The sequence below is a fragment of the Taudactylus pleione genome, unplaced genomic scaffold, assembly GCF_031769625.1.
Source record: "Taudactylus pleione unplaced genomic scaffold, aTauple2 ptg000685l, whole genome shotgun sequence".
Classification (NCBI taxonomy): domain Eukaryota; kingdom Metazoa; phylum Chordata; class Amphibia; order Anura; family Myobatrachidae; genus Taudactylus; species Taudactylus pleione.
In genome coordinates, this window is record NW_028285087.1 from 2138578 (window position 1) to 2247911 (window position 109334).

Consider the following 109334-nt stretch of genomic DNA (forward strand, 5'->3'; position numbering starts at 1 on the left):
AGGAACATCCTCCCTTATACGGCACCTGCAGCGCGTTCATAAAAAGTTACTGTCAAGTTCAGAAACTTTGGCTAAGACCGTAAGCAGTCCAGGGACACCTAAATCCCGTTGTCCTGTTGTATCCAAGCGCCTGCAAACCACACCGTCAACTCCCTCCTCGTCAATTTCCTCCTTAGTCAGGATCGGAAGTAGTCCTGCAGGCCATGTCACTGGCATGACTGACTCTCCTATCCGGGATTCCTCTGGAGGATCCTGCATTGCTACGCCTACTGCTGCCGCTGCTGCTGTTGCTGCTGCTGGGAGTCGTTCATCATCCCAGAGAGGAAGTAGGAACACCACTACTTTTACTAAACAATTGACCCTCCAACAGTCCTTAGCGAGGAGGATGAAGTACGACAGCAGTCATCCTGAAGCAAAACGTATAACTGAGGCCTTGACTGCTATGTTGGTGTTAGACGTGCGTCCGGTATCCGCCATTAGTGCAGTGGGATTTAGACAATTGATGGAGGTAGTGTGTCCCCGGTTCCAAATCCCGTCTAGATTCCACTTCACTAGGCAGGCGATACCGAGACTGTACAGAAACGTCAGAAAAAGTGTCCTCAGTGTCCTGAAAAATGCCGTTGTACACAATGTCCACTTAACCATGGACATGTGGACAAGTGGAACAGGGCAGACTAAGGACTATATGACTGTGACAGCCCACTGGGTAGATGTATCACCTTACGCAGCAACAGCAGCAGCGTCACCAGTAGCAGCATCTCAGAAACGCCAGCTTGTTACAAGGCAGGCTACACTGTGTATCACCGGTTTCAGTAAGAGGCACACCGCCGACAACCTCTTAGAGAAACTGAGGGAAATCATCGCCCAGTGGCTTACCCCACTTAGACTCTCCTGGGGATTTGTGATATCTGACAACGCCACCAATATTGTGCGGGCATTACATCTGGGCAAATTCCAGCACGTCCCATGTTTTGCTCACACAATAAACTTGGTGGTGCAGAATTTTCTGAAAAGCGACAGGGGCGTGCAGGAGACATTTGGGTGGCCCGAAAAATTTCTGGACACTTTCGCCATTCAGCGACTGCGTGCCGAAGACTGGAGCGCCAGCAAACACTCTTGAACCTGCCCCGCCATCACCTGAAGCAAGAGGTTGTGACGCGGTGGAACTCAACCCTCTATATGCTTCAGAGGATGGAGGAGCAGCAAAAGGCCATACAAGCCTATACATCCACCTATGACATAGGCAAAGGAGGGGGTATGCACCTGACTCAAGCGCAGTCGAGAATGATTTCCGTGTTGTGCAAGGTTCTCCAGCCCTTCGAACTTGCCACACGTGAAGTCAGTTCAGACACAGCCAGCTTGAGTCAGGTCATTCCCCTCATCAGGCTTTTGCAGAAGCAGCTGGAGAAAGTGAAGGAGGAGCTAAGACGGAGCGATTCTGCTCGGCATGTGGGACTTGTGGATGAAGCCCTTCATTCGCTTTGCCAGGATTCCAGGGTGGTCAATCTGTTGAAATCAGACCACTACATTTTGGCCACCGTGCTTGATCCTAGGTTTAAAGCCTATGTGGTGTCTCTCATTCCGGCCGACACAAGCCTGCAGAGGTGCAAAGACCTGCTGGTGAACACACTGTCAGCTGAAGCGGAACGTGACACGTCAACGGCTCCTTCTTCATTTTCTCCCGCAACTGGGGCTGCCAGGAAAAAACTTAGGTATCCTAAGCAACCCGCTGGCGGTGATGCAGGGCAGGCAGGACCAAGTTTGGACATCTGGTCCGGACTGAAGGACCTGGCAACAATTTCTGACATGTCTACTGTCACTGCATATGATACTGTCACCATTGACAGAATGGTGGAGGATTACATCGGTGACAGCATCCAAGTAGGCATCTCAGACAGTCCATACCTGTACTGGCAGGAAAAAGAGGCAATTTGAAGGCCCCTGTACAAGCTGGCTCTATTTTACCTGAGTTGCCCCCCCTCCAGTGTGTACTCCGAAAGAGTGTTTAGTGCAGCCGGGAACCTTGTCAGCGAAAGGCGTAGGAGGTTGCTTCCACAGAATGTGGAGAAGATGATGTTCATCAAAATGAATTATCAGCTCTTCCAGGGAGACCAGCCTCCAGAAGGTACAGAGGGACCTGTGGTGGTGGATTCAAGTGGGGACGAGTCAATACTTTGTGAGGATGAGGATGTACACACTGAAGAGGGTGAGGAATCGGTGGATGAGGAGGATGAGGATGACATCTTGCCTCCGTAGAGCCAGTTTGTGCAGGGACACATTAATTGCCAGCTTGTTTTGTGGGGGCCCAAACGAACCAATCATTTCAGCCACAGTTGTGTGGCAGACCCTGGCGCTGAAATGATTGATTTGTTAAAGTGTGCATGTCCTGTTTATACAACATAATGGTGGGTGGGAGGGCCCAAGGACAATTCCATCTTGCACTTCTTTTTTTTCTTTGCATTATGTACAGTTTGGGGCCTAGTTTTTCTAACTGCCATCCTGTCTGCCACTGCAGTGCCACTCCTAGATGGGTCACGTGTTTGTGCCGCCCACTCGTGTCGCTTAGCATAGTCATCCAGCTACCTCGGTGCAACCTTTTGGACATAAAAACACTATTGTGAGGTGTGAGGTGTTCAGAATAGACTGGAAATGAGTGGAAATTAAGGTTATTGAGGTTAATAATAGCATAGGAGCAGAGAAACCAACAAATTCTGTGATTTTAGCTGTTTTTATGCTTTTTTAAAAAAAAATACATATCCAAAACACAAAACCCAGAACCCAAAACACGGAAGGGTGGTTTTGGCAAAACCAATCCAGATCCAAAACACGAAGAAAGATCCAGATCCAAAACCAAAACGCAAAACACGAAAAGTGGCCGGTGCACACCCCTAATATATATATATATATATCACACTGTGGCAGCATCACCAGAGATGGCACTGGTGAGCAGCAGATTCTAGGCCTCATTCAGAGGCGGTCGGAGGATGCAAGCGGTCGCTCAGAAACTGGGCGGCCGCTTGCATCCTGACCGCCCGCCTCTGTTTCGGTCGTTAGGCTGTGGGTTTACACCCACAGCTCTAACGACCGCTAGGGTGATGGTTGCGATGGTCAGAGGGTAGGGTCTCACTTGTCGTAAGCCCTGGAGAGCTTCTGGCTCTGTCAGAGCCAGAAGCTCTCCACTGATATCACTAGTGATGTCAGTGGGGCCTCCCCCAAATGGTAGGCGTTCCCATGGGAACGCCTCCGTTTGGGCTGCCACCCCCCCGGCCCGCCTTCCAAACGGGCGAGCTGTCAATCAACATCGACAGCTCGCCCCCTTTGGAAAGAGACCCGCTACGACCGGCGCTGTCGGTCGTAGCGGGTCTCACGCATGCGCACGAAGGAGCCGGCTCCCTCGTGCGCATGCGCACTTGACAAACATCGAGGTGGCCGTGCGGTCGTAGACCGTACAGCCTCCTCTGAATGAAGGCCTCCGTGTGGGGCAGGAGAGATCTGCCCACACAGAGAAGAAAAGGATTCTGGGAAGAGGTGTAAGGGCTGCCGAGTGAACTCACTCCAGGGAGGACTGAGGCAGACCAGTCAAAAAGAGCTCACTGTGCTAGCAAGCCAGTGAGGGCCAGTAGGCCTGAGCCTGGACCTGTGATATACAGGTAAGGCTATCCAACTCTTGGACTGAGCTATGGTACCAGCAAGGAAGCAGGCCAGCAGCCAGCCAACAAGCTAAGGAAGCTATACCAGGCCAGGAGGCCAGTGTCCAGGACCACCAATCTCAGAGACTGTGAGAGACTTTCATGCAGAGTAGCTGCTTCTGTTGAGAGGGTTCAAAAAGTGAGCTAGTGCCCTAAGAAAGGGCTAGGCATTTATTATTTTCTGTTTGTTCCTGATTATGCTGGAAGCAAAGCACCACATTCATTTGTTTTACTGGAATGCCATGTGTGGAGTCTGATTCTGCACCCGTCACTGCACCACTTACACTAGTCTACCAAGCTAATTACCCCAAGTATCACACACATATATAATACATATTTATATATATATATATATATAATATATGTATATATATATATATATATTACACAAGGATGGATGCATTTATCATACCCATAAATTAAAAATATACAAACTGCAGCACCGTCTCACTCACAGTCCCTCAGTCACACACAGAGCCCAGGATCACCCAGCCCAGCCTTCCATTCTGTGCTGTCTCTCCCAGTCCCCGCCCGCCTCCTGGACCCTGGTGAAGAGTGAGAGTCTCATGAGATGATGACGTCATCCATACACGCAATTCACCCACTTCACGATAGGCCGGTGGGATGCGGGGGATTTGCCTACTTTACCAGGTGCCCAAATTCAGGAGTTACCTACAAGTTCCAGTAGTGTGGGCTAGTATCATGCTCTGCGCACATCTCTACCTTATAATCAGGGCCTTATATAGGTGAAGCAGCTCCTGATTCCTTATACTCCCACTTGTTCACATCTCCTGCGTCATCGTAGCCAACCCCCCGCTATACAATGCCAGGATTACCAGTATTGTGGAACAGGGGGCAGAAGCACGATTATGCGATTCAAGGCGAATTGTTTCATTGGGCGGCCCAACCCCTGGGAGACTTGTCCACCTTTCTGGGCTTTCGGGAGCCTCCTGGACATCCTGGGAGAGTAGACAAGTATTTTTTATTCTGCGAATGTGCTATATAAATAAAAGTATTATTATTTACAAAATTCTACACAGCTTGCTCATTCTCAGGCTTTCAACAATATGGTTATTCTTTGTATATGGTTTCAGATGAAAGCGGAGAATTAGTCCTTCCTATTTACTGAGCCCCACGGTGGTGGTCATCACTTGGAATTTCTAAAAGTGGCCATCGAAGGGGTGGTATTATCGCATATTTACCAAAGACAGTGGCGGTACATAAATTCTAAATGAGACTGATTAATACAAAACTAGGCGCTATAAATAAATATGAATACAAGTAAAATTTATACAATACGTTCCTTTTCATAAAGGTATGGGCAATAAATGTTTGTAGTCTTATTCTTGTGCTTCTTTAATTCATTTAGTTGTTGTGTCCACAGAACATGTGGAATAAGAATGAATAGATACAATCTGTGTATCTTGAGTTATTGTGACACAGATGATGGGGACAGAGTACCCAAACTCACAGTTAGACACCTTTAATGTGAAATAAGGTTTCTTTCTTGTTTTTACATCATGTGCAGCCTCCACCCAGAAGAAATATATAAAAGGTCGGCATACCCTGACTCACACATTAACAGGTAGAAACAGGTGTATAAAGGTTTCTTTAGGTGTAGAAAAGGATGCAATGATGGCACACCACACTTATGGTTACAAATGTTTAAAACCTTCTATCTCGGTTTCTTTTAAATCCACTCAGTGTTAAACTATGGGCCTAATTCAGCAGTTCCCACTAGTGCACTGCTGAACGCAGATTCCCGATCTTCGGGAATCTGTGCAGGCGCAAGACAGGATCTTACTCAGGGCTGCGATACGCGAATGATCTGCCACCGATGCCGCGTCTTTGTACGGAGATGCTGTGACATATTACGCAGACGCTGGGATTTGCAAAGCTGCAGGTGGGCGTCTCCGTGCATCTTCCGGCGGCTGCGGCATTTGCATATTTTCTCATCGCAGCTGCGCACACAGGTGCAGCAGTAGCATTAGCGCACAGCTCAGAATCAGGCTCATTGATCAGAAAATTGCACGGATTGAGACAAGTATGGTGGAGTGAATTATACCGGCATCCAATTTGGCAACACACTTTGATAACCAAACTGAACACTTACGTGGCTACCCAGCAAATTCGGCCCAACAACTGGATCGGAGACACGTGCAGTGCAAACAGCCTGATGGGAAGGGGAATGAAGGCTTCATACATAACGAGCCAAAACGAAATAGAGTGCAAATTTGTAAAAAAATGCGAGTTTAGCGCTAAATTCGTATTTTTTACTCACTCACAAATTAAACAGGGCGCGACTTTGGTAAAACTCGCATTTTTCGGGCTTTGCTATAAATCGCAAAAAAGCATCTCGCATCCAGATGTAATCTCATTCTCAAGACAGAATTCTGGCAATGTACAGTAATAGCTTCACTCGCACACATTACTGCCTGAGAACTCGCACACATTACTGCCTGAGAACTCGCACACATTACTGCCTGAGAACTCGCACACATTACTGCCTGAGAACTCGCACACATTACTGCCTGAGAACTCGCACACATTACTGCCTGAGAACTCGCACACATTACTGCCTGAGAACTCGCACACATTACTGCCTGAGAACTCGCAAAAACAACAGACCAGCTTCAGCATAGCGAGATTATCCTGAGCAGGTCAGAGTGACACAGAAACATGCACAGATCCATGAGATACGTGTACGTGCAAGTTTCTGTGTGTACATAAAAAAAAAACATTTTTATAAATTACGTCCACCTCCCTTTCCAGAAACAGAACCATCCCCGGGCTCTGTAAAGCCTGTACAGGGGACAAAGGCACTCATTCAGAGCCGTACGCTCTGAGCAGAGCGCACGCTCTGAATGAGGGCCGGCCTCCATGAAAATGGAGCGTCCTTCTGGACGCTCGTATAGCTGTGGGTCACCACCCACAGGCTATACGAGCGTGCATTTTGATGGCTGCGATAGTCGAGACCATCGCGACCATCGAAATTGCGAGCCGGAGCCTGCGGTTGAGGTTTTCAACCACAAGCTCCGGAGTGATTTTGGCTCTATCAGAGCCAAAATCACTCCCACTGACATCACTAGTGATGTCAGTGGGCCGGCTTCTGACGGGAGGCGTTCCCGTGGGAACGCCCCCGTCAGGGAGGCACGCCCCCGGCACGCCTACCAAAGGGGGCGTGCTGTCAATCAACATTGACAGCACGCCCCCTTTGATCGGACACAACGAGCGAAGGACTTTCCTTCGCTCGTCGCGTCTGGCGCATGCGCACGACGGAGCTCCCTCCACCCACAGCTATTGCGAGCGGCCAGGATGATGGTCGTGATGGTCAATACCATCGTGACCATCGGGCTTGCGACGAGACCCTTGTGGTAGGGTCTCATGGCCGCAAGCCCCAGAGAGCTTCTGGCTCTAATAGAGCCGGAAGCTCTCCCACTGACATCACTGGTGATGTCAGTGGGGCCGCCCACAAACGGCAGGCGTTCGCATGGGAACGCCTCAGTTTGTGAAGCCACCCCCACGCCACGCCTCCAAAACGGTGCGAGCTGTCGATCAAAATCGACAGCCGCCCCCTTTTTTAATGCAAGGCCCGGAGTGATGGAGCGCCCTTCGCTAGCCGGGTCTCGCTCTTGCGCACGTCGGAGTCGGCTCCGGCGTGCGCATGCGCAGTGGCCTAACATCGACCAGGGTGACTATGTATAGTGTAGTGTTAAAATTAGACAAACTAATATTGTCTTTTGCTGGCGAACTACAGGTTCCAGCAAGCCTAGGATTAGGTTTCGGCACCGGGGAGGGAGTGTTATGTTTAGGAACTATGGGGGGAGGGTAGGGTTAGGCACCGGGGAGGGAGGGTTAGGGGTAAGGGTTGGTCTTTTTTTCTTATGGGTGTCGGGATTCTGACTGTCGGGATGCCGCTATCGGTATTCTGACCAGCGGCATCATGACCGCCAGGATCTCATATCCAACCCGTCTTGTTTAGCTTACATACAAGTGACAAAGACTGAGCGGTAATGTGATGGACACATGAACAATGACTAAGTAGCTCACCCTGATGTCACTGCGAGGAGCACTGCTAAACACTTTATTATAGAGATGAGAGTCATAGAATCTGCTCAGTAGAAGATTATGGTTATTTTAAATGTCATTTAGTACATATCAGGCATGAAGCCTCAAGTTACAGAAACACAACTTTTTGAATAGAATTTGGTTTACCCCTGCAGTGTCAGTAAATGTACTGTACAGTATACTATATTCACTGGTTGGCATTCAAGATTAAAAAAGTGTATTTTTATTCTGTTGATTAACCTCTGTACGTAGAAATATGAATGAAGAAACGTCTATGTTTACTTAAGAAAAGACATTTGTTATGAGAATATTGAACATGATTCGCCTTGTTAACACCAGTAACAAGTGGTAACAAACTACCCCAATCAAAGTTTTGTCATCACATTTAAAGCGGCTAAAACACTTCACTTGACATATTTTGGTACTAGCTGGTTTCTGACAGATCCGGTTCATTTAAGACAGTGACACTGACAGGGTGTGAGCCTCAGGCAAAACAGTGTAATGCTGATCAAGACACCATTGAGTTATAGTTTTCGCTGATGTCTCATTGTCATTCCTCACGTTTTAAGTGCAATTTGGGTTGAAGGAAACATGTCAATTTATTTAGCTGTAGTCAGCTAACTTCCCTAACGCTATGCTCTTTTGTTTTTCTCTGAACCCTTTCACCCAGTAAAACACTACAAATGACCGATCACAAGTAAGAATTGTTATTGTATAATATTTATTTACAAAGTTCCCCAAAATATATTGGCATAAGCTATTGTGCTGAAGAGAAGACATAAGGCATTTTATCATGTGTAGGGAAGTGAACTGGATACAAAAATAAATCATTTTGTATATTTCTTTAACAAAATTGCTCTCAAAACCTGTTTCAAGAGGTCACTTACAAAATACAGAGATACGGGACAAAGTGTGCTTCTTACTGCTTTGTCATGTCATGCTGCGCCTACGTGTTAATACATAGATCAGCGCAGCAATATGTAGTCTAACTAGTAGTTTTGACTGGCCCTTGGCTAGGTTGCTAGGTAGTATGACTAGCATTGCAGCAGGCAGGGCCGTAGCTAGGGTAGTGCGGCCGGTGCCAACACACAGGGCACCACAGGTCAGGGCATCTCCTGACCCCTCCTATCTCTTCCCTGGCCCTTCCCCATGAAGCCATGGCCCTTTTTTGGGTGCTTTATGTGACTTTGAAAAATGAGGGGGAGCTCCAATGCTCTTTCTGGCACAGGGCACCAAAAAGTCTAGTTACGGCTCTGGCAGCAGGATCCCCCTTTCATTCCCGCCCACCCCCACCCTCCCTCCCCTCCTTCCTCCCTAGCTAGGTCCTGTCCATCACAGTAGTGGGAACCATTGGGGGGAATTTGTACTAACCCGTGGATAGAGAAAAAGAACCAACCAATCAGCTCCTAACTGTCATTTTTCAAACACAGGCTGTAAAGTGAGTTAGGAGCTGATTGATTGGTACTTTATCTCTCTCCACTTTATCTCTAGCCAGGCTTAGTACATCTCTCCCCTAGTGGTGCACACCGCAGCACATGACGGAAAAGAGACAGACCAGCCACGATTAATATATACATTTTTGGTCCATATGACAGACAGAACTGTCCCTACATAGGCAGTTTGAGAAGTCCAGAGCAGATTGTCAGCAGTTCTACACTTTTCTATACATGAATGCAACCCTGAGATTTAGGGGCCTATTCATCATTGAGGCCCACCCAGGCACAGAAAATGAAGTATCCACCTCGCAGCACCCTAAACCTGACCTCCCTCCCCACACCCTAAACCTAACCCTGCCTCCCCGCACCCTAAACCTCACCTAACCCCGTAGAGCCTAAATCTAATGGGGGGCATCCACTAGACGATTTTATCCCTGTCCAACCTCTTAACGATTTTCCATTGAAGTTTCCCCTGAAATTTGATCTTCCACTCTGAACAATGTGCAAAAGATTTGAAAACGATTTGCAAAAGATCTAACGATAAACTATGGCCCTCATTCAGAGCCGGACGCTCTGAGCAGAGCGCACGCTCTGAATGAGGGCCGTCCTCCATAATTATGGAGCGTCCTCCTGGGCGCTCGTATAGCTGTGGGTCATCACCCACAGCCTATACGAGCGTGCAGGTTGATGGCCGCGATGGTCTTGACCATCGCCACTGCGAGCCGGAGCCTGCGATTCAGTTTCTCAACCGCAAGGCCCGGAGTGATTTTGGCTCTATCAGAGCCAAAATCACTCCAACTGACATCACTAGTGATGTCAGTGGGGCCGGCTTCTGACGGTAGGCGTTCCCTTGGGAACGCCCCCGTCTGGGAGGCACGCCCCCGGCACGTCCACTAAAGGGGGCATGCTGTCAATCAACATCGACAGCACGCCCCCTTTGATCAGACACAACGAGCGAAGGAAAGTCCTTCGCTCGTCGCGTCTGGCGCATGCGCACGACGAAGCTCCCTCCGTCGTGCGCATGCGCAGTGCACACCATTGACCCACTTGCGAGCGGACAGCCGCTTGCGAGTGGGTCTGAATCAGGCCCAATGTTGTTTGAATCTGTGATTGAGAGCTTTCAGCTATAGTGGGCAGATAGTGGTTCATCGTTTGATTGTTCAGCTTGAACGATGTGTAAACGATGTGTAAACGATTTGTAAGCAATCAAGTGAAATTGACCTGCATGTTCAGTCGATGGAGGAGACGATCAAACGACCAGCGGGAGCGCGCATCGTACATCGTTAGAAACAATTACTGCACGATTTGCAAACGATGTTCAAACGATGTTTGAACGATTATCAAACGATTATAAACCGATTTTATCATTATCTTTCAATCGTTCAACTTTATCGTCTAGTGGAAACCCCCCTTAAACCTTCCTGCCTAGTGCCTAGCCCCACTACTTACCATTGGAACTCTGACCCGTGTCGAGATTCCAACGCCGACATCCCACACGTCTGTATATAAATTAGATCCCCTTTACTCATGCAAAGGAGAATGATTTTATTTTCCAGAGTCAGTAATTATCCTCAAAACATGACCTGTTGGGTTGAGGTTGATGACCAGACAGATTCACTGGGAATAATGCTGTCAGAGGCCAATTAACCTACCAGTATGTTTTTTGGAGGGTGGGAGGTAGTCAGATTGCCGGAGGAGACAAACGGAGAGGAATTTCTGCACAAATAGCATAATCCCACAACCGTCCCGATTTCAGCTGGAAAGTCCCGCTCTTTGCCACTGTACCGCCCACCTTAATGAGATACATTTATAAAAAAAAAAATGCTTTCGGTTGAAAAAAACTTAATTTTGCCTCATATTGGTCCAACTTTTTAATTTCTGCAAATCCCTCCCCTGGATGTTTCTGATGTCGCCAATGTTCCAGAACAAAGCTGAGATGCTCCCACCAGAGTCACAGCTCTAGAAGATTAAAAAAGAAAAAACAAAACAGATACCAGTTTGAAAAGTTTATCAGGAGATCGAGTGTCTGAGTGTTTGCCCTAAACCACTGTAAAGGGTTAACAAAGATGGGAAAAGGCTTTTAATTGTGTATTCCTTTCCAGGTGATAATGACTTAGGGGAAGCCCTTTGTTTAGCCCTCACTCACATTGTTAGAGAAACTGTGCTCCCAAGGTAACCAGACCAGCAGGTTTCAGTGTCTTTTTCTTGGCTAATGAAAAAAAAAAGTGTTTGCGAGAAAGCAGGGTCTGAGGAAGAGGACGGAGGGCGAGGAGGAGGAGAAGATTCTTTTTTCTTTCCAAAAAGAGGGGAGCTAGGCCCAAATCTAATGCTGGATATGTTGCAGTAACTTAATCAGATGGCGAGTGATCGCAGGACACAGATAAGGTGTGTGATGTATAACTATGCAGCTATCCATTGCTGTCTTTCTATAATGTATTTTCATGGTAAGCAATGCGTTTTGTTTCAATGTATAGTACAGTATATGTTTGGCTAAATTAAGGTGAGCTGACAGGCTGTGAGGTTCCTGAATTGAATTAATTACAGAAATGGAATCTTGTTAAAAACTAATTGTTCAAGACTAATTGTTTTCCTGAATGTTTTGCACATCTCAAGAGCATATAAGTAATTGCAGTACTCTAATACTATACTATATAGGATGTATACATCCACGCAAGACAGTGATGGCCCTGGGCAGCCCTCTGATCTCTTTACCTGCGGCCCCCAGCTCCTTTCTACCTTGTCAGACTTATACAAGAGTTTGCCTGCTGATACGTTAGTACAGTTGTTCTCAAACTCGGTCCTCAGGACCCCACACAGTTCACGTTTCCAGGTCACCCAGCAGGAGCACAGGTGTATTCATTACTCACTGACACATTTTAAAAGATCCACAGGTGGAGCTAATTATGTCACTTGTGATTCTTTGAGGATTCTTTGGGGTCCTGAGGACCGAGTTTGAGAACCTGTGCGTTAGTACAAGTAGGGGTCTCATTCTTTAAACAAATGTATTGATGTAACTTATTACTGAGATTAAGGGCTTTCCTGAAGATGCCCATGTGGCCCCTGAAGTGCGTCAGTTGCCAACGACTTGGCTGTGTCACCCATGACTTGGAGTAATGGGACTTCATTAGTTCATTTGTTGTATGCAAAGTACATTGAGGTTCTGCAGAGGTGTACAATGAGGGAATTGTGTTACTTGTTCACAGTTGTTCAGTTGCCATAGGAAAAAAAGTATATGTGCGTATAATATCATAATCAGACACCCAACAACACACAATGTATCTCTGTCTACTGTACGCAGGTAGCGAGAGGAGCACAGACCTGTAAATATAATGGAGGAAAGATTGCATTCACTTAGTGCCGGGGTTACCAAACGAGGTCCTCAAGGCTCCCCAACAGTTCAGGTTTTAGAGATGTCCATGGTTGAGCACAGGTGGTTAAATCAAATTGACTGAGGTACTACTTAATATCACTTTTCCACCTAAAGGCCCCCATACATTAGAGATTGATTGCAGCAATCGTGCAATTTGCAATCGATTGTGTATAAAAATCTTTCCCTTTTTCAATCGATTGTGGCAATTTTGCAGTCTGCAATCGATTGAAAAAGGGAAAATTTTTTATACACAATCGATTGCAAATTGCACGATTGCTACAATCAATCTCTGATGTATGGGGGCCTTTAGTCTTTGGTCTGACCCCCAAAACGGGTAAGATCCAGGACAGACCCCTTTTCTACTGCGGTGCCAATCCGGGTTATTCCCGGATGGGCGCCATTCACGCTGCACATGGTTACAGTGGAGCACTTCTCTCTGTGCTTGGAGATGACATAATCTCCAAGTGTCGAGAAACCCAGAAATATCCATGCTGTAAACGGGACCCGGGTCAGACCAGTTTACACTGCAGGGTTGCACGGGTCGTTCCCGGGTTAAACCCTGCCAGTTACCTGGGTTGGATTTCCGGGATCACTTGACCCGGTAATCTAAACCCTTGCCCCTTTTTACACCTAGCAGCGACCCGTGTTAACCCTGCAATAACCCGGGTTTTAGCTGTGGTGCAAAAAGGGTATTAGTCACCTGTGGTCATGCATGGATACACTTAAAACCTGGTCTGTTGGGGTGCCTTGAGGACCGAGATGGGGAACCTCTGTCTTGGTGGTTTATTTTCAATAATTGTCCACGTTTTTGCAGGCAGAATTTAAAACGGCAATACCATTAAGTGTACAACACACCTGGTTGTACACTTGCAGAAATAGTATTGCTGTTTTAAATTCTGCCTGCAAAACGCAGGTAATGGGCAGCTTGGAAAACCCGGCATTCAGTAACTAACCCCCCTGGTGTCATTTTGAAACTTTTTTAAAAAGTACACTCTGTACTTTTTACAAAAAAAAAAAAAGAGGCCCCAAGCACTTCTTGTGACTGACAAAACTGACAACTTAACCCAACAGGTGCCCCTGCCGGATTAACAGGTGATAAAGGAACGGTCTTCAAGCTGATTCATGAAAGCGTTGTGCATTAGTAACCGGAACATCTTGATGCGGTCGTATGATGGGCGAGAATTTCATCTGATCCGTCTTCTGTCACTAAACTGACATATTGTTTAAACTGCGACCTCCTGACGGAGAACGCCGCGGCCTGCGCCCATATGGAATTAACCTGTAGAAAAATCTAAAAGGACCTCACAGCTTGGGAGACAAAAATGATTTTGCGGAGGAGAAACAAGCAGGAGGAGAGTGCCTGCGAAATCAATTTACGGCAGCAGAAAAGGTGGGAACAATATATATGCTATTATGTTTTGTGCAGGCTTCCGTTTGCCATTGAAGGAGCAAGTAAAGCCACTATTTAATAATACTATTTAGCTGTGGTTATGTATTATTTAGCTGAGTAATATACATGTAGTAACTGGAGTGTCTGTTACTCCTCTATAGTGGGTTTTCCTGTCAGGAGGGAGGAGCTTCTAATGGCAAAGCACACAGTCAGAGTATGAGTGACAGCTTTGCTTACTTCTTATGCAGATATGCTCTGTGTTGATTGGTGGATTTAATGCAGAGGGGTGGGGCTAATTGTCACAGAATGAGAATTCTGAACATGTATGAGGTCCCATTAGGACACTGTACCAAAATTATGGTAAACACTTAAGTAGTCTGTAGTGGAGTGGAAACCCAGGGGAACACTGAACACTTAATTTTACCATCATGATTTGTATCTGTAAACTTTGGGTATTAAGAAAAATATTTTTTTTTTGGTGGGGAGAGGGGAGGGGGTGTAATTGCCCTTAATCACCAGGTACACAAGTTTTAGTGCAACATGGTTCAGCCTAGCGGGACTATTCATCATACGGGCCGGATGGCCCCTGGTGATTAAGTATCCAACTCACTGCGAGTTGCAGCAGTGGATACTTAAGTTCAAGGGCAGGTGATCTGAAAAGCAGCGGTCCCTGTGATACCCTTACACTGACACTGAAGTAACAGTGGGCCTGATTCAGAGCTGAACGCTCTGACCAGAGCGCTCGCTCTGAATCAGGGCCCTCCAACCTTTTTTTGGAGCATCCTCATGGACGCTCGCATAGCTGTGGGTTACCACCCACAGCTATAGCGAGCGTCCATGATGATGGTCGCGATGGTCAAGACCATCGCGACCATCGGGCTTGCGACGGAGACCCTGCGGTAGGGTCTCGCTGCCGCAAGCCCTGGAGTGATGTCAGTGATGTCAGTGGGGCCGGCTTGAGACGGCAGGCGTTCCCATGGGAACGCCTCCGTCTGGCAGGCACGCCCCCGGCACGCCCACCAAAGGGTGTGTGCTGTCAATCAACATCAACAGCACGCCCCCTTTGGTGCGAGACCCGGAGCGATGGTGAGCCCGTTGCTCGCCGGGTCTCGCGCATGCACACGACGGAGCTCCCTCAGTCGTGCGCATGCGCAGTGGGGAACATCGACCCGCTTGCGAGCATCCTGCCGCTCGCGAGCGGGTCTGAATGACCCCCAGTGATACTTACCGATGCTGTGCTGCAGGTGCTGAGGTCATGCGTGCGCACAGCTGCAGGGTCACTGTGTGGAGGTGGCAGAGAAATCCTCTTTGCAACCCCTGATATCCTTCCCATAGGAAGGAGCGGGGTTGCAGAAACCAACACCATAAGAAGGTGTCGTTGTTTGCCACAAACAAACTATGAAAACTTTTGGTTATCGGAGATTGCAGAATATAAGGTCCCCTAATAATGAATTCGCCCATTACTTTAAACTGTAATCCGAATGCACCTGAACTTCCGGTATCCGAGCGGCGTTGTACTCTGTTGTATTGGCTGTGCTGTCTCCAGACTCCAGATTCATAACAAGTGGTTGTGCTCTTTATAGTCAGTATATATAGGCAAGCTGTTGTATGCTGCGCTGTACTCTGCTGTATTGGCTGTGCTTTGTCCAGACTCACAAGCTGTGCTCTGTATAGTCAGTGTTTATAAGGGCACGCTGCTGTTGGCTGCGCTGTGCTCTGCGCTGCACTCTGTCCAGACTTACAACAAGTGGCTGTGCTCGGTATAGTCAGTGTGTATAGGGGCAACTGTATGCTGCGCTGTACTCTGCTGTAAATTTACTGTGTTCATCTAAAGTGTTCATCTAAAGCAGCACTACATTGTGTATTGTCACTGTCAGTTGCAAACAATTTAAAAATGTAAAATAAAGTTAAAAAAAATTTTAGTTTGCACAACCAGTGTGAGTTCTACCCCTGTGTGGTATTATTCACGTACATAATAAAATAAAACCACTTTCAATTGCTGCAGTGAGAGTTGAGCTACGAAGTGAAAAATAAAGATATTCTATTGTGTGTACTGTTTGGTGCGATTTACCCTAGTGCGCTTTGTTCATGTGCATATATAAGCCCTGTGTCTCCACACAGTGTGTGCCATGTTTGAAGTTGTACTGCCACATTTTTGTGCCGCCCACTGCTGTTGCTTAGCTTAGTCAGCCTACTAGCTCGGTGCAGCTGGGATGCAGTCACAATACCGGCGGCCGGAATGCCGGCTGTTGGAATCCCGACGTTGGACTAAAGATAAGCGCCGAAATCCCAACAGCTGCCATCCCGAATGAAGGTAAGCAGGTGCTGTTAGGTGTTAGCCATGTGCGGGGTTAGGCTTAGGCTTAGGCACCCTTTCGGGGAGGCATAGGCTACAGCGAGGTTAGGGTTAGGGTGCGGGAAGGGGGAAAGGTAGGGGGGGTTTAGCTCTTTTGTACATTTTTGGAATTAAAATCCAAAACCAAAACCAGTCACGGCAAAACCAAAACCGGCCGACGAATTAAAACCAAAACCAGCAAAAATGGTCCGGCACACATCTCTACTAAACATGTGGAAACTGTTTCACATTCGTACAGGGTCTATTAGTGATCAGGACTGTTGAGTCCGAAATGCATTAGGCTGGTGACGTTTGTTTCACTGGACGACTGCCAAGGAGACGACTGGAAGATATCCGGAAAGGGTGAGACAAGGAGCCGGCACTTGTTTCTAGTCCTAGAGGGATTAGATTAGCCCAGCTGTTATTTCTGAAGCAAGCCCCAAATTTGGGAGGATATATGCCTTTTTTTGTGATTATTTATGTGAGTGCAACTTAATAAAATCTGTTACAATTTTATTTAACAGTATTGCACTATGGGGTAGATGTATTATAGCGGCACTTAACGTGCCGGTATAACGCTTCCCGCTTCGCCTCTTTACCGAGGCGAAGCAGGAAGCACTACCGATGAGATGTATAAACATCTCATCGGCCGGAGAGGGCGAGCGTTAACTCCCCCCTCCGGCGCTACCCGCTAGAGACAGCAGTGCATCAGCCTAGTGCTGATGCGCTGTCTCTCTCTCCCGGCCGGCTCCACTGAGCATGCGCGGGATCTCGCAAGTATCGCGAGATCCCCGCGTGGAGCCCTGGAGCTGGCAGCCGCCGCAGCAGGGACAGCGCTGTCCCTGCTGTGGTGATAGGGCAGCACCAGGTTGTAGCTGTCGATAACGACAGCTACAGCCGGCCGAACGGTCATGCGTTATGACCGTTCATCCATAGCCCTGCCGTCGGCGCTGCTATCTTGTAGACAGCAGCGCCGATAATGACAGGGGCGCCTAGCGCCCCTGTCATTTACCGCCCAGACCCCCGATCATACATCGGGGAGAAGCGGTATCGGCGCACATAACGTGCGCTGATACCGTTTCTGGGCTTTGCACATCTCCCCCTGTGTGTCTTGCGATCTCATGTGCTTATATTTAAGAGCTTCATCAAATAAGTAGAGAATCCTGAGTTGAATCTCCTTTAGAAGCAAGCCCATACCAAGAAAGACCTTCAATGTGGTGGATATATGCCTTCTATTTTTTTTTTATCTTTTGTGAGTGCATTTCTAATAATATTACCAAGATATTTATTAGATAGTATTGCACTATTTTTTTTTGCGGTTCTCTTGTGTTTAATTTTAAGCCAACTTCAAATTGGAAAGAGGAGTTTCAGGAAGAGAGAACTCTGAAGAGTAAGACTCTTTATTATAGAACTAAGAATTGTTAAGGACACACTATAAGCGCCATTGTGAATACATATGAATTGTTGTAGTTATTGGTTAAAGGGCTGTTTAAGGTGAAGGCTCTTAGTTATTCACAGACTGCTGTGGTGATTTTGCGCAACTTACAGTATATAGATCACTTTATTATAATTCTCCATTTACACAGCAAAATCTCATGGGCTGAAGTGCCTCCAACACATTACTGAGTAACTCCTGATGGTTGTCCCTCATTGCAGGCCATTGATTGCCAAGAGAACTCCTCTGTGACCATAAAGATAGATTGCACTTAAACATTGTATATGCTCATGTCTATCACTCTGCAACATGAATATCTATTATTCCGCACAGTGTTGCGTGTAACATGGTGTGTGAGAATAGAGAAATAGAAGCAATCCCAGGGACCCAACACTGCTTCTACTGTTCCGCAAGTTGTACAAGCATTGGGCTGTGGGATGAGAGAGCAGCGCTGCGGTGTGTCTGCAGAAGATAGATAGTGGCAGCTTCTGCGCATGAAGGTAAATACGTGCACTGCTGTTCAGGACATTGCAGTGCCCCCGGAGATCCCCCTCCGAGCCATGAGAAAGGTGATACCTGTGAGATAGAGAATGGTGTATCAATGTTGAAATGAGCTGGAGCCTCAGGACGCCGGCGGGGAGCAGCCGTGCACAGCTGATGCCTCTCTCCTTACTTTTGGATGTGCGTTTCACCTCTACGGCTTTCTCAACATGGGCTCTATTTACTACAATCTGCATATTGAATGCAGATTGTAGTGTGATATTACCGAGTGAATTCGCATTGCGAATTCAGGCAATATCACAGGGATTTACTACAAATCCCTTGCAGGGACAGAGCTTGCGAGAAAGCTCTGTCCCTGCGAATCCCCTTCGGAGCCTTATCACAGTATTTTTGCAAAAAATACAGTGATTAAGTGCCCGCGCATGCGCCGACCGGTCGCCGCTGCTAACCCCCCCTGGCGCTAAGCCCCACCCCCGCGATCACGGACCCCCCGCAACCCCCCCTCCCTTAATTAAACTTACCTGCATGCTCTAGGCCTCTGGTGATGTTCTCCATTCCTCCGGTCAGGTGATCCCCCATACAGCACTGGGGCCCAATCACCTGATGACTGGGCAGTAGTGCACTATGGGAGACCAGCTGACCGGAGGGGAGTCATCACCGGAGGCCCGATCACCGGTCCCTGGATTCAGGTAAGTTAATTTTTTTTTTTAATATTTTTTTTTTTTTCTTTTTTTTTACAGTGATCAGCTTGCGGTCTGTTTAAACCACACAGCTGATTACGGGGACCGACTCCCGGCTCTGCTCTCCCCGTTAGAGTAGGAGGCCGGTAATCGGGGGAGACCCTGGATAACGCCACCTCCAGGTGGCGTTATTATCACAGGGCTTTCCCCAATATTTTTTCACATTTTATTTTTAGTAACTCTGGTCGGATCACATTTCCCATTACAGTTATGGGAAATGCGATCTACTTTACTAAAAATAAGTGATACTTAGAGGCAGAGCCGTAACTAGACATTTTGGTACCCTGTGCCAGAAGAGCATTGGCGCCCCCCTCATTTTTCAAAGGCACATAATGCACCCAAAAAACGGCCATGGCTTCATGGGGAAGGGCCAAGGAAGAGATAGGAGAGGCTAGGAGATGCTGGGGATGAAATAAGAGGAAGCTACAAGCAAGAATGATAATAAACAGAAAATTGACAGGCCCAAACAGCGCTCCCTGACCTGTGGTGCCCTGTGCGATGGCACCGGCCGCACTACCCTAGCTACGGCCCTGCTTAGAGGTTGGAGTAGAATTTTACGAATTCTACTCCAATTGCCCTGTAATAACTATAGGTGATACTAAAATAATGTGAAAAGGGTGTGAAAACACCCTTTTTCACTTTATTTTAGTCAGAATAATGTTAATAAATAGAGCTCCAGGAGAGGTCAGAGAGGGGGAAGGGAGGGATGTGGTAGAGTTGTCACTGTCAAATTTGGGCCCTTCATTTAAACCTGCCCAGATGTTATATCAACAACCTTTTCAGATTTCAGCACTGAGTGGAATCATGGTCTATGAATCTCTGTGAAAGTTTTTATTCCTGGCCTTTTACTACTACCAATAGCAGCACTAGTAAAAAGACGATGTGGCACTTGAGATTGGTCCATACACTTTCTCTTTTCATTTCTTAAGAGCTGAGGCATTTGGGAAAAAACAGACATGACCTAGGACTCAGGGGTGTATCTATAATGGGTGCGGGGAACACGGGCCCCTGGGTCCAGGGGGGCCCCGCACCGCACACCCTGCACCCATTATATTACTTACCTCTCCGGAGTCCCACATCGGCGTGGGGGTCCAGCGCTGTAAAACGACTGAAAAATGGCCACCGCGGCGATTTTCCCGTCGTATGCGCAGTACGGGGAACCCGGTGACGTGTGTGCAGACACTATAGACTCTGGGCTCTAGTGCCCAGAGTCTATAACTGCGGCGCTGGCCGCGCACAGCTCAATGCACTGCCGGCCGCCAGGTGGAGAGGAGGGGGCCCGTGTCGGAGACTGCACACAGGCCCCCTCCTCTCTAGAAATGCCCCTGCTAGGTCTTAAACCAAGTGTTGGAAATGATTTGTGTGCAGGTGTTGATATTGCAGAGTTATGTAGGCACACACCAGTCACCATTGCTGCATGATATAGAGACTGCAGCCTAGAGTTTCAGACTATTTTTCATAGCACCCATAGGACCAAATTTTCTTATTGAAAAATTCAGAGAAATATTAAGCAAACTTTGCTTATGTCATCCGATGACAGAAGCCGGGAGGGAAGGGCCAGAATTTAAGTAGAACAGGGGAGGGGTTGTGAAACTGACCCCTCCTAGAGGCCTCCTCCCCTTCCGGCTGGGCCGTTCAAGGCAACAGGACTGCAGTGCTAAGGCTGGGGGAGGATCTGGCCCATTTACGTCACTCAGGCTCAGCCCCTCCCCAAGCACTTCAGCACAGTTTGGAACTTTGGAGCTGTAAGTCTGTGGCCGGGGGCGGAACTAGGCAATAGCACTATAGATAAGAGGGGAGGAAAGCTGCCCCTTCTCCCCATCCGGCAGGGACCCGAACCTCCAGCCAGTGGCAATGGCATTGGCATTGGCTCTGTACTTAGATACTGTGGGGCCCGTGGGACACTGGCGGCGGGTGCATCGGTGCTGTTGGATGCAGGTGGCTATTGGCTCCCTGAACCACAGCTGGTCCCGGTGCAAAGCACCGGCTGCACAAACGCTAGTTCTGTCACTGCAGCTCACCAGCCGGTAAGTGTATGCTGCTTGCAGGTAGTGGTGCAGGGATGCTGGAACAGCTTTATGTCAGGTGGTAAACCGTGGGGTCTCTCACATGGAGATAAGCAGGAGACATCTGTCTCCCACGCAGGAGCATTTTAAGAAAGGAGAGAGCTTGTCTGCAGACTCCATGCGGGCCCTCTCCTCTCTCAGCAGTGCAGTAGACTCTAGCTTTGTGTCGGTCTACTGTGTATGCACAGGTCTCTGAGAACATGGCAACCACACTATGGGCCTGATTCAGAACCGGACGCTATTGCGCTCGCTTGTTCAGACAAAGGGGCCAGATATTTAAATAGAGCGCTCGCTCTTTGCGGTCTGTTGACGCCTCTATGTCTGAACGAGCGAACGAAACATGCGCTCGCTATTTTTAAAAAAACGCACCCTGGCCGCTCGCATCCTACGTCATCTCCGCTATTTATTAGATTAATCGAGTACATCGAAAGGCGTATGAACTGCTCGCAGTGCTTGTGGTAGCATTTTCCTACCGCAATCATGCGAACAGTTCAGGCTAAAAGACAACCAAGTGACGTGGTCGATGACGCTGTTTTGTTAATTATGCACACCCATAAAACGCCCTTTTTGACCATTTGGCACGCCTGCGTTCGGATCTCCACTCCCCGTTTTCAAGCACCTTCCCCTGTTACCACCCACAAACGCCTCATTCTGTCACTCAAATTAGCAGGCATTCGCTATTTTGCGAGCACACAATTTCCGACCGCAATGACTGGTTCGCGCATGCGTATTATGACCCATACGCATGTGCAGTTGTGCGAACATCGCTCGGAGCGAACGAGCGGCCGCTTACGAGCGGCTCTGAATCAGGCCCTATGTTCCTGGAGACATCTGTAATGCGCATGTGCAAATCCCCATGAAAATGTCTGCAGCATGAATTTCCCAGTGATTTCAGTCTGCAGGACTCCGGAGAGGTAAATATACTAATTTATATGGGTGCAGGGTGTGGGCCCCCCTGGACCCACCTTGCGCATATATATATATATATATATATATATATATATATATATATATATTACACCAGAGCTTCCACCATGTCGTTCTACACTGTACTAAGATGGCTGCAGTTACATGAGCAGAAGCACGTCCGGTTAAAGGACAGACCTCCGTGCAGACTCTGGATCCTAGTGCACAGGATCAAGTATAGTTGACAAAATGTAGTAATCATTTTGCAAGACCTTGCACAGCCTTGAGTCATTGCAAAGGAATCAAAGACATTGATCTACTAGGCATGCTTTGCTGAATCACTTGCTTTCATCATATCCTCCTTTAAACTTCTCCAAAATGCTTTTCAAGTAGTTTAATTAGGGGTATGACCTGAGTCAGGCTGGCAGTGTAAGAACTCACTTAGGGGCTGATTCATCTTCGGTGTTGGGACAGCTGCTCCGAAAATCAGCTCTACCCATGTTCAATACTACAGAGGTAGCAGAGTGTGCATGCATGACCTGATCATGTATGAGCATAGCCGGAAGGGCACGCAGTGCAGTGGCGGCTGAGGGATCTGCTCTGATCTCTTCACAACTCAGACCTCCTTCCCATAGGAAGAAGCAGGACTTCATGAATTAACATCATTCATTTTTAGAGTTTGCTGAATGCTAGGCAGCCCCATTGGGCCCATTATGATGAAATACAGAAAAAAAACATTTGGAAACTACTGTTTCCATATGTGTAATGGGCCCATAATTGATGATGACTTGGCCCCTTAGTTTGTTACACCTTTAAAAAGGTTTTAGTAGCTTGCAGACAACTGAAGGAGTTCTCCAATGTGCTGCAGTTAAGTAACATGTCCCCTTTCTCCCTATATAATGTTTAGATGTGTAGCTTTTGATGGCTCGCTGCTGTTCCTCCAGTGGCTCAAACATATAAAGTGTTGAATTCCACCTAGTTAATACTTTAGGTGATTAATAGGGCAGATAGTTCAATCCTCTAAGCCATTCATGAATGCCGAAAATGCCTCCGGGCCACAGACCTCATTTCCTGCACAGACCTCTCTCTTTTGAGGAAATTCTGAACCACCAAGTTTATTGTATGAGAAAACCACGTAGTGTATTTAAATTTGTCCATTCCAATTGCATGCACACTGTTGGCTCCGTTATCTGATCTGGGAAATCCAGGGGAGAGTTGTAATGGGGTGTGTCATGTCAATATAACATTACAAAGTTTATGCAACAAGTTGACACCGTTATGTCTCTTTGTGATGCCAGCAACACACAAAGCGGCTTTCCTGTGCATAAGCTGGTGTTATGTGCTAGTACTACTCTGCTGACAGGAGGAGGAGGCGGATGATACTACTGGCGCTGCTGCTGAGGGTGATCATACCTACCGGGTTGGGTACGGGATGCAGGCGCTCAGGATGCCAGCAGTCAGAATCCCAACAGGGTTAGATTACCGACACCTGACTAAGTATGCTAACCGTCCCTCCTCGCATCTTTAACATAACATCCCCCATAGTGCCTGACCCTAACCCTCCCTACCCGCAGCCTAACCCTCCCTCTAGTGCCTAACGCTAACTCCAAACCCTCCCCCTCACCCCATTACTTACTGTCGGTATGTCGGCGCTGGCATTGTGAGCACCTGCATCCCGGCTGTCGGGATGTCATCTGCATCCCCACCTACCCACTGGGCTATCGTGGTCATGTAGTCTTTGCTTGACGAGTGCAGCTTGTCCACATAGCCGTAGTTCGGTGAAAAGTGGGTACAATGTTTATTTCAAAGGGAAGTAATGACTTTGGCTGTGACCTTCCCTACATTCAAGCGTTCCCTGAAAACTCACCTCTTCAGACAAGCTTATAAGATTCCAGAACTGCCCACATGACCTTTGTAGCTTCCAAATCTAATTACATCCCTTCTTACAGTCCACACATAACCTCACATATTTTCTCTCTCTTCACTTTCACATCCTCCTAACCCTAGGTCAACATTGCTGTGTGACTGGGTCATACAGCCCAACAAGAGCCTCTGCAATCTGGCTGGACCATTATGTAATTGGTATCACCTATACTTGTGTATCAACAGCTATTTCCATATAGATTGTAAGCTTGCGAGCAGGGCCCTCTTACCCTTATGTCTGTCTGTTACTACCCAGTTTTGTTCTATTAATGTTGTTTCCAGTTGTAAAGCGCAATGGAATATGCTGTGCTATATAAGAAACTGTTAATAAATAATGAATAAAATAAAGCTGTGGGACTGTTGGAGAGGAATGGAATCGAGATGGAATTTGTCAGCTTGGGCACGTGACCTCTACTAATCGGCTGAAACCTGTTGCATTAATTGCAGATAGGCTTAGTCACTTTACGCAGCTAAATCCAGTGCGCTTGGCCGATACAAGCGCGGTAATTAATGGGCGTCCAAAGCAAATGAATTGGTCCAGCTGGCACACATTAATTATCGCTGCCCAAAAAACAAAAAAACAGTTGAATCTGCTCCTCAGAGTGAGAAGGTATTGCTTGGGAAGTTGCTGGAGATGCATGACTGTGTTGGCCACTTTTCACCTGGGATTTCTGGTACCATGTCTAGCAGGACCCCTAATGGCAAAAAGTGACCACGGTCTGATATTATAATTGTAACAAGTAAACCGAAAGTTACACAAAAGAGATGTAGTCAATTTCACCCACGATCGGGATGCCGGCGGTCGAAATCCCCGCACCGGAATCCCGACCCGCGGCCAGAACACCAGCGCCGGAATCTCGACATCAGTTGAGACGCCATCGCCAGAATCCCGACAGCCGGCATCCCGATTTTAAGTTTAATGGACCGGGTTAGCTATTAGCCTCGGGGGGGGGGGGGGGGGTTAGGTTTAGGCACCATGGAGGGTTACGGTTATGCTGCGGACAGGGGGGTTAGGGTTAGGCACTACCGGGGGGGGGGGGGGGGGTTAGGCACTCAAGGAGGGAGGGTTCGGTTTAGGCACTGAGGGGGGTAGATTAGGATACTTACATAGCCCCTGTTGGGATACTGAGCATCGGGATGCCGCTGTCGGTTTTCTGACAGCTGGCATCCCGACTGCCAGTCTCCCATGCCTAAGCCACACAAGAGGAAAAAGAGAGAGGAAAAGGAGGGACTGATACCTGGTAATTTAAAAGAATAACTAAAAAAATTTTTATACAGGTTTGTAAATAACTACATTTCTTTTTTGTTTGTTTGTAGGGGGGTTATTCATATACTGCTTGGTCTAACAACAACAGTAACCTGGTTTTATGCTGCTGCTATAACTTATGTACTACTGGACCTCCACACGTGACAATAGGAATATATCTGGTATAAAAAGAAATGCAATTAAACTATTTTGAGCTGCTAGAAATCCATTTTATTTTTGTGGTGTAAATGAACTGAGAAATCCCAGGGTAGTACCCTGTTTTATGCAGTTTCATACGTAAACTTTGATACTACTAATCCGCACCCAATTTAAGCAAAAATAGTCTCTCTCTTGTGTCTGGTTTGTCTCCATTGTTCCTGTCAATAGCGATGCTTTGCCTACATGCGCAAGCGTCAACAGGCAGATAAGCATCCTCACAGCGCTCTTATATGTGATAAAAAAGGAGCATTGAGAATTATGGGAAATTTACGTGTAACCAGCTTACACTTCGAGACTTGTCCAAAACATGTAAGATCTGAGATTTACGGAAAAATTACATTTTGCTTCGCGACAAGTCCGATTTTGCCGCAACAAAATGTGTCTTGACTCCGTACTACTTGGTACCCCAAAATTCCGTTATGTCCAAACTGCTCACCTCTAATTTATATTTAAATTGTTAAAATAACATATCTGTATTGTAGTGAATTTGTAAGTCCGTGTTATTGGGTAGATTAGAACCACCATTGTTTATCATCTATGAATTCTTAAAACCTTACAAACTTAACCGTTGTTGTTGTTATATGGTGCCATACGGGCAAATAGCAGTAGAACACACAATTATTGAGTCCTTCAGTTCGCCATAAACATTAAGGGGTCTATTTACTAAGCAGTGTTAGGAGACAGAGTGAAAAGTGATAAGGTACCAGCCAATCAGCTCCCAACTGTCCTCTCACAGGCTGTGTTTGAAAAATGACAGTTGGGAGCTGATTGGCTGGCACCTTATCACTTTTCACTCTGTCTCCTAACACTGCTTAGTAAATAGACCCCTAAGACTGCTTCCCAGAGAATTGATTGGCTGCTATTTCAGGAATAATATCTCTGCTCTAAGTTTTAGTTTGTGTAGATGTAGCAAACTATATTTTACTATATGTACAATGCCCTGCTTAGACTGCGAATGTACTATAATAGCTTGGGAAGGTTCTGCGAGAGCGATCTATAAGTGACAGGACATGCTACTTTAATGACATATCACCGAGCATACATGCCTACTCTCCCGGAAGTCGCTGGAGCATCCCGATTTTTCGGGTAACCCCCCGCACTCCAGGAGGAGTAGGCATATATCCCGCATCCTGCCCACTTCCTAGTGAAGTGGGCAGGATGGGAAGATTTTACGGGGAATTTTCGGGTCCGCGAGTAGGGGGCGGGGCTAAAATAATGCAAATTGTGTCATTCAGCCCTGCTCACGGACCCGCAAATCGCCGCCTTTTCCCGGAAGTGGGGCGGAGCCTAATGCCGTATACAGTCTGGCTCCGCCCCCCGAAGTTGTCACTGAATCTCCTCTCTGGGTCTATAAGTATTTCTCTGAGGAATGTATACACAGGACGTGTTACTATAATGGCATATCTCCGAGGAACGTATACATGAATAACAATAGTCTGTCTTCTGCAGAATTCAGGAGCTGCCTCTTCTTTACTGCGCACAAAAGAATCGCACAAGAGCACTAAGGAAACTATTGGCATGTAAGACAACTGACCGGCTGCAAAGAGGTAAGACACTGGAAATGTATTGCTAGGGGTCAGAGGTTACACAAACCAGTAGATACCTCTTCTTAGGGGAGATGTATCAAGCCTTTGAGAGAGGGAAAAAGGGAGAAGTTGACCAACGCAACCAATAAGCTTCTAACTGTCATTTCATAGATTGCCCTAGATAAATGACAGCAGCTGATTGGTTGCTTTGAGAAGCTTCCCCAGCTCATCTCTTTCTAAGGCTTGATACATTCCCCCCCCCCACCTCTTGTGTGAACTACCTACTGTACCTTCCAATATTCCTGAATGGAAAACTTGCCCCAATCCCGTAGTCCAATAAAACGGCTCAGCTTCCTGATGAGTCCACACCCCTTTACCTGTAGGCTCCGGTGTCACATAATATTGGCACAGACCCTCAAAAATTGAGAACATTGATACGAGGTGTGTAGAGGTTTATTAACCACTGAGCTCCAATGATGGATCCACTCCAAGATATTGGGGCTGATTTAGAGCTGGGAGCAGGGTATAAAAGAGGAGCAACTTTGCAAAATGTTGCATATTTAAAATGTGATGGATTTAGAATTGAGAGGGGCGTGTCCAAGTTGACTGTAAGTTGTAGTGTGATAATAAATCTGCCCAGCATTTGTGGACTACATGCAACAGCTGCCAGTATTTACCTTGCATGCAAAAAAAAAAAATCTGTTTGCACCCCTTGTAGTGCTACATGGTTTGTGCAGGGGCAAAATGGCTTCTTTTTTTTCCCTTTGATTTGCTCCCAAATCCAAATCTACATCTGCCCCAATGTGCTTATATGAGGAAATCTAGAAAATGTGCCACACTGAGTCTGAGGCTGGAATTGCAGAAGGCACCAATGAACAAAACATATAAGTAAATCTACCTAACGGATGGTGTGGCTATCTCCTATACTTCAATCCTGTGGTGGTCTATGTCTGTGCTCCCCTAACCTGAAATCGGTTATAGGAGACAAACGGGACCCAGTTCCCGGGAATGCTAAGTCGTTCCCAAGTGTGGTCAGCGCCTCTGCTGGTAACGTGATTGGTGTTTGCAGCTCTAGTTTTTCCTGCATTTTGACCTAATTCTTCTTCCTCCATAGGGGACAAAGGCTCTACGCTGGGTGTAGGTTGGAGTCTGGGCACCACATAGTTAAACTTGTTCACCACAGAGGTTTGTTTGTTGAGCGCTTATTGCCTTTTCTACTGTGCATTGAATGTTTCTGTGTGTATGACTGTTTATCCACTTAACTGATGATTTTTCCAGCAAAACCGGTCAGAAATTGCCAGGTACACAGGAGAGACCGGGGAATCGGAAAGAAATCAGTTCTGCACATGTGTAGAACAAATTTCATCTTCAAAAACACAGTAGGATGGTACGGTCACACCTTGTCAGCTAAAGTACACATGGCTGCTGTCGCATCCCATCTGACCACGTTTAATATACTTTGCATAGTCTCATTCTCTGTATTGCCCCACTTATTTTTCTCTTTTGTTGTGCATTTACATTCATTGCTCTACCCTTTTTGGCATATCATAGTTCCTGACTCTGTGTGGGGACCTCATTGGATTTCGGTACTATGTCTTCCAGGGGTAAAGCTCCCAGAAAGGTGGGTGCTTTTGTGCTGCATGATGGGGCAGACCTCCACTTGGGGGACACCAGCGTGGGAGGCTGGCTTATTTTTTCCAAAACTTGGAAGATGACCACGGAGGGTGCCTGGATAAGAAGGAGTGGTCTCCCAGGGTTATGTGTTGACCTTTCGGGAGCATCCTCCGACCCAGTTTTTTTCCAAAGGTCTACCTTTGGATCATAAGAAAGCAAAAGCTTTGATGTAGTCCATTCGCTCTCTTCTGGCCTCCAGGGTCATTGGTCTGGTTCCCAGCGTCTATGCGAGACACGGGCTCTTACGCCAGTATGTTTCTGGTTTGGAAGCCGAATGGGTCCTTCCGACCGATACTCAACCTGAAGTCTCACAGCAGTTAAATGGACTCGCTTTGCTCCATTATTCTAGCCATGGAGCCAGGGCACTTCATAGACTCCTTAGACATCAAGGATGCCTATTTCCATGATCCTATCTCGGTCACCAGCGATTCCTCAGCTTTGTGGTCCAGGAGGATTATTTCAAATTTCGAGCTTTGCCATTTGGACTTTCCACGGTCCCTTGTGTCTTCACGAAGGTCATGACGGCTCATCTTCGGAGCAGGGGAATCCGAATATTTCCCTCTCTGGACAACCTGCTTCTTCTGGCCCATTCTATGGAGGTTCTCAAGGAGCACGTTTGGGTCATGGTGGATCTTTTCCAGGCTCACGGATCAGTCATCAATTGGAATACATCCTCTCTGAGGCCCTCTCAGTAAATGGTGCATTTGGGGGCCTTGCTGGACTCCAAGGCTCAGCGGGTATTCTTCCCGACAGGTAAATTTCGGGACTTCGTCCAAAATTCATTTATTTCTGTATCATCTCCATCTTTGACATGGTGGAGTATGCCCAGTTTCATTCCCAGCCTCTCCAGTTGGAGATTATAGCCCAGTGGAACAAATCCCATCTACAGTTAAGCTCTCAGATGATTGTTCTCTCAGGACATGCGTCACTCCCTCTTGTGGTGGCTCTAGGGGTCCCATCTGACCAGGGGACGTCCCTTTTGGCTGCAGGACTGGGTCCTCCTTAGCACTAACGCAAGTCTTCAGGGGTGGGGGGTGGTGTGCTGTCAGTGGAATTTTCGGGGTCAGTGGTCTGCTCAGGAGAACCAATTGTCAAACAACATTCACATCCAAGTATAGCCTTCATTTGTACCATCGGTGACTCCTTGGAATTTGTCTTTGGTTCTTAGGGCCCGCCAGTCTTCACCTTTTTGAGCCTTTAGACTAGGGGTGTGCACCGGCCACTTTTCGTGTTTTGGATCTGGATCGATCTTCGTGTTTTGGATCTGGATTGGTTTTGCCAAAACCACCCTTCCGTGTTTTGGATCTGTATTTTTTGAAAAAAAGCATAAAAACAGCTTAAATCACAGAATTTGTGGGTTTTTCTGCTCCTATGCAATTATTAATCTCAATAACCTTCATTTCCAGTCTATTCTGAACACCTCACAATATTGTTTTTATGGCCAAAAGATTGCACCGAGGTAGCTGGATGACTATATGCTAAGTGACACGAGTGGGCGGCACAAACACGTGGCCCATCTAGGATTGACACTGCAGTGGCAGACAGGATGGCAGTTTGAAAAACTAGGCCCCAAACAGTATATACTGCAAAGAAAAAAAAGAGGTGCAAGATGGAATTGTCCTTGGGCCCTCCCACGCACCCTTATGTTGTATAAACAGGACATGCACACTTTAACAAAGCAATCATTTCAGCGCCAGGGTCTGCCACATGACTGTGGCTGAAATGATTGGTTCGTTTGGGCCCCCACAAAACAAGCTGGCAATTAATGTGTCCCTGCACAAACTGGCTCTACGGAGGCAAGATGTCGTCCTCATCCTCCTCATCCACCGATTCCTTGGATAAAACAGGAAAAAGGGATTTAGGTGTCCCTGGACTGCTTACGGTCTTAGCCAAAGTTTCTGAACTTGACAGTAACTTTTTATGAACGCGCTGCAGGTGCCGTATAAGGGAGGATGTTCCTAGGTGGTTAACGTCCCTACCCCTACTAATTTCACCTTTACATATGGTACATATGGCAAGACAGTTGTCCGGATTTGGATAGAAATATTGCCAGACCAAAGAGGTGGAATGTTTGGGCTTCTGCCCAGGCATGACCATCACGGCTTTTTCATCCCACAGACAACAACTGTCTCTCCCGGAGCCTGATTTAAACAAACCACATCACCATCAGAATCCTCCTCGCCAACTTCCTCCTCAGTGCCAGCTACACCAGTATCCTCATCCTGTTGTACTTCAACAGTGACATCTTCAATTTGCATATCAGCAAGTGGACTGTGGGTGCTCCTTTCAGCACTTGCAGGGGGCATGCAAATGGTGGAAAGAGCCACCTCTTCCCGTCCAGTGCTGGGAAGGTGAGGCATCGCAACCACCACCACACTTGGACTCTCCTTGGGGATTTGTGATATCTTCTTAGAACGCACAGTTCTTTGCTGTGCTTTTGCCAGCTTAACTCGTTTGATTTTTTTAGCGGGAGGAGGGCTTCCATCGTCATGTGAAGCTGAACCACTAGTCATGAACATAGGGAAAGACCTTAGCCGTTCCTTGCCACTCCGTGTCGTAAATGGCATATTGGCAAGTTTACGTTTCTCTTCAGATGATTTAAATGTTTTTTTTAAGGTCATTTTCCTGAACTTTGTCATTTGGGATTGTATGTGCCCTCTACTATGACATTGGGCATCGGCCTTGGCAGACGACGTTGATGGCATGTTATCGTCTATGTCATGACTAGTGGCAGCAGCTTCAGCACTAGGAGGAAGTGGTTCTTGATCTTTCCCTATTTTATTTTTATCGGAGAAAGTTTGGTCCTCCATTTATGTTATATTGATATATACGTGTGGCTAAGGCGCACACAAACACAGAAAATAATTTTTTATTTTTGTTGGAGACTAGTGCACTTTGTGGGTTACACCACCCTTTAAGAAATGAGCCAGCCGGCCCTTTACTTATGGGACACAGGCGCACACTTGGCGCTGCTCCTTTGTTTATTTTGTTTGGAGTGCACTTTGGGGGTTACAGCACCCTTTAGCGGTCAATCCAGCCGGCCCTTTATTTATGGGACACAGGCGCACGCTTGGCACTACTTTGTTGATGCACGTGCGGCTACTGCGCACACAATTCACAAACACAGAAAAAATATTATTTTTTTTTGCACTTGGGGGGAGCACCCCTGATGGACAGTGCACCCCCTGGACAACACTACAGCACCCCTTTAGGACTGGGACACTGCACAGGACTTTGGAGTGGACACAGCCCCTATGGACAACTGACTGCACAACACAGTCCAGCCAGCCCCTAGGGACTTTGAAGTAGTGGACACAGCCCCTATGGACCACTGACTGCACAACACAGTCCAGCCAGCCCCTATGGACTTTAAAGGAGTGGACACAGCCCCTATGGACAACAGCAGCACAGCACAACACTACACTGCACTACACTACACTACACAGCCCAGCCAGCCCTAACTCCCACCCTCCCTCTACACTGTACACAGCCGAGTGAGAAAATGGCGCCGACGCGGGTACCTTTTATATAGGATCCAAAACCGGCGAGACCCGGAAGGCGGGATGATGACGTTTTGCCTCGATTTCAGATCCGAGTCAGGCAGGAAAAGTCGAGCCTGACTCGGATTGGCCTCAGATCGGGGTGCTCGGGGGGGTTCGGATTTCAGAAATCCGAACCCGCTCACCCCTACTTTAGACACGGTGGACATTCGTTGGCTTACCTGGAAGACTCTTGTTTCTTGCCATAGCTTCTGTCTGGAGGGTGTCGGACTTGAGCGCATTGTCATGTCACTCTCCATTTCTAATCTTTCACCAGGACAGAGCTGTCCTTCGAACGCTACTAGGCTACCTTTCTAAAGTTCTAACTATACAAAAAGGAACGGGTAACCAGAGCAGGGCACTTTAGAACACAAAAAAAAGAATATGCATATAGACAATAGTAGGTGTACATTCCTTATACTTCTAATTCTTCGTTTATACTTCTCAAACACAGTTCTGTTATTTCAGTGATGTCGGCTTTCATCCTCGCACAGCATATAACATATGGAAAAAAAAATTTCAATGTGTAAGTGGAATGCAATGCTCCTTTATGTAAAGGGTGGACAAGGTGTTTTCAGCATTTCACACCCCACGTGCAAAGATCCGCGTACCCCACACACAGGAGAGACTGGTTATAAAGTCCTCAAAAGGTATCTTTTTGACATGCCACTCCACCCAATGTGTTGTTTAAAGGGTCAGAAAGAATGTCCTGTCCAACTCGCAAAATGGCGTGTGTATTCTTGTACAGCAAGGTTTCTTTAGGTCTACATACCTTCCTAAAGTTATTTCCAGGTTCCACATCAATCAAGAGATTGTGGTTTCTTCTTTCCAGGTTCCAGATTCTTCACCAGAGGAGGCCTCCTTGTATGTTATGCGGGCTCTCCGGATTTATGTGGACAGGACAAAGGACTTGTGTAGGACAGATGCTCTATTTGTTCGGGAAGCAGGCGGACGTAATGCCGACCGACTGGCTTCCTGACTGTCTAATCCCGGTAAGTGTCAAATGACAGGCGTCGAGATCCCGACGCCTGTCATTAGACCTACGCTGGGAGCCAGACACTCGGCTAACCGATCGAAGGTAAGCCGGGCACCGGCATTGACAGCCACGGTGGGGGGGGGGTGAATAAATGCAACAATTTAAAACTTATTTCCGTAATCCCTGGACAGGTCTACTCCCAGAAGCAGCCATCTTATTAGAGCACATACAAGTACATCAGCTCGCTCACACGCAGTCTAATCTGGTTGTATCTGGGTGTTCTAAAAAATTAAACTCTACTCACTTATCCGGATAAATCCAGGTTATAACTGATATAGAAAAAAATGTCTTATCATTACAAGTTAGCAGAGTCTCAAAATATATAAAAATGAATAAACAAATTCAAAATTTGCTAAGCGGAGCTCAGAACGAGGGGGTACCTATGGGGGAGATGTATCGAACCTTCTAAAGATTGAACAGTAGGAAAAGTAGTGAAGATGCCCATAACAACCTATCGGCTTGTAGCTATTCTGCGTGAAGTACATTCTTTAAAATTATACTGTAGGTTGAAGTTGATACAATTGTCAACTTCTCCATTTCTCTACTCTTTAGAAGTTTTGGTACACGCAGTCAGTGTGGGGGCTGCCAGGACTGGAGCCACGGGCCTGGACATTCAGACAGAGAGGGAGGACTTGCCCGTTATACTACCCTCATGCAATACAGTGAGAAGGGGAAGCAATCGGGAAGCCGACTGCCTATATACCGGCAGCCGGCTTCCTGACTGTCTTATCCCGGCAAGGGTGAAATGCCGGGCATCTAGATGTATTTCCCAGACGCCGGGAGACCGGCGCCCGGCATCACGATCGTGACTTAGGGGGACTTAGGTTTAGGTAACAGGGAAGGGGGAGATTAGGGTTAGGCACTTGGGGGGGAAGTTAGGGTTAGGCATCCCTAAGGAGAGTTAGGGTGGTTAGGTTAGTGGATACTTACCTATCCACGATTGGGATTTCCAGCGCTGTCGGGCTTCCGCTGCGTCGCACTCTGCTCCTGTCGGGCTGCCGCCGACGGGAATCGAACCGCCGGCCATGCGGCCGGCGGTATTTCATACCCATTCCGTGAGAAGGGACCCACTCCTACTGCTGCAGGCGTGCAAGAAAGTTTTTCTTATTTTTATTGCGAGTCTGGTGCATGAGGAGCAGCCTGAACAGAAGAAGTTAATTGCCATGTTATGCAGATGCGGGTACTGGCTAGGGCTGAAGAGTGGAGATGGAGGCAAAGCAGGCTGGAGAGACAGAGGGGGACTGGCTGGGGTTAGGGAAACACTTCAGAGCTGGAGAGACAGACGGGGTGCAGACTGGGAAGACAGAAGGGGTGCTGGCTGGGGAGACAGAAGGGGTGCTGACAGGAGCAACAGTAGGGGTGCTGGCTGGGGAGACAGTAAGGGTGCTGACAGGAGCAACAGAAGGGGTGCTGGCTGGGGAGACAGAAGGGGTGCTGGCTGGGGAGACAGAAGGGGTGCTGGCTGGGGAGACAGAAGGGGTGGTGGCTGCAACTGGAGAGACTCTGTGGGGCTGGAGTTGCAGAAACACTGGATGAGCTCTCTCTGACGGTGTTGCATCCTGTGTCACTGTGCCCTTGTAATAAGTTCATCAAAGGAAAGTGCAGATATAATTGCCTGCAGCCTCCCCGCCCCCCCCCCCCCCCAAGCTGTGATGTAGCAGTCTGTGATCCCCACACTCAAAAAACTTGCTGGGGCCATGCCCTGGGGCTTTCCTTGTAGCACAGGCTGCACTGGGGGGGTATAAGAGAGACAGTAATTAGGTAGACAATGTCTAGATAGCCACTAGATGTTAGACACACTAAAGGTCGGCATGTAAGATGGTCGATATGTGCAAAAGGTCGACGGGGTCGAAAGTTCAATATGAAAATGGTCGACAAAAATTGTCGACTTTTTTTTTTTTTAGCCCTAATCTTCACCCTAACCCTCCCCTTGGTGCCTAAGCCTAACCCCCTCACTCCTGGTGCCTAACCCTAACCATCTGGTTAAGTGCCTATCCCTCCAGTAAGTGCCTAATCCTAAACCTAATCCTAACAAAAAAAAAGTGTCAACCATTTTCATGTTGAACTTTTGACCCTGTTGACCTTCTTGCATGACAAAACTTTAGTGTGTCTGACTTTTTTACCTGTCGACATTTTGTCCTTGTCTAACTATTGACTGTCCAACATCTGGTGTCTATCTAATTACTGTCTATCCAGGGGTGCCGAGAGGGGGGGAGCGGGTACTACTTACCCAGGCCCGGGCTTGCTGAAGGGTCCGACACCGCCCCCCCCTCCCTGTCATCTGAGCAGCCCAGCACACGCTGCTGTGTGCTGAGCTGCAAAAGGAGACTGTAAAGGGAGACTGGTGTTACCGGGAGCCTCCCGAATATCGGGTGCCACTCTCGCCCCCCCGGAAAGGCAGGCAAGCCATCAGGCGACCACCGACCCTCCCGACCCCCCCCACCCCCAGAGTAAATATAGAAACCCCCGCAGCAGGGGGGCCCAGTGATGCGATTTGCACTGAATCGCGTCATCGTGGCCCCGCCCACTGCTTCGCAATGCTGTTTATTCCGGCATTATTGCCTGGCCACGCCCCCCACTGTAATCAGACATTCAGCCCCCTCCCGGAAGGAAGGAGCTGAATGTCGGCAAGTATGCTGCAACCATGTGTTTTTTTATATATTTTTTTTTTTAATTAAGTGGGCGTGGCCACGCCTTCCACAATTGGGCCACGCCTCCTTCACCCGGGCGCCGTGCTGGCTCTTGGCAGCCCTGTGTCTATCTATAGTCCTTAACCCGCACTGGGTGACACCATCAAATGGTTTGAGCTTCTCTACTATTTTAGTGTCAGTTCCCTGGATGGTGTCCAGGAATATCGCTACATGCGCATCATCCACACTGTGCTGAGGGAGGCTGGGGGCTTCCTAGAGCACTGGGCAAGCCCCCAGAGTGATGAGGTCGGGGGCGTGACACACGATCATCCACCCAAAATGGCAAACAAAGGGAGGTGGCCTTGCAGCCGTGAGGCCATGCCCCCTTCAGGGGCACACTGTAAGTGCCCTGCTGGGTGTCGCGACCAGTGATGCCTCTGATTATACCTAGCACAATATGGCAAGACAGGAAGAAGAGATAAACATACATAAAGAGTTGTCCACATAAATATTCAGTGGAGCATATGACAACAGTACAGAACTGCGTGTACATTCAGATCCACCATACAGATATCTCAACCCGTATGTGCAGAAGTAAAAACAAATACAAATCTATTAAAAGAGGAACAAATAACAAAGCAACAAAACTGACAAGGCAAAACATGAGTCTTCAAACATGGTATACAATCGGGAAACCGGCAGCCGGCTTCCCGACTGTCATATCCCGGCGAGGGTGAAATGCCGGGCGTCTTTATCTAGACGCCTGTCATTTCCCTGACGCCGGGAGACAGGAGCCCGGCATCCCGATCGAAGGGATGCCGGGCGCCACGAGCAGACAGTCGCGGGGGGGAGGGCTAGGTTTAGGGCACCCGGGGGGGGACTTAGGGTTAGACACCCCCCCCGGGAAGGTTAGGGTTAGGCTAGGGGGAGGGAGGGTTAGGGTTAGGCACCCCTCCCGGGGGACTTATGTTTAGGCAGCGGGGAAGGGGGGGGTTAGGCACTTAGAGGGGGGATTAGGGTTAGGCACTTAGAGGGGGGATTAGGGTTAGGGTTAGGCATCCCTAAGGAGGGTTAGGTTAGTTTATACTTACCTTAGGGACGATCAGGATTTCCAGCGCTGTCGGGCTTCTGCTGCCGGGAATCGAACTGCCGGCCATGCGGCAGCCGGGATTCCATACCGATTCCTCAAACATTATGGCATGCTCAGAGCATTAATTGTGCAAGAATATGGTATGTAGTCGCAATGTCGACACCACAATGTCAACAGTTATAATGTCAACATTGAACATGTCAGCATTTGCAGAATGCCGACATGTTCACAATGTTGATGTGCAAGATGCCGACATTCTGCATCGACTGTTAGCGGATGGTTAGGCTACTGTAGGGGAGGGTTACGGTTAAGCACTACGGGGATGGTTAGAGTTAGGCTATGGGAGGAGAGGCTTGGGTTAGGCACTAGCGGCAAGGGTTATTTACCGCTTGAAGTGCTGTAGGATCCGCCTGAAGTCATCAGGACGTTGCCACCGGACCCTGAAGACGCCGCTGGAGCCAGCAAACCCGCCGTACCAGGTAATTCAGCACTAGACCATGAGGGACGTTTTGTCAACCTACTTATGTCGACGTTTACCATTGTCAACGTGATCAATACAGATATGCCAAGCATGTCGACATTATGACAATGTTGACATTATCATGTCAACATTATGTCTACAAAATATACCACACTCCAAGAATATACCTTGCATAAGGAAGTACACTCCAACGATTCCCCCTTAAAGTCTGTTTTTTAATGTTTTGAGTCTGTGACATTACCTGCTCTGCTGACTTTTTTTCGGGCGCAGAGTTGTAACCCTCTATGCCCGCCCTTCTCCGCAGGGGGGTTACTTCTCCGTAAGCCAAGATCTGGATTCTCTCTTGACTCTCGGCACTACTGTAGCTTGACTCCATGCCACGGCTTAGGCATCCTGTAGCCTTCCAGCGTCACACACAACCTTCTGGCTTGCTTCTGCCGCCAGTTTTCTGTCTTCTGCACTAGTTTGGGAGCTCTTCTGTGCTTCCCTTCCCCTCAGCCGTTGGACTGACTTTGACCCGACAAACAAAAGTCAGGAGGAGTGAGCAAAAGGATGATGTGGCGAGCCGCCACTGGCTCACCACGGCCACTGCTGATCGGCTGTCTGTCGGTGAGCTGTGATTGGCTTGCTGGCGCCAACAAATTCTCCAGCAGCAGATGTGTCCACACAAAACTCATTGATAAATGGGCCCCTAAGAAGGCAGAACATGGGCTTATAGGACGATAGAGGGAGAAGAGAAGAGCAGTGCATGACAAATGCAAAAGATAATCATTATTTAATTATTTATTAAAAAATAAAGCTGACCTTTCTTTTCCTCATATATATTCCTCTGTGTCATTATTTTATTCCAGATATGTTTAAGTTGTTTACCTTGCACTGGTAGGGGGAGGTCACATATCAGACAATAGGGCATTTAGGTAGATAGAAGGTAAAACAATAGCAACAGGCAGTAGTGAGTAAAACACAATGGTGTGTGACAGGGGACATAGAGGGGCAAGTGCCAGGAGTGCGGGCACTACCAGCCGAGGGATGCCGCAGATGAGAGGTGACTGTGACCACATGTAATATGTAAGCAGCAGTGACGGTGGCAGTAATTGGTTAGTATGAGCATGAATGAGAAACTCTAATGGCTATTAATAAATATTGTTGAAACTTTAAAATTAGCACGAAAGGTACAGTAAGTAGCAAGTGGGGGTTTAGTAGGAAACACGAACAGCGGTAACATTAAAAGGTGCAAAATGTTTTAAAAAAGCAGCTGTAAGAAATATGGGGGTCTATTTACTAAGCAGTGTTAGGAGACAGAGTGATAAGGTGCCAGCCAATCAGCTCCCAACTGTCATTATTCAAACACAGCCTGTGAGATGACAGAAGCTGATTGGCTGGCACCTTATCACTTTTCACTCTGTCTCCTAACACTGCTTAGTAAATAGACCCCGTGATTTAGCAAACAATTTGATCAAAGCGGACGCAAAATGTAAAGCAGGGCTTGACAATTTTTCCTAAAATCTAGGAACCAGGATGAAAGTGTAGGAGCCAGACCACTGTCCCCAAAAAAAAAAAAAAAAAAGTGAGTGAGGAGCACAGCTCTGTGTGTTATACACACTATACTAGTCCACAAAATGGTCACAGTTGAATGGATACAGTAAAATGGAGGCCCCCTCACTGCTCTGCACAGCTCCCATGCTCCACCCTCCAGTAATAACGGACATTTAACATAAAACAATGGTGCCAGAAAGTACAAAATAAAACCCCTTCCCCTCATGGTCACACCATAGACCCTACTACCGGAGAGCTCTATGCAGCCGGAGATAGGAGACAGTAGACAGCCGGGACATACAGGGGGGATCAGCGTAGACTGGGACAGACAACAGGGATCAGAGCAGGCCAGGATGGAGAGGAGTCGTCAGTGCAGGCCGGGACGGACACAGGCACAGCAGTCACCGCAGGCGACACTTAGCACATGCACTCCTGTACATGATATGAACACCGCAATACTATAGGCACGAATCTCCGCTGGAGCTGATGAGGATCTGCTTCCTCCCTCACTGCAAAATCTAGTAGCCAGGCAGCAAAATCTGGTAGCCATGGCGACCTGGCCCCTGGATTTGTCGAGCCCTGCTGTAAAGGATTACAGGAACACACAGTGTTGGATGTTAAAGTGGAATCTAGCTACAACTAACCATTAGGAGAGGCTTTCTCACACTAGGACCAATCAGAGTAAACCATCTCTGGATTGGTTAGATGCTGAAAGGTCTCCTTGCCTGTCATTTGCATCAGGGCTCTGCAAGGACTGTTTCTGCGGTGTCAGTGTGGTGTCCTTTCTTTTTATTCCCTTTCTGAAAGAAAGAAAGAAACTGATCCCTTTGGCATTAATTGGGTAATAAATTGGTGAGCAAGGTATTGTGTGAGTCCTTATTTAATTAGATTTTTTTTTAACCATGTGTTTTTTTTTTTTTTTTTTACAGTATTTTTTTTTATGTGGCACTACAGATCCCAGCTAACCCCAAAGCCAAGTCATGCTGGTGCTCGTAGTTCTACAAAAGCCAGGATACTCTGGCACCCATATATAATATTGTGTATAGGTATGGTAGCGGGGGAAGGGGGGTTGTGGGAAGTGGTGGGGGTTTGTGAAGGTTGAGGGGGGCCCTGCCTATTATGACAGTCCCGGGCCCCACCATTTCTGATGGCGGCCCTGCCCAGGGGTATGCTTCTGCTTGTAGTTTTGCAAGTGCCAGCTTACAAAAGCAGCTTATGGTTGATATGTCTTCCTGGTACCAAAAGCACCATATTTAAAAGTTAGCCATGGGACATGGAAAGGAAGCATCGATAACAAATCATTGTTTAGTTCTAAAGATTGATCAGACATTTAAGACACAGAACTATTTTCACTGGCATAAGAAGCCTTGCAATTCTAAATTTATGAAGCTACTTGTAATGGTCAATTTAAATTATTGCAGATAAGCAGATCTATGTAGTGTACAGTCCTACACAGCCACACACTACACAGATCTACATTCCTATGCAGGAGCAAATAGTTCCATGTGTTAAGGGTCTGACTATAGTACATGAGGTTGAGAGTTTAAGTTCCAGGTATAGTATGTTGAGCACTGTGTGCTTTTAAATACTGGGGGATTTAACTGAAGCTGCACATATCTCTTGTACAGGCATGGGAGCCAATTAAATGAGCCTGTCTGTCTACACCCCCCAGTACATTGGTAGTACATCTAGATGAGATGCTGTGCAAGTCTCTGGTACATAACGTTCTCCATGTTTGGAATCATCTTTAAATGGAATTTCAGACTCCCTTCAAGAGGAACAGATTGTATATCTGCCTGCCTGTAAATTGCCACATGAGACGGTAAAGCTCAGATGTACAGTAGAGCTCTCCTGCATTTGAGTTACCTAAATTAACCTGACCTGCATTTTTCCATCATCGGGTAGGGTGTCAGATTTATATAATGAAACGTGCAGTGCTATCTGTTGGCAGTTTGTCAGGAATATCAAGTTCTCAGCATTGATAAAACTGGCTCAATTGTTTTCTTACCACTCCGTAACTCAGACTACCTCATGCCTCACAATGATAACCTTCTTATCAGGAGCTGTCGGTGAAACTGCGCTGCATCTGGCTGTGCTGCACGATAATTTGGAGTCGGTGAAAGTACTGCTAGAAGATGCTCCGGAACTCATTAATCTGCCTATGACGTCTGATCTCTACCAAGGTGGGTAATTGGATACATTAATTGTCACCATATTAATGACTTCTGTAAAGAATACAAGGGTTCAGCGTTTTTTATGCAGGTAAACTTGGCATGTGCCTGGAGGGGTGCAGTTTTGGGGGCAGCCTATGTACAGTGTAGTTTTTTATATTGATTTTATCTGAAACATAAATACATTTTGGATGGTATTTAAGCATATTTAGCATAATTACTTGTTGGATAACGGGTTAATTTAAGGTGTAACTTAACAGCAGGGATTTCGTTTCAAAACTCAGGGGTCTATTTACTAAGCAGTGTTAGGAGACAGAGTAAAAAGTGATAAGGTGCCAGCCAATCAGCTCCTAACTGTTTTCTCACAGGCTGTGTTTGAAAAATGACAGTTGGGAGCTGATTGGCTGGCACCTTATCACTTTCTTATCACTTTTCACTCCGTCTCCTAACACTGTTTAGTAAATAGACCCCTCAACCTCTTAATACTTTAGAGGGAGTGCCAGGAGCGAATCTCAAACGAATGTAAATACATGTAAGGTATTCCACCAGTATTAAAACTATTGTGGCTGAGTTTAATCAAGAACAATATATACGATATTTTATTTTATATAAGAAAAATATCAATAATGCATAATCAGTTAGGGTCTAATAAACAATTATCCAGACACAAACAACACCTTAATATCCCACGGAATGCACATCCGCCATAGCCGGGTAGGGTTCCGGCGGATCCCTCCGCCGGCTAATTATGCACGGTGTAGCCCATAGGCTACAGCGGTGCTGTTAGCTACGGGGCCAATATCAGCAATGCATCGCATTCCAGATATTGGTAAATTGGCAGCATTGCATCCCCCATAGAAAACTATGGGGGATGTGGTTGCCGGCGGTAAAGGAGGGATGACAGCAGGTTATACCTGCTGCGGTCCCACCTTAATACATACGGGGTTTACTTAATATTTGAGGTAAACCCCCGGTGTTTTCCTGGATTACACCTCAAATACACTTTGATAAATGGGCCCCATAATAATTCTCTACAAGCAATAAGTCCGCATTGGCCATCACTATACACCTGTGCAATGTGTCCCAACATTGGGCTGTATTCAATTAGCGGCGATAATATTGACCGATTTTATCGCACCTGCGATAATTTATAGCACTTTTATAGTGAGAAACAGGAGAAAAGTTTTCTCCATCTCAGACCTGGAGAAAAAAATAGCAAAATCCCTAAAGCCTAAAAATTTGGGGATTTCTTTCAGAACCCTTTGGAATCCCCCCCCCTAATGGTAAATTATCACAAACATTTTTTTGTAAATTGAGTACTTTGTCGAAAAACATCCGCGCAAATCTTTGGCCAAAAAACAAAATAAAACTTTAAAAATTGTCTGTTTTTTTCAGGGGGCCGTATGGATGCAACAAGTGTTTTAAACATCGCATGTGGCCGCATTAACAAAAAAGTTTTGTGGTCATTTTTTTATTACTGGGGGGGGTGTCCAAAGGGTTATGAAAGAAATCCCCACATTTTTAGGCAAAAATAGGGATATTGCATTTTCTTTCTCCAGGTATGAAATGGAAAAAACTTTTCTCCTGTTTCTCACAATAAAAGTAGGATAAATTATCGCAGGTGCGATATAATCAGCTGATATTATTGCCACTAATTTAATACGGCCCATTTTGTGTATACAGTAATAGATTTCTTCTACTCCTGGGTAATTAGTGTATAGTCCACCCTTTATCTGACACATGCTATATCTTTCCCTAACGCGTTTCGATTTCTACTTTTTCTAAGCTGCCACTTTGTATGTAGACCAGTATTAAATAGTAGTGAAATGTATTAATAAAAAAATATTCATATATAAAAATAAAACTCTTCTTATAAAGTTCTCAGAAAATGAATCCAATTGACACAGAAAACTCTTGATCATATGGATAAAAAAATATCCACCACTACTTCTATAAATTAATTATCCACCAGTAAAATAGCATGAATAATTCCTCCAGATGACACTAAAGGATTGTGGGCGTGATTCGGAGACTGACGTAATGCTGATTTAGGGTTAGGCTTCCGCCCCTGGGAGGGTTAGGCTAGAGGAAGGTGGAGTTGGCGTCAGGCACTGCCAGGGGGGGGTTAGGGTTAGGCACCCCTAAGGAAGGGTTAGGGGGGGAGAGGGTTAGGGATAGCCTTTATACTTACCCTGTCGGGCTCTCAATCTGCTGGCCTTCCGGAATCGGTATTTCATCCGCTGGGCTGACGTCCAGCGGTATAACATACCAATTCCCTTCATCCATCTATCCCCGTGTTACAACTTCACAAAACAATGTCCTGTCTGACGCCCCAGGATAAAGTGTGTCTTTTATCAAAGGACATTCAAACTATGTGTCTGCAATTGTTTATCATAATAATCCCAGGTGACTATTAGTTATACTCATTAGGAGTTGAATATTCTAAATTAATCCACCTGACCAGAGTGTGTCTTTACTCTGGGTTATTCTACATTCAGTATTATCAATATATGACAAACCACCTGCCGTATCCAATCCATCTGTGTGAGACAAGACATTGTTTTGTGAATATTTATTAATCCATTTTATATTTCTGATCTAAGCACTTCATAATTGTAACTTTTGCGCTCCTGGAGGTGGTTTAGTATAATACCACTTTTTGCGTAGGTTGGAGTTGTGACAATGTAATACACATTTTTATTAGGAGCTGCATTTATCAACATAGATACATTCATGCACCTAGAGATTTAAAAAAAAAAAAAATGTTTACAGTATTAAATAGACCTCTGGGGTGAATACTCCCCTAATTTAGTGCTCAGATCATGTCATGTATATAACCACAGTACTTATCAGATACAAAATAAAATGGAAGAAATAAAAATGTTTAACAAAAATCACATGATAATTTTCAAAAAGTATACCCAGAGGAGAGGGAGAGAATGTCTCACAACAACAATAATTTGAAACCTGAAGAGGCGAATTCTATTTTACCCTCATGAGATAAAAAGGCATATAATTGTGTAATATATACACTCCATGTGTATACCAACGTTTCAGAGGATTTTAACCTCTTTTATGAAGATATCATGATAAAATGTTAAAATCCTCTGAAACGTTGGTCTACACATGGAGTGTTGATGTTTAATTTCTTTATACGTCTGAGAGTGCCTTTCAAACTTCGCTACGGATATTGATACAGTCTCAGGACTGCTGGAAGGAGCACCCAGCATTTATTTATACAATAGGAGTGCCGGGCAAGAGACAGTGTATATGTATATATATATATATATATATATATATATATTAAAATCAGTGCTTAAAATGGTCCTAGAGAAGTGGTGGAACTCCCCTTGGCGGCCTTTTAAACAATAGAACAGAGTGTGCCTATGGTGGGCGTGGTCTCAAAATAAAGGGGCACCCTAATACACCTAATGCCCACTGTAGTAGTGCCCCTTACACATAATGCCCACAGCAGTAGTGTACCATTGTAGTGGTAGTGCCCTTTATGCAGTTCCCCCAGTAGTGGTAGTGCCCTTTATGCATTGCCCCCAGTAGTGGTAGTGCCCTTATGCTTTGCCCCCAGTAGTGGTAGTGCCCTTTATGCAGTGCCCCTTATGCATTGCCCCCAGTAGAGGTAGTGCCCTTTATGCAGTGCCCTTTATGCAGTGCCCCCAGTAGTGGTAGTGCCCCTAGTAGTAGTAGTGCCCTTATGCATTGCCCCCAGTAGTGATGCCCCTTATGCAGTGCCCCCAGTAGTGGTAGTGCCCCTTATGCAGTGCCCACAGTGGTAATGCCCCTGGTTCTGTTTTTTTTTTTTGCGTGTGTTTGTCTTATATATGTAGGGGGGGCACTACTGGGGACACTGTATAGGGGGACCATTACTGGGGGCACTGAATATTAGGGGTGTGCACTGGCCACTTTTCATGTTTTGGATCTGGATCTTTCTTCGGGTTTTGGATCTGGATTGGTTTTGTCAAACCACCCTTCCGTGTTTTGTGTTTTGGATCTGTATTTTTTTGGAAAAAAGCATAAAAACAGCTAAAATCACCAAATTTTTTTTTCTTTGTTCCTACGCTGCTATTAACCTCAATAACATTAATTTCCGCTCATTTCCAGTCTAATCTGAACACCTCACAAAATTGTTTTTTGGGCAAAAGGTTGCACCGAGGTAGCTGGTTGACTATGCTAAGCGACCCAAGTGGGTGGCACAAACACGTGGCCCATCTAGGAGTGACACTGCAGGATGGCAGTTTGAATAACTAGGCCCCAAAGAGTACATAATGCAAAGAACAAAAAGAGGTGCACAATGGAATTGTCCTTGGGCCCTCCCACCCACCCTTATGTTGTATAAACAGGACATGCACACTTTAACAAACCAATCATTTCAGCGCCAGGGTCTGCCACACGGCTACACTAAAAAACTCTTTCAGAGTACACACTGGAGGGGGAGCAACTTAGGTAAAATAAGAACCCGTTTGTACAGGGGCCTCCAAATTGCCTCTTGACATGCCTACTTGGATGCTGTCACCGATATAATCCTCCACCATTCTGTCAATGGTGACAGTATCATATGCAGTGACAGTAGACCTGTCAGAAATTGTTGGCAGGTCCTTCAGTCCGGACCACATGTCCAAACTTGGTCCTGCCTGCCCTGCATCACCACCAGCAGGTTGCTTAGGATATCTAAGTTGTTTCCTGGCAGCCCCAATTGCGGGAGAAAATGAAGACGGAGCTGTTGACATGTCACGTTCTGCTTCAGCTGACAGTGTTTTCACCAGCAGGTCTTTGCACATCTGCAGGCTTGTGTCCCCCGGAAAGAGAGACACCATGTAGGCTTTAAACCTAGGATCGAGCACGGTGGCCAAAATGTAGTGCTCTGATTTCAACAGATTGACCACCCTGGAATCCTGACAAAGCAAATGAAGGGCTTCATCCACAAGTCCCACATACCGAGTGGAATCGCTCCGTCTTAGCTACTCCTGCACTTTCTCCAGCTGCTTCTGCAAAAGCCTGATTAGGGGAATGACCTGACTCAAGCTTGCAGTGTCTGAACTGACTTCACGTGTGGCAAGTTCGAAGGGCTGGAGAACCTTGCACAACACGGAAATCATTCTCCACTGCGCTTGAGTCAGGTGCATACCCCCTCCTTTTGCCTATGTTATAGGTGGATCTATAGGCTTGAATGGCCTTTTGCTGCTCCTCCATCCTATAGAGGGTTGAGTTCCACCATGTCACAGCTCTTGCTTCAGGTGATGGCAGGGCAGGTTCAAGAGTGTTTGCTGGTGCTCCAGTCGCTGAATGGCGAAAGTGGCCAGAATTTTTTCGGGCCACCCAAAGCGTCTCCTGCAAGCCCTTGTCATTTTTCTGAAAATTTTGCACCACCAAATTTATTGTGTGAGCAAAACATGGGATGTGCTGGAAATTGCCCAGATGTAATGCCTGCACAATATTGGTGGCGTTGTCAGGTATCACAAATCCCCAGGAGAGTGGGGTAAGCCACTGGGCGATGATTTCCCTCAGTTTCTCTAAGAGGTTGTTGGCAGTGTGTCTCTTACTGAAACTGGTGATACACAGCGTAGCCTGCCTTGGACCGAGCTGGTGTTTCTGAGATGCTGCTACTGGTGACGCTGCTGTTGTTGCTGCGTAAGGCGATACATCTACCCAGTTGGCTGTTACATTCATATAGTCCTTAGTCTGCCCTGTTCCACTTGTCCACATGTCCGTGGTTAAGTGGACATTGGGTACAACTGCATTTTTTAGGACACTGAGGACACTTTTTCTGATGTCTCTGAACATTCTCGGTATCGCCTGCCTAGTGAAGTGGAGTCTAGACGGGATTTGGTATCGGGAACACACTACCTCCATCAATTGTCTAAATCCCACTGCACTAATGGCGGATATTGGACACACGTCTAGCACCAACATAGCTGTCAAGGCCTCAGTTATCCGCTTTGCAACACGATGACTGCTGTTGTACTTCATCCTCCTCACTAAGGACTGTTGGAGGGTCAATTGCTTAGTAAAAGAAGTAGTGGTGTTCCTACTTCCTCTCTGGAATGATGAACGACTCCCAGCAGCAACAGTAGGCAGGGCCGTAGAGAGCGCCGCCGGGGCTCAATAAATAGAGGGCCTGGCCTAATTGCGGGAGGCGTAGCCACGCCCCCTTGAAAGAAAAAAAACATACTTGGCGCTGCGCACCGGGGAGGGGGCGCTGTGAGCCCCTCAGCCCGGCGCAATGCAGGGGGAGCGCGATCAGTGTGATCGCTTCCCACCTCACACATAGAAGATTGCTGTGGCTGCTGCTTAGCAGCCGCAAGCAATCTCCCACTGCATCTCAGCAAACAGCGAAGCACACGCTGTGTGCTGGGAGGCTGTGAGGGAGGGAGGGGGGTGGCAGCACCGGACCCGGGCCCCTCTGGAAGCCCGGGCCTGGGTAAATTGTTCCCCGCTCCTCCCCCCTCTCGGCGCCCCTGGCAGTAGGCGTAGCAATGCAGGATCCTCCGGAGGAATCCCGGATAGGAGAGGAGTCAGTCATGCCAGTGACATGGCCTGCAGGACTACTTCCAATCATGACTGAGGAGGAAATTGACGAGGAGGGAGTTGACGGTGTGGTTTGCAGGCGCTTGGATACAACAGGACAAAGGGATTTAGGTGTCCCTGGATTGCTTGTGGTCTCAGCCAAAGTTTCTGAATTTGGCAGTAACTTTTTATGAACGGGCTGCAGGTGACATATAAGGGAGGATGTTCCTAGGTGGTTAACATCCTTACCCCTCCTTATTACCTTATTACACCTTTACATACACAGCATATGGCAAGACAGTAGTTGTCCGGATTTGGACTGAAATATTTCCAGACCAAAGAGGTGGAATGTTTGGTCTTCTGCCCAGGTATGATCATCCCACGGACAACAACTCTTTCCCTTGGTGCCTGATTTACACAAACCACATCACCATCAGCAGCCCCTGGACAACACAGCACTACAGTCAGCCAGCCAGCCCCTATGGACAGGATAGCAGCCAGCCCCTATTATGGACAAGGGCAACAGTAGCCAGCCAGCCCCTATGTATTGTATGGAAAACAGTAGCCAGCCAGCCCCTATGTATTGTATGGAAAACAGTAGCCAGCCAGCCCCTATGTATTGTATGGAAAACAGTAGCCAGCCAGCCCCTATGTATTGTATGGAAAACAGTAGCCAGCCAGCCCCTATGTATTGTATGGAAAACAGTAGCCAGCCAGCCCCTATGTATTGTATGGAAAACAGTAGCCAGCCAGCCCCTATGTATTGTATGGAAAACAGTAGCCAGCCAGCCCCTATGGTCAGCGTCAGCAACCGCTCGCTCCCTCTTCACAGTAGCCAGCTGTACTTTATTATTTTTTATTTTTATAATAACAGTCTGTCTAAACACTGAGCTCTCAGCTCCCTCCTAACTCACAGCCGGAATGAAAAATGGCAGCGATCACGGGATCTTTTATAGAATCCAAAACCCGCGAGACTCCGACAACGGGATGATGACGTTTTGCCTCGATTTCAGATCCGAGCCAGGCGGGCAAACCTGAGCTAGACTCTGATCCCAGCTCGGATAGGGGGGACTCGGATTTCGGAAATCTGAACCCGCTCACCCCTACTGTATATAGGGCACTACTGAGTGCACTGTATTGGGGGCACTGCATAGGTGGACCACTTCTAGGGGCACTGTATAGGGGAACCACTACTGGGGGCACTGCATAGGGGGCCCAAAGCATATTCTTGCGCCTGGTCCCACCACTATCTACTTCTGCCTGGTGCCCACAGTGATAGTGCCCTTTATTCAGTGCCCTGAGTAGTAGTGTCCCTTATGCAGTGCCAACAGTGGTAGTGCCACTTATGCATTGCCTCTTTGTAGTTGTGCCCCTTATTCAGTGCCCCCAGAAGTGGTGACCCTTGTAGTAATGCCCTCTGTTGTAGTGCTCTCAATAGTAATGCCCCCTGTAGTAGTGCCCCCAGTAGTAATGCCCCTTGACATCTCTCCCATAGTGCCCGTTGGGGGAGCCAGAAACCGGAGTTCAAGAGTGAGCTCCAGCCTCCGGCTACCACTAGCGCTGTGGGGAGGGAGCCAGGCGCCCGCTGGTAACAAAATCTCAGCAGCATCAGGCTGAGGTGGGTGGGAGGAGGCAGAACTGGTTCGGTCTCCAAATAAAAGTGACGGAACGCAGTTCCGCCCCATTCCAGCCCACTTTAACCCCTGTATATAATTATATATAGAAAGAAGTACAGGCGGTACTCTGCAGACTTGTATAACACGTAAATAAATACAAGTCTTTTATTCCAACGGTGTTTCGAGGATTACTGCTCCGTCTTCAGGGACATACCTGAAGATAGAGGAGTAATCCTCAAAATGCTGTTGGAATAAAGGACTTTTATTTACGTGTTATACAAGTCTGCAGAGTACCGCCTGTCCTTCTTTCTATGGTGGGTGCGGCAAACATCCCAGGAGGGCACCGCAGCAAGATCTGATTCATTGCTCTTGAGTGCCATTCTTGTATAAATATAAAATATTGCTCTCTCTTAATGTCCCTCTCAAAGAAAAGAAGTCTTGAAACCGCACGTACATTCAGTAATCACAGTGGTGCCTATTCACGATCGGAGGCCATATGGCCTCCGATGATGAAGTAATGGACTCACTGCGAGGGATACTTAAGTATCCAACTCTGACCGGGGGAAACATGACACCGGAGCAATTCATCATTGCTCCAGTGCGGGAACAGCTTCTCCGAAAAGCAGCTGTCCCCGCGGTTAGTATCGCAGCTACTTCTGTAGCTGCGTTATTTACCAGCTCCCTGTCGTCCCGGCTACACATGCGTGATCCGAGGTCACGCATGCGCACAGGCACCGGGGAGGTAGTGGGGAGGTGGTGGAGGGATCCGTTTGGATCCCTCTTCGCATCCCCGGAACTCCTTCCCATAAGAAGGAGCGGCGATCTGAGAACAAGCGCCGTCTGAAGATGGCGCTAGTTCTCGGCAGCAAACTCCAAAAACTTTCAGTTTTTGGAGTTTGCTGAATATCAGGGGTCCATTTGGGACCCCTTATGATGAATGGCCCAGTAACCTAAATATGCTAGCGTTTCCACTTGGTTAGAGCCATTTATTGGTTGATGAATAGGCCCCAGTGTCTCTCAACAGGTCTCTGAGCTGTTCCCTAGGCAATGAGAGACTGACTACAAAGACTGTCACACCCTATTCAGCCTCTCACAGGTGGTCTGACTATAAAGGCTGCTAATCTGCTTCTCTCTACCAGGCAGAAGCTTAAAACCTGGGTCATGTATATCTCCTCTTGACAAGTCTTTTTCTCTTTCTCTTTTTCTTTTTTTTTCTTTTTTTCTCTTTTTCTCTCTCTTTCTCTCTCCCCCCTAATGAGCACTCTTTTTATCATAGTTGTTTACATGCACACCAATAACACCGGCTCCCGGCTGTCTCAACGGACTCTCGCGTAACTCCGGCAATCAGCCTCAAAGCGAAGTCTCGCGGGATTCCGGCAGTAGGTCTTCATCCGGGCCTCGTTTTGGGTCTGGAACACTGCGTTCCGCTGTTTTCAGGAACTACCAACGTGTTTCATCATCATAGGACTTGCTCATTAACCATGTTTTGGATAGCGAACTTGCGCTAAGGGCCGTATTCAATTAGCCACGATAATTTCGCCACCGTCGGCGGAATCTACTTTCCGCCTACATGGCGTGTTTTGGACTTATCGCCCTATTCAATTCCAAAGGCCGCGAAAATGGGACCCGGCGAGAAACAAAAACACAAACAGGTGAAAAGTGCTGTCAGATTTGGGGAAATCAGCCTGACACCCCCCAAAAGATGCACTAACATTGGGGATCAATGTAGTTGTCCCCAAATAGCCCTACTGAAGATATTTGGGGTACTTAAATGCTCTCTATATGTGCTAATTACCGTCTTTGCATAAATGGCGAAGAATAGCATTTACTGCAGCAGTTTGGTTTTTTTTTTTTATAGAAAATAACTAGTCCCAGCAAATTTGGGGTACATGAAAATAGGTGCATGCATGGTTAAAATTCGCAAATCTGACGTTTTTAAAAACTTCAAAAACACACCTTCAGCAAGCACCTGCATTTAAAAAAAACCTCTCCCATACTTGCAGACCCCCCAAAAGCTTATTTAGCTAGTTTTTAAGTTTGTACCCCAACTTTACTTTTTCGCCCCCTTTTTCAAAGTAATTTTTTGGGGTGTTCCTCTTTTTTTTTTTTTTAGTTTTTTTTTTTTTTTTACGCAGTTATGCTTTGGGGAGCTGTCCCAAGGGTGCTGAGTGGTTTCCTGGCGTTTGCACCCCAAAACCCCAATTCTACACTTTTTCTCACCACCTATTCATAGGCGAATCTTTTTCGCCTATTACATTGCATTTTTGCGTATGCAAAAAACTTTATGTAATTGAATACAGTAAAAAGTCTCCGCCTGGCGAAATGCCGTCACCTGCGATACTTTTTCACGGAAAATGGCTTTTCGCATCTTATTGAATACGGCCCTTAGTTGGTGAAAGATCAAATTGGGGTTCAGAGTAGAACAGTCCCGATTTGGGTCTTCACGCTAAGGGCCTGATTAAGAGCCGCTCGCACGATGTGTATGCAAATTGCGTAGGCATTGCTACCACACAGCAATGCATTAGCGCACCCAGTATTTATTAGAGAGCGATCACATAGTGTATGCAGACACCCACCAGCCTATTTTAAGACGCCCACTTGTGCACGTTATGTCCATGAAGTGTATGCAAACGCCGTTGAGATGCTCAGGCACGCCTGCATTTGCACCTCCACTCCCCTATTTTTAATGGCCAGCACCTGTTACTACATACAAACAGCCTCTCCTGTCACTCACTCTGCTGGGCTGTCTATGCGTAGTGAGCAAATGTATTGTGAACTTTCGCTAAGGCATGCGCACTACATATCATCGGCAGCAGCGAGAGTATACATCTTAGCGAGCGGGTCTGAATGAGCTCCTAAGTTCAGAAATTTGATCTAAAATAATTTTTTTTGTTTTTAAAACATGCTCTAAAATGCTATGTTACAGTGTCGCAGCTGCTGTCACTGTAACGTAGCATTCCGCATGCACCCGCAGTCGCACACAGAATATAGGCATGCGCATATTTTAATCAGCAGAAGCTGCTTGTTCGTCCTTCGCTATTAAGATGCATTTGAAGGTAAAAGTCGCACAAAATGATGCTTGGCGCTACCGAGTTGCACGGTGCTCATGCAATGTGTAATGCGACTTGTGGCGCACCGGAGGATATATGTATGTGGAGTGTGGACACAGCTCTATCTGTTCATTTGCTACAGTATATTCCTTTTGTAGCTTTGGTCCCTACGAGTAAAGACTTAAACAAGGCCTCAAGCTTCTTATACTCTCCTTCCAACGTAGTTAACTCCAAGGGTCCTGATCAGAGCTTACAAAACCCCCGTGCCGTGACCGGTCCAAAAGAAGTACTGTAAGAAAACGTAGACACTTAAAGAATGATTTATAATGCCAATGAATATAGTCTGTGAATTGAATAGATGGCGTAGATGACCATTATAAGATACCTTTAGTCTTCCCCTAGCCTGACCCTGTTGCATCCTTTAGAATTTGGTGTATCTTGATCGGTGTCTGGTCTCCCTCTCATGCGTCCCACTATGGCAGTGGTCTTCAAACTTGGCCCTCCAGATGCTGTGGAACTACACATCCCAGCATGCACTGCACATAGTTTTAGCATGCTGTTTTATCAAAAATGTGGCAGTGCATGCTGGAATGTGTAGTTCCACAGCAGCTGGAGGGCCAAGTTTGAAGACCCCTGCACTATGGCATTCCTTGAAAAAGTCATTATAGATGAAACGCGTTGGGTGTACATTTTTACTTAGTCCGGCCACCACCGTCTTACTCATGGCCTGATATCTGCCTGACTTGTGCATTCCACAGCCCAATGCCCGAGAAAAATGTAACTTAATATCTGAGTCTAAGCAGAACAATTGCGAAGCTCCACAGTTGGCACAGAAAGGAGAGTTTGTGGGTTTTATGCTGCTATGAACAATCCAAAGTCTCTCTGCTCTCTACATTATTGTCATGTGCCTGTAGTTGATATGTAGCTTTAAGGAGACTCTATTCCCACCCCCCCACCCCCAAAAGAAAAAAAACGTTGCTTTCCACAAAACATGTACTATTGATGTGTTATGGGGACAGGTTATTATTATACATTTAATGTAGAATATATTGTTTTCCTGCCATGCTTAATGCCGCACGTTGTATGTCCTCTTACAGGTCAGACCGCTTTGCATATTGCAGTGATGCGACAGAATGCGGCGATTGCGCAGGAGCTAATTAAGAATGGAGCCAATGTTTCCAAGCCCCGGGCCGTGGGATCGTTCTTCCAGCTGAAACCCAACTCTTTCTATTATGGTCAGTAGATTTTTAATCATCCTGTACAAATAAGTATTCATTCCACTTAAAGAGTAAGTAAACTGTTTTTTTCTTTAGTAGCTTAAAGCAGTATATCCCAGACCTTGTCCCCGAAGTCTCCTAACGGTCCTGCTTTTAAGGGTGTTAATTTTTTTGCATAGACGACTTAAATTTTACCTCAGTCATTTTGACTTAGGTCCTGATTCAGAGCCGCTCGTAAGCGGCAGTACGCTCGTTCCGAGCGATGTTCGCACATCTGCGCATGCGTACGGTTTTTAATACGCATGCGCGAACCAATCAGTGCGGCCGAAAATCGTTTGTTCGCTATATAGCGAATGCCTGCTATTTTGAGTGACAGAATGAGGCGTATGTGGGTGGTAACAGGGGAAGGTGATTGAAAACGGGGAGTGGAGATCAGAACGCAGGCGTGCTTAAAGGTCAAAACGGGCGTTTTATGGGTGTGCATAATTAATACAGCAGCGTCATTGACCACGTCACTTGGTTGTTTTATAGCCAGAACTGCTCGCAATATAGCAGTAGGAAAAACCAACCACAAGAATAGCGAGCAGTTCATACGCTGTTCGATGTACTCGATTAATCTAATAAATAGCGGACATGACGTATGATGCGAGCGGCCAGGGGGCGTATTTTCCAAATAAACGTACGCATGTTTTGTTCGCTCGTTCAGACATGGAGGCGTCAACAGACCGCAAGGAGCGAACGGTTCATTTGCATAGCCACCCCCTTTTTCTGAACGAGCGAGCGCTAATAGCGTCCGGCTCTGAATCATGCCCTTAGTCATATGTGCTCAAGCAGGGATATCCTTTACAAACTGGACTGTGAGCTTGAGGACCAAGTGAAACACTGGTTTTAAGGAATCCAGGAATTATAACATTTGTCCACAAGGACGCAGACCTCAGATGTACGTAATAAACAGGTACAGTTGTAGCTAAATGGATTCCTGGGTAGGAAAGAGTATTTGGTACCCTGCAAAAAAAATAGAAAAGACCAAACACAACTATCAAAACCACCGTGATTTCAGTGTTCCAGTTATATGGGGTGTATAATAAAAAATATATATAAATATGTGTCCGACCAGGTTTAAGACCTCTAATTTATGCAGCCAGCCCAGCTGGGGTCTGGTGCAATTAGCAGAGGAGGTGCAGTATAATCTGGTATGGAAAACTAAACACCGCTAAGTTATTAATTACAAGGTGGGGGAGGGAGTCAAAAACTGGTGCCTAAATCGTGGATAAATATAAATGGGTGGCTAACGCAGTAAATAATTAATAATATAATATGGGTATAAAATGGCACCCATCCAATAAAAATAAATACAAAAATACCACAAATAAAGAATAAACAAATATATAAATGGTGGGATGTTTGGAGAGAAGAATGCAACAATGCAAGTTAAAAAAAAAAAAAAAAAAAGGAAAAGAAAAACATTTATAGCGGGGTTTGGAGGACGGAAAATGTGACAAGACCAACTGTGGAAACTACAAATTAATATAAATAAGACCAAACCAATAAAAAATAATGAGGGGGGGAGTGGTCTCAAAAGAAAGGGGCGTGGTCACACAATAGTATCCCCAATTCAAATTACGCCACACAGTAGCACCATCTTACTCACATTACACCGCACATAGTGCCCCTGATTCACATTACACTACATAGTAGTGTCCCTTATTCATGTTATGACACACAGTAGTGCCCCTTTTACACAATGCCCACATAAGTGCCTCTTATACACAATGGCCACAGTAGTAGTGCCCCTAATACACATAATACCCACAGTAGTAGTGCCCCTTATATAATGCCCACAGCAGTAGGGCCCCTTACATATAATGCCCACAGAAGTAGTGCCTCTTATGCAATGCCCCCTGTAGTGGTGCCCCTTATGCAATGCCCCCAGTAGTGGTGCCCCTTATGCAGTGCCCACAGTAGTGGTGCCCCTTATGCAGTGCCCCCAGAAGTGGTGCCCCCAGTGGTAATGCCTCCATTAGTAGTGCCCCCAGTGGTAATGCCCCTATTAGTAGTGCCCCCAGTGGTAATGCCCCCATTAGTAGCGCCCCTTACTAAAAAAAAAACACACAATGCTTACCTTTAGCCCCGATCCTGCGTCTGGTGCCATCCAGTCTGACTGCTCCTCGGAACTATGGGAGAGACGTCATGACGTCTCTCCCTTCAACCACTGCGGGAGTCTGAAGGCGGAGCTCAGGAGTGAGCTCCAGCCGCCGGCTGCCGCTGTAGGAAAGGAGCCGGGCGCCTGGCACCCCGACTGGCCGGGTAAAGTGTGCTGGAGGAGGTGGAACTCGTTCCGCCACCAAGTAGAACAGACGGAACGCAGTTCCGCCCCGTTCCGTCCGACTTTAACTTCTGGATGTGGCCCTCAGTCAAAAGTAGTCTTTCATGTGTGGCCCTTATGGTTACTTGCGTTGGAGTATAATAAGCTACAGTCTATTTCTAGCATCTTGAATGATTGTTGTGAATGCAATACTAACGTCGTTGTCATCATCGAGACTTTCGATGTGTTTCTATGACATAAAAATGAGCCGTGTGTTCTCATGACGGCGTTGGAGAACATACAGGAATTATTGGATGAGACTGAACCTTAGCAGAACATTTGTGGAAATTACACTCTCGTTTTACGTACAGTATATACATAAAATAAATTGAGTTATAACTACTGTATAGGTATCTATAACTAGGACCTATATCAAGCAGGGTATACGGTTATCTGTGAAATATAGGTGAAATCTGATCAGGGTAATGAACCGTTCAGGAAAACCAGCGGTGTACTAGCCTGGGGCTTCCCTGCGGTTGCTGGGATTGCATACTGTAAGCGCCGGTGCTCTGCCTAGTTGCCTAAACACCTGCAAAGAGAGCACCAGAAATATGGCGCTGGGCCTGCACGGAACATAACATGGCTGCATCTGTGTCTCGCTAATATTGTTGTTTCGTTTGATTTTATTTGAATGCGAAAACACAATCTCCCAGTCAGACTCTGCCTCAAGTCTCCACTGCACGTGCATTAAACTACATTATACCGTACGTGCTAACTTTGCACTGAGCCCCATTTTTTTCTTTTTTCATTTAAACTACCTATTTTGCTTATACTATGCCCTCTCCTCCTATTCGCTGCATCATTCATGCCTTGTCATATATCACTGAACCAGAGCGGACTGTAAATACTGGTATAGCCGGTTCCCTATTCAACCCTGGTTAACTAAACAGCTCCGATGGCATTTACAGAATGCACTGTGTCAGCTAACGTCCAAAATCTAAGCTTGGCAAATTAGCTGCTGATTCATGAGAAGTCCCAGGTGACGGGTACACAAAGCTAGCCCTATCTGATGCCCAGTATAACGTGCTGAGTCATGAGAAGTCCCAGGTGACAGGTACACAAAGCTAGCCCTATCTGATGCCCAGTATAACGTGCTGAGTCATGAGAAGTCCCAGGTGACAGGTACACAAAGCTAGCCCTATCTGATATACAGTATAACGTGCTGAGTCATGAGAAGTCCCAGGTGACAGGTACACAAAGCTAGCCCTATCTGATATACAGTATAACGTGCTGAGTCATGAGAAGTCCCAGGTGACAGGTACACAAAGCTAGCCCTATCTGATATACAGTATAACGTGCTGAGTCATGAGAAGTCCCAGGTGACAGGTACACAAAGCTAGCCCTATCTGATACACAGTATAACGTGCTGAGTCATGAGAAGTCCCAGGTGACAGGTACACAAAGCTAGCCCTATCTGATATACAGTATAACGTGCTGAGTCATGAGAAGTCCCAGGTGACAGGTACACAAAGCTAGCCCTATCTGATATACAGTATAACGTGCTGAGTCATGAGAAGTCCCAGGTGACAGGTACACAAAGCTAGCCCTATCTGATATACAGTATAACATGCTGAGTCATGAGAAGTCCCAGGTGACAGGTACACAAAGCTAGCCCTATCTGATACACAGTATAACGTGCTGAGTCATGAGAAGTCCCAGGTGATGGGTACACAAAGCTAGCCCTATCTGATGCCCAGTATAACGTGCTGAGTCATGAGAAGTCCCAGGTGACAGGTACACAAAGCTAGCCCTATCTGATATACAGTATAACGTGCTGAGTCATGGCTGGTGCTCTGCAAAATTCACAGGGTTATGCCGCATATACGATCCGTTATATAAAACAGAACTTAATGGGAAATGTTATAACTGTAAATAGGACCTTCTATGATATGCTAGCATATGAGTTCCACTGGACCCTTGTGACATTTCTCATTTTGCTCTCGTCGCAGGAGAACACGTCCTTTCCTTTGCAGCCTGTGTGGGAAATGCGGAGTTGGTCAAATTATTATTCCAACATGGAGCTGATGCTGAGGCCAAAGATTCACATGGTAAGAAGCACATTGTGCTATATCGGAGTATGGAGAGTCAACATTCATAATGTCAACACCGGAATGTTGAAATAGACGTTAGGTCGACAAGCAATGTCCACTTTCTTAAATTTCGACATGGTTAAAGAACATTTTGGGGCCTATTCATCAACGCTAAAATAACCGGACATTAAGGGCATTTTCCTTAATTACCGTTATTTTAGTATTCGTGAACACACTTAACACAGGAGATATCACTGATATATCCTGGTTAAGGCAGTCTGCGTTAATTTCCACACTCCCCATACATTAGTACACTAGTACATTAGTATGGGGATGTAGAAATGATGCTATTCATCAAATTCCGAAAATGTATGTATTTTTGGAATTTGATGGTGTTACTATCCGCCACTCTCAGGTGGCGTATAGCGGAGTGATACTTACCTGCTGTCAGCATGAGCGGGTCCTCCTCCGGCTGCTGCTCTGACACAGACTCTGTTCTCCCGCCAGTTTAATATAAAAACAAAAAATTCAGACGGGAGGTCCGGGGTCCGCGGCTGCAGCCTGTGACAGGCCAACAAGTAGGTGGGAGAGGGGAGCGGAGACGGGTTGGGGGTGGCGGGCGGACACAGAATTACTGCAGCTATAATCAGTGCTGCGCATGCACAGATTTTGTGAATGTAACAGCGCATGCGCAGCACTGTTTCCAGATGCGATAAGTTAGTGTAGAGAGGGAAAAGTATCTATTTCCCGAAAAGCTGTCATCGCAAAAATGACAGCTTTTCGGAATAGATAGTTATGGGGAGGAGGAATGATGAATCCCTCCGGTAATTAGGTAGAACTCCATGCGAGCTCTAAACCTAATTACCTCCAGAGAATTATTTATTTATTTATTTTTAGTAATGAATATGCCCCTTTGACACCAGAATGATGACATGCAGATTTTTGTATATTTTAACCTAACCTTAAAAATAACACAAAAATGTACTGTTGACATTCTGACCAGATAAATGTCAACACTATGAGCAGGTTGACAATTTAGCCATGTTGACATTTCCGAATGGGCTGGCTTCTAGGGGCTGCGTCGGATACAGCCCTTACAGCAGGTATTGGCTGCTGTAAATTACGACAGCAGGGGAGTGGATTCTCATGGGAAGCGCTCTCTGCCATCGCGCCACAAGTGGTCTGCAGCGCTCGACAAATTACATAAACAGAAACCGTATGAACAAAACAATGCAAAAGTGACCTACAGTACAAAATATAGCAGAACATGGATAAGGTTTATAAACATTGCTGTAGCAGATTAATAAATAAATCAGGAGGGGCGGATGATCTCAAAGGTTTGGTGCTGTTTAGGGCAGTGGAGAGGAGATTATGGTATAAGCGAGGGAAGGAGAAGCACATGAGGGAAGAGGGCCCTGCTCGTAAGAGCTTGCAGTCTAAAGAGGAGGGGCAGACAGACAGGGGTGACACAGAAGGGAGGGACAGCGTGCATGGAGCAGTGCAATAGGATGAGAGATGGAAGGCTTTGATAAAGTAGTGGGTCTTGAGAGCCATTTGAACTTTTGCAAAAGCGTGGACAGACTGATAGAAACTAAATACCAGAGGTAGAGAGCAGCACAGGCAAAATCTTGGAGATAGGAGTGGCAGGAAGTAATCATTTGGCAGGCGAGGTGGCATGCACTTGTGAAGTGAAGAGGGTGAGCTGGAGTGTGAAGGGAAACGAGGTCAGAGATGTAAATAGGAAAGGATTGGGTGAGCGCTTTGAGTGGGAGGAGTTTGAGTTGAGTTCTGAAGCGGAAGGGGAGCCAGTGTAAGGCTTGTAGGATGGGAGTGCGGCATTGTGACATTTATCTTTATATTAAACTCCAGTCAATAATGTTCTGACTTTGTATTCTTAAGGGATTCACATCCTAGATACTGTAGATTGGTTATTAGGAACAATATATAGCTGAAATACAGTGGCAGGATACTAGAACAATACTCGGGCATTGATTGTAGGAAGTGCCAGACTCTTAAAGACCTGAAAACATGAGCAGGTTAATTGCTATATAAAGAAGCAGGCATGATTAACTGTAGAGCTACTGTACTAGAGTAGAAAAATTCCATGACCGTGTCCTTGCCTGGAAGGAGGCATTATAATAAGTCTAAAGACCAGAGCTTCTGACATAATTTGTGCGTGTAAGAAGCATGGCAATTCAATTAAACCCATAGATGTGTGAAAAAGCAATTTAACAACTTGAGGCACTAAAGTGGCTGGCAGGCATTCACTTATATCATGCATGTGTTCTTTCCTACAGAAGACATGTTAAAATTTAAATGAGGCCTGTGTATTTGCCAATTTGGATTTACGACCACTGTTAATGATTTCCACTGCACACGGTTTTAGTAATGAATTCTCAAAAATGAATTTAATTTCTACTAGAACATCATAGAAACAAAATAATGCATTCCATTAACCACTTAACTGACAATTTTTCCAGAAAAATCGGTCAGAAATTGCTGGGTCAGCAGGGGATTCAGAGGAGATCCATTCTGCACACGTGTAGAACAAATTTCCTCTTAAAAAAACAAAGCAGGGAGGTGCGGTCACACCTTTTCAGCTGAAGTACAGCTGGCTGTGTTTGCATACCATACGACCATGTCAGTTAAGTGGTTAATAGAGTATACATTTATGCACAGATGCATACTAAACATGAATATAGTGATTCTTCACTTGAAACAATGTAGTTTTTCTATCTTCTAAAGCAGGCTGGTACTGCTGCATCTTTTACTGTATTATGAAATCACATAGTAGACACCCCAAATATAAATTGTTTCATACAGGAAATGAATGCATAAATGCAACATTATTCATAAGAATCTAAAGTGATCACAATATGGAGCCATTTCAATTATCCAGGATATGGCACCACCATGTTCAGCTGCACAGATTACAATTTAATACGGTAAATAATCTTCGCTCCTTTTTCAGTGCACCTTTTTGGGGTACATGGAAAAATTAGCGAAGGTGGGGGCACAGCACAGAGAATTGAATTGCCCCTATAGGTTTTAGGACCCGCAATATCTGATTTGTCATAATGCCTTGGCTTACATACTGTCCTAAAATGGGGAGGAAAAACAGTCTAATCCCTATATACAGGTCACATCAGGAGCCCTGATTAGACAGATGATAAAGCAGCAAAGATAGATTAATCACCTGCTTTATTTTTACACGGAGTTCATACATGACACACAACTCGCTCTTTATATTATAACCCCTGGACCTGCCATAACCACAAAATTATGTACATGCATATATATCCTCCAAGTAACGTTGCATGTTTCTCTTTATTTTATACTAACATAGTTTCCTGCGGTTGCCCCCACTACAGGTAATACCGTTCTTCATGTCCTGGCAATACAGCCAAACAAGATGTCTGCTTGCCAGATGTATGATCTCATCCTAGGGTGTCACAAGGAAAAATATGGACCGGGGTTAGAGGACATTTTCAATAATAATGGATATTCCCCTCTAAAAATGGCTGCGTTAGAAGGCAACACTGTGGTATGTATATGTTCGGTTCTCCAGAAATCTGAATGCATCCAAATTTCGCGAATACAGGTAAATTCGAGTCTTAGTTCTGATCTCCTGAGGAGATCCGGGTAAATCCAAGTCGCGGTTCTGATCTTTTCAGGGTTTAGAATTCAGATTTTTAATCTGAATTTCGGGTTTTGGATTGCATAAATGACATGATTTTAGCTGTTTTCAAAACATTTTATTTATTAAAAAAAAAAAAAAAAAAACAATTGATGGTGATTTTGTAGAAACAAAACACAAAATGAATCCAGATCCAAAACCAAAACACAGGGGTTAGCGCACATCTTTACTTCAAAGGAAATAAAAAAGCTTTATTCCGCAGGTTAATGTAATAGGTTCTACATCATGAGATGATGAGGAAGACATTTCCGATTTACCTATCATTTTATAGAAAGTACTAGATAAATAATAGGTAGAAGTTGTTTGGTTTTGCTATGGACGACTACTCCACTTAAACCTTCTAAACGGGTGTAGAAGAGGACAATACATTTCATCCAATATGCACTGTAAAGATCCACAGGTGGCCTGGAAAACATGAATGGAGGACAGAATGTGAGAAACTCTTTTAAATTGTGTCAGTTAATAATGAATTGCCATGTACTAGGAGATCTGGAAGACATGAACTTTTAGATGTACTTGAGGACCAAGGTTGGCCACCCCTGTTTGAGAATCTACAGTACGACAGTTGTGGAAGACCTTTTCTGTAGTAGTAGAGCATGTAGTAATAGGCTTTGTGTGTAATACATTCTAGTTAATCAGGACCTCAAACGGGTCATGTTTTCCAGGACACCTGTGGATCTTTTGTGTGACCATTGGTAATACACCTGTTAGGTGGTATGGAAAATGTGAATGGTTTGGTGACCTGAGGACTGGGATTGAGAAACACTTTGCTAGACTACAGCCCAGTGGTATAATGTATGGCACCAGGGTCGCCATAAGGGGGGACTGTCGAGACTGGAATCCTGGGCCTGCACACTCGGACAGCGGGGGGGGGGGGGGGGCCTGCACACTCGGACAGCATTGTATTAAAGTGAGTAGGGTGGGACCTGCTGTTCTGACAGTAACTAGTCTGTGCAATAAAAAGCCAGAGGGGGCTGCACCTACCCGCCCATCTGTTCCTACCGCCGGGCCGGTGCAGTCATAGTACAATAAAGTTTTATTTGTTTGAAAGGCGTTAGGCGCAGGAAGGTGGTAGGAGCGAGGTTAGGATCAGCCACAAGAGAAGATAGTAAGTCTGAATGGGATGCGGGGTCTGGCTAGTGCTGGAGAGACAGAAGGGGACTGGATGGGCTAAGGAGACAGCGCAGGGCTGGAGACACAGAAGGGGTGCTGGCTGGGGAGATAGAAAGGGTGCCAGAGAGAGACTGGAGTTGCAAAAACCCTGGTGGGGCCTGCCTATTTTTTAGAGTCCTGGGTACCACAATTTCTGATGGCAGCCCTGTATGGCACAGGTTCTCAAACTCTGTCCTCAGGACCCCAAACAGTGCATGTTTTCCAGGTCTCCACACAGAATCACAAGTGAAATAAATTGCTCCACATGTGGATCTTTTAGAGGATAATTATAATGATTGGTGGTAGTGCCAATACGCCTATATTGGGGACACAGGGAAAATATATAGGAAGTATATAGCAATATATTTATTATTATAATAAAGACATTGCTTCAAATAAAAAAGGTGATCAATAATGAAAGTAGTATATAATCTCAAAAATACATATAAAACATATTCTGAATGTAGAAGAAAAAACATAAAAATCACATATCAAAAAAAGACCATCAGCTATAAAATCCAATATTGAGTGGTTTAAAATTTTGAATCAACTTTTACTGTGTGATCAAGAACTTCTAAGTCACAAAGTGGCATAAGCATAAATCATTGTATCACTGCAATAAGCAAGTAAAGTATCCACTCGCAGTGATTTCCCTATTCGGACTCCTATAACTTCTTGTAACTTTCCCAAAGTCTTAGTTAAACTGCTTCTCCATATACAGTTCCACATAAACAGTCCTGGTGAGTGTAGCCGGCAATTAATGCTGGGTTCCGGCAACAGCTAAGTTCCGGACTGAGGATATGGTAACCTGGTAGATAGTATCAAAGGAGCTGACCACAGTTATACAATTCAATGGCTTAATACAATGTTATTACTGTGGTCAGCTGCTTGGATACTACATTAATTGCCGGCTACACTCTCCAGGTGAGCAGACCGCCTATGTGTGAAGCAGCCCCCTGGCCGCGGCTACAGCAGTGGCATCTAGTTTACATTGAACATCACACGGATCCCCTGGCCGCGGCTGTAATAGCGGGACCCGGCTCACACTGAACATCATACGGACTCCCTGGCCGCGGCAACAGCAGTGGGACCCAGCTTGTATTGAACACCATACGGACCAGGTGAGCAATTGAACTACATACAGCAGCTCCCCATTCATGACTAACTGCAGCAGGTCGCAGGGGTGACACACAGAGGCCGGGTCCCCCCCGCACTGACACAGGTGCATTGAGGCAATATTGGAATTTGGCTGACCTTGTTTTACATGTGGAACTGTATATATGGAGCCTGTCACGCTCTGGCTAAGATGATTCTCCGCCACAAGATTAGAAGATGTTGTGGAACCAGGTTGAGGAGGGAACAGGAGGCGAGGGGCCTGGATTAGTGACTTCCTCATCCACCAGTACCGTATGTTGGCGAGACCTGACCAAAGGTGTGGAGTCTAACTTACTGGGAGGGTGTTCACCAGTGACCCCTCCAAGCGGGATTTGGGCTTAAGCTGCACCCAGTAGGCAGGGCGCAGCCCTTTGGTTAGGTATCTGGCACAAGTGGGAAAAAATGGAAGAACATGACCACAGGGCAAGCACAGGAGAAAGATATTGGAGGATTGTACTAAAGGTATGTAGAGGGCCTGATTCAGAGCCGGACGCTATTTGCGCTCGCTCGTTCAGAAAAAGGGGGTGGCTATTCAAATGAACCGTTCGCTCTTTGCGGTCTGTTGACGCCTATAAGTCTGAACGAGCGAACAAAACATGCGGTCGTAATTTTGAAAAAGACACCCCCTGGCCGCTCGCACCATACGTCATGTCCGCTATTTATTTGATTAATCGAGTACATCGAACAGCGTATGAACTGCTCGCTATTCTTGTGGTTGGTTTTTCCTACCGCTATTTTGCGAGCAGTTCTGACTATAGAATAACCAAGTGACGTGGTCAATGACGCTGCTGTTTTAATTATGCACACCCTTAAAACGCCCGTTTTGACCTTTAAGCACGCCTGCGTTCGGATCTCCACTCCCCGTTTTCAAGCACCTTCCCCTGTTACCACCCACATACGCCTCCTCCTGTCACTCAAAATAGCAGGCATTCGCTATTTAGCGAACAAATGATTTTCGGCCACACTGACTGGTTCGCGCATGCGTATTACAATCCGTACGCATGTGCAGATGTGCGAACATCGCTCGGAAAGAGCGAACGGCCGCTTATGAGCGGCTCTGAATGAGACCCAGAGAACACACTTAGTGGTTTCAGTCGCAATGCTGGTGCAGGAGATGGTATAATGAGCGGGTACTTGGATGATGTACTAAGTACACACACTGTGGCCTCAGACGCCGCACAGGAGAATGGCATCACGAGATTGTACTTGAATGATGAACTCAGTACACACGCTGAGGATTCAGCCACGGAGCTAGCACAGAAGATAACTTTTAATAGATTGTACTTAGAAGACGTTCTGAGTACACACACCATGGAAAACACTAGGAACAAGTCATTAGAAGGAACGGAGCTTGGAACCTGGAACGCTGCGACAGCAACTGGAAGTAACGATGTTGTACAGGCAACTTCCTGGTGTCCAGAGCCCGGTTATATACCGTAAGGTAGCAGTCCATTGGAGGACACTGTCAACTGACCGCAACTAACGCTATAGTACCATTGGGTAAAGGGTTAGTCAGGTGAAAACAGACTGTCATGGTTGCGTCCATGACGGTAACCACAGAAACCAAATCATGGAGCGAGCACATGGATGTCCTAGTGGACCCCAGGTATAATCCTCAGCTTGTCACTCGCCGCCGTACCTGGTGTCTGACCACTTTAGAGATCAGGAGAAGCCGGCGCTGAGGTGAGTAACGGATGATCTTAGGCCGCAACCTGACAGTACCCCCTCCCCAGGGCTGCCATCAGAAATTGTGGGGCCCGGGACTGACAAAATAGGCAGGGCCCCCCACCCCCCGATATGGAAACTTATGGCCGCATTCCCTGGCTTACGGCCCTGTATATCTGCATCTGCAGCACAGACACACTGAACATTATATAATCCAATGCACAACCACACAAATAGATGGATTATTGACCCGCATACCTCAGGATCGTATCTCCATAAATTACACATACCCAGAATCAGCGCAGCCAGGTGCATCTGGTGTGTTATCATCAGCTGATAATAGCTGTTGGCGTCTCCCAGCGGTCACATGTCATGGGCGCATAACATGCGTCACCGCCCGTGGCCGGAAGCACATGACTTCCCTCACATTACCGGGAACGCACACATCGCATCCCGCTACCTGGCAACAAGCGCACTCACATATGTATTGCGCCGCTCTCAGCTGGAAGTGAAACACACGCAGGCGTCATATAGCCTAGCAACACAGTGTATATAAACATAGTACACTGTTGTTGCTATAATATCAAATATTTTATATCCATAGCAGTAAATACTAATAAAACCCAGATCAAGTTGATTGTTTTGTATATGTGTATATGTATATATATATATATATATATATATATGTATATATATATATATATATATATATATATATATGTGTGTGTGTGTATGTGTATGTATGTATGTGTGTATATATATATATATATATATATATACATACATACATACACAGTACATATATATGTGTATATATATATATATTATATACTGATTATTATAAATATATATGTATGTTCATTCATACACACTAATATATATATATATATAGTCTGTCCAGCCCAGCACAGTGACAGCATGTGAATCTTACCTTACCCTTTTGCTCCAGGGCCAGGCTGGTGATGGTGCGGCAGCGGCTCCTCTTCTCCATTAGCTTGCGCCGCGCTGTGACGTAGTGACGTCACGCGCGCCGAATAAGGACACTGAGCCCGCCGCCTGCCATGAACGGGTGGCTTGTCCGCTGCTTCTGCCGATGTACAATAAAGTTACATCGCCAGAAGGAGCGGACAGCAGGCACCTCGTTCGCGGCGTGCGGCGGCATCCGTCCTTTCACATTGGGGACGAGGAAGGGTGGGTTAGGGAGCGGACCCTCTGGGAGCAACAGTAGCGGAGGCGGGCGAGCAGTAGCAGCGGGCCGGGCCCCCCTTTTCTGTCATTGTCTCCGGGCCCGGGAGAGTAGTCCCGACAGTCCCCCCCTGATGGCGGCCCTGCCCCTCCCTTTCAGGGTGGACTGTGGACACCCACAAGGCTTATCAGGAAACTGCTTATGAAATGCTCTAACCAGTTGTGGAGCATGGACATCAGGCGCCTTGATCCATGCTCGTTCTTCAGGTCCGTACCCCTTCCAGTAAATGAGATACTGAAGATGATTCAATTGGTGTCGAGAGTCAAGGATCTTTTCAACTTCAAATTCAACTCCCAAATGAGTCTGAACTTGAGGAGCCTTGGGTGGAGAACACTGAAATTGATTAAGGATTGCATGCATGTAATGTTTTGCAGGCCATAGGACAGCAGTCAAAAACATTTATGAAGTGCACCTCAATTGATCACTCCATTCCAATGTTTAGGGTGGCCTTACTAATTCCAACTGATTTGCTATTTTATATGTGTATTTGGCAGATCCTATGTTGATTGATTTGTGTCTTATTTACTTTATATAATGTGTTGAATCCATTTTCTCAGATGTTTCAGCACTTGGTGCAGAAGAGAAGGCAACTACAGTGGACCTTCGGCCCTATCAGCTGTTATCTTTATGACGTGACTGAAATAGACACTTGGGAGAACCCACAATCTGTATTAGACCTGGTGGTCTCTGGGAAAAAGAGAGAGGTATGTATCTCCTTTCAATGTGGTCATCAAGGTGCAATGTGGATGGTAACAAAGTCTTGTGTGTCATTGTCCTTTAGGGGAAGGGGATGTAGTTATGAGACCGGCAGCCGCGATGCCGTCTGTCTCAATACCAACAGGGGAATCCCGACAAGGCACTTGAGATAGGCGTTGAAATACAGACGCCTATCTTAATCCCGATGCCGGAACGACGAAGGACGCCAGCCTGAACGAGGTAAGTCCGGGACACACTTAGCGTTAGCCGTGGGGGGAGGGGATGGTTAGGTTTAGTGAGTGTAGTGGGTTTAGGTTTTGGGGGGAGGTTAGGGTTAGGCACCCCTAGGGGGGAGGGTGAGGGATAGGCACCACTGGGGGGGTTAGGCACTAAGGAAGGAGGATTACGTTTAGGCACGAAGGGGGGAGACAGGTTGAGGCACTAACGGAGAATGTTAGGGGGTGGGGAGGGTTAGGGTTAGGCTACAAGAAGGGAGGGTTAGGGGGGTGAAGGGGGAGGGTAAGTATACTTACCCGACCCCTGTCGGGATACCAACCATCAGCATGCAGCTGTCGGTATTCTGACAGGAGGCATCCCGAGAGCCGGCATTACATGCCGATTCAATTATTTGTATTACAATTAGATATGACATGAGAGGAGGATCAAGAAGATAAATGAAATGCAGAAGAGATTGGGTGAGAGAAAGTATAATTTATGGCGTTTAAAAACATTTTCTTCAAATAACACATGCCCATTAATATAGCCTATACTAGCATGGTAGTGCCTACATTCCCTTCCCAGAGAGGACACTGACGTCATCAGCTACTGTCCAATGTCATTCCATACCATCCACGTGGGCATAGAGGTTGAATATAATCTTGTGGGGAGCGTAGCGAGCCACCATGCCTGAAGTGAGCCCGCGAGGGGACAAGTTTCTTCTCTAGGTGGATTTTATGGGCATGGAACCGCACTTCCGCCCTCACTGCACGTCACTTCTAGGTCCCTAGCGTGAAGGGGAAATGAGCTCAACCATACTAGCATGGTGAATACATGTTACAGATAGCACAGACCTTATAGAACAGGTTGGTTAATAGAAATAGACCTGGCTCTTCCCGAATGTCAGTGATGGCTTTTTCTCAAGAGGCCAATCCTGTCTACCCAATGTCATCAGTAGGTCAAGAGTCGCTCACTAGAACCCAATGTTCTATATGTCGGGATGGCAAGTCCATACCAGCTAGTAGTCAAAGCTACAGTACTACTTTGCCCTTCCTGTGTATGACTCCTGCCTGGTAATTCTTCCACTAGGTAGCTCAGAAAAAGATTCAACATGCCAACCAAGCAGGAACTAATGAGGGTGAGGCAAGCATTACTGTCATTATGAATTATTATTAATATTATTACCAACATTTATGTAGTGGCACCATATTATGCAGACTTTATTAGAGCACACTCGCACTAGTCCTATACTAGGTTTAAAATATGCATATTTGAACATATGCACAACTGATCATAGCCCACTGTTCCATTGACATGCTCTCACTAAACTTGGTCTATGTGAGAGCGCCATCAGTACAGCCCAGTTATACCTACTCTGTTACTACTGGATATGTGACTGATAGGCGACGGCATATGACTCGCCATTACCTATAGTTGCATATGCTTAGCCCTGGAGCACATGCAAATGCAAAGACACGCAAGGTACGCTCATTAAGCCTGCTTGCATTCAACTCTAATGATTACACTGGGGAACAGGCAATCTGTTGCCAGGGATTTAAGAGTCAATTTCGATTCATTTTGTGCTCCTGATCATGAATATGCCATGCTTATTTTTCAATTTGCTTCTAGTTTTTGAAATATGCATATGTCTTTAATATTTATGAAAAATGTAATTAAACAATGTTAAAAAATAGTTTAAAAGAATTTTTTTTTTATTCTGATTAGGGATGAGCGGGTTCGGTTCCCTGAGAACCGAACCCACCCGAACTTCGGGGATCCGGGGCGATCCGAGCCCAAGCTCGGATCTCCCTGTCTGCCCCGGATCCCTCTCCCGAGGCAAAACCTCGAGATCTGCTGTCGGATCTCGAGGTTTTGCCTCGAGCGGCCATTTAAAAAAAAATGCCTTTGCCTTTAATGGGCAAAGTGCTGATTGGCTGACAGAGCCGTCTGTCACGGCTCTCAGCCAATCAGCATTATGGTGCTCATTTGCATGTAGCACGGACTCGTGAGATCCGTGCTACATGCATCTGTGTGATTGACAGTGACACAGAGCACAGATGGGTCAGTGAGACCCGTCTGTGCTGCTGTGTATTTCAATGACACAGATGCACGCACGGACCAGGAGATCCGTGCTACTTGCATCTGTGTCATTGACACAGAGCACTAACGGGTCCGTGAGACCCGTCTGTGCTGCTGTGGTAAATAAAAAAAAAAAAACCTGTGTAAAAAGAGAAAAAAATGGCGTGCCCCCCCCCCAAAAAAAGAGCAACCAGCCCCGGGCATTAGTGACCCAGTGCTGGGTGTGCTTAAATACAGGGGACAAACGACATAGGGGTCCCCTGTACTTAAACACAACCAGCACCGGGCTAGTCAGAACCAGAGCTGGTTGCCAAAATACGGGGGACAAACGACGTAGGGGTCCCCCGTATTCTGCGCAACCAGCTCTGGGCTCTGATCCGGTCCTGGTTCTGGAAATACAGGGGAAAAAAATGAGTAGGGTTCCCCTGTATGTTCCAGAACCAGCACTGGACTTTTTCTAGCGGGGGGCTGATGCCACAGCCAGGGGAGCCCTTTCACCGGGCCCCCCAGCCGCAGCATCAGCCCTGACCGCTAGTCAGCCCAGGCCGGGGATCCCTGGAGAGCTGGGGACCCCCCCAATAAAGGGGTCACCCTCTCCAGGGCACCCCAGGCCCAGGCTGATAGCCCGGGGCTATCCCCGCCACCCCTGGTGGCGGTGGGTGGCGGGTTGATTGTGTGGTGTGGTGTAAATAAAGAATATCAAACATTGTCTTTACAAGTAGAACTGCAAGTCCCAGCAAGCCTGCCCCGCATGCTGGTACTTGGAGAACCACAAGTACCAGCATGCAGGGCATTAAGGGCCCACTAGTACCTGTAGTTCACCTGTAAAAAAATGTTTAAAAAAAACACAGGACACACACACCGTGACAGTATAAGTTTATTAAACATACATACACACACACACATGTACACATACTCACCTATGTAACCCTGTAGCATCGGTCCACTTGTCCGGTAAAGTATCCATAGGGGACCTGTGAAAAAAAACATACTCACCATCTCCTATGCGAGGTTCTGTCCTCTTCGTTCCAAAGTAGGCATCCCCGGACTTGGCAAAAAAAAAAAACGAAAACGCGATCCACGAACTTAGTACCGTTCTATAGAACGGTACTTCCCGAATGAGAGCTTAGCGGCGGGGTATCACCATGGAAACCCCGCTGCTAAGCGTTCATTGGCTGAGAGAGGCCATCTCCCGTCTCTCAGCCAATGAACGGCTCCCTCCATTGTAGTCAATGCTGGGAGCCGCAAGGTTATTAAAGTTTACCCTGCGGTTCCCACCATTGACTACAATGGAGGGAGCCGTTCATTGGCTGAGAGACGGGAGATGACCTCTCTCAGCCAATGAACGCTTAGCAGCGGGGTTTCCATGGTGATACCCCGCCGCTAAGCTCTCATTCGGGAAGTACCGTTCTATAGAACGGTACTAAGTTCGTGGATCGCGTTTTCGTTTTTTTTTTTTGCCAAGTCCGGGGATGCCTACTTTGGAACGAAGAGGACAGAACCTCGCATAGGAGATGGTGAGTATGTTTTTTTTCACAGGTCCCCTATGGATACTTTACCGGACAAGTGGACCGATGCTACAGGGTTACATAGGTGAGTATGTGTACATGTGTGTGTGTGTATGTTTAATAAACTTATACTGTCACGGTGTGTGTGTCCTGTGTTTTTTTTAAACATTTTTTTACAGGTGAACTACAGGTACTAGTGGGCCCTTAATGCCCTGCATGCTGGTACTTGTGGTTCTCCAAGTACCAGCATGCGGGGCAGGCTTGCTGGGACTTGCAGTTCTACTTGTAAAGACAATGTTTGATATTCTTTATTTACACCACACCACACAATCAACCCGCCACCCACCGCCACCAGGGGTGGCGGGGATAGCCCCGGGCTATCAGCCTGGGCCTGGGGTGCCCTGGAGAGGGTGACCCCTTTATTGGGGGGGTCCCCAGCTCTCCAGGGATCCCCGGCCTGGGCTGACTAGCGGTCAGGGTTGATGCTGCGGCTGGGGGGCCCGGTGAAAGGGCTCCCCTGGCTGTGGCATCAGCCCCCCGCTAGAAAAAGTCCAGTGCTGGTTCTGGAACATACAGGGGAACCCTACTCATTTTTTGTCCCCTATATTTCCAGAACCAGGACCGGATCAGAGCCCAGAGCTGGTTGCGCAGAATACAGGGGACCCCTACGTCGTTTGTCCCCCGTATTTTGGCAACCAGCGCTGGTTCTGACTAGCCCGGTGCTGGTTGTGCTTAAGTACAGGGGACCCCTACGTCGTTTGTCCCCTGTATTTAAGCACACCCAGCACTGGGTTACTAATGCCCGGGGCTGGTTGCTCTTTTTTGGGGGGGTGCACGCCATTTTTTTCTTTTTTTACACAGGTTTTTTTTTTTTTTTTTTACCACAGCAGCACAGACGGGTCTCACGGACCTGTCATTGCTCTGTGCCAATCACACAGATGCATGTAGCACGGATCTCCCGGGTTCGTGCTACATGCAAATGGGCACCATAACGCTGATTGGCTTCCTGTCTGCCACTGCAGTGCCACTCCTAGATGGGCCACGTGTTTGTGCCGCCCCCTTGTGTCGCTTAGCATAGTCATCCAGCTTCCTCGGTACAACCTTTTGGCCTAAAAACAATATTGTGAGGTGTGAGGTGTTCAGAATAGAGTGGAAATGAGTGGAAATTAATGTTATTGGGGTTATTAATAGCGTAGGAACAAAAAAAGGCCCATTTATGTGATTTTAGCGTTTTTTTTTTATTTTTTAAGAAAAAATCCAGATCCAAAACACAAAACCCAGAACCCAAAACACGGAAGGGTGGTTTTGGCAAAACCAATCCAGATCCAAAACACGAAGAAAGATCCAGATCCAAAACCAAAACACAAAACACGAAAAGTGTCCGGTGCACACCCCTAATTCTGATTAAATTTGATTTGTAAAATGTTATAAAAAGACACAGGATAATTACATACATGTGTTAGGAAGCTATGAGAACCGTTTTTTGTAGGATTTTCTTTTGTATTCTTGTTGCGGGCAGTCCCTCTGCCGACTCCAACAGTAATCGGCCATCATGTGACGATCCCACCTTCCTTGATATCTTTCTTCCATTACCTGAATAACCTTGGGGAACCGTTCACCCTGTTCTTCGCTTAAATCTCCTAGATTGAACGGGAATTGATCTAAATGGCTGTACAAAAAATGTACTTTAATACTCATGTTGGCACCTACTTTCTCGAAACACTTTAGCATGTTGTGGACTAATTCATGATAGTTGTCTGCCTTGTGATTGCCTGAAAAATTTTGAATGACAGACACATAACTCAACCATGCTTCAAATTCGGTTTCCGTCATAAATGTGGTAAAATTTGGATCCTTCACCAGTTTCCGTATTTGTGGACCGTCAAAATTCCTGCCTTTTAATTTTTCAATACTAAGAGATGGAAATGTTAGACAAATATACGTGAAACAATCGCCTGACTTGTCCAATGCTTTTTATAATTGTTTCATTAAACCCAGTTTGATATGGAGAGACGGCAGTATGATTTTTTTTCCCTGTCAATTAAGGGCTCATGAATGATGTTGGCTTCTCCTACAGTTATAAATTCTCTTGGAGGCCATACGGTTTGCTGCCAGTGTTTTTGTTTTGCACAACTATCCCATAAGCATATGTGACAAGGATACTTAGTATATCCACTATGCTGCCCAAGAATAAAGTTATTTAAGTCGACACAAACAGACCACTGATGCTGAGAATAAGCAATTTTTTCTAAGACTAACTTGATATTTTCTTACTGCTCTTTAAGTTTTGTTGAATGACTGATAGGAATCGACGCAAATTTATTCCCATTAAGTAATACACATTTTAAGCTCCATTAAGAACTATCCAAAAGAGCCGCCAGTCTTCTGCTCTATATTCTGGTAAGACCATCATCTGGAGAAGTTCCGGAATATTGTTGCAATACACAAGATTGTTATCTTGGCTAAAGAACGGCAGTATGGCTTGCTCTCTATTTCAATACGACGTTACAACAACATCCGGCTGAAGACAGTGCTTTTCTTGAAGTCTGGATGCTAAAAGCTCAGCTCCTTTTTTTTTGTGATAAATTCAAGTCACGAATTAAATCACTTAGTTCCTTTTGACAAAATTTGTTTGGAGTAGAGGAACTTTCTCCAAACTCGCTTTCATCTGTGTTGTCACTTGCACTGGATGAAATGAACATTTCCACATCATCACATTCAACTTCGCATAAAGATCTGAATGATGGTACAGGTAACTCTGCGCTATGTGTTATCGGTTGGTTTGCAGAATTCATACTTGGGTAATTCCCATTTGCGTTTCTTAAATCGATTCATACCCTTCACATTTACAGCACATAGGAACAGGAGGTGTGCTAACTGCGTCACTCGGTCCTCTCCGTTGCTCCTCTCTGTATGCTGGGAAGAGGCGTGGCTGTGGTCTGAGGATATGCCAGCAGTGCATTGCTCCTCTCTGTATGCTAGGAGGAGGCGTGGCTGTGGTCTGAGGATGTCCCAGCAGCCTCAGCAGTGCATTGCTCCTCTCTGTATGCTGGGAGGAGGCGTGGCTGTGGTCTGAGGATGTCCCAGCAGCCTCAGCAGTGCATTGCTCCTCTCTGTATGCTGGGAGGAGGCGTGGCTGTGGTCTGAGGATATCCCAGCAGGCTCAGCAGTGCACTGCTCCTCTCTGTATGCTGGGAGAAGGAATGGCTGTGGTCTGAGGATGTCCCAGCAGGCTCCGCAGTGCATTGCTCCTCTCTGTATGCTGGGAGGAGGCGTGGCTGTGATCTGAGGATGTCCCAGCAGCCTCAGCAGGGCATGGCCACGCCTCCTCCCAGTGTTAGTGAGGAGATTTGAATGTATGTGTCTCAAACGTGACTACCAGCTACGTTATCACAAATAGGACAAATTCTTGTTATTGTTGAAAGAGGGTAGTTGTTAAAAAAGCAAAACTAAGTCAATTCTGTTAAGTAAAGTGGCCTAGACTAGTAAGGTACTTCAAATGGAGAAAATAATAGAATTTTATAATTTTTATTTAATTTGAAAACTGGAGCCAACTCAGTAATAGCGAAGATCTAATGCGAAAATAGGACCTGGGAGTACTCTCAAACCGATCTTAAATCCTTGGCAAGATTTTTTTTTTTTTGTTCCCCAGTGATTGATCAATGGCCAGTAACCAGAGTGTCAATGACTGTGAGCTGTGACAGACATATATAAGTTTATGTTAGTGCTCCAGCATATGGCACTGACTTGTTTCTGCCAGCACTCCGAACACACAAAGCTCATATAGACAGTTATTCTCCGTTATAAATGCTAATTTGCAAAGCATTCCATGTGAATACATTATACATGTTACCACATTGCTATTCCTTCGGTAAGGCACAAATTGCATCAGGTGATAGGTCCATTTTAGTACCAATAGTATAGAAATCATGACTAAATATAAGCACATACAAGAATCAAATTCTGATCTGTAACATTAGCATTTCTAAAAAAAAACACAACATAATTAAACATTATAAATAATAATATAAAAATACCATATTAGGACCTCTGCCCATGCAATGGTTAATGTACTGTGTGTGGCTCCATTTTGTGAGTTCAGTAAACTGTTGTCTAAACATTTCTCGCACAACCCTAAGGGGTACATACAAACTACACAGTGATGTGGTTGGAATCGAACTGGTGGTGTGAGATAGCAGTGTTAACTACGGGTATGGATTAAGAGAGAGACAGTAAAAAGGTCGACATTGTCTAGATAGACCCCAGATGTTAGACAGTCAATAGGTCGTCTGGAACATAAGGTCAACTGGGACAAAATGTTGACACACTAAAGGTAGACATCTAAGAAGGTCGACAGGTACAAATGGTCGACCTGGTCAAAAGACAGAAACAAAAATGCTCGACATATAATTTATTTTTGTTTTCTAGCCCTAATCTTCACCCTAACCCTTGCTCCTGGTGCCTAACCCTAACCATCCCTTCTAGTGCCTAACCTCCCTCCTGGTGCCTAACTCTAACCATCAGGGTAAGTGCCTAACCCTAACTCTCCAGTAAGTACCGAACCCTAAATAGTCCCAGCCATGAGCCTGGTGGTGGGATGGAATAGTAGCAGTGGTGATGACAGGGGCTCTAATTTGGCACCGTCACATCATCAGCTGGCCCCCAGGAAAAGGGAGGTGGGCTATGTATGTGTGTGTGCATAACGGTGGGTTTCGTTCTGATCGAAATGAATATTACACACACGTGACCATTTGAGTGAGTACAAATGAACACACTTTATTTACAAGTAACAAACAATTATCATACAAAGTATACAGTATACTCAACTTTTGTCTATGTATTCAGATGACACCAATAATTTATCCTCTTCAACATAAGATTTACTTCATCTTCATCTGGGGAGCCCTCGTTTCAATAACGCCCAGGTACAGTAGTTCAATATACATTGCAGGCACCCTACTGCAGTCTCAGGTCCATACACGAGCCAAAGAGCCTTTGTCTAGCTCTTGATTTATATACCCTAATATGGGTGTTGGCGTTCTGGATACTATGCCCTTATTAGTTACAAACTGGGTACCAAGCACTGATTGGTTCAACATAGCATGGACCATTCTTACCTCTTGCACATGCTCTGTAAGCACTAACCTATACTACCAGATAAAGAAATACAGTAATGACGTGTCCTAATGTCTGGAGATAAACTCTTCCAAACCCCCTTTGTGTAGAATCTCCCATAATGCTTAGCATCTCTACACATCTTACAATGGTAACCCCACTGGAATGTGGCTCACTGTCTACTGATAACACCATATAAGGTATGAAGGGCTCATTAAACATCTAATAATAATGACCGGTACGAGTTAGGGCTCCTCAATTTATGTCTTGATTGACCTCAAATTGTTATATGACCACTCTATGCATAGACTGCATGAATACAATCTCTTTTCAAACCTCAATGGGGCCCAGCAAGGTTTGTGAGTTACAACTTATATGCCTATGTAGAAATTTATTATTTAACCTACTGGTTACAGTGTGGCTATGTGGGGGGCATGGCTTTGTCACCCACACCCCTCATAAAGGCCCATGGTGCTTCCTAAGTATGAGTTATGAAAGCACAGTTCCTCAGGGGTGTGGCCTTTTTACCTAAAATTGAAAATAAAACAAAGGATGAGAATTTTATACTGTAAAACAAAAATCTTCTGCAACAGAAACAAAAATAACAATATTCCTGTGTTTTCTGTTTTCTTAACCTTCTAGATTCTCCACTGATGAGTTTTCCTTTTATTTCAGGCCCGACGGATACTGGACCTCTCCCCGGTGAAAGAACTGGTCAACCGAAAATGGCAAAAGTTTGGACGGCCGTACTTCTGGAGTCTGACTGCTCTCTATGTCATTTACATGACCATTGTGTCTCTAGTTTGTGCCAATCGGCCTCTCAAACCAAGAACCGACAACATAACAGACGTCAGGGACATCACCATTCTGGTGCAGAAAACCCTAAAAGTAAGAACCTTTAAGTTATGGTCAACACTAAGATTTCCTCTGACACCATGATAGAGTACAAAGATGGACGTATATCCGCTTTGGGATACATTCTGAATACCGGCGAACGGGATCTTGGTTGTCGATATACAGACGCAGGAATCCCGATGCCCGTCAGAATGCCAACGTCGGTATCTAGAAGAGGATCAAGATACTGACGTCGGCATCCCAACTGCCGGCATTCTGAAGGTAAGTATCTGGGTTAGCGTTGGGTTTAGCCCGGGGATGGGGGGGGGTTAGCTTTAGGGACCTCCCCAGGGTGGGTTATTCTACTGGGAGGTGGGGTTAGGGTTAGGCACCACAGGGGGGAGGTTAGGGTTAGGCACCACTGGGGGAGGGTTCAGGGGGAGAGGGGGAGGGTTAGTATCCTTACTGGCACCTGTCAGTATTTTACACATAGGATGCCGCGATCGGTCTTCTGACCCCTGGCATCCCATCCACCGGTATTACATACCGATGATCGCTACATGACTAGGTTTATATCAGAGCCATGAACTACTTTGGGCGTCACAAGTGGACCAGAGGTGAGGACATATCACAATAAAAGCTGCTTTATATGTAAATAGCAGAAAACAATTAGATTAAATTCATAAAGAATAGGGACAAAAAGTATCGTTTGCATTTAGGAGCCATACAGATCTTTTACGGAGCTAATCTTTGCAGATGTGTATGTCTGGGGAAGGGCCGGGGGTATATTCAGCTTAACGTTACCACCCCAACACTGAGTGTACATCAGGTAATTGTTACGATCCTCTAGCAATTGCTAGGACCGAGATGGAGGTGTTGGAGATACATGGCACATCGAAGAACAGACACAAGAAGAATATTTAAATCATGGCAGTTTACTAAATAAATGATATGATGGACCAGTGAAAACACAACATGTCAATGGTGCAATAAGGAGCTGAAACCATAGGACAGTCAATAGAATATACTGTAGGTTTACAGTCCAAACTAAAGTTGTTAAATGGCCAGGAGGCCTAGTAGACAGCGATGCTTGAAACGTGGTGAAGAAGCAGGATTGCTGGATGGCCTGGAGGGCCTAGTAGACAGCGATGCTTGAAACGTGGTGAAGAAGCAGGATAGCTGTATGGCCTGGGGGCTCTGTAGACAGCGATGCTTGAACCGTGGTATAGAAGCAGGATAGCTGTATGGCCTGAAGGGCTCTGTAGACAGCGATGCTTGAACCGTGGTATAGAAGCAGGATAGCTGTATGGCCTGGAGGGCTCAGTAGAAAGCGATGCTTGAACCGTGGTATAGAAGCAGGACAGCTGTTTGGCCTGGAGGGCTCTGTAGAAAGCGATGCTTGAACCGTGGTATAGAAGCAGGATAGCTGTATGGCCTGGAGGGCTCTGTAGACGGCAATGCTTGGACCGTGGTATAAAAGCAGGATAGCTGTATGGCCTGGAGGGCTCTGTAGACAGCGATGCTTGGACCGTGGTATAGAAGCAGGATAGCTGTATGGCCTGGAGGGCCCTGGAGACAGCGATGCTTGGACCCAGGGTACTTGGGTCACTTAGAAGCCGGTGAGCAGAATACACGCAGCACGTACAAATTATAGCTGGAAGTCTGGATGCACAGAGAGCAGCTTGCATAACCAAAAGTTCCACATGAAAACTCTATAGCCGACCGGCGGCGACAGTCCAGGAAGTTCAAATAGGATCAGCTGCCAATCAGGCAACACTAGGAGGAAACATGTGAAATCCTCTGATGTCTGGGTCTCCTAGCAACCGGCAACCTAGAAGCATGGTCAGTAGCAGGAGGAATAATGGCAGGAGACCAGTCCTGGACTGGACTGTCCATCAGTGGTGCTCCCCCCAAGTGCAAAAAAAATATATATTTTTTCTGTGTTTGTGAATTGTGTGCACTGTGGCTGCACGTGCATCAGCGCCAAGCGTGCGCCTGTGTCCCATAAGTAAAAGGCCGGCTGGCTTGTCTGTTAAAGGGTGCTGTAACCCCCCAAAGGGCACTCCAAACAAAATAAAAAAATATATTTTTTTGTGAATTGTGTGCGCAGTAGCCGCACGTGCATCAACAAAGTAGTGCCAAGCGTGCGCCTGTGTCCCATAAATAAAGGGCCGGCTGAATTGACCGCTAAAGGGTGCTGTAACCCCCAAAGGGCACTCCAAACAAAATAAAAAAAAAATTTCTCTGTTTGTGAATTGTGTGCACTGTGGCTGCACGTGCATCAACGAAGGAGCAGCGCCAAGCGTGCGCCTGTGTCCCATAAGTAAAAGGCCGGCTGGCTTGTCCGTTTAAAGGGTGCTCTGACCCCCAAAGGGCACTCCAAACAAAATAAAAAAATATTTTCTGTTTGTGAATTGTGTGGGCTGTAGCTGCACGTGCATCAACAAAGGAGCAGCGCCAAGCGTGCGCCTGTGTCCCATAAGTAAAGGGCCGGCTGGCTCATTTCTTAAAGGGTGGTGTAACCCACAAAGTGCACTAGTCTCCAACAAAAATAAAAAATCATTTTCTGTGTTTGTGTGCGCCTTAGCCGCACGTATATATCAATATAACATAAATGGAGGACCAAACTTTCTCTGATAAAAATAAAATAGGGAAAGATCAAGAACCACTTCCTCCTAGTGCTGAAGCTGCTGCCACTAGTCATGACTTAGACGATAACATGCCATCGACGTCGTCTGCCAAGGCCGATGCCCAATGTCATAGTAGAGGGCACATACAATCCCAAATGACAAAGTTCAGGAAAATGACCTTGAAAAAAACATTTAAATCATCTGAAGAGAAACGTAAACTTGCCAATATGCCATTTACGACACGGAGTGGGAAGGAACGGCTAAGGTCTTTCCCTATGTTCATGACTAGTGGTTCAGCTTCACATGACGATGGAAGCCCTCCTCCCGCTAAAAAAATCAAACGAGTTAAGCTGGCAAAAGCACAGCGAAGAACTGTGCGTTCTAAGAAGATATCACAAATCCCCAAGGAGAGTCCAAGTGTGGTGGCGGTTGCGATGCCTGACCTTCCCAGCACTGGACGGGAAGAGGTGGCTCTTTCCACCATTTGCACGCCCCCCTGCAAGTGCTGAAAGGAGCACCCACAGTCCACTTGCTGATATGCAAATTGAAGATGTCACTGTTGAAGTACAACAGGATGAGGATACTGGTGTAGCTGGCACTGAGGAGGAAGTTGGCGAGGAGGATTCTGATGGTGAAGTGGTTTGTTTAAATCGGGCTCCGGGGGAGACAGTTGTTGTCCGTGGGATGAAAAAGCCCATCACGGTCATGCCTGGGCAGAAGACCAAACATTCCACCTCTTTGGTCTGGCAATATTTCTATCCAAATCCGGACAACAACTGTCTTGCCATATGTACCATATGTAAAGTAGGGATGTGCGCCGGACCATTTTTGCCGGATTTGGTTCTAATTCGTCGTCCGGCTTTGGATTTGGATTTGGATTTGCCAAACTGCGGTGACTGGCTTTGGATTTGGATTTGGATTTTTTTACAAAAATTGACAAAAAAAGCTAAAATCACATAAATTGGTCTTTTTTTTCTTCCTAGAGTATTATTAACCTCAATAACATTAATTTCCAGTCAATTTAGACCATATCACAGCTTATAATATTGTTTTCAACATTATTGGCCAAAGGTTGCAGTGAGCTGACTGGTTACTAAGCGACAAAGCAGCGGCACACAGACACCACAGTATAAAGCACATCTATGACACATTGCCACACAGCAGTGGCAGAAATGAAAAGTAGTGCACCCACCCAGTGGGGTACGGCCAGCAGAGTCACAGTACTTGTTTACAAAGTGGGCTACGGCCCTAGGAGTCACAGTGCACAATCTTATTAGCATTACACCGCACATAGGGCCTGATTCACATTACACCATAAAGTAGTGTCTCTTATTTATGTTACGACACACAGTAGTGCCCCTTTTACACAATGCCCACAGTAGTGACCCTTTTACACAATGCCCACAGTAGTGACCCTTTTACACAATGCCCACAGTAGCGGTGTCCCTTACACAATGTCCCCCAGCAGTGGTGCCCCCTATGCAGTCCCCTTAGTAGTAGGGTCCACTATGCAGTGCCCCCAGTAGTATGCCCCCCATTAGCAGCCCCCCCAGTAGTATGCCCCCCATTAGCATGCCACCCAGCAGTATGCCCATTAGAAGGCCCCCCCAGTAGTATGCCCCCCATTAGCATGCCACCCAGTAGTATGGCCCCCCCAGTAGTATGGCCCCCCCAGTAGTAGGCTGCCCCAGTAGCAGGCCCCCCCCAGTAGTAGGCTGCCCCAGTAGTAGCCCCCCCTGTAGTATGGGCCCCCCCTGTAGTAGGCTGCCCCAGTAGCAGCCCCCCCCCAGTAGTAGTAAGCCCCCCCAGTAGTATGGCCCCCCCAGTAGCAGGCCCCTCAGTAGTATGGCCCCCCCAGTAGCAGACCCCCCCAGTAGTATAGCCCCCCCCAGTAGCAGGCCCCTCTGTAGTATGGCCCCCCCAGTAGTATAGCCCCCCCCAGTAGCAGCCCCCCCAGTAGTGCAGCCCCCCCCAGTAGCAGGCCCCTCTGTAGTATGGCCCCCCCAGTAGTATAGCCCCCCCCAGTAGCAGACCCCCCCCAGTAGTGCAGATCCCCCCAGTAGTATGGCCCCCCCAGTAGCAGAAACCACCCCAGTAGTATAGCCCCCCCCCCAGTAGCAGGCCCCTCTGTAGTATAACCCCCCCCAGTAGTATAGCCACCCCCAGTAGCAGGCCCCTCTGTAGTATGGCCCCCCCAGTAGTATAGCCCCCCCCAGTAGCAGACCCCCCCCAGTAGTGCAGACCCCCCCCAGTAGTGCCCCCGGCCCTTGCACAAATAAAAAAATTAAAAATAAAAACTTACCTGTATCCCCGCTCCCGCGCTGTCCGCTCTGTCACACGCTGAGGAGGGAGCCGGAAGACGGAGCTCATGTGTGAGCTCCAGCCGGCTCCCTCCGTGCAGCAGCCAATGAGAGTCTGTGTGACTCTCATTGGTTGCTGTAACAAACACACAGCTGCCGCTGGCGGCTGTGTGTCTGTGTCTGTGTAGGGCAGAGCGCTATCACTGCGCTCTGCCCTACACGCGAGGAGACCTGATGTCGGATTCTCTAGTGAGAAGCCGACATCAGGCGGCCGCCGTTCGGCCCCGAACGGGGATCCGAGTCAGGCGGTGAACACCTGAACAGGGTTCGGGTGGACTCGGATCCCCAATGTTCGGAGCGGTTCGGATTCCACAGAATCCGAACCGCTCATCTCTAATGTAAAGGTGAAATAAGTAGGGGTAGGGACGTTAACCACCTAGGAATATCCTCCCTTATACGGCACCTGCAGCGCGTTCATAAAAAGTTACTGTCAAGTTCAGAAACTTTGGCTAAGACCGTAAGCAGTCCAGGGACACCTAAATCCCTTTTTCCTGTTTTATCCAAGGAATCTGTGGATGAGGAGGATGAGGACGACATCTTGCCTCCGTAGAGCCAGTTTGTGCAGGGACACATTAATTGCCAGCTTGTTTTGTGGGGGCCCAAATGAACCAATCATTTCAGCCACAGTTGTGTGGCAGACCCTGGCGCTGAAATGATTGGTTTGTTAAAGTGTGCATGTCCTGTTTATACAACATAAGGGTGGGTGGGAGGGCCCAAGGACAATTCCATCTTGCACTTCTTTTTTTTCTTTGCATTATGTACAGTTTGGGGCCTAGTTTTTCTAACTGCCATCCTGTCTGCCACTGCAGTGTCACTCCTAGATGGGCCACGTGTTTGTGCCGCCCACTCGTGTCGCTTAGCATAGTCATCCAGCTACCTCGGTGCAACCTTTTGGCCATAAAAACAATGGTGTGAGGTGTTCAGAATAGACTGGAAATGAGTGGAAATGAAGGTTATTGAGGTTAATAATAGCATAGGAGCAGAAAAACCCACAAATTCTGTGATTTTAGCTGTTTTTATGCTTTTTTAAAAAAAAATACAGATCCAAAACACAAAACCCAGAACCCAAAACACGGAAGGGTGGTTTTGGCAAAACCAATCCAGATCCAAAACACGAAGAAAGATCCAGATCCAAAACCAAAACACAAAACACGAAAAGTGGCCGGTGCACACCCCTAATTATCATGCAGAGCTGTCTGTTACTCTTGGATATACAATATAACTGCTGAGTTACTTCTATTTCATTACATAATCTTATCCATAAAGTAGCGTTGGGCCATATCGTAAAAGTAAACTACAATACCAACCTTATAAAGGCTCTATGGTCTATTTACTAAGTCTTGGATGGAGATAAACTGAACGGAGATAAAGTACCAGCCAATCAGCTCCTAACTGTCATACCACAGGCTGTGTTTGAAAAATGATAGGACCTGATTGGCTGGTACTTTATCTCCGTATAATAGACATACATAATATATTATAATAATAATAATATTATAATACATAATAGAACCCTATTATGTACTTTAAGCTCCTTTTTCTGGAGAGTGGAGCCATATCTAACAGTTGTGTACGGGATCCCGATGGTCAGAATCCCTAAATATTTTTGTAAGTATAACCTTTCCCCTAACCCTCCCTCTAGTACCTAACCCTAAGCATCCCCCTAACCCTAATACTTGCCTCCACAATATGTCTGTATTCTGACAGTCCTGGATCCTGCTGTTGATATAGTGACCGTCTGTATCCTGACTGTCGGGATCCCATCCCATATGCAATATGTAGTTATTGAATGTAATGCAGCTCTGTTCAAAAACAGAGCAGAGGTGACTGAGCATTTGATACACAGAGGAGGGGAGAGAGCGTCTCACGTGCAGCATGGCAATGAATCATTTGGTGCTCACCGTAGCGCTGCCCTGTAGCCTCTTCCGGGGACACAACCCATGGATGGCCCCAAAATGCAACCAAGGGGAGGCAGTTCTCTATATTTGCCTCATTACTTAGGTCCCTATGTATTTTCCGAAAGTTCGCAGGAGGGCATGCACAAGCTAATGTCATCTGTAGGTTCGGACCCCATTTAAATATATATGAAGAAAACCCAGGGCGGGCTGCATCAAGCATCGCATTTTGGATGCATTCCGCCACTGGTCGCATGTTTACCGACGTTTACAGCTGTCCTTTGAGGTGAGTGGAATCGGATATGCCACAACTCACACCCTCAGAATCATCCCTTACATCCCCACATTTGAGGTTCATAGTTACTATACCTCTCTACAAATCTTCAAACGGACTCTCAAGACCGACGACTTCATCAAAGAATTCCAGCTCTCATTATAACTTGCTGCCACATGCTCCTTTCTCCCAGTCTACCCCATCTCTGCCATGCCTGTTTGTCTGCTCTTCCCCCATTAGAATGTAAGCTCTCATGAGTAGAGGGCCCTCTTCCCTCTTGCGTATACTTTTGTCCACTCATTTACTCCACACTACAGCACCCCTTAACACTTGAGGGTCTATTTACTAAGCAGTGATAAGAGACAGAGTGAAAAGTGATAAGGTACCAGCCAATCAGCTCCCAACTGTCATTTTTCAAACAGCCTGTGAGATAACAGTTGGGAGCTGATTGGCTGGTACCTTATCACTTTCTTATCACTTTTCACTCTGTCTCCTAACACTGCTTAGTAAATAGACCCCTTAGTTGCTTATTTGAGTGTTTATGATCGATAATGCAGCAATGTGTATAACTATGAACCATGTCCTTGTCCTGCATTGTTCTGTACGTCACTGGTTTCTTGTTCACTTATTTGTTTATGTACTTTGTAAGGCGCTGCAGAACACTTGTAGCGCCATATAAAGGATAATAATAATATGATCTATGTTCTTTTTTTTTTTCCTTCCTAGGAAGCTTATCTCACTCCTCAAGACCATTTACGCCTGGCAGGAGAAATAATCAGTGTTATAGGAGCAATTATAATTTTATTACTCAAGGTAAAATAGATGTAGAAACCACCAAAAAATTACATTTGTATCTCTTTTGGATTCTGGTATCCTGTTTGATCACAGCTATTAGATAATTTTGAGACCTATTTAGTCTTATCAGGACTTTGCACTGTAGAAAAAAATTACTGTTACTGTGTAGCCCATAACTTTTTGAAAACTGGCAAAAAGCTCAAATATCAAATCATGGCATGTCAGTTATATCTTTTTTAAATTTGCTTTGACATCACTGGCCATGTCCTTATGAGTACAGTACATTTTATTAATCAAAGTAATACAGTTTTCACAAGAGAACAATCGTCCCTATAGTCCTACTTGCCTATATTCCTGGGACGGCTGAGAGGCTCCCGAAAATCAGGTAGCGTTCCCGGCTGCCCGGAAGTGTGGGCAAGTCACCCGGATGGCCGCCCCCCGCCAGCGTCGACTCCTCTCGCAGCTGCTCACTTATACAATACAAGTGGGTGGTCCAGGAGGGGAGTGATGACCCAATTCGTGCTGAATCACGTAATCGTGGCCCCGCCCCCTGCTGCACTGTGCCATGATCTCGGCATTGTGTAGCGGAAGCGATGATGCGATGGCGGAGTCACTCTCCTCCCCCAAACTTGCGTTGCTCCCCCTGCTGTGCTGACCTGGCTGCTGTCTCCCGGAGAAGGCAGCCGGAATTGGCAGTAAATATGCCCATTGTACTCTATTGTGATGGCGATATGCAGGGCAGTAGCTAGGGCTGTTTAAGGGAGCAGGACCCTGGGGGGTGGCACCATCGCTGTCACACCACGGCACCTACATTTGGCTTGTTGTTCCAGGCAGTGCTCTTCCTTCTGGTTCAGGCCGTCCTTCTGTGTGACATGAAGACATCACGTTTGAGGGGCGGGCCCAGTAGACGGTGCAAAATCACCCTGCTCCGGAATTTGTGATAAATGAATCTATTTAGCGAACTCTGAAAAGCATAACTTTAGAAGCTCATCTCCGTTGGCTAACGACCTGCTTCTATGTATGCGCAATCGGACGGTGTGTAGTAATGAAATCCCAGAAGTATAGTGATAGTTATTGCCTCCTCACTGGGACAGCATCTTATCGAATGTTCTAGCACAGCAAGTGTGGTTTGATATATAGCAATAAAATAGCATTTTGAACTCGTGAGATAATAAGAATTCGAATATTGATAAACAGGCCACATAATTAGATTTTGCCAATTCCTTTATATAATGGGCAGATTTATATGGAGACTGGATCATGGACAGTGACACTGAATGCTCTATTTTCTTCTGTTTATGACTTTTCATGTAATAACTAATAAAGCCTGTCTGTTCTACATAGGGATATACGATCCCTTCTTTGGCGATCTGTAAAGCGTTATTCCTGAATATAGTGTTCGGAAACACAACAGACACTTTTATACTGGACTCAGAAATGTATATTTATTTAGCTACATCATAATGGATAGCACGGTTGGTGTTGTGGTTAGCATTACTGCCTCACAGCAGAGGTCATAAAATCAATTCCCTGTCACGACTGATCTGTGTGGAGTTTGTATGTTATCTCCGTGTCGCGTGAATCCTCTCTGGGTGCTCCAGATAATAAATAGTAACTTGTATCTATAATACCTCCCTAGATTCCGGACCTGCTTCAGATAAGAGAAGGGAGATATCTGACGCGAGCTGTACAAGGAGGACCCTTTACCCTCATCATGTGAGAACCTTGGGGCTGTACGGCCATACGTAGGCCTTATCTAGCAATGCGTGGAGGACATTCTAGGCTGTATGAAGATCAATACATTACAGATGTGTCCTCATGCATCTTGCGTCTATACGCTATACGGCACGAGACACTCGGTGCGAATGATTCACTTCATGAGGAGTAGCGTACCATATTCTTCTTTAAATTATGCATCTTATTTGCATCGCAGCCGCAGTGAAATACCGCTCACACTGTACTAGAGACTAGGGATGTGCAGGCTCGGATAGGTTAGAATTTTCCAGCCAAGTTCTGATTTTTCCCGCCAAAAATCGGGTCTCAGAAAGAGGCAAAACATGATTTTCCATGGACTTTTGTCCAGGAATGATGATTTGTCCATGAAAGATGACGTTTTGCCTCTTTCTGAGACCTGATTTTTGGCGGGAAAAATCCGAACTTGGCGGGAAAATTCGAACCTACCCGAGCCTGCACATCCCTAGTCTCTAGTACAGTGTGAGGAAAAGCCGCAGGCGCTCGCATCGGAAGCCCTTTCGTATACAGGTTCATACTCATTTGCACTAGAGATGTGCGTGTCCGGATTTATGAAATCCTAACACACCTGAATTTAGGGGTTCCGAGTAGAACCGGGTCCAAGTTCGGATTTACTTTTTGGGTCCCGGTTCGAACTGTCCTGGTTTGGATCTGTTGCCGTTTCAGAACTCAGAATTTATAAACCAAACTTGGGCTTTGGATTCTTAGCTGTTTTTTATAGATTTTTAATTGTCTTTTTTTTATGAATTTTTATCTGAAGCCACGTGACTTGCAAAACCAAAATGCGAAGATTAATCCAAAACCAAAACACGGGGTCCCGCGCACATCTCTAATTTGCATACAGATAAACAAAGTCGCTAATCAAATTGATCAGTGCAAGCCAGCAAAGTAGTTGTGTCGCTCCCAGGTGTCTTATGGTGCATACACACGATCAGATTTTTTCTTCAGATATGGACGATAACGATTTAAAAATCGTTCAGTCGTTCATATCTGAAGGAAAATCGTTCATATCTGACATGCCTGAACGATGGACGATCAACGATGCGCGTTCCCGTTTGCCAGATAACGATATCTGACATCTGATGGGTTTGCAGTCAGACTTGGACGATTCCATTCATTTTAATGTAGTCAAAAATCGTTCAATCGTTCAAATCGTTCAAATCGTTCAGATCGTTTAATCGTTCAATCGTTCATCTGACAAATCTGACAAGTCTGACAAATCTGACCGTGTGTACGCTCCATAAAACACACATTTTGATCAAGAAAGATGGTCGGCACACTCTGTACGCTGAGAGGGGCTATTTGGCGGTGCTTATATGAGGACACCTCTGTTTGTATATAGTTGTTATATAAATCAGGGGCGTATTTATAATGGGTGCAGGGTGTGCGGGGCACACGGGCCCCTGGGTCCAGGGGGGGCCCGCACTGCACACCTTGCACCCATATTATATTTACCTCTTTGGAGTCCCACGTCGGCACCGGTGTCAGCGCTGTAAAAACGCCAGGAAAATGGACATCGCCGCCATTTTCCTGGCATTTTGCGCATGCACAGTACAGGGAAAATAGCCGACTTTACTATAGGGAATGAGCCCAAGTACGTATAGTAAGTGCAGGCCGTATGTAATAAATGAGTTATCAGACTGGACCTATTCCCCCGCTGTGGATTAGCAGGATTTAAAAATGCTGTATTCTAAACTTATAGTATTATAATAATTTTTTTCTTTTTGATTTGTTAGCGCCATTATAAGATTTATTTTATTTATTTATTTATTTATTAACAGTTTCTTATATAGCGCAGTATATTCCGTTGCGCTTTACAATTGGAAACATTTATAGAACAAAACAGGATAATAACAGACAGACACAGAGGTAAGATGGCCCTGCTTGCAAGCTTACAATCTATAGATGGTGGCACTTGGCAAGAGGGAGACCTTCATAGGGCACTACGCGCTCCCCGCTAGCTAAAATTACAGGGCACCCCAGTATATTGCTGAGAAGTTTGTCCCCGAGGCGGTCTGTCACACTCTGACACTGAAAACACGCGCCATGTCACCAGCATGTCAACTAACATAGTAAACTATTTATAAAACTGCCTTTTCGATCTCACATGTGCCCTTTGTCTCCTGTGTGCCACCAGAACCTGCTTCCCGTGTTTTGTCCTGGTGACTCTCATTCTGCGACTGACTGACACAGACGGAGAGGTGATCCCGATGTCTATATTACTGGTGCTTGGCTGGTGCTATGTCATGTATTTTGCACGTGGATTTCAGATGCTCGGACCTTTCACCATAATGATCCATAAGGTAAAAGCAGGTTCAAACGGATAAGAAAACACAGCTGTTAAAAGACAAAAATCGCATAGTACATTTCCACGGTTTTCTCCTAGCTGAAGATATTTCAGGAAATCTTTATTTCGCTATTATTATTATTTATTATCCTTTATTTTTATGGCGTTACAAGGGTTCCGCAGTGCCTTACAAATAAGCAAAACAAAAAAACAGTGACTTACAGTACAAACCAATTCAGGACAAGGACATGGCTTATACACATTGCTGCATTCGCCATCATAACTCAAATAAGCAGCAGAGCATTAGCAACCAAGGATTAGGTGCAGTTGTAGGGAGTATGTGATAGTATGAGTAAGGGAAAGGAGAAACACATGAGCAAAGAGGGCCCTGCTCGTGAGAGCTTACATACTAAAGGGTTAGAACAGACAGACTGGTCACACAGATGGGGTAGACAGTGAGTAAGTGGGTTAGGATAAGAACTTGGATGGCTTTGAAGAAGTTTGTTTTGAGAGCCCATTTGAAGTTTAGTGGAGAGTTGGAGGGGGTTTCAGGGGTAGGGAGCATCAATGGCAAAATCTTGGAGGCAAAAGTGGGAGGAAGTAATCAGCAAGCAGGAGAGGCGGCATGAGAGAGGTGGGAGTCAGGGAGACCATTGGATGAGGGTCTTGGATGCCTCCAGAGTGAGAGAGGATATCATCCTACAAATATTTTTGAGATGGAAACGGCAGGACTGTGAAAGCACATTTGAGGGCTGGAGGAGATTGTGGTGCTGCTAACAGATAATGAAATTGTGGAAGGTGAGGTTATATGGAGGGTGGGAAGATGATCAGCTCAGTCTTAGAAATGTTAAGTTTAAGAAAGCGCTGGGACATTCAGGAAGAAATATCAGAGACATTTAGAGGTATTAATTAATAGAGAGGGGCAGAGGTTTGGGGAGGAGATAAGGATCTGAATGTCATCAGCATATAGATGATACTGGAGGCCAAAAGAGCTGATGAGCTCACCTAGAGAGGACGTATAGAGGGAGAATAGGAGATGTCCCAGAACAGAACCTTGGGTACTGTTACTGGAAGTGAAGTCATGAGAGGAGTTGGAGAAAGATCGGTCAGAAAGGTAGGAGTCAGCCAAGAGAGGGCAGTATCATGCATACCGAGAAAGTGAAGGATTTGCAGGAGGAGCGGTTGGTCCACAGTGTCAAAAGCAGCAGAGAGGTCAAGGAGAATGAGCAGAGAGTAGTGGTCCTTGGATTTGGCAGCAAGGAGATCATTGCTGACTTTTGTGAGGGCAGTTTCTGTGGGGTGGAGAGGACAGAAGCCAGACTAAAATGAGTAAAGCAGGGAGTGGGAGGAAAGAAAGTCAGTAAGGCGGTTGTAGACAAAATGCTCGAGAAGTTCAGAGGCAAATGGGAGGAGAGGGATAGGGTGATAGCTGGAGAGAGTATTAAAATCAAGGGTGGATTATTTAAGAATGAGAGAGACAAGGGTCTTCTTGAATACAGAAGGGACAGTGCCTGATGTGAGAGAGAGATTGAGCAAGTGGGTCAGATGGGAAGAGGCAACAGGAGAGAGGTAGCGGACAAGGCAGGAGGGGATAGAGTCTCAAGGTGGAAGGGGGTGAGGACTGGATAAAGGCCATGAATTCATCTGTAATTGAGTATATTAATGCAATTGCCTATATGAAGGGGCACCGGCGTTTGGCTCATCCATGCACACCTCATCCATTTATATAATAGTTTAACTTATTTATTTTCCCCTCTGAACATTGCCCTTCCAATTTTAGATATAACCAGAGATGTCAAAGGTATCTGTTTGATTGTGATACATTCATTGGGGGTTGGGGTGTCCTCTTTGGTTTACAGTTTAGTGACCTTGTAAACCAGACACCTAAATTAAAGTTTTTTGGTTGCTCAATCAAAATTATAAATCGTAACAAAAAGTAAAGTGAAAAAGACAAGGGAGTCGGATTTTCCTCTGTGTAATGGAATACAGGTAGAATATTGTGCATCATTGGATAAAAATAGACAGAAGGTAATTACATAGATGAACGAAGTGTTATGTAAATCTGGCCTTAGTGAGTGCTTGTAAATAATTCATCACAATGTATACTGTACAGTACATCAGTAGTAGAGATGTGCACTGACACCTGTGTTTTGGTTGTGGATCTGATTCTATCCTCATGTTTGGTTTTGGATCTGTTTTTTTTTTTTTTTTTTTTTAATAACCTACTAAAATCATGTCATTTTGCAATCCAAAAACCTGAAATTCTGATTTAAAATCCGAATTCCGAACCACGGGTAGATCAGAACCGCGACTAGGATTCATCCAGATTTCCTCAGGAGATCAGAAATGCGACTCGGTTCTGTCAAGATTCATGAAATTCGGGTGGATTCAGATTCCTGGAAAACCAAACTGCACATCTCTAACCAGGAGTCCTTGTGTTCTATCTTTTTTTTAGATGATTTTCGGTGACCTGCTACGGTTTTGCTGGCTAATGGTTGTCGTCATATTTGGATTCGCTACCGGTAAGGAAAGAGGTGTAAATCTCTCACAGAGATTTAGGCTGTAAACTTTAATGGTTAAATGCAGTTTTGATAGCTTCTATAATTTACGATGATCTATATTACCTCAACCAACATTTGTCAAGTTACTTAAAAATTATGAAATATTAAATTGCTCTCTGCCACTGAAATACCTTTCCGGTCTGTTTCTTGAGCCATTGAATTACATTTGGATAATATTAAAAGCTAAAGTGCAGTTCATGAGTAGATCGTTTAGAATTAATTCTGATACATATTGCATCTAAGAATTATCATTGATCTGCCTCTATGTGTGTCTTCCTCTGCCCAGCGTTCTACGTCATATTCCAGACGGAGGACCCCAACCAGCTGGGGCACTTCTATGGCTATCCGATGGCCCTCTTCAGCACATTTGAACTGTTCCTCAATGTTATCAACTCTCCCACAAACTATGATGTCAACCTCCCCTATATTTTCCACATCGTCTATTTCTCCTTCACGGTCATCGCCAATCTTCTCATGTTAAATCTGCTGATTGCCATGATGGGGGACACTCACTGGAGAGTGGCTCAGGATAGGGATGAGCTGTGGAGAGCTCAGGTATGGACTCTGAAATGTACACGATTTCTCTGTGCTTTGCTAAAATAATATTATTGGGTTTCCTTTTAAGGATGTGGAAATACAAGCACTCAGGGCATTTGTCAGTCATGGTTAGACCCTGACACAGGGCCATACATTACTTGGGGCATGGTGAGAACCTTGTCTTAAAAAGAGCCATCCTAGGGTTCACCATTGATAGTTTGCTACCGATGGCTGAAGATTTCACCGTCGATGGCAGTTTGCCTCAATAATTTGTAGTTTGTTCTTTTATCATTGCCCATGAGTGGACTCTCTCCTCTATTGTACATGCATGATGGCAAACCACAGATGGTTAGAAATTATTAACCATCAATGGTGAGTCTTTCAATGTCTAACCCTATGCCATCCTATGGGCAGAGCTGCAGGGTGATCTGGAGGGTCCCAATGCTCGGGTGTGCATGGCCATGTCTTGTGAAGATGTGCACAATGATGGGACATACAGTAGCTAAACCATCTTGGGCAGGCATGGTTACGCCACTTTCCGGCAAGACCGGGCCCCTGGGTGGCAAAGACCAGAGTCTCAACTTGCCTCACCTTCCCCACCACCAGTGCCAGATTAACAAGCCAGCCCGAGGCGGTCATCCCAGGGGGCCCCACATATAGCTACTGTACATCGCTAGCATGGAGCGCACTGTGACATATGTGAACTGGGGGCACTACTATGTGCTGCTGAGAGTTTTTACACATTATACTATTTAATAAAACCACCAGTGTATCATATTGCCAATTTTATTGGTAAGAGCCCCACAAGTCAGTTGCTCATAATCCTGTTTCGCCTATCACCCTCTGCATTAGTTAAATCATCTTTGTGTTATATTAGTTATCTATTATTCATACTGCTTGGGACATAGAGTTTTTGTAATAAGGGGTTTATCTGTAATTTGTGTATGAGAACAGAACCGCAGCAATAATAACTAACTTTTCCTGTTTTATTTCTGGTTTTGCAGCCTTCTGAATAACAGATAATAGTGTACATTCCATACCTGTTTTTCTAATTTCCCCTAGCTTTACATAAACAAGTAAAATATAAACCTGCCCCTTTAGGCTTTGTCTACGTGCCTCTGTATTTGCTGTATCACCTAGAGTTTTACTAAATGTCTCTGTTCTGCTTTCTCAGGTTGCTGCTACCACCCTTATGTTAGAACGCAAACTGCCGCGCTGCCTCTGGCCTCGAACTGCTGTCTGTGGCACAGAATATGGCTTAGGCGACCATTGGTACCTTCGGTAAATTGGGCAATATATAGAAGATTTCATAATTAATTTTTTATTTTTTGTTTAAATCCATGACTGTAAACATCAACTACACCTAGAGAAGGCAGCAATTTTATGGGCTTAACCAAATTTCATGAAACGATAGAACGAACAATAATTAAGAATTATTTATTCATTGTATATATTTTATTAACTATTAGTTATTTATATGTGCTATATTTGTATACAGTATGTGCATTTGATTACTTAGTGCCAGAAGTGTACCTGGTGCTTTACATAAGAATTAAAATAAGGGTCTCAAAAGTTCGGTTTTTAAATAAAACAACAGATGCGCGTGCACACAGCAAGTAGGCACCTGTGGACATGGATGCCCAATCAACGTTCTCTCACCCATCTCCACTGTAAATAAACGCTTGATGCGGAAGTAAAGTCGGCATTGGTTAGGTGAGGAATGGAGTTATTAGCAAACGAGTAGGGGCCTATTCATCATCACCAATTTAGTTACTGACCCATTCTTTATTATTAGGGGCCCAATGTGGCCCCTTAGTATTCAGCAAACTCTGAAAACTGAAAGTTTTTGAAGTTTGCCAGCGGGAACCTAAACCATCCTCAAATGGCTTTGGTTCCCGGTGCCCCGCTCCTTCCTATAGGAAGGAGGTTTGTGTTGCAAAGTGACATCTCACTCCCCCCCTTCCCTACTTACTGCCTGCTCTCTGACACTACGCATACGTGAACTCGGTCCATGCGTGCTAACTAGTTTCAGTACATACCAGTGGATGTGTTACAACTGTGAACAACCCAGTTACTTAACCAGTGGAGTGGTTTATTGGTGTTACACAGTGTACAGCCGTACTCACTGTTATACACACTCTGGTCATGGAGTGGAGCTTGTGCGGAGTAGGGTGTAATACAGCTAGCCAGCGGGTGAGTGTATGCAGCTTGTGGGCAGCGGTGCAGGATGCTGGATGCAAGTAATCGCAGGTCTCACCAGAGCTTAGTGGAAGAATATGGTCTCCCACTGTGGTATCCAACACCACAATTTGTGCCAAGTGTGATACCAAAGTATCGGGGCACCTTAGAGGCATATTGATGAATGTGCCCCTGGGTGTGATGTACTAAAGGAAAAATGCAGTAAAAACCCAGTTTTCTTACTGCACCCCGCACACGCTGCTTCGCCGCCACCCCGCCATCACCCACCAATGGCCCCCACTCACCTTACTCTCCATGGTCGCCGGCCCGCGCTCCTCATTGGTCCTCCACCTCCTACTCCTCCTAATCTTCCGGGTGCAGGGAGGAGGAGGAGGAGCCGAGGACTTCCTGCACAGGTCACCAGCAGGAAGTTCTTGGGGCTCGGAGGGGGCAGGGTCCCACGGAGACTCCCTCACCCAGCGTCGGCTGCTTCGCAAAGGGCAGCTCTTATCGCAAGAGCTGTCCTTTGCGATACTAATCGCATATGTTAGTACATATGCGATTAGTAAGGTTGCGGTGACTGGTGGAATGGTCACCGCAACCTTAGTACATCCCGCCCCCTTAGAGAAAGATGTTATTTGGAAAAAGTAGCAAGAATAATGGAGGTGCTTCTAATAGGCTGTTATTTGCTGTGGGCGCTGACTCAGAACATGCAAAACGCCTTCCTGTTCAAGTGGTAATATAAATGGATTCCTTTTTGAAGTACTGTCATTTAAAAGCCCCTTAGATAAATAACATCAGTAGGTTATACAGGAAATGGAATTAATGTTCCTTTCATAGGAATAGTGCATAGAGATGGTGCATAGAGATGGTCCGGTGGAACATTCATTCTGAAATGCAAATTAAATCATAGTGGTTAGAAAGACATGGGCGAGATAAAGTACTGCCAACCAATCGGCTTCTAACTCATTTCAGGCTGTGTTTGAAAAATAACAGAAGCTGATTGGTTGTTACTTAATCTCCTTCCACTTTGCCTCTCTCCAAGGTTTAGTACATAGACCTCCATGGTTTTTAATAGATGCACAGTGGGCGGGATGCATCAACACCGAAAATGTGATCAAACCTCCGAGAATTCAGTTTTCTGAGATTTGACTGCAGTCTCCATATGCACCAAGCTACGGGAGCGAAAATTTCAGGAACTTGGACCCGATAGGCAACATCTATGGGCTCCTTTCTGCTGAGTTCCCTGAGAAGAATGCAATCAGATCCCTCCCAGTGTCCCCGGGCGGCTCACGCATGTACAGAAGAACTCCTGGGTCACTTATATCGCATCGGACAGCCCTTATCGGGAGAGCTGTCCTTTGCGACTTTAGCCACAGTTGTACAAGCGTAAGGCATTCCTAAATGCCGCTGTGCTTGCGGTCAGTGGCGGGAGGGATGCATAGCATGCAAATGCCCTGTGTGAGATGAGTAGACATTAGGGGCAATTGTAAATAATGTTATATCGGTCAATAAATATTGCTGAAGGGGATTAATGAATAGTCGGTTTGTTTTGCAGAGTGGTGGTAAGGAAGGACCTTAGTCAGCAGAAGATACGCCGTTATGTTGAAGCATTCCAAGGACCCGAGGGGGAGCACCTGGATAAACCTATCCAAAATGTCTTCAAGTCTAACATGATTTTTGCCTCGACCATAAAACCCGGGCTCCCCACCGTGAAGGTCACAGAAGTGGCTGCAGATGAACCACCAAAGACTTCACAAAAACAAAATGAGGATACAACCAGTACACACAATACGTCACACATGGCGCACCTTGAGCTACCACAGGTATATGTAGAGCCGCAAAGGACGGAACAGAAATCTTCTGGGAAAGAAGCATCACCGGTGAGATTCGCCAGTGGCCGTGCCTGGAAGCGGCAGAGGTCAATCACCGTACAGCAACTGGAAGTAAAAGTGCTGCAAGATGCCAACAGTGACGGAGATGAAGAAATACACCAAGTCTGATAACGTATGTTCTTTATGTTATAATGGTGATGAGATACCTAGTATCTAAGAAGCAGTAACAAACTCCTTGGACCATTATGCCATCAAGAAAGGAAAAAAAACAAAAACAAAAAAGTCTTATAAGCATTTAACTCAGTGAGTTGATCTAAGGTCTTGATCCAAAGACACCTTGAACCTTCTACTTATTAGTTTTCTACCAATAACGTAGCCAAATGTGGGTACAGAATATGGAAAAAAAATAATCTGTGGGAGATGTCAAAGACGAGGAAACTGATTATTGCACCAGAGGATACAGTGTTCTATGTTGTGATACTCTGCTATGTACTGCCATCCTGTGGGGCAACTGTATAATATGACATTTTCTATATATATGTTACATATAGAGATCTTCAACATCTGGAGCAACCACATTTGTCTTGGCATGCTGCTTAGATTTTGTTTTATGGAACTGACGCACCTCGGGTGAAATGGAAGCCACGCTTTCTGTGGCAGTTTTCATACTGGGCCGTCATGACGTGATAAATACAAGATTGTAAAAATAAATGTATTTCTCAATGCCGTGCGTTTGTTACATTTATCCGTGTACGTTTTTTTTCCATTCCAATCCCATTTTCACTTCCTGGGGGAGATGTACTAAGCTCTGGAAAGTGATAAATTGGAGAGTGATAAGTTACCAGCCACTCAGCTCCTAACTGTCATGTCACAGGCTGTATTTGAAAAATGACAATTAGGAGCTGATTGGTAGTTTATCACTCTCCAATTTGTCTCTTTCCAGAGCTTAGTACATCTTCCCCACTGTGTGAAACAACTTCTGCAAAGAAGTGGCTTCCTTTACATATATTAGGTCCAACTATGCACATTTTCCTTTTAAACGCCCTAATGGCCAAAGCACCAACGTGTTCATCCTGCTGCAAATCTGAATAAAGCCTGATCATTAAACCCAAACACAATGCCAAATAGCACCATACTATAACGTAAATAAATAACAAGACGGAGACAGAAAATTTGCCTAAAAGATGAGATAAAATATATTTGACAAAATTCAGGAATGTAGCAGAAAGGGATGGTATGGGGGCGGACCCATGAAAAACTGCAATCTTATAACAAGCCAACATAACCTGCAAACATTCGCTGGTGTACCACTCTTCCTTAGAACCCCCTTATGGTGTGCCTGTCCGGAAGGACAGTGTTGCCATGCCCATCCAGGGTCGTCAGCATCACGAAACTAAGGAAGCGCGCACCCAAAACTTTAAACAATCACTGACCCACACTCCTATCCAAACTCGTAACCCAAAACTACAACTATACTATCAAATAGGAAGGGGGTGAGGGAGATTCCAGAAATCAAAAATGAGAAAGCAGGAAGTGATGTCACCTCTGTAATCCAATATATAACCCCGCCCACTCAACCTGTCAATCAAAACATACTCACTCCCTGTCAAAGGTAACTTTATTGCACCAAACATATATTCAACCCTTCACGCTCAACCTGGCTGAACACGCAAGGACGCAGTCACAGTGTTTAACCTGCCTCTCATTCAATTGTTCAGCTACCCAGAACATTATATGAAGAATAGTAGAGACTGCGCTAAACCACTAATGGATATAAGTAGATTAGTTATTGGACGGCTTAAAATTCAACACACTTTTTTTTTTTTTTTTTAAATAAGAGTAATTTTAAGTTCAAATGGGTATTAGTATACAAAGGTTCAGACTCCTAATAATGTCCCATTAAATACAGGTATGCTGAATAACTGACTCTGCATGATCAATATAAAGGTATTATGAAATAACTCATGGTCCACTGTTAGTAAATAATGGCCCTCATTCAGAGCCGGACGCTCTGAGCAGAGCGCTCGCTCTGAATGAGGGCCGTCCTCCATAAAAATGGAGCGTCCCCCTGGACGCTCGTATAGCTGTGGGTCACCACCCACAGCACATACGAACGTGCAGGATGATGGTTGCGATGGTCTTGACCATCGCGACCATCGCCAGTGCGACCAGAAGCCTGTGGTCGGGTTTTTCGACCACAAGCCCTGGAGTGATTTTGGCTCTAACAGAGCCAAAATCACTCCCACTGACATCACTAGTGATGTCAGTGGGGCCGGCTTCTGATGGTAGGCGTTCCCTTGGGAACGCCTCCGTCTGGCAGGCACGCCCTCGGCACGCCCACCAAAGGGGGCGTGCTGTCAATCAACCGACAGCACGCCCCCTTTGATCAGACACAACGAGCGAAGGAAAGTCCTTCGCTCGTCGCATCTGGCGCATGCGCACGACGGAGCTCCCTCCGTCGTGCGCATGCGCAGTGCACACCATCGACCCACTTGCGAGCGGACAGCCGCTTGTGAGTGGGTCTGAATGAGGCCCAAAGTTACCCATGATGATGGAATGATGGATCCTTACAGTCCTTAAGTAAGATGACTCACCCATGGTATTGGCTGATGGCGATATCCGAATGGTAACAGAGCAATTGCAACAATTTGGTCTGAGATGTTGGTAAATTAAAGTCCGGTAAAGTGTCCCAGGCTTAACGCGTTTTGCTGACTAACGGGTATTCAGCTTTTTTTTTGTATATTCACCCATAACATTGTATCTGTGCTTTAATTTAAAAATACAGGGGGAGTATTTTTCCGCTAGAGCTGAGCAGTATTGGCAAAAATTAGGTTAAAGGCTGGTGATTGACTTTAGGGGCAAAATTTACTAAGCGGCGGTTTGATGGTGGTTTCTATTCTATTCTAAACCCCGGGGGTTTGGTGGCATTTTCTATTCTATTCTAAACCCCAGGGGTTTGGTGGCGGTTTTGTAGTGGTTTCTAAATGACAGCCCTGTTCTATTCTATTCTAAAATGTGTTTTGATGGCAGTATTGCAGCGGTTTTGGCCTTAGTAAATCTGCAGATAGCAAAACCGCCGCCAAACCACAGTCAAAACACATTTTAGAATAGAACAGAACAGGGCTATCATTTAGAAACCGCTGCAAAACCACCACCAAACCCCCGGGGTTTAGAATAGGCTAGAAACCGCCACCAAACCCCCGGGGTTTAGAATAGACTAGAAACCGCCACCAAACCCCCGGGGTTTAGAATAGAATAGAAACCGCCACCAGACCCCCGGGGTTTAGAATAGACTAGAAACCGCCACCAAACCCCCGGGGTTTAGAATAGACTAGAAACCGCCACCAAACCGCCGGGGTTTAGAATAGTATAGAAGAAGCCACCAAACCGCCGATTAGTAAATTTTGCCCTAGAGCTGCTGCTTTAGGAGGTTGTGTCCTCCAAATCAAGGTGAAAAAAAGGAGTCAAACAAGCAGAGCTGAGCGTGTTAAACCAGTGATTTCAGTATACCTCCTGAGATGATCAAATATTTAATAAACACACATAAATGTACAGACAATAAATACAGTAGCTAAATGAAAGCGTATCTAGAGTAAAAGTTGGTCTGTTCAACAATTGTATGTATGGGCAAAATTACATGTGAATAAATAAAAAATGCATTAAACTGTGAAGCTTTTCTGAAAGCGCACCGCTACAGTTGTTGTTGTGGAATTCATCTCATTTTAACCCCGTAGAGGAATCGTATTACATGTTCCTCTACATAGTTTAAATTGTTGACTAGATCAAGGGATTTATTTATTAAAGCTCTGTTTTGGATTTTTGGTCGCTTCTCTGTCTGTTTTGCAAACCTTCCATTTACTAAAGTCAAAACTGACGAAAAAAACTACCAAAAACCTGACTTTAGAACATCGGACCAACAATCACATTTTTTTTCTTTACATAACGAAAAAAAGGATCCGCAGATTTACAGTGCTAAAGGTCGATTTTACAACCGACCAAAAACCGATGGCAAACCCGCCCAAACAAACGACCTGCGTGTGGCAGGTGAGTTTGAGAGAAGCGCTGCACAGATCAGTTTGATCTGTGTAGGCTTAAGTGTGAAAGCAATAAATGAGTTAAAAAATGTTCTTAAATTGCGTAGGTCCCCCCCAAAAACCATAACCAGCCCTGGACCTCTCAGCCTGTGCGAGTATGGGCATTTCTCACTAGCCCAGGCTGAGAGGTCCAGGGCTGGTTTATGGTTTTGAAGGGAGTCACCCCACAGATTTATTTTTTTACATTTTACCTTTCAAATCTTTTTACATCTAAGAAGCCTGTGCCAATTATACTGATCTCTGCATTGCTGCTGTGTGGATGGGTGTGCCATCATTTTTTTAACTTCTATTCGATGCCGGTTTTGAACTGATAGATCAAAACCAACGGCATTTAAAGCTGCAAAAGCCAACTGACATCGACGTCTGGTTTCAATTGAAGCTGAAACACGACAGATGATAATCAATTGTTTTTTACAGCAACGATGGCGATGTTCACTGTTTGCTATCGGTTTAGAACCAAAACTGACCTGTAGTAAATTTTCCCAAGTTTTAGTATTATATGCTCTACTTTAGTTTTTCTCTTCTTATCTGTACGTGTATTTGTTTTATTATCTGTACGTGTATTTGTTTTATTATATGTACATGTATTTGTTTTATCTGTACATGTATTTGTCTTTATTATCCGTACGTGTATTTCTTTGTGTTCGTGTATTTGTCTTTATTATCTCTACGTGTATTTATTATTATCTATACGTGTATTTGTCATTATTAAATAATTTCTTATCTACCAACTGTATATTGAAATCATCAGTTTAGCTGTGTTAACACTCAGTGCTGCTTCTTTTTCACCTTTTATTTAGACAATACAGCAATACTTGGCCTCATATGGAGTAATATTTAGTTTGGTTGCTCTGTGTAACAACCTTGGTACTGTCTGGTCTACTCCCTCCTACATCAAACTCCATGTTGTGCTACTGTACCTTCTCCACAGTTGTTAGCTTCTTGTAAAATCCAAAAATTAGCTGATAAATCACAACCATGTTATAGGCATATCACAGGGAAAAGACAATACTTAGTGCTTGTATTAGAAGAAGAACCTGTAATAGGTGATGAATGCTGTAGTTTATTCCAGCATTAGTTATACACAGTTCTGTGATTAGAACCAGCCTTTGTCTGGGCTATATGCCCCTCATCCCATTGGCAAAGTCACAGGTAGTGGTATGTGCAATTAAATTTACAAATTGGGCTATTGTTTAACCAGTTATGGGAATTGTGGGGCAGTTTGACAGCAAGTTTGATGTTTTAAAATAGTTGCCCATTGCTGGCAAACCATCGAATGATAGTGACAGTATTTTGGAGGCTAAAATCAATGGCCATATGCCACAATATGCTGCAATGTCAATCCTGATGAGTGAAACCTAATTTAATAAATTCCCCAAATAATGGTAATGACTAGTGGCCTAAATATAGGAGTTAATCAGTGAGTTTTATATTCATTTTCAATGATCTTATTATCCTTAACATAATCCATGGAGTACGACAAATTCACCATTGTCTTATTGACCTTAATTGAAGGTGACTGATAAAAGGATTATTACCTAAGAATAAGCAGGAATAGTCCAAACTTCTTCTTTTTCTCTTCCTGACAATGATATCCTCGATTGGCGTGACCCCATGACACCAGACGTCTCCCATGTTCATGCTCATTCCAAAGGTATAGGTCCTCCCAATGATTCATGCACAAATTAGCAGAACAAGGGTCAAACCTAGTACCCATGGCTGTGCCGACTTTCCGTAAGTAACAGCAATCATTGAAGCAGAACAAATTATTCTTAATGATGAACTGTTTCCCTTCAATAAGGAAAATGTAAAGCTCTTCCTCCAAATGTACTTTAGACTTTTTAAAAGCATTTTTTAAAGAGTAATGAAAAACGAAATGAATGAGGTAAAACAAACTTAATTTATACGCAATGGGTAGCATTGCATTCTGTTTTGTCTCAAAACCTTCAAAACTCCATAATACTCTATGTAACAGAGAGAATGGGATGGCACCTAAGGCAGTGGGGTAAATCTGCACATGCTTTAAATATACTCACATATAAAGTTGCGTCACACATGAGCACATTCCCGGAGATGAGCCCAGTGAAAAAGTGGTAGTTGAACATTTACTACTTCAAACCAGCATCGCCAAGGAATCTAGGTATTATGCCTCAGCAAGAACAATTTTGGTAAACTGCAGCGATAAGTGACATTTATTGTGGCAATAATATAATGAACCTTATTGCTGCTAAAGGGGACCTATTGATATATTCGCCGTCTAGTCGCTTAGTGACCAGACCTGCACCTTTACTTTATGATGAAGGTGGTGCATTGAATACAGTGGGAGATCCACATGTTTGTTGCTCACTACTGTAACACTTGTTTTTATATGAGAAATGGCAATATTACTGACGTGTGACATGCTTGCACACTTCATATAGATGCTGAAGACATCCAGTACTGTACTGTAAATGCCACATTCAAGGTATCTAATACTAAAGTTGAGGCTTCATGATCTGATACAGAATATTTCCAGTCACAGCCAGCTGAGTCTGTCCCATTACAGAACAACACCCCAGGGGCAGAGTACAGGTTGGTCTGTGTCACCGTGTTCCTCAGGGCAATGCAGGGCCAGTCACTATGTCAGAAGGGAGCTTAGAGAACTTCACGTTTCCATTTCTATTTTTAACTTTTGTCACTCCTGTTCTGAGCCTATTTTTGACACTTATGAGCTCATCCGCATTTTGTCATGGTGTTTGTGCAGGAATCGTTATGAAATACCGCCGGACCTAAGCCCGGAGGATGAAATACCGATGGTGGTAGGCAGGCACGTGAAGATCCCGACAGAGGTAAGTATTACCCCTAACCCTCCCCTCTCCCTCTCCTAACACTAATCCTCCCTTAGGGGTGCCTAACCTTAACCACCCCCCTAGTGCCCAACCCTAACCTCCCCTCAGGGGTTTCTAAACCTAACCCCCCTCCCCACACCATAAACCTAACTCTCCCGGGGGGTGCCTAAACCTAACCTCCCCCCAGGGATGACTGACTCAAACCCCCCCTTTTCCATAGCCTTACCCTAACCCTCCCAGGGGGTTGCCTAACCCTAAGACCCCCCAGGAGCCCCTAAACCTACCCCCCCACGCGGCTATTACCACCCGATGCCCAACTTTTTTACATTTAGTATGCTGGGCATTGGGATTTTGACATGAGGCTAATGATAGACATCGGTATTTAGATGCCTATCATTAGTCCCATGCTGGGCTTTCACTGTCGGGAAGTTGGCTTTTGGCATTTTGACCACTGGCTTCCTGACTACATTATGTTTGTGCAGTGCCCACACAAATTATAACCTGTTTTTTCTTTTTGTACTATGTGCTTTGTCAGAAAAGACGCACATTGGTTTCAGGCAAGTGGCGCTAAAGCTGAGACATTTTTATATATCCTTACTAAATTAAAGTTGGACAAACAGTTGAAAAAGAGGGATTGTTCTACTTTACTAGATAGTTGGTTGTCTTATGGCAAAAAGAGTACCCCAGTCATTTTAGATGACAACATATTGGGGTACTGGGAGTACAAATATGCACCGAATAGTGATCATGCATGTGCACCAGGCAATAATACAAACAAAAAGATGGGGTTCCCTTGTTTGAAAGTGGATACCCACGAATGTTTCACAAATGGGGAGCGGATGTTTTCTTTTTTTTCTCTAGGGTAGCCCCCTTGTACGTAGAAATATTGTAGGGTTTTCTTGCTCATGATTGTTCACCATACAATAAATAAATAAAAGGGCACCCATGTCTAATTCAGGTTAAACCTTTTTTTCTCCAAAGGGTGCTTCCTTTTTTTTAAGCAATGGGAAGGGGTCATCTTGTTGAGCACCACAAGACACCAAAATGTGCGCCACTCCAATAATAAACAGGATATTTCTCCCTCTATAATGAGGATGACACATTGTGGGCAAAGGAGGGGTTTATTCTACACCCCAACTGTAGCGCATCACTGAGAATGGGCTGTAATCCGTGTCCTGGCATGCTACACTTCACACGTACCTCCAGGTCTGGCAAGAGTAAAGGAGGTGGTGTTGGAATATTACTATTCCAATCTTTCACATACACAGTTGTCCCACAGGTACCTTCACTCACATTTACATAATTTGTAGTACATTCTGTCAGGACTTTCATTCCTTTCTCTCTGTGAGTTGCTGTTATCTATCGCCCACCTGGGCCACTCCAACAGTTTCTGGAACATTTTTCTACCTGGCTCCCTCACTTCCTATCCTCAGACATCTCCGCCATCATTATGGGTGATTTCAATATCCCCATTGACAGTCCACAATCTTCTCATGCCTCCAGACTACTCTCTGTAACATCCTCTCTTTGCCTTTCCCAATGGACTGACTCCTCTACTTATAAGGAGGGCCACTGCCTTGATCTTGTATTTACCAGACTATGCTCAGTTTCTGATGTCACTAATGCTCTTTTCTCTCTCTCAGATCACAACCTTATCACCTGCACACTCTCCTCCATTACATCATCCTCAATGTCATTACAATCAACCAAACCTTTTAAAACCCACAGAAATATTAATGCTATTAACTTTCATCAACTATCCACCTCTCTACAACAACGACTCTCACAAATTTCTACATTAATTTCTCCTGAGACTGCTGCATCACCTCTAAACCAGATTCTAGAAAAAGCCCTCAATGAAGTAGCTCCAGCTACCAATCACACTCCACGTGGACTTAGACGTCAACCGTGGAATTCTAATTTAACTAGGCATCTACAAAAACTCTCACATAAAGTAGAAAGTCAGTGGCGTAAGTCTCGTGCTCCATGTGACTTCCTCACAGTCACATAAAAGACTATATACAACTGTTACCGTAATCCTCTGGACAAACTTACAAACAAACTTATTTTCAATCTCTAATCTCTGCTCAAGCCCCTAACCCCAAGTGACTTTTTAATACAATTAAATTGCTTCTTACCCCTCCCTCACCCTACCCACCTGCTACTATCTGTGCACAAGATCTTGCTTCCTATTTCAAGAACAAGATTGATAAGATCCAAAATGAAATGGTAACAGGGGCGGGCTGGGCCTCTGGTGGGCAGGGTGCCATCTGCCCATGAGCTGGTACAATCCTGCTACTGTGGGGCTGATGACACACCCAGCATCAGGGGTGGATTGCGCCACTGGGATGCCGGTCTGGTCCCTACTTTGGCCAGTGACCAGCCTCCACTTATCCACCTGCTGCCTCGATCGAGCTCAGCTCCAATCAGGCAGCTTTATAGTAGTACAGCTTCTAATGGTTAAAAAGAAGAAAAAAGCTGACAAGGGAGCTGCTGCGCATGCCCTGGAGCCTGTCAGTCACCAGTGACAGCTCCACCTGCAGCCCGGCCCCACTCCATGCATGTAACTTGTGATGCTGGCAGCCAGCCACAGAGACCAGTAGCGGGCAACCAGAGAAGCAGTAGGTAAGTGTTGGCAGCGGCAGGTTGGGTGGGATGGGGGGGATTGGAGTAGATGACATAGGGTTGGGAAGGAGAATTGGGCTGACGACAAAGGGCTTGGGGTTGAGCTTAGAGCTGATGATACAAGACTGGGGGAGGGAGGGTGAAGCTGTCAACATGGGGCTGGGGTGACACAGGGGCTGGGGAATGAGGCTGAGAGACACACACTGGGGCTGGGGGAATATGGCCAACAGAAACACACTGGGGCTGGGGGAATGGGACTGAGAGACATAGTGAGGTTGGGGGAATGGGAATGAGAGAAACACTGGGGCTGGGGGGAATGGGACTGAGAGACATAGTGAGGTTGGGAGATTGGGAATGAGAGACATACTGGGGCTGGAGGATTGGGAATGAGAGACATACTGAGGCTGAGGGATTGGGAATGAGCGACATACTGAGGCTGGGGGAATGGGACTGAGAGACATACTGGGGCTGGGGGGTTGGGACTGAGACATACTGGGGCTGGGGGAATGGGAATGAGAGACATACTGAGGCTGGGGGAATGGGACTGAGAGACATACTGAGGCTGGGGAATGGGAATGAGAGACATACAGTACTGAGGCTGGGGGAATGAGACTGAGAGACATACTGAGGCTGGGGAATGGGAATGAGAGACATACTGTGACTGGGGGAATGGGACTAAGAGACATACTGGGGCTGGGGTCATGGGACTGAGAGACATACTGAGGCTGGGGGAATGGGACTGAGAGACACTTTGAGGCTGGGAGATTGGGACTGAGAGACATACTGGGGCTGGGGGAATGGGAATGAGAGACATACTGTTGCTGGGGAAATGGGACTGAGAGACATACTGAGGCTGGGGGAATGGGACTGAGAGACATACAGTACTGAGGCTGGGGAATGGGAATGAGAGACATACTGTGGCTGGGGAAATGGGACTGAGAGACATACTGAGGTTGGGGAATGGGACTGAGAGACATACTGAGGTTGGGGAATGGGACTGAGAGACATACTGAGGCTGGGGGAATGGAAATGAGAGACACTTTTAGGCTGGGGAAATGGGACTGAGAGACATACTGAGGCTGGGTAATGGGACTGAGAGATCTACTGAGGTTGGGGAATTGAGACACTGAGTCTGGTTCTGAAGAGAGATGAGGGGTCCTGGATATGGAGAGACCTAGGGAGCCTGGAGAACCACAGGGGATGGAGATGTAGAGGGGCGTGTGGAGACACAATAATTGTTTGATCAGGGAAATTAAGTTTGCCCTACACAAAAACTTCTGCTACTATAGATTATGATGATGACATTAGTTATATTTCTACATAAATAGGCATCTTCCAGACAATGTGACCTTCTACATCACAGGTTCTCAAATTCGGTCCTCAGTGGCGAGACCTGACCTGGCAGATATTATTATTGTTGTATTTACTTATAATGGCCTCCCCCTTGCAGTTGTTAGAGTTTGCTTACTCTCGGGCAAAAGTTAGAGGGGTAATTAAATTCTGCAAAGTATGCAGCGCCCGGCTGGGCACATCAGCTAGTTACAGTAGTACCGACTTGGCAAGGAGAAACTTGCAATGCCTCAGACACAATGTGCCATTCCAGAATGGCACCAGACACGATTCTTATCACCACTATTCGCAGCAAGAAGATATTAAGTCAACATGACACCCCCCTTTATTGTCACTCTGAACATTCCTTTCCATATGCACCTTAACCCCAGTAGTGCCCCTTATACAGTACCCCAGTATGCAATGTCCCCGGTTTTGGTCCCTCTTATGAAGGCCCATACTAGTGTCCCCTTATACAGTACCCCCAGTAGTGGTCCCCCTTATTGAGCCCCCCATTAGTTCCCCTTATACAGTACCCCCAGTATGCAATACCTCCAGTAGTGGTCCCCCTTATGCAGCCCCTCATTAGTTCCCCTTATTCAGAGCCCCCAGTAGTGGTCCCCCCTATGAAGTGCCCCCAGTAGTGGTCCCCCTTATGCAGTGCCCCTTATATAGTGCCCCCAGTAGCAGTCCCCCCAATGCAGTGCCCCCAGTAGTGGTACCCCCTTATGCAGTGCCCTTTATATAGTGCCCCCAGTAGTAGTCCCCCCTATGCAGTGCCTTTATATAGTGCCCCCAGTAGTGGTCCCCGTTTGCAAGCCCTCAGTAGTGATCCCCCCTATCCAGTGCCCTTATACAGTGCCCCCTGTAGTGGTTCTCCCTATTTAATGCCCCCAGTAGTGGTCCCCCAGTGTAATGCCCCTTGTGCCCCTAGTAGTAAGCCCCTTATATAGAGCCCCCAGCAGTAGCCCCCCCATACAGTGTCCACAGTAGTGATCTCCCCTATCCAATGCCCTCATACAGTGCCCCCTGTAGTGGTCCTCCCTATTTAGTGCCCCCAGTAGTGGTCCCCTAGTAGTAGCCCCCCTCCCAATGCAGTGCCCCTAGTAGTAGCCCCCCCTCCCAATGCAGTGCCCCTAGTAGTAGCCACCCCAGTTGTAGTACCCCACCCCTAGTAGGTCCCCCCCAGTAATGGTGCCCCCTCCCCATGTGCAGACACACAAGCAAAAAAAAAAGATTTAAAAAAATACACTTACCTGAATCCACACTCCGGCTCCGGCCACTGCTCCTGCCGCCACACGTCAATCCTCCCAGGCTGGCGCGCTCTGCATTATGGGAGAGAAGTCATGACGTCTCTCCCATTACCCACTGCAGGAACCGGCTTTTGCAGTGGGAGCTGCAGCAGTCAATGAGAGTCTGTCTGACTCTCATTGGCTGCTGGTTAACATACACAACACCGCCGTGCTGGTGGCGATGTGTGTGTTGAACTGCACAGCCTGAGCCCGCCTCCCACCCTCCTCCTGGTGCTATTGAGTAAGCGCTCAGGGGGAGGGAAGGGGTTTGGCTGTGCAGCACTAGCGCCGGTCCTGTGTAAATGTGTAGCACTGACCGCACACACTGCGGTCAGCACTACACTGCCTAACTAGGGCGGGCTGGTATCATGGCCAGCGGTGCCTAGGGCACATACCCTGCTCGACCCCCCTTAGTTATGCCACTGTACACATGCAAGGATGGGGGCTATGAAAGGAGCCCATCTCTGTGATGTGTAAAAGTAAAGTGATCGCTAATGTGATAAACCACATCTACAGAGTTTTAGTCACACCCAATTCTTTAATTGCAATAAACCAGGGCCACTTGCTTGTGTTTGTCCCCCAGGCTGAAAGTTGCCAGCCAGTCCCGTATGCTCTTCCTCAACCAGTGACCTTCTCAATTCCCTACCTGAACCCTCTGGCACATTCTCTTCATTTGACCCCACAAAACGAGGATGAAGTATCTACACTCTTCTCATCATCCTACTCTATTGCCTCTACTCTTGATCCTTTACCCTCACAAATCAGTAAAGCTCTGTCTCCTGTGCTCATCCTAACCCTAACTAAAATCTGTAATCTCTCTCTCTCTCTCTACTGGCATCTTTCCATCACTGTTCAAGCATGCAGTGATTACTCCCATTTTGAAGAAACAAAATTC

At 45.9% G+C, this 109334-nt stretch overlaps 1 protein-coding gene across 1 annotated transcript; it reads left to right on the top strand.

The window, feature by feature from the left end:
- The first annotated feature begins 10933 nt into the window (after positions 1-10933).
- On the top strand, positions 10934-96988 carry LOC148477858 (transient receptor potential cation channel subfamily V member 6-like). The gene is made up of 16 exons (XM_088456097.1): positions 10934-11578; positions 13635-13953; positions 26774-26871; positions 40897-41019; positions 53290-53427; positions 57724-57822; positions 61176-61348; positions 67277-67423; positions 77009-77221; positions 85053-85139; positions 86761-86837; positions 89011-89176; positions 91616-91682; positions 92008-92276; positions 93433-93539; positions 95995-96988. Exons 2-16 carry the CDS (start codon positions 13886-13888, stop codon positions 96437-96439), a joined length of 2277 nt encoding a protein of 758 aa, XP_088312223.1. The 5' UTR covers positions 10934-11578; positions 13635-13885; the 3' UTR covers positions 96440-96988.
- The last annotated feature ends 12346 nt before the right edge of the window (positions 96989-109334 follow it).

Bases quoted from the DNA above. Each gene is read 5' to 3' on its own strand.
- LOC148477858 (XM_088456097.1), top strand. From the start codon at position 13,886: ATGATTTTGCGGAGGAGAAACAAGCAGGAGGAGAGTGCCTGCGAAATC. The intron at 57,823-61,175 runs GTAAGAAGCACA...CCCCCACTACAG, and splicing joins TGAGGCCAAAGATTCACATG to GTAATACCGTTCTTCATGTC. The intron at 89,177-91,615 runs GTAAAAGCAGGT...TCTTTTTTTTAG, and splicing joins TCACCATAATGATCCATAAG to ATGATTTTCGGTGACCTGCT.